General features: G+C 39.2%; 10 protein-coding genes and 7 non-coding genes across 20 annotated transcripts in view; 13 read left to right on the top strand and 4 right to left on the bottom strand.

The window, feature by feature from the left end:
* Positions 1-2,070, top strand: part of ube2v1 (ubiquitin-conjugating enzyme E2 variant 1) — a 6,163-nt gene extending 4,093 nt beyond the window's left edge. The window contains exon 4 of the mRNA XM_053315411.1: positions 1,927-2,070. Within this exon, the coding sequence (XP_053171386.1) occupies positions 1,927-2,070 (144 nt within the window). The remainder of the gene's footprint in view (positions 1-1,926) is intronic.
* Positions 2,071-20,515: 18,445 nt separating this feature from the next.
* On the top strand, positions 20,516-23,338 carry LOC128355166 (transcriptional repressor scratch 2-like). The gene is made up of 2 exons (XM_053315405.1): positions 20,516-20,672; positions 22,518-23,338. Exons 1-2 carry the CDS (start codon positions 20,516-20,518, stop codon positions 23,336-23,338), a joined length of 978 nt encoding a protein of 325 aa, XP_053171380.1.
* A 12,413-nt stretch (positions 23,339-35,751) lies between these two features.
* Positions 35,752-37,411, top strand: LOC128355169 (transcription factor 15-like). The gene is made up of 2 exons (XM_053315409.1): positions 35,752-36,285; positions 37,346-37,411. Exons 1-2 carry the CDS (start codon positions 35,803-35,805, stop codon positions 37,409-37,411), a joined length of 549 nt encoding a protein of 182 aa, XP_053171384.1. The 5' UTR covers positions 35,752-35,802.
* A 10,142-nt stretch (positions 37,412-47,553) lies between these two features.
* csnk2a4 (casein kinase 2, alpha 4 polypeptide) lies at positions 47,554-66,122 on the top strand. The gene is made up of 13 exons (XM_053315404.1): positions 47,554-47,691; positions 53,254-53,570; positions 53,669-53,780; positions 53,867-53,968; positions 55,296-55,346; positions 55,621-55,680; positions 55,985-56,068; positions 56,864-56,974; positions 57,425-57,526; positions 57,790-57,890; positions 60,180-60,328; positions 63,095-63,184; positions 64,326-66,122. The coding sequence occupies exons 2-13, from the start codon at positions 53,470-53,472 to the stop codon at positions 64,442-64,444; spliced, it is 1,182 nt and encodes a 393-aa protein (XP_053171379.1). The 5' UTR covers positions 47,554-47,691; positions 53,254-53,469; the 3' UTR covers positions 64,445-66,122.
* Positions 52,079-52,215, top strand: LOC128356319 (small nucleolar RNA SNORA57). Its single transcript, XR_008321169.1, has one exon. It is a non-coding gene; the product is annotated as a small nucleolar RNA SNORA57 (small nucleolar RNA).
* LOC128356323 (small nucleolar RNA SNORA57) lies at positions 54,844-54,980 on the top strand. The gene has a single exon (XR_008321173.1). It is a non-coding gene; the product is annotated as a small nucleolar RNA SNORA57 (small nucleolar RNA).
* LOC128356322 (small nucleolar RNA SNORA57) lies at positions 55,412-55,548 on the top strand. Its single transcript, XR_008321172.1, has one exon. It is a non-coding gene; the product is annotated as a small nucleolar RNA SNORA57 (small nucleolar RNA).
* LOC128356318 (small nucleolar RNA SNORA57) lies at positions 56,172-56,308 on the top strand. The gene has a single exon (XR_008321168.1). It is a non-coding gene; the product is annotated as a small nucleolar RNA SNORA57 (small nucleolar RNA).
* LOC128356317 (small nucleolar RNA SNORA57) lies at positions 59,097-59,233 on the top strand. The gene has a single exon (XR_008321167.1). It is a non-coding gene; the product is annotated as a small nucleolar RNA SNORA57 (small nucleolar RNA).
* Positions 61,239-61,375, top strand: LOC128356321 (small nucleolar RNA SNORA57). The gene has a single exon (XR_008321171.1). It is a non-coding gene; the product is annotated as a small nucleolar RNA SNORA57 (small nucleolar RNA).
* LOC128356320 (small nucleolar RNA SNORA57) lies at positions 63,875-64,011 on the top strand. The gene has a single exon (XR_008321170.1). It is a non-coding gene; the product is annotated as a small nucleolar RNA SNORA57 (small nucleolar RNA).
* Positions 66,123-67,950: 1,828 nt separating the features above from the next.
* slc2a10 (solute carrier family 2 member 10) lies at positions 67,951-74,252 on the bottom strand. Its single transcript, XM_053315413.1, has 6 exons — positions 74,197-74,252; positions 71,899-71,974; positions 69,504-70,784; positions 69,257-69,379; positions 68,243-68,378; positions 67,951-68,138 (listed from the first exon to the last, which is right to left on the bottom strand). The coding sequence occupies exons 2-6, from the start codon at positions 71,900-71,902 to the stop codon at positions 68,042-68,044; spliced, it is 1,641 nt and encodes a 546-aa protein (XP_053171388.1). The 5' UTR covers positions 71,903-71,974; positions 74,197-74,252; the 3' UTR covers positions 67,951-68,041.
* A 1,523-nt stretch (positions 74,253-75,775) lies between these two features.
* LOC128355161 (fatty acyl-CoA hydrolase precursor, medium chain-like) lies at positions 75,776-82,465 on the bottom strand. Of its 2 annotated transcripts, none has more exons than XM_053315400.1 (13): positions 82,390-82,465; positions 79,678-79,870; positions 79,468-79,588; positions 79,025-79,158; positions 78,714-78,867; positions 78,512-78,616; positions 78,292-78,390; positions 78,046-78,189; positions 77,862-77,939; positions 77,629-77,776; positions 77,382-77,531; positions 77,222-77,294; positions 75,776-77,138 (listed from the first exon to the last, which is right to left on the bottom strand). In XM_053315400.1, exons 1-13 carry the CDS (start codon positions 82,418-82,420, stop codon positions 76,952-76,954), a joined length of 1,617 nt encoding a protein of 538 aa, XP_053171375.1. In that variant the 5' UTR covers positions 82,421-82,465; the 3' UTR covers positions 75,776-76,951. The 2 variants fall into 2 exon arrangements, with proteins under 2 accessions (XP_053171375.1, XP_053171374.1); XM_053315399.1 differs by lacking the exon at positions 82,390-82,465 and adding an exon at positions 81,889-82,019.
* Positions 82,466-82,870: 405 nt separating this feature from the next.
* LOC128355160 (fatty acyl-CoA hydrolase precursor, medium chain-like) lies at positions 82,871-91,859 on the bottom strand. 2 transcript variants are annotated; one of them, XM_053315398.1, is made up of 13 exons: positions 91,579-91,859; positions 88,291-88,483; positions 88,063-88,204; positions 87,620-87,753; positions 86,181-86,334; positions 85,983-86,087; positions 85,763-85,861; positions 85,517-85,660; positions 85,333-85,410; positions 85,100-85,247; positions 84,853-85,002; positions 84,693-84,765; positions 82,871-84,585 (listed from the first exon to the last, which is right to left on the bottom strand). In XM_053315398.1, the coding sequence occupies exons 1-13, from the start codon at positions 91,658-91,660 to the stop codon at positions 84,399-84,401; spliced, it is 1,689 nt and encodes a 562-aa protein (XP_053171373.1). In that variant the 5' UTR covers positions 91,661-91,859; the 3' UTR covers positions 82,871-84,398. The 2 variants fall into 2 exon arrangements, with proteins under 2 accessions (XP_053171373.1, XP_053171372.1); XM_053315397.1 differs by having other exon boundaries at positions 85,983-86,334.
* Positions 91,860-92,639: 780 nt separating this feature from the next.
* Positions 92,640-95,712, top strand: tp53rk (TP53 regulating kinase). The gene is made up of 2 exons (XM_053315406.1): positions 92,640-92,855; positions 95,102-95,712. The coding sequence occupies exons 1-2, from the start codon at positions 92,651-92,653 to the stop codon at positions 95,587-95,589; spliced, it is 693 nt and encodes a 230-aa protein (XP_053171381.1). The 5' UTR covers positions 92,640-92,650; the 3' UTR covers positions 95,590-95,712.
* Positions 95,713-108,423: 12,711 nt separating this feature from the next.
* Positions 108,424-123,812, bottom strand: si:ch73-267c23.10 (serine incorporator 1). Of its 2 annotated transcripts, none has more exons than XM_053315401.1 (10): positions 123,629-123,812; positions 119,229-119,390; positions 117,142-117,335; positions 114,219-114,298; positions 113,986-114,123; positions 113,536-113,705; positions 112,719-112,809; positions 112,024-112,225; positions 110,299-110,526; positions 108,424-108,886 (listed from the first exon to the last, which is right to left on the bottom strand). In XM_053315401.1, exons 1-10 carry the CDS (start codon positions 123,665-123,667, stop codon positions 108,751-108,753), a joined length of 1,440 nt encoding a protein of 479 aa, XP_053171376.1. In that variant the 5' UTR covers positions 123,668-123,812; the 3' UTR covers positions 108,424-108,750. The 2 variants fall into 2 exon arrangements, with proteins under 2 accessions (XP_053171376.1, XP_053171377.1); XM_053315402.1 differs by having other exon boundaries at positions 123,638-123,667.
* Positions 123,813-139,616: 15,804 nt separating this feature from the next.
* On the top strand, positions 139,617-142,471 carry LOC128354966 (fibronectin type III domain-containing protein 11-like). The gene is made up of 2 exons (XM_053315089.1): positions 139,617-139,757; positions 141,722-142,471. The coding sequence occupies exons 1-2, from the start codon at positions 139,617-139,619 to the stop codon at positions 142,469-142,471; spliced, it is 891 nt and encodes a 296-aa protein (XP_053171064.1).
* The last annotated feature ends 1,708 nt before the right edge of the window (positions 142,472-144,179 follow it).

Here is a 144,179-nt window from a genome sequence, read left to right as displayed (position 1 = left end):
AGGCACAGTGATACAGAAAGTAGAGCATCTTCAGCTTCAGGGAAATGAAGGAATTAAACCTCAACCACATTATTTAGAGAAGTAAACATGTGTAAACAAGCGTTTGCCTGCTGAGCTCCACATATTTCATATCACTGTGTCTTTAAAGATAGAAAAGAATGGGGCCTTTTGCACCAGTATGTGTAATTAGTGTTAGAAATCTCATAATATAGCACATTACCTGTTAATTCAGTAGAGAGACTGGTGGTAATATATGTAAAAGTCTACTGAATCACAGAACAAATCAAATGAGTCCTTGACATTGAAGGAGCTCCTCTGTAAATCAAATGTGCCATAAAGCACTCCTGCTTATTGAGCTGCAAGATGAAGGCAGTGGTGTAATACAGTGCAGTGTTAGAAGGATTGATATCTACTACTGATGTGATGGGAATCTCAAGCTGTATCACAATTCAGTCAAATGATCCTCCAGTCTTTTATTATACGTCTATAGAGTCAGAGGACTAAAACGGACAGGTTAAAAATGTTGGAGTGAAGCATCAAAAGCAGAGAGCAGCTCTGTAGTATCTTTCATTAGATTGGCTGAACTTTGACACATTATGAGCACTATTGACACTATTTTACAGGAATAAAAAAAATGAAATGTTTTAAAATACTGATTAGTATGACATATTTGGCTACATTAGAGCTAAATAAGCATGTAAAACACACACAACGGATTAAAAGTGAAAGAACGTAATTTTCATTTTTCTGGGTTTGAACATTTTGAGTTTTACAAGCAGTGTCTTTATTGGTGGAAAATCTATGCGCGCAGATTCTGTGTGGGCCTGGAAACCCAATGACATCATCTGTGTTATTTGATCAATCTTTGCAAACACAGTAGTACTTGTGATGAGGAAACTGAACTTGTAAAATCAGCGCATTGCTCCTTTTTAATTTAAGATTCTGTGTTACAGTCAATCAATCAATCCACCTTGATGCATCTCAGTTTTTGGTCATACTGATGATAACATGTTCATATATATGATCATGAAGAACAGAGGCTGTACTCTCATCCTCATGTATCACTACAACAGAAGTGAACCAGCTGGCATCAGCATGTTTTGTCTCTTCTGTTCACTGACAGAGATTACAAAGTAATGAGACACAATGTGAAAATGGCTCTCAAGTAACTCAGATCATGTTTCAAGTTGATTTATTTATTTTCAACATGTTTTTATTGAGAATAAGGAACAACAGAACAAGAAGGCACATGTGGGTAAAAAAAAGTCAGCATTATGTACAAAATGATATCATCTTGGCATAAACACATGTATAATACACATACAGCAATGAACATATTGAACACCCTGTATATAATACAAAAAAAAATCATAGGAGTTAATCATTGTTCTCAAGAAAGGTACAGAAAACCTTCCAAATGTTCCAAAAACTTGCCAAGCTTGTTCATTGTAGTGTTTATTGTATTAATATAACACAGTTGCCCCGCAGTGCTCCACAAAGGCAGACATATGTACACATATACAATCATAAAAAAAGCTCAATTAAAATAGAACAAAGGGTTAAGCACAAATTTCAAACTCAGATAAGAAATCAATCAGATTAAACACAGTTTAAAGCCAGAGAATAAAAGTCAGTCTGTAGATGCATCTTAAAAGTATCAACACACTCACACTGTTTAACGGAGCATGGGCCCGCTACAGAAAAGGCCCCCAGCCCCAGCGGGTCACTGCTAGCATGCTAAGGTGCTAAAAAGTTGGTCATCTACACATTTAGCCAATTGACTGAACCCTGATTTATCCTCAAACTATAACTTTAACATCAGGCAGCGCACTAGGTTTCTTATTGGGACTAATAAAAATCCTCCTCCTCCTCCTCCTCCTCCTCCTCCTCCTCCTCCTCCTCCTCCTCCTCCTCCTCTGGCTTCAGGTGGACATCAAGTCTCTGACAGCGCTGTGCAGGTGGAAGAACTCCTACAACATCCGTACGGTGCTGCAGGAGCTCAGACAGCACATGATGACGAAAGAGAACAACAGGCTGTCCCAGCCACCTGAAGGCCAGGTGTACAACTGAGACTCCTGCTGCCACACACACACACACGCACACACATGCACACACATCTTCTCTCTCTCACACACAGACACACACACACACACACACACACACACACACTCCAAGACTCGACTCGGAGCCTTCCCATTGGATAGAGAGGAAGTCTATTACAGTCCACATTCAGATGTGACCAGATGTTACCAAACAAAACATACTGTACATTTAATGATGTTATTTTTTTATTCTCTCTGTGTGCTTCATCCAGATTGTAAAATAACACATGAGCTGATTGAGCAATCATGCGTGTGCAGTGGACAGTCAGTCCCTGTTATATGTGGGTATATATTGTGGTGAGGGGAAAAGCAAACACACCTCTGTAACCCTGACTTAAATATGAATGTTAAATATTAGGAATCATTCCTCACAAACCTCACCATCCTGCAGTATACTGACACAGATCCCCCCTCACTAAGATAATAATGCACCCTTCCAAATTTTTTGCTTTGTTCAGTCCCCAGGGCCACATCACTCTCAAATGAATTCCCACATTTTTTTCTCCTCGTGATCCCGACAATGTGAATTTGCCGGGCCCCGTCTTTCGGAACGAGCGCACGTCCGGTTACATGGGAATAAACTGCTACTAGACATTCAGAGACGTATATATCAACAGGGCACTGCTGGCTCATCACTCATGTTCTCAGACTTGTCTTCAGTGTGCCATATGGTTCATAGCGCTTTGTGATGGTGATTGATTATTAGCAGCCGGGGAAGGGGGGGCGGGGGGGGAGGGGAGGGGAGCGCATAGTTTGTGTGCTCGGCACCTTTTTCACTATCACCACTGTACTGTGGAGCAGGAGGAGCTGTGACTTTTTTTTTTTTTTTTTTTAAATGTTACTGTTTTTTGGATTCTTGTTTCAGTTCCTTTGGTCTCTGGGCTGACCTGTGTCTTCTCTTTCATACAGAGAACGCCCCCACTGAACGCAATGTACGACTTTGGATGTTTATTTTATAAATGGGGGTTGAATCTAATCAGGGTGACGGTGAACTGTTGCATGGTTTTATTTGAATTAAACGTTATTACTTTTGCACGTGTGTGTCATGATTCTCCACAACACATTTCAGATGTCACAAGTCCACATATTCTGCTACTGCTTGTATGACGTCATTACTCTTGACAATACAGTAATTGTTAGTCATTTATTTAATTAAAACATCACATTTTTGCTAGTAACAGCTTCTCAAAAGGGAAGATGTTCTGTATTTGCTATCTATCAGACAAAGTAAGCAATTTTAAAAAGTTATTATCCACCCATCATCTATTTTTCAGATTCACATAAGAATTGCCTGCTGCAATGGCTGTTTAAAAGAAATTAAAAAATGTTTCTTGATTTAAATAAACGGTGGCCATGCTTACTTTGAAATCATGCTGGTGACTATGCATTGCAGTCTATTGGACGACAAACTACTAGTCTGCTGTTCACACAGATTCAGGTTCAGTATAATATACTTAAAGTTTTATTTGTAGTTGTGAGTCAGTGTAGTTCACCTCACCAGTTAAGGCGTGGAATGAAAAAAAGAATGGTTCAAATCAAAAAGGTCAAGAGGCAAAAATATCTTAAATATCCTACATTTCCCATAGTGCAACAAGTAGTATAATGTCAGTGGTGGAAGGCACTACACACATCCTGCATTTAAAATCCACATTAATAATAGTGCTGAAGTATATTAAACTATTAAAACATTTGCAAAAAAAAAATAGACCCTGAGACTGATGCATTATAACATTATTATATACACAGTGTGTAAGCAGCAGCTGTTGATGCTGGTTTAGAATAACTGGTTCCTAATATACAGGTCTTCAATGGTTAACCAGATAAATCAGATGAATAAATAAATTATAATAAATCAGATGTGAGATTATAAATGGGGGGTCCGGCTACACAAATGTGTTAATATTGTTTTTACTTTTTATCTAATCTTTGAAAATAAATTGTGAAATGTTGGATAGTTTGAAAAGTTATTGAAAGTGAACAAAGTTTGGAGAGGCAATATCTCTGGTGGGACTGCTAACAGAGTCTGGAAACCACATGTTTCATCTTAAACAATCTGATGTATTTAATACGCCTATTATGTGTTATTTAATGTAAAATATGAATCTGTAAAGTAAGTAGTAATTAAAGTATGAAGTAGCATAAAATGGAAATACTAAAAACTGTATTTCAGTACTAAGTAAATGTATGTAGTTACTTTCCACCACAAGTTCCTCAAAACCACAGAAGATGTACAGTACCAGTCAAAAGTGTGGACACACCTCATTCAATGTTTTTTCTTTAATTCATTCTGCCAATGAAGGTTTGATAAGTCACACCTGTCAACTGAAAAGCATCTCAGTACCTCATGAATGTTTAGAGAGAGTGCAAAGCTATGATCAAAGCAAACAGTGGAGGACTCTAAAATATGAAACACATTTTGCTTTGTTTTCACTTTTTCATTTACTGTGTGATTCCATATGTGTTATTTCATAGTGTTGATATTTTCAGTAATGTTCAATTTAAAAAATAGTAAAAACAAAGGAAATCCTGGTACTGTACTTTCTACTTTACTGCTGATGATAGAGCTGTTAGCAACAATCCCACAGGATGATGCTGCTTATTTCATAATCAGTACAAAACCTGTAACGCCTCTATACGATGTCAGAAAAGCTTCTATACCGAGTCTCCATTGGTTGTATCGATTTCTGAATTACATTCCACACACTCATTCATGTTCTAAGCCTAAGTGTGGAACAACAGAGCACCCTGCAGAATAATCCAGTCCCATCCATCACACTTGGAGAGACATCATTGGTAAGAATAGAGAAGTCAGTTTACCCAGCACAGAGCACTTCTCGTCCGTCTTACCCGCCTGACAGCAAGATGTTTCTCGAGGGGTAACCAGATGTAGAATCCCCATTCAACAGCTGTTGTTGCCTCTATCTGCCTCTTGTCTGCTGCAGGGAAACGGTACAAAGAGTGGCACGTGACCTGAGCCTGTGGGAGAAAAGATGGGTGAATCAATCACAGTGGGTGATACAGCTGAGTGCCCTTTACTCTCTTATATACTATACACAGAAGCTCTTAAAATCTATCAGGGAGAAACAATCAGCTAGATGCACATCTGCATACACTACAATGTAACAAACCCCTGAATGCACATAGAAGATAAATCATCTGATAGTAAACATTGTCCTAGTTCTAAAATGAGTTAAATATATGGATTTGATTCAAGATCAAAATAAATAAAATCAGATTTAGTGAAATTGTCAAGCTACACAAGGACAGATATCCAAAACCCTTACATGACAAATTTCTTTTTTTTTTCTTTTTCATTTTTGTCAGATTAATGTAACATAGTAAACCCTGTCAGAGTTCCATCATGAAGCCCTTCCAACTAAACAGCTCTAATGTCAGCTCGACAGCTTGGTCACAAACACAGGTGGACAAGTCCTCAATCACTCTAATCGTATCTGCTGTGATGGACAAGCTCTCCATTAGCCCAACTGTATCAAAGAGTGAAAGAAAAGACAGCATGGTGTGCTACTCAATCAGTGTAATTGTATCTAGACAACTGGCATTCATGCTCAGGCCCATCCGACACAGTCTAACTAACATCTAACAAGTTGATTTGTAAAAGATGAGCAACCAGTGGGTCAGTTCTTCTCTTAGACACACCAGTACACACCATACTTTTTTTTTTCTTTTCTTTTCTTTTCTTTTCTTTTCTCATGGGATAATAGTTAACAAGACAATAAAAAAATACCACGTTTTGAGACTTTGATGGCTAACCCTAACCCCTAACCGTAAAAATGTACTGGTGATGTATTTGTCTTCTTTTCATGAATAGACAGACAAACACAGAACCTGAATAAATAAATCACTTTCAATCACTTTTCTAAGATGGCCCTGGTGTTCAACAGTTCAGCAATGAGTCAGAGTGAATCTCATATTATAAGAGGCACATACCAGTTTTTTCCAGTAGACCAGAAAGCAATGCAACCACAAGACAAGCTTAATTTCATTTTTTTCCGCTCTCTGCCCTCACTGTGTGACAGAGTAGGTGAGACATCATCATTTGTCCCCATTTGACTTTGTATTTCTTTCCATACTTATCATGTGCTTGGATCATTTTGAAGCATTACTTTCACATAGTATCCTGGAGTTTACCTACCATGCAAGTCTTGTTGAATAAAGATAATACAGCACAAAAGTACATCCGAGCAATGCTTGCTAAGCTCCAGCCTACCTGGAGGTCAAAGCAGTGAAGTCTAAGAGCAAAGATCAACAGCAATGTAACATCAGTGCTGTTATATGGTTCAGAGTGACAACACTGGACATGACAAAGATTGGCGCTTTCTATAATAGATGCCTCTGGAAAATCTGTCCTATCTTCTGCCTGAGAGGATCTCAAATGAACAGCTAAGTGTGGTGTTAGAGATCAAACACAGCCGAATTAGATAGCAAGGACATCAGTCTTCAGCATGGCCCAGGATCAATTCCCTAAGGTTACACTAAGACGGTCTCCATCAGGGAAAAGGAAGCAAGGCTGACATGACAAGCCAATTGTCAAAACTTGGCACTGTACTTAATATGAGACCATCAGAAGAATGCCTTAAACATAAAATGAACACTACCTATATGTTTGGCTTTGTCCAACTTTTACCTTCAACTTGATTTCATCCCCGCAGTGAGACCACAACCCTGATTATCATGAGAGAATCTGCATTCACACACACATCTCGATAATTAACTCCATTGGCCTGATTGCACTCCATTTGTTACATTCACATGTAAAGCACGGGGTGGGGTAGGGGTGGGGAGGATGGGGTGGGGGGGTGTGGGGGGGTGGATGAGCACCAGTTGTGGGAGGTGTCAGATGGTTGCTGACACACACACTCCCACATCCATTCTCCTACACGACCTGGTGTGTTCAGGCCTGAACAGTGCAGTGTGGAGGAGCCCATCTGCTCATGGGGTCAATACCACTTTCTCCTCTCTCTCTCTCTCTCTCTCACACACACACACATGCACACACACACACACAAACCCATGCAGAGTGTGCCAATTAGCTAAATGAGACAGATTTTGCTCTGTGTAGATTTGCATTTTTTATGGCTAGCACATGGTTTTAATACTCACATTAATGGAACTAAATGAAAAATGTTGCCTATAAATTAAGCAAAAAGAATTTATATACACAGATTGATTGACTGTGGCACACAGGGAATGTATAATTTACTCTCTCGTTATTTGTTGTAATATATACATATTATGGCAGATATTTCTAAGTCATATTTGTATCTGAACAGTAGCTGCAGAGTTACTATAGTAAAAAATGTAACTTACTTTTTAGTTCAGTACCTAAACATTGTTATAGGCGTGTTCCCTCAGAAATACTCCAGTAAATCCAGTTTAACTGTAGATCTCAGAGGAGTCACAGCCTGCCAACCCAGTTCAACAAGATCAGCTGATGATGCTGCTTTCAGTGTTAACTATTTCCTTCCTGCTGCTGAAGATCATGACAACAAATCTGTTGAGCGAGCACAAAAACAACTATCGCAAGTCCAGATAAGACAGCGAGCAGGGTTAGATCGGTAAGAGCCAAGGAACTATCAACGTTGCTTTTTGCCCAAAAAATGAATTGTGTCACTTGAACGAGAGCTAAAATCTAAAGTTATTAAAATTAAAAAATATTGTTGGGTTGAGTTACATATTTATTCACTGTTACTGTTCTCCATAGCAGCTCACTTTCTGGTACACCAATGCCAATAAAGACTGTTCAAACCTGTGATTTACAATATATTTGTAATTTATATATAATACCAGCAGCAATAACACACATATAGAAAGTACAGATTGACTTTTATTTTGCTAAATCTATACCATCCCATACTACTTTAGTATGAAATGTTGTCACATTAGCAATGAACAAGTGATCAACAAGTGAAAAACGATTTAAAACATAATCTAACTGTGGGCAGCAGCTTGCAGAAAGTTACAGATTTAAGCTTTAAATTGACTTTAACAATCAGGTATTCATATATCCTGACTTATAAAAATGACCTTTATATACTACTCATTTACAAAAGTCAAATTCATTTAGAAAAGAAATTAACAGTTGTTATCAACATAATGGAGAAATGTTTTTATTAATATCAGCAAACTTTCAAAATGTTCATACTGAATGTATCTGCAATATTTTTTACTGTCGGCATATTTCATTTATTTTCCTTTAAAGTCTGTTTATAGAAACTGAAGTGTAATTTATTTTTTTAATTGTTCAGTTTATAGGCAACACAAAACACACAGCTCAAGATAGCGGCCTCGGTAATGTATGAAAGTCATCATTAACACAGACAGATGGTATTTTAGTAGCTTTAATCTAAGCATATATGGCTCTGTGTGTTATACCATCCATCATGATCACCTCTTTATATCTATGTGGCATGTGAACCTAACAGTTGCTGGGCAGGCAAAAATGAAGTGAACATCATCCAGACAGCACTTACCTTCAAATCCATTTAGTAATATATATAGATGTCATTTTTAGGTGGTTGCCAGTTGGAAGCCGCTAGCCAAAAACTATTAGCATGTGTGCTATTTAGTTTGAGTTTTCTGTACAGAGCACATTTCTCTCTGAGTACGTTAGGATCTTGTTTTGAAATCTAAAATCTGTTCCTCTGTACTCTGAAATCTGAACTGATTTTAAATTTGCTCTGTTCTGACTCTGTCATTTTTGACACTAATCAACTTCCATAGATCTGCGCTCCTTCAACAAAAGGAAGCAATATAGCAGAGTGACTGTTTGGTAAATGGAGAGTCATCAGAGTGGGGTCACTGAGGCTGTAAATTTTCTGTTGATGTAACAGAGCGTGTGCAGTCTCCTGTGGCCTGGCCTGGCTTGGCCTGGCCTGGCCCAGTGTGGCTGTGCGGTGTGGATGGTTGCAAGGTGACGGAATGTACCCCCCCCCCCCACACCCCCTCACCCTTTATCCAGCCCTACAACCCCACACACACCCCTCCTCTCCATGCTCACACATACACTCACCCTCACGGCCATTATGAAACCCCAGCAGATGGCCAGGAGACAAAGGATGTGTGAGGGTGAGAGGCGCCCCACCTCCCCCAACACTCCCTCCACACCTCACTTTTCCTATTGAGACCCCCCTCACCCCCCCCCCCCCCCACCCCCACCCCCCCTTTAACCCCAACTTGTCCGACGAGAAGCAGGCAGTCTGTTGCTGTAACATTACAGCTTGAACCCACTCAAACTTCTCTCCAACACACACACACACACACACACACACACACACACACACACACACACACACACACACATACACACACACACACACACAGACTTTCTTGCCACGTGCCTCTCATTTAAGACAAATCGCCAGCTCCATCCCTTGTTCATGCAGATGTGGCGATTCAGCCTTGATTTCCTCACTCCTTTAATGTGGAGACATTAGCCTAAATGATTCCTGGTGTCCTTTATCAGTGGAGAGCTCCCATTTGGGAGGCCCCCGCAGCAGGTAATTCTCTCTTTTGACAGTGCAATTGAACTGGCCAGCGCTGAAGGGCTATTTGGCGAAGAGCCATTTAGTGTAAGTGCTCTCCAGCCCGGCGAATGACACTTGTAGAGACAATGTCACCCCCACTGACACCATCAGTTGATTGTGTATTGAACAGAAATGGAGGAGCGGTGTAGGCCCCGGGCCAGAAATATGCAGCACTATATTGGCAGGGTGAAGTCCAAGGCGAGCGTCCAGGGAAAAGTGAATTCACATGAGCGCTGCTGAGGTCTCTGTCAATACCAGGTGCCAAGGACACTAGGACAGGGACTGTGTGTGGTGATAAACTGGCTTATTCACTAATGTGTGCTGCATGATCATTTTTTATAGGCTGCAGCAGAGTACAGATACTTTCTCCTGAAATGTTCTCACAAGGTCCCTGAACAGATTGAGCTAAAACACACACACACACACACACACACACACACACACACACACAATGGAAAAATGATCGTTTCCACAAATGAACTAAAAGCGATTCCTCACTTGGTATCTAACTACTTATGTGTCCAAGTGTTGAGTAAAATCTACAGAACACATAATGCAAATCATTAGAACTAGTTTTACTGCAGAGATTAATTCAATGAAAACTGTTTAATTCTTTCTAATTAAATGTCATTTTATTGGTATAAAGACAGAAATCTGAGACACACACACATGACACAGTTAGTTTTACACTTTCCAGGGATGTGCAGTGTGAACATTGGAGGTTCAATCCACTTGCAGTTGATATGCAGAGTGCTCCTTCAGTACCTTTTTGTAGACAGGCTGCTTTTTATTTGAGCTGGATATGTGAAAACCTCTACCGCACCGCTACTCTGCAATGTGGATAAATCAACCCTTTGATGTGACAACTGCCATCTTAAAACTACTATGATTGCTGGTGTGCTTAAAATGTCTGAGTCCCTTTTTTTAAATTAGGTGATATGTAATTTTCACAATGAGCTTGGAACCCCTTTTAATCCTATCTGCGTGTATTGCTCCTTTGATCTTCATCTTTTTGCACATGTGCACATTTGTTCATATGGAGGCACTGCATTTTCAATTTTTTAGCAGAAAAAAGGAGCCTCCTGCTGTGTTTGTGTTGAGTGTGTGTTATCTTGCGTCTGTTTGACCCCCCCCCCCCCCCCCCCACCCCTTTTGACTAATTTCAGCTCGGTTGTCTGAGTACTTGCCTTAAGGCTTTAGATGTAAGAAAACCCCAAATTATTCCAGATGGTTTGATCAGCATCTTGCATGCTATAGTTTGCTACCATCAGTGCCATCCTACCAGTTACTAAACTGAAGAGTAGTCACTTTAACCCTTTACATACTCTTCATATTCTGACTCATAATTAGTCTCTACACCAATTCAGATTCATACATTCCCCATCAGTCATTAATATATGTTTAATTAATCCTTCTGTTTGATTAAAAGACATTCACAATCACTATTTTATGGTCCAGAAGAAAATGTGAAGACACTTCAAGACTAATTTTTCAATTTTTTAATAAACACAGTTCAAATTTGGTACATTTGCATATTTAAAAATGTGTATCAGCTGCACAAACATAAAAAATGATGCATTTTATTTCCTTTTTTGTAAACTGTGGGTCCCACTAGGAAAAGTCTGACTAAAGAGAAATGTGGATATGGTGTTGACAGCTCTCTAATGTAAAAATGGGTCAAATTTGACCGTAAATGACACATTTTACTCAGTAGAGTAGAACATTCAGTCAGCCTATCTATCTGTGTCTCCTCCTATATAACAGGAAGGACATTCTCTATTGCTCCTGGCAACTTTTAGCAACTTTTAATTTGGCAATTTCAACATTTGTTATGGGGTCCCACAAGGCTCAGTTCTAGCTCCACTACTGTATTACTCCTATACTTAGATCACTAAAGTACAGTAGTGATTTCATAATACTACTCAAACCCTAACTCTTAAATACATCTGACCTGCTCACTGCTCACACACCTTCCTGTTGACATTAAACAGTGTAAGAGGATTGTTTCTTTAACTTATGCCTGTGTGTTAAGTGTGGAGCTGGAGTTTAGCTTAGTATACAGATTGGAAGCGAAGGGATTTAAGCTGCTGGCCACACAGGGCCAGACAAGCTGTACACTCACTGCATCCAGTTGTGGTTTGCAGAGACAGCCATAGTGCAAAACTTCCTCTGAAACCACAGAGGATCTTCATTTAAGACTGCACATACGATGTACAATAAATAAATCATCGTATACGACATATTAAAATATTCTTAGACAAGAAGAAGATTTATAACTTAATTTTAAAAGGATGATGTCGTCACACCAAGTTTGTTGGGTGACTTTGTTGAAGAGGAATATAATGGTCACTAATATTGGAATTGTTGATACTGTTTTTCTGTTTTTGACATGTTCGATTGTGCATGAAGAGAATGAACACACATACACAAACATAATGACACAAAGCTCAGCACAACACCGGTCTGGAAAGTCAGCATGGAGCCACAGTGACAGTCATAAATGTATGATGTATATATAATGTTATAAGCAAGATACAAAGGCTAGTCATGGCTCGAAAGCACTGAAGTCACTGTGAAATTGGAGAGACGGAGATATGAAATCCATATCATCATAAACTGTCCCTCTGAAGAGTGAAGCAGACAGGTCAAGTACTCAAGAGGAAAACATGATTTAGTTTGTTTTAGTTGGAAGTTTGTCATTTATCTAGGACAAAAAGATGTTCTTATTGCTATATATGTGAGGATATCATATAGTCTGGCACACAACAATAACTTCCTGACTGGAAAGAGAGAACACACACAGGTTTAGTTGCGTATGATGGACACTGTGGCTGATAAGTGGACTATGTGAATCTTTAAGATGATTGATTAATATATAATAGAGATTAGACTAGATAAGTAAGTTGTTTCGTCCCTCTTCATGAAAAGTTTATTTATGTTGTTTATAGTATTTTATTTGTTCATTATTAATTAATTGGTTATTTTAGTTTTATTTCTACCTGTATGTTTATTTCTACCTGTAAAACATTCAAAATACAGTTTATTCATTTAATTTCAATTCATTTCATGTATGTGTCAAACAATGTGTGTAAATCAGTGAGTTTTAGAGGTGTTAGTAGATGTATTATTTTACTCCATGATGCACCATGAAACAAAAGTCTATAAGAGGACATCTTAACATTTAAATCCACCCAACATCCACAACATTTGGCAAATGTGGACACCTTGTAATGGCAGTTACATAAGAATGTGTACACACCTTAATATAAAGAAACTAGTGGTCATTAGCAGTACTGCAGCAGTAGCATACCTTACAATATTGTGTCTGTCTTATTCTAGTTGAGTTTATTTTTATTCCCAAATTAAAGGTGTAGTAAGCGATAATAATCCAATACGTGCTAACGTGACCTACAACGTAGCTGCTGTGTATCTGGTGTTTGTTCACTGCTTTCAAAGTGTTTACAGTCATGAAGACATATAAACACAGGTTTGCTATCACAGTAATCTCACATGAGATGGAGACGCGGTCTGGTGTTAGCCAGGCTAGCCACCTGTACTATCAGAGCAATTAATGCTGCTATCGAACTAAAGCTAACTCACCGTCCCGCAGCAGACGCTTCAGACTCCGCCATGTTGGTCAGCTTGCGCAGTGGTTACGTTCGTTACCATGACAATGCATGGCCATGACTTCGGGGGTGGAGTCCCAGAAGAAGCACGAAGGGAGGGTGGGGGATTGTTTTGGTTTTCACTCAAATATCAACAACTTTTCTTCTTGTTTTCCCCCACATCGCTTCCTATACCTTTAACACCTTTTAATTATATTTATTGTCTTTTTATATTGCCTTGTGTTCCTTCTATATTTTGTCTTGATGCATTTTATATTTTATGTAAAGCACATAGAATTTCCTTGTTGTTGAAATGTGATATACAAGTAAATGACATTGCCTAACCAAGTCCTGACTCCAGCTCTTTACTTGACACACAGACATGAGATTGATATAAATCTCATTTCACTAGCTATTGTACTTATGAAGCAAATAAAATATTTTTTTAAATTTTTAATTGTATTTTCAAAAGTGTTGAACTTTTCCTTTAAGGATACCAACCATATCAGCTTGACTGCTTTTCAAATTAAAATACATGTGTGGTGAATGCAATACACCTGTTGTTTCTCCATCTCTCCCATAGCTTCATCTGCCATCAGGCGCGTCATAATCCTCTCTATTCACCACATTTCCCCGTCTTCATCTCTTTGCTTTTTTCCATTTTGGGGACAGCATCTGTAGCTCTCGGGCCCCCGCTGCTCCCACGAGACTCCAGTCATCCACCGGAGCAGAGAGGGCAGTGACACACATGATTGATGACCCCCCCCCCCCCCCCCCAGAATGGAGAGGAGAGAGATGGACAGATTCCTTTTATCAGGATTGAGGTCTGACTAGATTAAAATGCAGTTGTACAACGCCTCATCCACCCCCCCCCCCCCCCTCCACCACCACCACCCCTTTTTTTTGGCGTCCCTGTTGGCCTCCTCAGCATCCCCACTCCTTCCCCTGTCACTCACCTCACCTGCCGACCATGAATTCTTTTTCCCCCCTCCTCATCTTCCTCCGCTGACCTCTCATCTCACCTCCCCAACGGTGCGGACGTGGCCGATTGTGCGAGACTTTAACCAGCCACTTCCAAATTGACTGAGGTGTTTTGTTATTTGCCTCTTTGCATTGCAGACAAGTGTGCCAGACAAATCTCAGCAGAGCGTTTTAACACCATTTGCACAAAGCTACAAAAAAAAAGAAAAAAAGAAGAAGTATGAAATGTGTTAGAACATAAATCACGAGTCGCTCTCTGCAGCTAACCACAATCAACCCTTGAAAAAACATGCAAAGTGAAGAGGGGGAAATTCTCCTTTTTTTTCTCATTCACTAAGTGCTGATTAAAAGAAAAGAGACAATCACTCTCATTCACCGGCGTGCAGCTGCCTCATTGTCAGATGGTAGAGTGGGAGATTTCTGTGATAGTGCTGAAAAGACGCCTCAATGAAAAGGACCTGCGTTTGTTTTTCAGATGGCTCTCTAATGACTGGATGTGATTAACACAAATTATCTCAGTTATCGCTGCTCAACAGGCTCTGTGGATGCGCTCTCTGCAACTCTGCTCACCATGACTTTAATCAATCTCAACACATTTTCTCTAGTTTAAATATTCTATGTGTCATTTCTCATTAACCCTTACATACTGTTCATATCCTGACCATTAACTGTATGGTCTATAGTCGTCTTTTTATAGAGACAATACATTCACAATCACTATATTATGATCTGCTGTTATCTAAAACAGGAGAACATGCCAGCCAAGATGATTTGAATGTGAAGGATGCAACTAAATTTGAAAGGAAGGGTTCACAATATAACCATTAAAACCAATAATCAACACTGACTGATGTATTTCCATGTTAAACCAGTTTAGGAAAAAAATCCAGCTTAATTAATGTCATTTAGGATGTTTTCACTGTTTTAAAATGTAAAAATGGGTCAAATTTAACCCCAACAGACATCATTGCAAAAAATTTGTATCACTATATGCTTCATTGTATTTTCCATGTCACTGAGTGTCTGCGCCTGATGAGATCATACCAGTCCTCTGGGAAATCTCACTCACTGCTCATTGATGATATCACTCACTGCTGTATTACCAGGTTTTAGCCTAAATCCAGCTTTGTTTGTAGGAGTGAAAAACTTGCAGATTGTTTTCTGCTTAGTTTGAAAAATAACATTTTTAGGACTCATTGGCATACACTCACGACACAATTCAAGATAACTTTGCTTTTAAAGAAAGAAGCTGGTGTTATGTGAGATTATTCTTTAAAAAATAGAAAAGAATATGTGCACATAAACATACACCCAACCCATCCATTGGCTGATACATGGCTGGATGCACATCAGTGTTTTCTTTTTACTGTTGTTCTTTTTTCATTTTTGGACTGCAGATTACAATACAAACATTTAACAAACAGGTAGTATCATTTCTTCTGCCATCCATCCATTTTCAAGATTTATGAACAGTTTGGGAGAGTTAACTGTGTGCGTAAGAGCAATGAAAAAGTATGACCGGTAAATCCAGGAGAGGTTAGAAAAGAAGAAATCAAATAAAATGAAATGTTTAAAAGAAAAGAAGAAGAGGGTTCAACATACACATCTGTATAAAAATAAAAATGAAAGGGGCAGGAAGGAATGAACATTACATCATCATTCGCTTGACACTTCTACAAAATCAGCTGCAGGGGCTTTATGTATTTGACCCATTTAGTCCAAAACTTAATGAATCCAGATTTCTTAAAACGAACAGAGAGAGAGAGTAATCCTTTCCATAACATAAATATCATTTATTATATTTATCCATTCTTGTATTGTTTGAGGTTCAGGAAGCAACCAACCAGCGTCTTGTGAGCACTGTTTTACTAGCAGGTATCAAAATATCAAATATTCATCAGGCTGCCTCGCCTGGAAGTCAACATGTCTAATAATTGGTTATTATATATATATATATTTTTACCTTTGTTAATTTTTTCTACTTTTTAACTCTTTTTCGATTCCCTGTGCACTTTGGAAGTAGATGAATTTGTGCCAGAAACCTTCACTCTGCTTCTACTCCCTGTCTGTATATCTCAGCTCCAACTCCATTCATTCCTACTGCAGATGAAAATCTTTTAAAAAATGACTCACAAATATATAAATAACCTTTAAAGGAAAACTACAGTTTATTATAACTTATAACTTATAACATAGCTCAGGCCATTGGCTCTTTCAGCTGTGATAAAACTACTCATAAAAGTTAAAGCTTATACTTCTGAATGCATCATCATTGCTAAAGCCAAATGCATTTGATAATATACTACAGTGTGTGTGTGTGTGTGTGTGTGTGTCCATGGTAATAATGAGCAACAGTTGTATGACAGGAATAAAATATATCAGGCTTTGGATACACACACAATCAATGGTTTTGGTCTTTTAATGGAATGAACAAATAAATATTGCCTCACATTTAAAACGTTTTCCATCACCACCTCCTCTGTAAATACATCTCAGTATGAGGTGCTGCAGGAAAATCCCCTCATTGACATCTGTGTGTAAGATTAAATATGATTTTATTATCCAGTCACACTGGACTGTACCTCACAGAGCCATCTGTGAGTAAGCTGTCCAGCCTGTGTATAAGCTGCTGCCTTCTCTCCAGCCAACCACAGTTTGACCCCGTGACCCTGCAGGAACCCAGAGGTCAGCCTGTCACAGCTGACTGGCCGGAAGTCAGTGTCAGCATGGGGGCCTTATTATCCAGATGAGGGTTATATGGTTATATGGAGGGGTCTTCAGAGAGACATAAAAGTGCTAGGGGGCATACAGAGGTTTGAAATGATGAATAGAGATGAAAATCCTGCTTGCTGACGACACAGAGATGAAGGAAATGTAACAATTGTAAATATCTATCTATATCAATCCACATCATATAATCAGATCTTTAGAAAGTCCACAAACAACACAAGACAAAAACATGTTATAGTTAACTGTGAGGAGGTCAGTCAATGCAACAACACAATTAAAACCTGCACTACATATCATGGGAAAGGGATCATTTGGTTTCAGCACCAAAGTATTCAAATAGTGTATTTTAGTGCACATGTAAGGTATTTGTACTTTACTCAAGTATTTCCATTTCACATTATTTATTGCTCCACTACATTCCAAATGGAAATATTGTACTTTTTACTCCATTACATTTATATGACAGCTACAGTTACTGGTTGCTTTACAATTACAAACATAAGCACTGTTGTCCATTAAACACCTAATAGCATATCAAATAGGTTAGCTCAAGCTACAGACACAATCTATAACTATTAAGCTGTAAATGCTGCAGTATGTGCCAGTGGTTCATCTTATAAATAAATATGAAATCAAATCAATAAAAAGGTCACTTTCAGAGGCATTGTCAGTGCAGGGCTTTTCCTTGTCGTAGTATTTTTACTTTTATGTATTTATCTTATATTTATATGCCATGTATTTATATCACATTCATAAATATGTATATATATTTATCTTTTTTTTTTAAATTTTTTATAAAACCTTGTTTGTAATTTTTTTGTAAAATAAAATCTGTGCAAGAACACAAACACTCTTACAAGTACTAGCCACTGTTTCAATCCAATAAAACAGCTACCTTTATGAAACATATATTGTTCAGTTTCTGTGAACACTGTCAGAGACACTGCTATTATTGAGGTCTCAGTTATAGGTGGTGTTATACTGGACAATGTTAAATTACAATATTTTGTCCACACATACAACCACATACATGAGATTACCAAAAGAAACACCTTTCCATATAAAGCAGTCCATTATGACACCACTACTAACCCAATAACACACATATAAACATATAAACAAAGTAAGGAAATTTGTGTTTGGTAGAGTATTTCTTTGTTGTATGCTTCTTGGCAATTATTCTTATACGGTTGGAAAGCCTGTTTATTTCCCTTTTAAATGGAGCCACACTTGTAAGGAACAGCAGAGCTGAGTATGTGGGTTGCGCCCATGAAAAATTTGGCAAATCTTCTCTGCTAATGCTGAACAGTTTATTCTGCTGTTGACTCTTGTTTGGTGTTGTTTGGTGGATTTGGATGACTGAAGTCTGAAGAAACAAGACATATTGGCAATTTAACAATTTATTCATTTAACAAACAGAAGCCTCAGTAGTGAGTGGAAGAACCATACACAGCCACAACAGCCTGTCACCTCCTCTTCATGCTGGTCACCTGACTGCTCACACACTGCTGTCATTCTCATTCTCATTCTTCAACAGCATTCGTCACAAGTCAGCCAACATGGTTGTGTTGGTCACTCTGGGACGAACAGCACGCCCAAGCTGATCCCACAAGTGTTTAATGGGGTTGAGGTCAGGACTCCACTCCCAAATTGTGGAGGTAGTCTCTGATAAACCTGCTCTGTGGGGGCGAGTGTTGTGATCTAGGAGGACAGAGTTCGGTCCCAGACTGTGGAGATATGGGATTGCCACTGGTTGCACAATCAAAACAAGCCTTTTTTTTCCAGTGATGGAGATGCTGCCCCGCACCATCATACTGCCTCCACCGAAGAATGCAGAGAAGATTTGCCAAATTGTTCATGGGCGCAACCCACATACTCAGCTCTGCTGCTCATCCCACAAATGTGGGACAAATGTTCCTAACAAATGTGGCTCCATTTAAAAGGGAAATGAACAGGCCAAGAGTCATTGCCAAGAAGCATTGTTACAACAAAGAAATATTCTACCAAACACCAAGTTCCTTACTTTTTGTGCTATGTTTAATTGAAACTTTACATCATGAGCTAACTGTAGAATGTATGGCTGAGCTGTTAGATTGCACAGGTGACACTACTAAAGCAGTCACAGTTTATCCTAAATAATATAAAATGAAAAATATTCATGCTGTTAAAGACTGTAATGTAAAAACAAAACTAAGTGATACAACAGAAGTTAAAGTGTTTCAAACATGTAGGACTTGTCTCTGAATTGTATCTTAGCTGTAATATTTGAAAAACATTGACGTTTTTGGAACAAATCAGTCAAAAATAAATTGTGACAATAACAATTTGAACTAAATAGTGAATTGAATTACATAAATACAGAACAAAATGAACACATGTATTATTCAAATGAAAGAATATGTGATCTAAAAATAAGAAAACAAGCTTATGAATGTGAGTTTTCTGCATTCATTTGGCTTCAGCTTTCAGTTCATGACGGTTTCTGACCCTGGCTGCTGTGGACACAGTTTAGCTGCTACTGTAAAAGTACTGAGACTCTTTCCACATCCCCGAATTAGGAAATATGAAGGAATCTAAACACAGATGCGTCACATGTAACTTCACAGTGATCTGACCTAAATTTGCTAGAAATTCAACCAACCAAATCCACTGTCTGATTTACACACCAAAGCCGTGTTCCTGCAGTTTAAGATTCCAACAATGATCCAGATCTGTGGATGATGATGATGATGATGATGAAATATCTGAGGTGGTGGTTGGCAGGAATGCAGTGTGTGTTTGGGTCAGCATAAATTGTGTTAGCTACTTCATTGAAAGACAATGGAGGACAAGATGTTGTGTGTAGTGTCACCCACGTGCTCCTGCACCACTATTGTCTGCTCGCCTTCCCTGGGAGCAGGGAGACGGAGGGGTGAAAGGAGGAGGATGTGGGAGGAGGAGGAGGAGGAGGAGGAGGATGGTGGTGGTGGGGTTAGTTGACTGCTGTGTGTGTGTATGCCTGTGTGTGTGTGTGTTTGTGTGTGTGTGCGGGGAGAAGCACAGACGGCTCGTGGTAATTTGATGTGTGTCCCCGGGGATGTTTGATGGATTAATGCTAAGCAGCTCCCTCTTCCAAAGCACCACCTGATCTTTGGGGCTCGTGCCCCACATATAAAAGGCTGCAGTAGTGCTGAGCTCAGCTAGTCCAGCCATCTCTCGCTCTCTCTCTCTCTCTCTCTCTCTTCTTTCTCTGCCTCTGTCTCTCCTTCGCCACTTTCTATCTTCCTCTCCATCCTCCCTGTCCTCTGCTTTTTTCTCTCTCTGTGCTGCTTTACTACATTTTCTCTTTCTCTTTCTCTTTTGGCATCAAACCTCATTCGGGACATTTTTTTTTCTCCAATCCTCCGTTGTTTGTTTGGCCTGTTCAAGAAGAAGGCCGCCTGGACGCTCTGCACAATCCTTTTCTTTTCTTCTTTTTCTTGTTTTTTTTTCTTTTTAAAACCCGCCAGTCTTTTCCACATTTATTCTATGAGGCTCTAGCATCTAGTTTTTACATCAAGGAAAAAAAGAAAAAATGCCACGCTCCTTTTTGGTGAAGCAGCCGAAGGTTCACGATTTCTCGTCTTCCAACTACTACCATCAGCACCAGCAGCACTGGGACGACTCCTACGCTGTGACACATGCCATCACAGAGTCAGCCACCAACTTGGCGGTCCGTTTGAGCGAAAATGGTGAGTTCACGTCTTTCTGAATGATATCTTCCACTTTTAAAATTCAGTGTATTCCTGCTGCGGTAAGCTGTAGATTCCCTCATTTGGAGAAATCGTCCACACGGCTTTAAAATTGAAAAAACAAGAACAATAAATTCACCCCAAAGAGACGGAGGAGATGTTGTTGTCGCTTATCTAATCGCTCTTGGAAACCCCCAAAACCCCCAATAGGCATCGCTCACCCCCTCCCTCCCTCCCTCCCCTCCTTCCGCACAAGCTCAGGACTTTTGTTTTCTAACTCGGCGGATGCTAAATAGTATTCAGGTCACGCTGGCTCAATCAGCTTAATACTCAAACCAGATCACACAGCAGCTTTTGGCTTTAATACTATTGTGTACATGAATGATGAGATATACGCGTACGTCGGGGGCTTTAGGTACAAAATCTGATGCAAGCCTTTGTCAGGTCCAACTAGAAAGAAGGAGAGAGAGAGAGGGGAGAAAAAAAAACTCAGTAGAAAGCAGATAGTCACATGGGACTGTGTTGTCCTTAGATGGTGCAGTTGCCCTTGAGTCTCTCCTCTTATCACCCTCCTCCCCTCTCTCCCCTCTCTCCCACCTCCCGCACACCCCCCCACTTCATCTCTCCATCTCTCTCCATCTGATCCTGCAGGATGTTAGATAGCCACAGGGAGTAGGATTGCAGCAACACAATCCATATGTGGAGCAGTGAGAGGTGATGGAACAGGGTTTTTAGAGAGGATGGGTATTGACTGGAAAATAGAGAGTGCTGCAGGTAATTCAATAAAGTGCAACATGAGCAGTACACTGGCAGACAGTACGTATTTCAATCCGTGGGATTTCTAGCGAGGGGCTGGATGTGAGAACAAGCGTGCGATACAAACAATATGGGGTGTGTGTGTGTGTGTGCGTGTGTTTGGCTTTCAGAAACATCTAAAGAAATGTGTGCTTTTGAGCAGACACCCCCCCCCCCCCCCCTACACACACACATACACACACACTCGCTACCACCAGCATCACAGATCTTGTGTTTGGGTTGAATCAGTCCTCCAGATTTAGGATGCCAGCTGTCTGATTCCCTTTGTGTTGCAGTGTGTGTGTGTTGGAGAGGGAGGGGGGTAGGCTCAGTGTACCATGGACTGCTGTCAAGATCAGCCCCCCCCCCTTCTCCCTAACCCTCAGACACACACACACACACACACACACACAAACATACACCCACCCCTTCCCTTTTTGCCAGAATCGGAGCCCCCCACCTGTCACTCAATCTCCCCCATTACCATACTCATGAACACTCTCAAAAACACCACAGATGGGGAATGATCTGATTAAAATGATTTAGTGATTGAGGGGATTTCACTGCTGAGACGCTCTGTTTTGATCACCCCTGCCTCACCCTCCCCCCCAACCCGCCCCGCCGCCAGCTACCCGCTCCACCCCACACGCCTTCCGTCACAAATTTAGACACTGCTGCTTCTGCTGCTGCTGCTGGGAGGCGGCGACAGGTGGATCGATGGACTGTGACTGTGACTGTTCTGTCAATGTCAGCACATTATGTTTGACTTATATTCACCCATAAAGGCCTTTCTTTTCTTTTTTTTCTTAACGATAGCACTTGTTGGAGCCAGAGGAGGTAGCCTATTGATCAAAGGCAGCACTGTCCACTAAACACTCATTAATGTTTCATTCCCAAAGCTTGCTGAACCTAGCACTTACAAATAGCTTCCTGTATAGGTTTCATATTGATTAGAGGTTTGGGTAAAAGGTCACAGAAGTTATTGAGATCTTGAGGGTGTTCCATTAATCTATGCAAGTCAAGAAAACAATCTTTTCCCTCTTTTTCCAGGCTACATCCATGATTACAGCATCCCCTCAGTGTTGCAGAGCAAAAAGGAGCCAGGTCGCGAGCAGACCGGGCTCTCCTCAGGGCCCCTGTACTCCCCAGGATTTGTAGGTGGCAGCGGCGGTGAGGAGTTCTCCGACCATGACATGGAACATCCGGACAGCCCTGTGTCCAGCGCCACGGCTGAATCAGACAGCAGCGGCCCAGAGTTGGAGGAGAACGCGATCAACGCCTTCCTCATCTCTGATGGACGCTCCCGCCGGAGGCCCAAACAGAGGTGTCCCCGCAAGGGAGGCAGCCAATCGGACAGCAGCGAGGGTGTCGGCTCGGCAGACTGCAGCCCTGTCAAAGGCAAATCCAAAGGCCGCTATATGTGTGGAGAGTGCGGCAAGTCTTACGCCACCTCCTCCAATCTGAGCAGACACAAGCAGACTCATCGCAGCCTGGACAGCCAGCAGGCCAGGAAGTGTCCCACCTGCCACAAGGCGTACGTGTCCATGCCGGCGTTGGCTATGCACATGCTGACCCATGACCTGAAGCATGAGTGCACGGTGTGCGGTAAAGCCTTTAGTCGGCCCTGGCTCCTGCAGGGCCACATGAGGTCCCACACCGGAGAGAAACCCTTCGCATGTGCCCACTGCGGCAAAGCATTCGCCGACCGATCCAACCTGAGAGCTCACATGCAGACGCACTCGGCCTTCAAGCACTACTCCTGCAAACGCTGCAACAAAAGCTTTGCACTCAAGTCTTACCTAAACAAGCACTATGAGTCAGCGTGCTTCAAAGAGCACCAAGGAGATGATGACTGCAGCTCAGAGGACTGATTGGGACATCTTCATCATCACATCATTTCTATTTATACACTTTGTAATATTTCATACAACAAAGACAACAAAGTCAGAGAACAGCTCGCCACTTCTCAGGCTTATCACATGCATGCATCCTCTTAATCCTGCCTTTTGATATAAGCAATAACCTCACTTTAAATTATTCAGGAATTCTGTATGAAGAAAAAATTCACACAAAAAAAATGTGTTGATCACAAATGAAAAATATTTTATATTGTTTTTTATAAATTGAATTGCAATAATTTACATGTCAGTATTATTTTATATGCTAACTAGCTCTTAATTTACCTCAAACCTTTTCTTATTCGATAAATAATGTATTTGTGTATTTATTAATTTATTTAACTATTTATTTGCCTTTTTTTTAAGATTATTTATTTATTATCGGTTGATGTATTTGACATGGATTTATAAAGCCATGAATTGGATTTGTTGAGAACAAAAGCCAAAATATATTCTGATGCGCTATATTTCTCTGTCTGATCAATTTGGTGATGACAATAAAAATGATGAAAATGAATACCTGCTGAAATTCCCCATTACTGACGCCTGTGAATCTATGCATAGATTAAACACTAAAACATATTTAAACACCTTAATCCAAAATATTAAAATACAATTCAGCACATGCACACTAGGGCTGTCAGTTTTTCAAAAAAGAAGTTAATTAAGAAGAAAATTAAAATGAATTTGAACTGACATGATAAGCCATGTAGCTTATACTACTATGTAGCATCGACATTGCCTCCACTGCTTCACGACTGACACACTAACGTTATTTTGAAACAGCAACATTTCATAAAGCCTGCAAATATCCTCACCTTTGTTAATGATTCTTCCTACTATGCGGTCAAATGCAAAATGCCTCCACACATTACTTCTCAGAATATTTAGTTTTATCATTAGCATGACTCGCTAATACATTTTTCAATTTCTGTTAGCAAAGAGAACACCAATAGCCGCAGTGAGTCACACAGACAGCCTGTTGCACTTTAATAAGCTGAATTCTGAATTGAATGAACAAATCGTTACAGATTCAATATTTAATTCCTCTCGTGTTCAAATAATAGTTCAACATTTGAAAAAAAGTAGTGACTCTAATTGGCAACAAATGTTTTCACTTAACTCTTCTTTTTTTTTTTTTAGCTCTCTGCTGCTACCTACCTAATCATCAGGGTGAATATAATCACTACCAGTCTTTTTGCATTGAGTTTAACATGTAGTGTATAAAATGATTTATTAAGTAAAGTGAAAGTGACTCTTTTTATAGTGTGCATGTTGTTCTCCTGGGCCAAGTAGATGGAAGATTTTGTTTGAATCTGTGTTAACTCTGAGCAGGGTTCATGTGTTCTCTACCCAGCATGCTGGACACACTCCAGCCTGCCATTCTTAAAAAGACATTAAGTATAATGCTGCTCAGGGGTTGGGTCTGCCAAAATCTGCATCCTTTGCCCAAATGACTCAATCGTTTGACAGGCCCATGGGGGACCCATGTTTTCATAAAAATTTAAATAAATCATATATTTAACATTAGCCTGGTTTGCTTGTTGTCCATCACTGTTAATTTAATATTTGGGGGAATTTTCTTGACCATCTGAGGGCAATTCCTGATGGTTAGGGTTAGGGTTACATACATACTAGTCTAAACTCATTATATATTCATGTAAATGAGGTTAGACTATTTTGTATGATTAGTGCTCTGGGGCTGTATAACTATCCAATATTTCATTAAAAAACACTTTGTGATGCACAAATGTGTTTTCCTTCATTCTTATCCTGCTCATCATATCTGTGTGGACCTCCAGGTTGAGAACCTCTATGTTAGGACATGTCATATCGGATGGCTTAGTCTGGCTTTGGAGAGCTATGTCACAGAAAAGATCCAGCCCCTGAATTTCACACAAAATGTGTGAAAAGAAGAATAACTTTTCAGCACTCAACTGCAGTGCTTCCCCTGACCAGCAGAGGGGGCAACCATATAAACACTAATTTGGCCAAATGGCTTGCTTCCACAGTGGTTGAACAGTCAAGACTACACACATTAAGCTGGTTAACTGCAACACATTAAAAAGAAAGCTGAAAATCCACAGCAGGTTGTGTGAGTGGTACCCACACTCAGGCATCTCCACCTACCCAGCCATGTTTGGAGATTCCTTACAAGCAGACCCTGGCCCTTCACAGCACAGTGCTGCAGCCTGACCACAGGATGTACTCTGGGTCAGGTGTCATGAGAACTGGGCTGCTGGTGCAGACCAGACAGGACTGAGCCCACAGTGGCCCCCAGCCACTGACCCCTCGTGGGAAATGCAAGTATGTGTCTCAATAGACCACAGACTGGAGATGGCTATTTTCAGACACAATGGCCACTGCTAAAAACAAATATTCATGGCTCTATGCATGTGCACACACACATACACTTCTATAGGGAACAAACAGCATGAGAGAAAAAAACACTACAACACAAACCAAAACCAAATATCAAGCATGCTTAAAGCTGCACTAATCAATATTCATATAACAACAATGAACTAAATATAAATATATTACGATAGGAGTCGCTAATAGTAACAAACATATCAAGAATTGTCACCCAACTGCATTTCCTCTCTACTTTGTTGCATCTTTCAGCTCATTGTTTTGGTTTTATGGCTACAATTTTAACATTACTTTAACACATTGAGTTAGTTTCCAGAGAAGTTGGACAAGTTATGTAAAATTAAAATGAAATACTAAAATTCACTGAAAAGGTATTCACATTATTTTATTAATTACATATCAGGAAAGTCATTGCTTACACTATTACGCTTATTACATTAAAGGTTCCTTTTAAACTACTCCAATGACTCCGCATCCACATGGCACATATTTGGTTTTTAAACACCTGCAGATATATATATAAAAAAACAATTGATGCAGGTGTTAAAAAATGAATGTTTAATACAATGTATTGCTGCAACAATTTAATTTAATACACAATAATTTTCTGTTTTATGTCATTGTTAATTGAATATCTTTGGACTGCTAGCAGGACAAGACAAGCAATTTGAATCACCTTGGACTCAGAAGTTGAGATTTATTTTTTATTGAATCTTCTGACAGTCTACAAAATAAACACTGATTATTTAATACAAAAAAAAGTAATTCAAACGTTTAATCAATAAAACAAAAAAAAGTTAGATGCTCCTTTAAGGTAACCACAGATTCATCTTTCCATAGTAGGACAACATGGCTCACTTGACCCCTTTGTGCTCTATGCCCAGACCCTGAGAAGAATACAGTAATAAAAACAAGCAGTCATACTCTACTGTACATACCGGCAAACATCAAACTTCCACCACAAACAAAAGAGCAGTGCACCACTGTAGGTCACAGCTTGCCAATCAACACAGAGGATATGACTGCCTTGTCCAGAACAGGCAGAATGACCTTAAGGCCAAAACGGATGAGCCTTTTTATAGCCTCCTTTATCAGACCTCAAGTCATGTCTGTTACATCATGTCATACAAAGTTTTATAGCCAACTTGTAGATTTCTCTGGTACGATAAACTTTGTTGACCCACGGAGGCCTTGGCTTGGAGGTCCCAGGTGACTCTGGAGGAAGCCGACAGACGTGGGCTGGAAGAGTGTCGACCCCGGCCCGGTAGACATTAAAGGCTGAGGTGGGCTTCTCCAAAAGAATCATCGCGTGTGAGTCAACTTCCTGTATCGCAGGGGTTGACTTGATGGGCTGCCTGTTTGGGGGGCCTCTGGGGATCCCATGGGAGATGATGACACACGAGTTCATCAGCCCCAGGATTAAGAAACACCTGCTTCTCTTAGATATTAGCCCCATAAAGTAGCCTCAGGGTGTTTATTTTAGCTCTGCTCTTACCTTAAGTGTCACACAAGAACAATTCACCCATAAAACCATGATTTTCAAATATGGAACTTGGGACCAATCTCTGACAGTGATGTCATTTCATATGAAAAGACAACTTGGCATCTTCAAACTTCAGAGTTTGTCAAGTTGAGTTTTATATCGTCTTCAAAATGAGAGGCGGATGGGGGCGAGGCCATTTGCTGAACTTTTACTGACACAACGCCCCACCTGTCTTGGTTGCTCAAACTGTCAGGAGCTGTGAAAGACGATCAGCGTCTTCAGGAGGGAAAAAGAGGGGAAAATGCGGGGGTGAAGGTGGAGGAGGGTGGCAGGATGGGAGGAGGAAGGGCAGATGAGGGCTGAGTCTTATCTTGAGGTCACATGTAGGGTCAAATGAAAGATAATACTGTTGCTACTGTACTCGGGGTACAGTAGCTTTGCTCTGCATGAAATGCAGTGACTAATTTATCACAGAAGATGTCTGCACTGCTGAATACATCATTTAGTCATCTTCTGGGTGAACCGGAGGTCTAAATAACTTGGGGTCTTTACGAAGACAGCAAAATATTGTGTTTCTTTACTTAATTAAGGATATAGTTAAGATTTCAGGGAATACACATTCATGTTTCTTTCCTAGAGTTAGACGAGAAGATGGATACCACTCTAAATATCAAGCTAGCAGCATTAGACAGTTAGCTTAGCTTAGCATAAAGCCTGGAAGCAGTATGGAGTACTGAATAATGTTGTTCATCATGAAATAGATGTATTTACTATTTGCTCATGGTTCTTGTTCTATCAGACTTCATGTTAGTCATGTGACTGTGTTCTCATATCTCAACAATGTTGTTGAAAGTCATTTGGAAATGGAATCACTTACACATGAATCATTACTCATTCATTACTCAACAGTGAAAGTAAGGGGGTGTAGTTTAACTAGCACCCAATCTAAAGTTTGAAGGTATTGACTGAACATCAGCAGTTAGCTTAACATTAGCCACAGTGACTGCACGAAGCCCTGTCCTCTTATTGAAGCTGCTTTGTTCTTATAGCCTCCAAATAGCCTTACCAAAATATTACATTACCAAATGGGCTAAGAGGACATAACATGGAATTAAGACAAATTTTGAGTTACCATGGAGTCACATTTCACCTTTTGTGGTGGCAGCTAACTGCATTAGCACACCTCCAACTCCCACCCCAAGCTAGTACATAGCTGTCCACTGAATACATGTACACCAAACAGATATCAACCCTCCATTAAACTACTGGTAAGACAGCAAATTCAACCCCTAAACTATCTCAGTAATAGAGCATAACCAGCATTATTATAGTAAGCTACTAGCTAAAAGTTTAGACACACTTTCTCATTCTCAATCTCATTGAATTATATTGCACAGGTGTACCTAATAAAAAGACCAGTGAGTGTCCTTGTAGAACCTGATAATGTAATAATTTCCCAATAATGTAATAAAAAACTCTCATAACTCAATAAAAAATGTAATAATGTTATTACAATATTGGGAAATTACATTATTAGGTTCTGCAAAAATAAGGTTAACCCAATAATGTAATAACGTAATAATTTATTACATGATCGCTACAGAGATTGTTACATTATTGGGAAATGCACTTTATTACATTATCAGGAAGTTATTACGTTATCAGGTTTTATTACATTTTTTATTGAGTTATGAGGGGTTTCAAAACTCCACTTTGGAAAGTTATTTCAAGGATAATGCACCACCAATGACAAACACTGTTATTATTTTGGTGTTATTCTAGCTACAGCAGCTCTTTATAAAGATTTCAGTAGATGCTGATTTCATACTGAAGTTTCAACTATTCAAACTGCCATCACATATCTTCCCCACCCATCCTCTCTCCCCTGTCACTACTGTCCATATTTGCTGTTCTCCATCTAATGAAGCAGCAACAGACATATACTTATAAAGATAAATCATAAAAGGCCCTTTGCAGCCTGCAGCTGGCTGATAGGAGGAGGCTCTTTTCTCTCCAGTGCAGCTGTTTCCGATGAGTCAAGTTATCTGACCGCAGTCTTTCCCAGCAGCTTGCCTCATAGGAGACGACGCAGCATTAACGCTGTCGGCCCATACGCTCATCGTCTTGTTACTCCAGACTCTGCAGTGGGGGGTATGGCAGTGAAAAGGAGCAGAAGGTAGTAGAACTGAGAGTAGAACCTGATGTGAAAATCTTTTTTTCTCTTTATTTTGTCCGTTTAAATGGTGAACTTCAGTATTCAGGTGTGTTTTCAGGTGTTGGGGAAGACTACTGCATATGTGTAAAAAGTAGCATAAAGCATTTTGTGTCTCCAGATGGAGCTGTGTGAAATCTGCTAAATTACCTCAAGTGTCACTTCAGTGTGCTTGAGGCTTGAGGCCACATTTGCCACTATACTAGCAGAACACACTGGAATCTCCGCTCCAGCTGTCAGCAGTTGAATTTTGAGAGCTATGTCCAGTTGCATTGTGGGTAATGTAGGCATCAGGTTTTGACAAGAAAGAAAAAATGAATAGCATGAAGAAAGACAATATCTCTGTTCTGTTACATGGATTTTTTGTAACTGTCTATCACAAGTCTGGCAGTGTAATAGGAATGCAATGCTAAAGGGCCATTTTACTGGATGGGTGTCATTTGCTTGTTGTAGTGCTTCCAAATTAAATTAAATGTTTTATACTTTTTGGCACTGAATATAATAACACAACTATTTGACGCTGATGCTGATCTGATGCTGTACTTGTTCAAAATATGTATTAGTCCATTTTGGGCAACTTAATTTAATTTAAAAAGCATATTTACGAGCATGTCAACCATTTGCTTTGTTTTCCTGACAATAAAGTGTTTGCTTTAAAGAAATTGTTGGTTACATGTACAAATAATAGATATGTGTGACTAAGAAATCACTATATATGTAAGCCAGTTGTATTTAAAACAAAATGCAAAGCCACTTTTTCCTTTTACAAGAGATCCAAACCTCAAGTACCTCAGCTTTTTTTTAAATCACGTCATATATTAAGCAATTGGATGATTGTGGAATGAGCCTATATCAATAGAGTGGTGTAAAGTAGCTGTAAACTGATGACAGCATTGCAATGCAATGGAAATGCAAATGGAAAATGTTGCAAAGATTTAGTAGTAGTTGCACAATAAGGGCAGAAAATAACTGTAATGTAAATGTACAGTAAATGGTAAAAAAGAATGTGTTGAGGATCTGTAACACTGCTCTATCTTTTGATTTATACTTGATTTATTGGTTTTCATAGAGACATTTCCCTTTTCCCTTAGGATAATAGGGATAATAAAGCCAATTCTAAAATCTGCAAGCAATTTCTGTGCCCCAGAACATGTCAGTCAATATTTTGACTGGTTAGAAATCAGAGAGAAGTCTAAGTGTGCCAAATGTGTTGAATGTGCTTACTGTCAGACCAAATAAAATCCTTTTGCACAGCAGCCATTATAATCTGCAATAGCAGGAAAGGCACAGGTGTAACTAATCACATTAAGGATGGCTCTTCTCCATTTGGGCATCCAGTAAGGAAATCCAGTGAGTCAGCACACACAATATCTGGACTCTGGAACTGGCACACCTAAATGGATTTCAGCTATCATTATTAATTTGATTTGATATCTACCTTTGCTTTTCTTACTGTTTTCTTACCTCTCGAAATATTAAGACAACTGACCTTTCACAAATTATTAATGAAAGTATTTCATTTTTACACTGTATATCTTAAAACATGTGTGAAGCCAGGGGATCTTTAGTATGAACAGTATTGATTAGTGCAGCTTCAAACCTCATAGGACCGCCAGTTATTATTTATAGATTTTACAAATTGTGGTTTGTGGTATTGGGTTAAATCAAATAAAAATAGACCCGACTACATCCCAGTGTTATAACTGATTGCTTTGATTGAATGCTTTAGAAAAGAGTCATCCAACACTGTCTGATTAATTAACAACAGATGATGAGATTTGTTTGCAGCTTTATCTTCATGATATCGGTATCAGCTACAAAAACCTACATGTAGTCAAACCTTACAATAAGACATTTTTATTGGTTGCCATTCTCACATTATCCCTGTCACACAGATCCCACCCACCACACACTTCATTAGTACTTTAATCACCTCAACAGGCATTTAATGGCATTCCTCTAAGTTGATGCATGAGGGTGAGGGGTTGGAAGTGTGTGTGTGTGTGTGTGGGGGGGGGGGGTTTAAGTATTTACGGTTCCAAACTGTGAAGCAGTGGTGGTGCTGGGGAAAAGAGAGAGTGCAGTGGGGTCGTGTTGCTGGCTGGCAGAGCGTGGTAAAACACCATGGTGTCCTGCTTTATGAGTGGAACCAGGTTCCACACAGGTCGCTGTTGTTGGTGCAGCTGAGCCAGAGGCCAGGGGCCACCGGTGCCCCGGTTTGATGTGTCGAGGGGTTGTGTTTGTAAAAACAGGCTCTTTGATGACACTCTCTCTGCTCTCCAGCAGTCGGTCCCACCCCTCCCTCCAACAGCACCAGTCAATCTGGAAGCCATTTGTTCGCTTTCCACAGAGAAAGTTCAGGCTTGATCACCTCCAGCATCTGCTGAGTGTTTATTTACCCACAGCACTTAACCCATTAGACAAACTGACACAGGGCAACTGCAGAGCCACTGATCACATTGGCCTTCTGAGGACAGGAGCAAGGACTGGGTGTGTTTCTATACATACAAATGGTGAATCTTACATTGCATTAAAAAGATACTCAAGGGTTATTATTTTCAATGTGTGCTTTCATCTGTGATTTCCAAGACAACATTATGCTACATGTTGGGTCACTTAACTCTTACTGTTCATATTCTGACCTGGCTAAATGATTCCTTTATAATTAATGCCTATACAAAGTTATGAACCTTAAATGTATTTTGTGTTCATGTTTTCTTTTGATTTGACACTATTAAAGTGAAAGTGATATTATGATTTCATGTTATGATTTCATGTTATCTAAAATGAGAACATAATTATTTCAGTTAATTTATTTAAAGTGAAGGATGAAACCACATTTTAATGGTAGGCTTTATGATAACCTTTATCGCACTCTTTGTGCACAAATGTATACCAGCTGCACAAAATTAAATAATAATCATTTTAGGCCACAGTAGGAAAAGTCATTTCAGGCTGAAAGAATGTAGTTTATGTGTTTTTTAATTGCTTGTCAAAATGGGTCAAATTTGACTTGAACAGTATGTAAGGGTTAATATGCAGATTGGGGCTGATGTACATTTAATTAGTACATGAAATATGTTGTCATTTGGAGGTCCATCTTTGATTTTGAGAACAAATTACAATAATCAAATTCACATTAACAACACGTCTTCTATTTTGGGAGCTAAACAATGACCAGATATGCTGGAGAAACCTAACACAAAATGAAACTTGCATAGATTTTTTGAAAGGAAGTTCAAAATTTGAGAGGAAATTCCAAAGCGCTGACCTGCGTGAGATCTTTGCAAGGTACATGAGCACAAGTCACTAAAGACGGATTACATCTGATGCTGTACTTGTTTATTATAGACAATTTCAGGAACCCTCCAAACAGTGGAGGGATGAACATTATTGTTTTAAGATATATTCCCCCACTTGGTGTTTTGGTGTTGGTAGAGTGTGTAGCCTAACATGTTGCTCCAAATCTCCCAGTAAAAAGTGTGCAGGACACAACATAGAGTTTGATTCACAGCCAGGATTCAGATCCTTTACTAAAGTAACAATGGCCTCATGTAGAAATACTCTGATACAAGTAAAAGTCATGCATTCAAACTTTCACTCAAGTAGACATACAAAAAACACTGTGAGGCATCTTAATGTAGAAAATGTGTCATATATTTATATGCTGATCATACATTGAGTTGCTAGTTCATTAGATCTCCTTGAACTTAAACTAAAGCAGAGTAGTAGCAGGGATTGTTCTAGAAAAGGGACAGCAGACTCTTTTAACTTTTTCTCATTCCAGATTTATAATTGATATCATTCTTCTCTTGTGAGATTTACTGTAGAAATTATAAGTTTAAATTTAAGCTGTTACATCACAGAGATAGCTTTTGTGTGGGCAAAGAGTAATAAAGGTCCATTTTGCCATAATGTGAAAGATAATAATGTTTTTTTGTCTTTAACATGGGTGACTATAAACTATATATTTTTTTTTTCTTTTTTTTTTTTATTAATGTGTCATGCACCAGAAGTGCCCAGTCCAAGTAGGCTTACTAGACACAAAAAAGGAACACATAATAGCAAATGAAAACCAGATAACAGACATTAGAGCAATTATATAATATAATCATATAAACCATCATGACGCTTTTTCCAGGCTTCAGATACATATTTAGCAAACTTAAAGACATTAAAGTTAAACAGCCAGTCCATTCTGTCATCATCAGAGCAGCAGAACATGTCTGGGTTTTTAACAGACATTTCAGGAAATATTGGAGTTCTCAGTTCATCATACAAGGGACAGTATGGAAGGAAATGTGATTCATTTTCAACTTCATTTCATCTTCGAGAATGTTTTTAAATCTGCTGACTTCAAGATTCAAGGGAAGGATTCCTGTTACTACTGACTGGACAGTAGCTCTCCAGAAAGTTTATCATTTTTTATTTTGCACATGACAGCTTCCCATCTTCACTATAACAGCAGTAGAGGTACAGTAAAGTTAAATGTCATATAAAATGAACCTGTAATGATGGGTTAGAATCACAACTTCTGCTACAAATGCCTGATTTTACATTAATAAACACACAGCAAGAGTCCTTCAGTCCAAAAGTCATCTGAACACACACTTCATAAGCTGTTCTTCCTCAGTCAGCCAAACCAAGACATTCAGAGCTTGTACATAAAACTCAATGGACTGCACACAAAAAACAGAACTCAATGGTATCATAAATGCACACAGGAACCTTTATATAAAATGTTCCTCTCAGTCAAGGGAAGAATACAAAGAAAATATTAATATTGCTAGGAAGGTTGTTTTTTTTTTTTACAAAGTGCAACAAAAGGTTCAGCCACGACCCCCCTGTAATGATTCTCATACAACAGCCCTGCAAGACGTCCTGCCTTCATAAAGGTTATAGCTTTTGTTCTAGACAGATGTTGATTCAACTTTATGGTCATTTTCAAGGCTGAAATTTAATATGTGCCACAGTTTAGTTGTACGGCTTTATACTGGGAAATACTTCTAATATTTAGTTAGCCTCATTGCACCTTTGTATTGGACTGTGTTAGTCTCAGCCAGCGCCTCACAAACTAGAAACTGAGTCCTTTTATTTCTATGTAAAATCTTATTTCTATGTAAACTCTTTATCTGCAAATTACAGTAGTAGTGTATTATGAAGAGCAGCATTAAAAGTGTAAATAATATTAAAATAGCCTACTACAATGACTACCTGAGTAAGACACGTGTTTGGTTACATTCCACTACTGTCCCACCACAGCATTTTCATACTCATCAGACCATGTGGTGAACCTTTGTGAACAATTTGTTGGTACCCTTCCATGAAAACAGAAGAACCCACAATTTTCTCTGTAATAACTTGATACAGACAAAAAGTAACTGGCATCCATCATTGCTTATTCGCTTTAGATTTTTGAATGAACACACTATGTTAAATAAAGCAAATCGAAATGGTATGGGAAAAATGATGGGATGACTGATTACTAGATAGAAAATAATTAGTTTGAAATATCACCATGATCCAATTATTTAAAAATCTTCTCTGAGGGTACCAATACATTTCTGATCTCTATATTTCTTTATTAGACTTTTTATTCACTAAACAAGCAGCTTAAAGTAAATGGTTGTCCTTCTGTAAAAACACCCTATACACATGTTTTAAAGGTGGACTTTTTGTTATGTGAGCCATCATTAACAAACATGGTAATAAAATGCCTCTATTTTTATGCAGTTCATACACATTTTTTATTATGTAAAAGTTCAATTTGACCTGTGTCACCATTCAAACATATTGTTGCATTCATCATATTCTATAAAAATGTTCTCCTGGACCATAACATAGTGATTATGAATGACTGATGGGGAATGTATGAATGTGAATTGGTGTAGACTAATTATGAGTCAGAATATGAACAGTGTGTAAAGGGTTAAAACATATAATAAATGTCCACAGTTCATGCTTTTGTCTCTCCACTCATAAAAACTAATGGCTCACATTACGGCTCATTATGTTCAAGGTATGGTTGAGTGTCTACACCTTCTCATACCCAAATGATGTCTGTGATTTTTAGGACCAAAACATTTGGGAGGATGGGAGCCCCTACATGTGCTCGACCCCTCCTCATACAGCTGAGGGAGAGTGTGTGTGGGGGGGGGGGGCTGATGCTATAAGAACCCTCCCTGTCATAAAGGCTATCACACTGGACCATCCTATGGGGGAAGTGTCAGAGCAAACTGGGGACTTGTGCAGTGCTGGCTAAGCCTTGGAGTTACTTTTACGCACGGCTCGTATCCATCCTACATGCAGCTGTTTTCTACTTGAAAATAAGGGATTGGTCTTCCCCCCTTGTGTAGCACTCGCTTACCAATGATGGCTTTCACTATGCTGAGGCCGGTGTCCACTCATCCCTTCTCTTACCCCGCTGACCTGACCTTGGTGTCGGACGACGACGAAGGCAACCGCAGCGAGAGCGATGGCAGCACCGACTACGGCTGCTGCGGTATTCCTATGGAGGGTTACCCGGGGGAGACAGGCGGTGTGGTGGTCCGACAACGGAACGCAGCCAACGCCAGGGAGAGACACCGGACCCAGAACGTCAACACTGCTTTCACGGCTCTGCGGACGCTGATCCCAACGGAACCGGTGGACAGAAAACTCTCCAAGATCGAGACGCTGCGCCTGGCTTCCAGCTATATTGCTCACTTGGCCAACGTGCTGGTGGTCGGGGACGGGAGGAAGGACGGCCAGCCGTGCCTGAGCAGCGTGTACAAGGAGGTGAAGAAGGGCAGCGGAGAAGGCAAACAGCCCAGGACTATCTGCACATTCTGCCTCAGCAACCAACGGAAAGGGGTAAAATGTGAAATACACTGCAATTACAATGCACCCACAGCACTACACTGACACCCCCATTCAAATAACACATTGTAACACTTGATTTCTTATCATCAAGCTTTCACATTAAACATTAGAGCTTTTCTAAATTCTCAAGGTGTTATAGACAGCCTGTGTTCTACAACCCAGCTTCAACTTTTAAGGCTAGATTTGGGCTGCATGTTAGGCTGTTTCTGCACCACCCTGCTGCAAATGAGCGTGCTGCCATTTCCAAAATTTACAGTGGGGTTATTTTAACAATATTCAGTAGATCTGCAGCATTTCCCAGAAATATGCATGCATGTATTACAGTGTTTCTGCCTTGATTGCCAAGGAAGTGCCAAATATATAAGACATAATGCAAGGATGAGGTCTGCTCTGTGTGTTCAAACCACCAGTTAGAAAAAAAAAAAGAATATCCAGGAAATAATCTAAATATTAACATTAGTTTAAGTAGTGCAGGCTACATGAAGGGTAAGGTAGCAGGAGACAGGATTATATATATATTGGATTACATCTCGTCTGACATCTGCTGACATATTTGTACTCTATTGTATTTCGGAATTCAAACATGACAGCTATGAATTCCATATAGGCCTAAAAATTGAAGCCTTTTACTTTATGGATATACTGATTTAAACAAAAAATGTAACCCAGTTATGGCTTGACTCAAATGTTTGCCTGTATTGCAGTTGAGAGTGAGGTCATGTGACATCATGGCGTTAGAATGACCTGCAGGGAAATGGACGTGGTCCATCTTGGTGTTCACATCTCTCTACTGGGATTTAGTTTATTTATAGGTGCCATATCATTCAGTGCATGGAGATATCCTTTAAAGGAAAAAATGGTTACGATTATTACGGTTATTAGGGTTATTAATTCTAGGCAGCTATGTAATTGCATGCAACCTATTTATATGCTCTTAAGAAAGTACATCAAAACATCTGTACTTAGAAACTGTGTTAAGATACTCTGTCTAAGATACTTCCTATAGGTAAGTGTTTGAAGTGACTGACAGTGTTTTCCTCTTTGTTCTCAGGTGAGGGACAGACGAGACTGTGTGAAAATGCACGGAGGCGGCGGGAGACAAATAAGTCGCCGATGAAACTGTCTGACTCGGAGCAGGATTTGATCTTCTCTTCAGAGCAGAGCTTGGGGTGGGGGGGCGAAACCTCCAGCAGCCATGGACTCTAGAGGCATCTCTGCACAGCAACAGTCTTAAGGGACTAGTCTGATTTTTCGGTAGTTTGCCTCATCGGTCATTTCACCCAAGATGAGACATGATGGCACCAGCACATACAGATACAGATACAGTGTATTCTAATGCATTATTATACAATGTCATTAGGATGTATTGTACAAGTCAGAAGGCAGTGGTTGAAGCAACTACATGGTTGAATGTTCTTTTCATTCAAATGACAAACCTGCCAATAGATATACAGTCACATTCTACACAAAGAGGGGTCAGCAGCTGACCCCCACCCCCTACTCTCCTAGCCTAATGTCCTTGTTTACACAGGAAGTTAGTAAGTAAGGTCAGACACGACTTTGCATTGTTTATATGCACTTAATTAATGATGAATGCTAAAAAATGTGTTGACAGTGGCTCAAAATCTATCAATCATTGAACATAAAACAATATGAAGTCAGGACTGCTAATAGGTTTATTATCATACAGCACTTTGGATCAGGCTAATCACCTATGATTACACACAATCTGGCATCCAGTGTAAATAAAAGGATATCCTCGCCATTCAAATTCAATACACAGGGGTGGACCCAGTAATCACTTTCAGATTGACTGAAAGTTGTTGGCTTTTTTAAATATGGAACAATCAGGTGATGAGAAATTACAAGTAGGCTAATTTATATCGTCCAATAATGGACCTTTAATTAGTGTGAGTGCTGAATAGACAAACCTACCAGAGATGCAGAGATGCTTTTGGTGCCTGTCCCTTCATTATATATTGTAATTGGGTGAGGTACTGATGAGACAAACTCCCACAAATGTTTTGGGTTGTTCTTTAAGATATAACCGAGATGTTTCCGAGAAGAATGACTCACAAACAGACTCCTACCACTGAGCAGTTTCAGGAACAATATGTGAGAGGAAAAGACTGCTCCATCCACCTAAAGGACATGACTTTGTTTGACTTTTCATTACATGTTGTAATCTACTTCAAAATTAAATTTATTTTTACATACATATGTTTTTCAAATATTTGGTTATCAATATATTTTTAAAAGTAACGCATGCCAGAGCTAGGTTGATGTGCTTTTTTTTGTCGTTTGAACAGATAAAGCTTTGTGAGTGAGTGTTTAAAAGCATCATTGGAGCCAATAAGCAGCTCACTGACCTCAAACCACACAGATAGTTTTATTTGTCTGGGGTTTTAGTTCCATCTTTGAGTTGTTTGCCTTCATTCCAATACAATAGAAGTGAGAAGAAGGATAGCCTGTGCTGTTCCCAGCACTGAAAGATTACTTTTAGTAAAACGTATATGTATGATTTTCCAGAGAAGGTGTCATTTCAGTGGATTTACTGTCTACCAAAGAAATTGTCCCTATGAAAACTCTTGACATTGTCTTATGATTGATTGTATTTGGGTGGAGGCAGAAATCTCAAACCCTGAACAAATCAAACTAAATCTATCTGCATGGCTAGACACAGTCTAGTAAAATATGTATTTTTTGTAATTCCGGTGAACTAATTGTAGATTGGAGTTTGTAGATAAGTGAAGATGAAGAAAAATCATCTGTGCAACCACACTCCCCTCAATGTATTGCTATTACTGGCATCTTCTGCCTGTAGCTGGTCAGAAGAGGAAACCTACGGGGAATTCCAAAGCAGGTTTACCTTCTCTGTCTGAGTAATGCCAAGGAATCTCAACAGAGGAAGTAATCAATCTTTTCCTCAGCAGGCTCCTTCTGAAATCGTTGTATCCCGGCAGTATCTGACTGTGCGGAGCTTTGTCAGGTTGGTAGTAGGTGCAGAGTGCCAGCTAGGAAGGCATGAATCAGAGTCAACTATGGGAAAAGGTGAAGGCAAAACAGGAAAGACACAAATTACTGTTGTTGGATCTATTGTGGTGACTGATGATTACTCATGGGGACCATCAGGGACTGTAGCACATTGCTGGATACATGCCAACAAGATAAACCAAAGAAAGGAAGAAGCAGAGTGTAAAGCTTGGTATTCAAAAATGTATTTCTAAGTTCATGCATAACAGAAAAATGAAAAACTTCCTGGTTCTCCTGAATCCAACTGGAAGTAGTCTAGCTAATTTTGCATTCATTTTGGATTTTTGGAGGCAGTATTCAGGAAAATACAGAAATCTTAAGGTTGATCTTTGGCATGACTGTGCTCTGGTAGTAAATCTCCCCAGTTGAGACCCACATGTGGTGTTGATCAGTCACAGCTAATATCACCTAACACCCTGTGTCCAGACAAACACAGCTGCTGATGAATTAATGTTATAGATCACACCAGGAGAGCAGCACTGTGGGATGTGTGAGAATCCTTGTACATGCAGAGACAGACAGAAATCCAGCTTTTTAATTACATGTGCCAAAATCAACAGAGAGTACTCAAAGGACTTTAAAAAAGTACTTAATGCTTGAATGCCAGTAAATTGATTTGAAAAATATGCACTAAATTACCTTGCAACAATCAAATCATGTGTTTCAAATAAAAGTAGACATGATGTCCACTATGATAGATTACCTTAGAGAAATGAATTGACAAGTGTAGAATAGTACATTTCTAAAGAAAAAAGAAAAGCAATGTTAAACGAATAGCTTGACATTTATGGAAATATGCTCTGTTGTTAGAGCAATAGTTCAAAACCATTTTAAAGTAAGGTAAATATGGAGCTAGAGCTAACAGCTGGTTAGCTTAGCATAGAGACAGCTAGCCTGGCTCTGTCCAAAGGTAACAAAATCCACCTACTACTAGCTCCTCTAAGGTCACTAACATGTTATAATATAATATATCAAAAGCCAAAACATAAAAATGACAACTTTTAGTTTATGTGCTGGACTTTTTCTAGAGGCTAACAGTTTCCCCATTTCCAGTATTTGTAAATTAGCCAGCTGCTAGCTAAGGCTTTATATTTACTGTTGCTAGCTCAATATTTGGGTACAGATATGCTGAGTCATTATTAATCTTCTCATCTAACTTTCATCAAAAAAGCAAATAAGTGCATTTCCAAAAATGACACGCTATTTGTTTTAAATGGACAAAAAGTGCAAAATCTGTGTGAACATTATATATTAATAATGTATTTAGTATTTTAGCACATGGATTGAATCATAGAGCAGTTTTGTTCAAAGTAGAAGAAAGTCAATGGTGCATGTAATGTGTGTGTATGTGTTGATATTGAGAATGGAATATCTGTATACACTACAGTACTTTACTGTAACTCAGGCCTATGCATGTCTGTCATAAGCACTCAAACAAGTGTACTCATTACTATGTGGTGCAACACCCTAATCACAGCCAACCATGAGATTTATAGCACATTTTAAATATTTGACAACACAGTTAAGACTAAACTGAATCTTTTAAATCAGCCCTGAAGTGATGTTTGGAGGTACACCCCTCTGGAAGAAAGTTATTGCACTCGCAGTCCTCCGGGGCGGTACAAATAACTGCACGCTTGCATAAAGCATCCCAACCCTCCAGTTTCTCTCCACCTGTCAGTGCTAAAGCCTAATTAGAAGCTGCTGTGTGAGCTTATCCTGCAGCTCCGAGGGCCCGGCGGAGCCTCGCTCAATGGCTCCCAGAGGCCCCTCCAGGCAGGAAGATGTCATAGAAGAACAGGAAGGAAAAGGCCTGAGTGCTCGACCCTGTTGAGGCCCTCCCTGTGGGGCCCAGGGCCCTGGGTCAGTGCCAGCTTTGACATCAATCGGGGCCCAGATGGCCCACCCTGCTCAGCTGATGCTTATTTTAATTCCTGGATGGGAAAACATGGCTGAACAAAACTCGGAGTCAGACTCAATGAGCAATTTTACAAAATATTAACTCAAAGAATTTTTCCTGTGGGTCATGTTAAACAATTCAAATGAAAAAAGTAATTGAAAATGTTAGGAAATACAGCTATTTGTCATGTCATAAATCATGAAACATACTCATATTGTATTGCATTGGGTTGTGAAACAATGGAGCAAAGAATAAACATGAACTGAAATGGCTAAATCACTGCATAAATAAATAGGCATAAGTACCATAAGTGACTTTATGATAATAGTTGTGGATGCAACCTGCAGAAAAGTGCTTTTTACAAAACTGTTCAAATCAAATTAGTTAAATCACAGTGGTGAAACAGAGAGAGAAAAGTTCATATTTATATATTACTGGAATTCTTAATATACACAAGAGGTTTATAGTAATGTTTGGAGCAACCACGTATGTGTGCTGTAGTCTCTCATTAAAGTTAGTGATATCCTCACACAGGACAGAATAAAGTTCCATCTGAACGTAAATTATTCTGTCAAAGTCCTCAGCGGCTCTTTCCATCTGGTAAGCATTAGTAGAGGATACCATGGGGCAAATAGGAAGGGCTAAGATTGCGATACAGTTCCCCTCCACCACACTTAGCCCTAAACAGACCCTTATGGTGCTATAGCTCAACTGCTTTGACAGGGCAAACACCTTCCGCCCACTCTCTGCCTCTTGTTCAACCCTTCAGTTCCCTGGGCCTGCCGGCCTGTCAGAGGAGATAATCGCCATCGGTCACGCACTGCGGGCCCTTTCATGGGACAGCGGCCTTGGATAGGCTGCTTCCGATTTTTATGATTGTTTTCCATTGATGGGTGGAGTGGGAGAGCAGGGAGCAACCTAATCCTCTGCAGCAGCCAAACAGGCACTAACTGGGCCAGACACAGTAGTGTGAATGTGTGTGTTTGTGTGTACTTGTGAATGAGTGTTTGGGTTGGACTGATATTACTTATCTGAAGGCTGATACTAACACATAGCTGTTTAGGCTATGGCATATAGGAATTTCTTTCATGAAGTTTATTTGCATAAAAAGGATGCACCATGAAACAAAAGTCTGTAAGAGGACATCTTAACATTTAAATCCACCCAACATCCACAACATACAGTGAATGTGGACAGTTTGTAATGCCAGTTTCATGAGAATTTGTACACACTTTAATATAAAGAAACTAGTGGTCATTAGCAGAACTGCAGCAGTAGGATATGTTAGAATATTTTGTCTTATTCTATCTTAGATTATTTTTCATTTCCAATTAAACACCTTTTAATTGCATTTAATGTCTTTTTATATTGCCTTGTTTTGGTTTGACATCCTGTGTTGATGCCTTTTATGTCTTATGTAAAGCACTTTGAAATGTTCTCAAGGCTACAAATGAACTTGCCTCGCCTAGTTCTGTGCAGAAATAATCTGAAGTTAATATGAAGTGTCAGCAGTCTGAGGTAATCAAATCAAGTGAGTATCTTTTCAGTTCAAAATCCTCTCTTTATTGTTCCCCTGACAATGTTTCTGTGTTGAGCTGCAGAGGAGAGATACTTACATAACAAGAAACATACCTTATGGGTCTAACTCTACTGAAGCTTCATATTCACTTCGGACAAACTTTGATATATTTTTCCACCAAACAAAGATAACAGATTTTGTCCCTCATCTATTAAAAATTAACTTCTTCACAGGCAGTATGAACAACTAGAATGAGTACAGTAAGCAAAAAAAACTAAGTTAATATATATAGATAGACAGATAGATAGATAGATAGATAGATAGATAGATAGATAGATAGATAGATAGATAGATAGATAGATAGATAGATAGATAGATAGATAGATAGATAGATAGATAGATAGATATTACATTAAGATGCATTGCACCAGAGTATAGCCATTGGCTGGTGTCCAGCAGCTACATCCACAGCAGGCTGTTCTCATTCTCTATTCATATGATATCATACGAAGAGTTGCACACTACTTTTCCGTACGTTGTTGAACCTTCAGCACTGAACTCAGCATAGTTCAAACTATGCTGATTCCACACTGGTCCCAAAGTGCATGATGCAAAATTCCAGGTGAAACTGTAGGTGATGTTATAGTCATAGCTGAACAATGCATTCAAGTTCAGATGATACAGATGGGAAGTGTAATTTAAAAGACATTTAGATCATGTGCAGCTGTCCAGATGCAGTTGAAGTTGTAGTCAGTGAGGAATGTCCATTATTATATATCATAAGTGAAGGATCCTGCCAGCTGATATGTTCAAATCAAAGGCCAGTATCGCCATGCAGACATATCGGTCTAACAGCGCAGATGAGTGCGTGTGTGGGCGTGTGTTTTGTACGGGCGATAGTGTTGACACACTCTCCTCTCGGCAGCGGACACTCTTGGGACTATTGTTTCCCTCCCAACATGCACTGGGAGGAAGTGGTGGAATGACCTGAGACATTAGTACAGACAATATCAGTCCACCAGGGCAGGGCTCTGATTGCTCTCTGCTTTGGCTCCTGCTCCTGCGCTCGGCTTCAGTCTTTAGGGCGGTGGTCCTTAATGCAGAGGTGAAAGGTGACTAATCTGAGGCCTGATTTCTCCCCCTGTCAAAATAATACAACAATATGTCTGCGTAGACTTGCTCTGAGGGAGGAAAGAAGCAGACTTCCGCAGCAGCCTGATGTCCATCACAGCCCCAGAAGGTTTCTTGGGTGTGAAGCTTCTTTTTTCTTCTTTGCCAGTGAGATATTTTACTTTTAAAAGAAACCTGCTCCCTAATTTTACACTCTTTTAATGTTATTCCACATGTGCTGCATGAGTTGAATCCCTTTTCCAAACAATAAAGCAAATTCTGACAAGGGCACATCCAGTGTTTTTCCCAACTTATAATTAAACTTCTCTGTGCACTTCCCTTCAACCCTAGATTTTACTGCAGAGTAATCAGATAGTTGGTGTTTGGCAGAGATTTTTTGTCCCCTCCATCAAAAAAAACAAAGCAACATATATTAATTTAGTGACATCGCATAGGAAAAAGTCTCTTGGGTAAGGAAGTCTGTGGATCTGAATGTTTAACAAGACATGAAGAATGGTCTCGAAGCCAATAAATGCAATTGTTTGGTGCTCAGAGCCTTCTGTAACTGGGAGATGGATGGGAGGAAGAATATACGCCTGAAAACTTTGAACCAGTTTCAACACCCAGAGCAATTGTTTAGAGGATATCCTCAATCAAGAGCCCCAAAGAGCACAATGAATAGTGTCGCTGACAGAAACCTGCTGCCCTCAACAACCTCCTCGACCTGCCTGCTGCGTGGTGGAGAAGAATGAGTGTGATGGCTTACGCTCCAAACACAACACCGCAGTGACATTTGAACTTTGTTTCTCGTTAAGGGATGCCAAAATGAGGCTCGCGCCATTTACAACATGTCACTCATCTCATAATGACTTTGTGGTTACTGACATGAAAGGGAGAGCAGTTACTGTTTTCATGAACGTACACCAATGGCCAGATTAAACTGTTAGGAGAGCCAAGGGGCAAATCTTTGTTGACAGTCCCCCTTTTGACCCCCTTAATCCTCCTGTGCATTGTGGGAATACCCGATTGCCTCATGTAATTAAAAGTAACTTTATTTAGGAATAAGGACCATGTGAACACAATATAAATTTCAACAATTCAAATTTGAATAAATAGATTTTATCACAGAGCCTTTCTACAAAAAAGATTATATATAAAATGCTGTATTTTAGTTTATACTGTACTTATGCTTTTTTTTTAATATTAAAAATGTATTTGCAGTTAATTCATTTCTATTAACCAATAAACAAGTAATGTAACCTGGTGCATTTGGGGGTCTGCCCCAAAAGTTGGTAATCTAGCCTCAAATACACCCTGGAGTTTTATACTGAAAAAGGAAATACTGTCTTATTCAAAGAAGAAGTCTAATTTTAGCCTCACATGGAAACATACTGTACATGTATAATTATATATGTATGTGCATTTTTAATAATAACAATGACAAAAACTGCAAAATCATCTAACAGTTGTAGTTGAGAAGCAATAGTACTTGTTTAAAGAAGCCTGATGACAAAGCCTGATAACTTCTTACATATATTATCTGTTGTAAGTATTGTGAATGACTGTACTAGACTGTGCTTCCACTACACTTAAGATGGGTCCCTCAAAAATGAACAGACATGACTAGTGCAGTGTGCATGGCTTTTGAATGTTGGAGTCGCCCCCTTTTGGACATAACAGGAATTTCCCCTCCATCTCGAATTATTTCCTTAAATTAAAGTTTTAAAAACAACAACTAACTATTGATTCTCAGTTATGATTTGTCAAACTATTATTATTAATATTGTAACAGTAAATATGTTCTCACCCCTGTGCCAGTCAGTAGCAGTGTATCAATCCCCTGAGTTTTCTCACATTACACCACTTATTTAGAAGGTCTTTTCATTTTGCTTTCAGTTTATTGAAAGCCAATTAATGTTATAGCATAAATTCAATGAAAGACAGATGGATAATCTGTGTTTACTGAACTAAAGGCCATTACCTGCCTAAACATGTGTTACACATACAGTACCCTATTGCAACTTACTTGGTACAGGTACTGCTTTGACATGACAGACCATCCTACATAATTGACTGTAAAAACTATGCACATATGGTGTCAATGATCCTTAACCTTCCAAAAGAACAAGTGGAAAACACCACAGCTGAGGGTGAAAGCCTAACACACCTGCCAATCAAAAGACACACTCCCCAGTATACTCCTCGCAACTTCTTATTATCAAATGTTCAATATGTAATATTGACACTAAAAGGAGAAAAATTTATACTGAGAGCTAAATATTCTGTGGAAGTGAAAAAGAAGGCCAGCTCTGTTCTTAAACTGATAAAGAAGGTCTGCACTGTCCTGGGATGACCCCTTTGACCTGGTGGAGGTGGTGGGAGAGAGGGGAATGATGACCAAGCTGTTCTCTCTGATGAACAATGACTCCCACCCCATGAGGGACACTCTGGCCACACTGCAGAGCTCCTTCAGCAACATACTCCTTCACCAAAGTGTGTGAAGGAGCGATATCGCAGCTAGCACTGTTCCCAGTCATCCTCAAACTGGACAATTCACAACTTCACTTTTTAATGTACACAACTGTGTACCAAGTATTTTTGGTACATTATACCAAAAATATATATGTATGTATTTCTTACTATATATGTATATATATATTTGTATTTTTCCACGTTAAAATCAATACAATAACAATATATAATTCTACCAATATTACTCTTGTACATGATGTTACTATTTTTTTTTACTCCTATTACCGTTTTATCGCTTGTGTACTTACTTATTATTTATTAATCTTTATTTGATGCTCTTTCTGTTTTTCTAGCTATCCACTTGCTGCTGTAATAATGTAAATGTCCCCATGGTGGGATTAATAAAGCAATATCTTATTTTATCCTAACAAATATTTACATAATGTATTTCTAGGTAGAGGTTGCAAATGATCCTGTTCACTTCGATTCCCCTTCAACACTGGCTTCAGTGTTCAGTAGTGGTGGATGCTGGTTGTTTTATCGTACAGTGCAGTCATAAAGTGTTAGGACAGAGACACATTCCATTTGATGTCTGTACTCCAGCATGTTGGATCTGAATTCAAACAGTGATCATAAGATGAAATGAAAGTGCTGATTCTCAGCTGATCACTGAAGGAATTATAGGCCTTTTAATAGTACCCCAATTTTAGAACTAAATAAAGTAAACACACATATTTCCTCTGTAGTCACTGCCAAGCCTGTAGGCAATCACTGACTTCATGTAGTCCATGATTGAGGAAGAGCCTTCCTAATCTGAGGATAACACAGAACCTATCTCTCTTTACAAAGAAAACCCCCCTAAACACCTTTCTATTCAGGAGGGCTTTTTCATAAGTTATTAATGCTGTAGCAATTGAGTTTCACTATGAATGAAAAGTGCAGTACAAATTAGTGTCTCTTAGTATGTAAATGTAGGCTATTATCTTCACTTGTTGCAAGGTTTGGGGTCCCTCTCTCCTCAGACTGGTCTTCAGGTTAATGCTTGACTTGGTCAGTCAATAATATGTTTGGTTATAAAAACACATTGGGTATAGTGAAGTAACCCAGTACAGAGCCTCAACTAACGTGACAGTGATACTGTAAGTGTCTTCCCACCCTCGTGGTTGATCCGCGACCTTGCAGAACCGTGTCCCTCCGCGGCCCCCGTTGCAGTACCCGGGGACGGAGGAGGTGGCGGCGGTCAGCCATATTGTCTCTGATACAGCAGAAATCACACACCGGCGACGAAGGGAGGCGAGGACTGCTGGGTTGACCAAACTGAGCTTGTTGGAAAGCATTTCGATCGTCGTATTGATCAAAGGGGGTAAATATATAACCCAATATGTTTCTGCTGTTTATCAAACCGACTCATCGTATGTGTGTGGTTTCCGTTAGCCACGTTAGCTTAGCTTAGCAGGCCGAGAAGTTAGCAACACCTGCTCAACGAGAGCCTTCCGGCCAGGTGCTGCGGCCAATTGAGACTGGTGCTTACTCTTATTAAATTACAGTCAAGATAGTTTAACCACTGTCTGGAAATAATGTGTTATATTCCTGTAAATCTGGAGTTACTAAGCGAATTGTGGCCGCAACGTCCGATAACGGAAATAGCTTCAAATGTCACAATGAACTAGAGTTAGAGTTACGTTACTGTTACCCTCACACTGCTCCTCATCATTTGTACACTTATCACCAACATCACTAATCGTCTCAGTAACACATTACTATTGGAACGTTTCGTAGCAACGATAATAAGGTGTAATTGAGTACTGGTTGGTCTCGCTAGCTGTGAGCTAACCTGGATGGATCCGGTCGATCCGGAAAAGGTAACGTTATTCTATTAGTATGACGGTGTCTGTGAGGATTCAAAGCAATAAAACACTAAATTATCAATGGTAACGAAGACTTGTGAATATAAACTTCTTTGATGTTTCTCACCGGAAGAGAGGCAAATGAGCAGGCTGTATTTTCTGGTGATTGACGGTTATTTATTTAGGGTATTATGTGTGTTGTAAGGATTTTACTTTATAATGTCTGGAAGCAACGTGTTCTGTTATAACACGCTCGTATGGTGGACTTCTTTATGGCCAAGTATATGGAATCAATGAAATGAGCTCCAGTGTGAGTCAGCTGTTAACAGCGACTGCGCAAGCGACCCAATCAACTGCAAACAATGCGCATGTAGCGTGGTGCTTCACGGTAAGTTATACAGCATGGATATGAAGTTGCTATCCCGCCTGGATAACATGAAAGTCTAACCAATTAGTCATTATTACCACAGTCACAGAAGCACATGGACATGTCATTTAGCTGGCACATCTTGCTGCTTGGATGACTCCGAAAGCGATTGGTTCAGTCTTATTTCTTTATTAGCGAAATTCCATTACATACCAGCAACATTTTAAAATAGAAATCCAACCTATCTGTGTTCATTTCCTACTTAAAAATCATATCTGGACACACTAAAATGTTGCACAAACTCTAAAACGTTGAAAACTAGAGCCTAATGTAATGAATTTGATTTGTGATTTATTTGAACTTTTCTTCTATCATTTTCTTTATATATGATTTTTGTATTTGGCATTTTTTTCCCTGTTTATTGTTTACTGTTGCACTACCTTGAACATTCATTGTTATTGTTGATGAAACATTTAACTTGTACACTCCAATGTGTAAATAAAGTTTTCAGGAAAAAACAAAACAAAAAAAAACTAGTGGTTAAGGAGCCTATCCCTACAATGGTATGCCACTGGTCTTCCACCCATGGATGTGTTAGAAGAGATGATACTGGACTGGAAATGGCGCCCACTCAGTCTAATAAGAATTGCTCAGCTGGCGCATACACTAAAAGTTTTGATCCTGCGGGTTAGCTTCAGTGTTATGAGGTCTATTAAATATGCGCCAGTCTTTTCCTCGTTGCATAGACTTTTAGACTCATGGATTTTAAAATTGGGCTTTCCTTGGCGAGAGGAAAGTTTTACAAATAAAACATTAACAGATCAAAAAATTAATATTGGAAAGAACAGAGACTGTGAAAACTAGGCCCCCCAGGAAGAGGCTGAGCTTTGAAACTAATTTGACATGTAATTACAACGTCACACCAATCTGTTGGTTTATACGATGCTATTGGATAACTGAATCAATCTTTTTCTCCCTGTTCAAGTTAGCTGAAAGTTAGCAGTCTCTGCGGGTAGAAGGCTTTACTGAGCATGCTCCATGGATGCACCAGGTTCATAGAACATGTACAGTATGATTTCATTTTGGTAGTGTTTTACAGCTACATGAGGCTTTTTTGACCTCATGCGCCACTGAGCAACTTTCGTAGAAATTAATGGAGCGCCGCCTCTAACTCTGTATCTAGTTCTCTCTAGACTAGTTTAGTTTCTCCATTTAAAAAAAATATACATTTACAGCAAGACAATAAATACATAAAATGTATACATTGGAAATATGTTGTATGCGTATGCTAGTACCATCCCCTGTAAGGGACATAAAACAGTTGATTCTTCTTTTTTTTAATTGCTTGCACTTATGAAGAAGTGTTACATCGTAGCAAAAGGCTTAACACTGTTTAAACCCACTTTCAGATCTGAGGTGTTTCAGGTCTTGATCAAAGACCACTAGTCATATTCAGACTAGACTACCAAGCAGTCTCTATAGACTCATTAAAATACAATTTCAGATTTGTGAAACCTTTACTGTATCTGTGAAAACTGAAAAAGGGCGAGTTCACTGCCCCTCCCAGTATAGACGAGGTCTAGATGAAAGTGAACTCGCCCTTTTTTCACTTTTCACAAATAGAATAAAGGTTTCACAAATCTGAAAATGTGTTTTAATGAGTCTCTAGGGTCTCCTTGGTAACTGAGTCCAGATCTTATGAGTATAAGTACAGTGGTTTTTGATCTAGAGCTGGTTTGATGTGGTCTGGATTGGGGGAAAAGGGCACTGAAATCGCCCCTTTTTCATTTCTCATAAGCAAAATAAAGGGTTCACAAACACTTTTTCATAATTGTAAGTTTGAATAATTATAAATTGAATCAGCTACAAAATAAAATAATTTGTTTCCCTTTTAAGTACCAGTGGGTAAGATTGAGAAGATTGAGTGGCATCTAGTGGTGGGGTTGCAGATTGCAGGCTCTGTGATAGAGGACCCACTCCTTAAACATAAAGGGCTCATTTTAAAGTGATGAAGACATAATGATTCTTATTTTCATGGGATCATACACAAATTCAGGACAGTAACAACCCAACACTGATTCAATAGTTGTTACTAGCTACTGAAAATGCAGGATAAATATAGTATAGTTTATATTTGTCATCAGCCTGTTAAAGCAGACTACATACTGTGTGATACTTGACCTGGTTGGGAAGAGTTTAAAGTGTTAAGTTGCTCTGATGGGCCAGTAATCCCTCCTTGCCCTACTAATTCAACAGGCTGTCGTTCTCAGGAGTCAGTAGTGATGTTTAAAACATCCTGTATCACACAAATACACAAGTACAACAACATATAAATTGTGTCATAATTAGGTAGTGTGACTCATTTTACTTTTTGCATCATTAGGCTTCCATAGCTATGCTAGATTCCCTGCTCCTCCTACCTCAGGCTTTCAGTGACCTGAGGGCAATCTACTGCTGCCTTGCTCTCCCCATCTCCTCCTGAGATCTTCTCAGCAGGTAGAAGCTGTAACAAGGTTAATGATCCACACGTGACGTTATAAGAAGACATGGTGTGCAAATGAGCCAAAACTGGAAGTCTTTTTTTTTTTTTTGGTGTGTGTCCTTAATATTGCTTTGCGAGACAACACTCACCTCAACGAGAAATATAGTCATGCTTTAATATCGCACACCCCTAATTAATTAACTTCCATCAATTTATTATACTGCACTTGTGTCCATGTTGGCAGAAGCATCAGGCCAAGCAGAGCAGCTCAGCTCAGGTAGAATAGATGTGTTATGTAATTCTTCCATCATGTGTTAGGTCTTTCCTCCATTTTGACATACCTGGAATACCTCTGAGAAGCTTCCAATCCACCCTAACTGGTTCTGCGCTCATAACCACAGTCGACAGTGGGTGTTTTGACTAAAATTAGAAAGGGGCTGCGTCGTTGGTAGGTCGTTTCTTCAGGTTCTAGTGAGACGATGAAATATTATCCACAGAGTCCACTCTGAGTTATGGACACATGAGTTTGAAGGCTTATCAAAAACCAAAACATACACACGAGTTTCTAATCCTCTTTAGACAAGAAAGTAATTTTCTGTAAAGGTATCAGCTGCTGTTTTTTAATATTTCATTGCAGCAAATCACAGCTAAACAGGACAAATATGTTGTCATTAAAATCAATCTACATAAAATAAAAAAACAGCAGTAACCACAAGCCTATTAACTCTCACATACTGTTTAAGGTCAAATTTAACATAGCAATAAATACACTCTAAATACTTCTTACTTTTAGCCTGAAATTTGATGACTTCTCATTTAAAAGATTTGAGTGCAGCTGATGCATATTATTTTCAGTTTTTGATCCATATTAATTCAGAAATTTAAAAAAAGTGCATCATGCGTAGAGATGTAAAGCCTCATAACGTGATGATCGACCATGAACACCGCAAGGTCGGTGATAAACACATGTTGTGTCTCAAATCACATGCTTCTGTTCTTACACTTCAAATTTTGAGTACATAAGTGTGTTCACACTAGTGTCAGATGATAGAAACCTCCTTTCTTGGCATGCACGTTGTTTTCCCGTACACGTGTGTGTATGTGATGGAGGAATATGAAAGTTCAGTGTTATGTCTTCGGTGCCAGAATGTCACCCATCTTCTGGTTCTATCCTCAATCACTGGAACATCCCCTCTGACTGATGTATGACTGCTCCTAACTCATTGTCCTTTCTGCTCATTGCACAACGGCCGTGTTTGATTTGAGACACTAACCTGTCGAAATTTGTGCACTACACAATTACAGATAGTACACAGTGTGCTAACAGAAGTGTGTGATTGAGACACAGCAAAAATCAAGCAAAGATCAATTTCTTTTTATTAATGTGAGGATGAACATATACACATTCATTATACAAACTTTCCTCCCTTTTTCTCCCTCATCCCACATCACTAAATTCTGCACACAATAGCCAGAAAAGGAGAGAAGGGGGGAAAAAAGAACCAAATTTAAGAAAATATGTAGATACACTAGCATACATATTGACATATTACATACTAAAAGTTAATTTTGTCCACATTCACATTTTCAAAGTAATTTAAGAAAGGTTGCCAGGCAACAGAATTTCTGAACTGACTGCTTTATAGTAGACCCTCTCGTAGGTGAATATAGTACATGACCTCTGTCACCCAGTGTCCATACACAGGTGTTTATGCTTCTTTCTATTTTCAAAATTCAAAAAACTAATGTTGCATTCTTCATATTTTATATAGTTGATGTTTTTTCTCCATAAATAAGAAGTGTAAAAACTGAATAAACTGTCAGCTGTCTGAAAGCTTCATTAAGGATTAATCTCACTTATTATCTGAGACTGACGTACTCATGAATGAATTGTTGTGCAGAAATTTGGTAGACTAATTATGAGGAGATACTGTGAGGAGTCTGAATATGAACAGTATGTGAGGGTTAAACAGTTAGTCAACAGAAAATATGATGATTATTTAGTCTTTTTTTTTTTTCATCTCTCCTGCTTAGTTGTGTGACAACTTGTGGCTTTTCCTTTTATATCATATAGTACATTGAAGTCTTAAAATGTCCCACAATGTAAATGTTGTAAGGTGGAGTACAGCCCTCTACCTGTGATGTAGCCATGGCAGCATCATTCAGATATTTGCAATCTTGCACCTTTGCTCACCACTTTTTTTTCTTTCTCCTCTTTTTTCTTTTTAGCTATCCCACCGTGCCCCTGGTGGCCCCTCCCCCCCGTCCTCTGGTAAAACCCCTCCCCCCAAACCCCCTTGCCCTGTTGGCATCAACTCCCCCCTCACCCCCTTTTACCTTCCCTCCTCTTCCTCCCTCCTTCCCACCCGTCCCCCCCTCCCCCAATACTCCAACCGTCCTCCGCTGCAGTAAGGCCTCCCCACCATCACTGCCAAGCTGTCGGACATGTCAGGACCCGTGCCGAGCCGGGCCCGAGTGTACACCGAGGTCAACACTCACCGGCCGAGGGAGTACTGGGACTACGAGTCCCACGTAGTGGAATGGGGGTAAATACATTGACCCCTTGTATAACATTTGGAGCATGAGGTTGTGTGTTTTAGCTCTGTGACCCAGCTGATGTTTGCTTGTCGTTTTGTCTCCACAGAAACCAGGATGACTTCCAGCTGGTGCGGAAGTTGGGCCGCGGCAAGTACAGCGAAGTGTTCGAAGCCATCAACATCACCAACAATGAGAAGGTGGTGGTGAAGATACTGAAGGTAAATCTCTACAGTGACACACACCTACCTTATGTCAGTCCAGCTTCACTTCCATCTGACTATCATCTCATCTCTTTTACCATCAGCCTGTCAAGAAAAAGAAAATCAAGCGCGAGATCAAGATTTTGGAGAATCTACGCGGAGGTCCGAACATCATCTCCCTCATCGATATTGTTAAAGACCCTGTAGTAAGTATATATAGTATTGATTTCTAAGAGTCTGTGAGTCTTTGATCATGAGTACAACAGACACTGTTTCAATAGTTTCTATGCTGACTTGATTTACATTTCATAAAAACATTCTGAAATGTCATCACTGCATCATTAGCTGGGTGAGCCCACCGCCTGTATAAGCTTAACGCTTTCTCTTGGGCTTGGAAAATTTGTGTCTGTAAGTACTCATCCAGCTGTGGCTTTAAGTGAAGTAGAAGCAGCTAGAAAGCTTTCCAGTCTTGTGTTCGTATTTTGTGTCAGGGCTCTCTCTAAAGAACAGAACAACAGCGCTGTGTTATTGTGATGACATAGCAGTGTCATCATAGTCACTGGACAACAAAAACAATGCAGAAATCCATTCACACATTCTGTGTGGAGTTTTTCCTCATGTGTCCACACTGACTCCAAACTCATTAACGGCATCACTGTCCTCTGAAGCTATCAGACTATAATACATTTTCAGTCATTCTAAGTGTAGTGAAGGAGCTAACAGGATATAGATAGTGGCTTCACTTCATGTAATGACACACATTTGTTGGAGTTGATGAGGATTATGACATTTAATGATCTGTTTGATGAGATGGATGAGAAATGGACATCAAAAACCCTGCCAGTGTGGATTGACCTCAGTTTCAGTTTGTGCTTTTAAAGATTTACTATGGTTATAAATTGTTCAGTATCAAAAAATATTCAAACAGCCAATTTGATCCCATCACCATGAGCTTTAGGAAACTGTGATTGTAGTTTGTCACTGTCTTCTGACATTTTATAAACCAAACCATTGACAGCAGATTAATTGATCATTTCAAAATGTACATAAGTGTGTTCACACTAGTGTTAGATGATAGAAACCTCCTTTCTTGGCATGCACGTTGTTTTCCCGTACACGTGTGTGTATGTGATGGAGGAATATGAAAATTCAGTGTTATGTCTTCGGTGCCAGAATGTCACCCATCTTCTGGTTCTATCCTCAATCACTGGAATATCCCCTTTGAAAAAAAAAGTTGTAGTCCTGTAGCAAGTATAGAAGCTCTGAATGTTACCTCGTCAGTGGTAGAGCAGGCAGAAGAGTAGAGAAAGTGGAATATTTGGAATTTGAGTGGCTGCTTGACAGCTGTGGACCGTCCTCAGGTCCAGGAGATGTAGGGACTGAGGCTTAGTGTTGCTCATAGTGTGGCTGCCTGGTTAGTTAGTATGGACATTGCATTAGTGACATAGTTAATGCCAGTGTTGCCGTTTCACTTGATCTCAGTATTGTAAGTCGACACTGCAGCAAAATAAATACAAAACTTTTCTTTTTCAGTCTCGGACACCTGCTTTGGTTTTTGAACACGTCAACAACACAGACTTCAAAGTAAGAACTTCAGTTTATCTTCACTCTATAAATAAAGTAGTAATTGTTGTGTCAGATGATAGAAACCTCCTTTCTTGGCATGCTCGTTGTTTTCCCGTACACGTGTGTGTATGTGATGGAGGAATATGAAAGTTCAGTGTTATGTCTTCGGTGCCAGAATGTCACCCATCTTCTGGTTCTATCCTCAATCACTGGAACATCCCCTCTGACTGATGTATGACTGCTCCATGAGAGTGTGCTATAAACATATGAATGACTTTGTTTTGTTCTCCAGCAACTGTACCAGACCCTGACAGACTACGACATCAGATTCTACATGTACGAGATCCTCAAGGTGAGTATTCAGCGTCACATGTGGCCTCGGCCCATTATCTATAACCTCTATTCATCCTGAAGGTGCTGAAGCATTTAGTCCTTAAACACCACTGTCCTAGTTCTCCTCATTTCTTCTTCTTTCCTTTTTATGGAGATGTTTGGGTCCAGGCCTCTGTTATGGTCGTCAACATGTTTGTGTGCACTGTCTGATCTGATAAAGAGAATCTTTTAGTACTCTGCTCCTGTTTTGGATTATTGTAGGCTAAAGTTTGACGGTTGGATGTCAAGATCACTCTCTCCCTCTCTTTTTCTTCCTTTTCTAGGCTCTAGACTACTGCCACAGCATGGGCATCATGCATAGAGATGTAAAGCCTCATAACGTGATGATCGACCATGAACACCGCAAGGTCAGTGATAAACACATGTTGTGTCTCAAATCATATGCTTCTGTTCTTACACTTCAAATTTTGAGTACATAAGTGTGTTCACACTAGTGTCAGATGATAGAAACCTCCTTTCTTGGCATGCACGTTGTTTTCCCGTACACGTGTGTGTATGTGATGGAGGAATATGAAAGTTCAGTGTTATGTCTTCGGTGCCAGAATGTCACCCATCTTCTGGTTCTATCCTCAATCACTGGAACATCCCCTCTGACTGATGTATGACTGCTCCTAACTCATTGTCCTTTCTGCTCATTGCACAACGGCCGTGTTTGATTTGAGACACTAACCTGTCGAAATTTGTGCACTACACAATTACAGATAGTACACAGTGTGCTAACAGAAGTGTGTGATTGAGACACAGCAAAAATCAAGCAAAGATCAATTTCTTTTTATTAATGTGAGGATGAACATATACACATTCATTATACAAACTTTCCTCCCTTTTTCTCCCTCATCCCACATCACTAAATTCTGCACACAATAGCCAGAAAAGGAGAGAAGGGGGGAAAAAAGAACCAAATTTAAGAAAATATGTAGATACACTAGCATACATATTGACATATTACATACTAAAAGTTAATTTTGTCCACATTCACATTTTCAAAGTAATTTAAGAAAGGTTGCCAGGCAACAAAATTTCTGAATTGACTGCTTCATAGTAGAATTTTTTTTTTTAGTTGAATATAGTACATGGCCTCCTGTCACCCAGTGTCCATACACAGGTGTTTATGACCTTAACGACTTGATATGTGTGTGTAGTTACGCCTTATTGACTGGGGTCTGGCAGAGTTCTACCACCCAGGACAGGAGTACAACGTCAGAGTGGCCTCCCGCTACTTTAAAGGACCGGAGCTCCTAGTGGACTATCAGGTACTGTGGATTTGGCATGTTTTAAGTGCTACTAAGGTGTGAGGAGGGGTCTTTCTGGAAGGCCCTTTGTCCTTTATCTGTCATACACAAAATCTTAAATCTGAGATACCATCTGAGAACAACATAGTACTATTTTATTTTGTGACAGTCCTCCTTGTTCTCCACATGACTAAGCTTTTTTTATTTTAAGATTTCATAATGAGATTATTACAATTCTATTTGTATGAGGCTTCTTGTCCACTGACTTCTGGCATTATCATGTATTAATTGGCTTCTGCTGCAGTTGGAGGTTAAAACTCGGTCACACATTTCTTAATAATTTGCATCATTTAAGTGTGTTTTCAGCCCCCCCCAAGTGATGCATCCCACTTATTAGAGATTCATCTGAGGGAAACTGGTTTCCTTCATCAGTCTGTGCTACCTTTTTAAGACAGTGACTCTGTATTTCAGATGTATGACTATAGTCTGGACATGTGGAGCCTGGGCTGTATGCTGGCCAGCATGATCTTCAGGAAGGAGCCCTTCTTCCACGGCCATGACAATTATGACCAGGTAAACAAAAGCTCCACTGTTCTAACAGCTGATAGTGCAGCTGTGACTGTTAAGTTGCTGAAGAATGTCCATCTATCAGCTCTTTCTTCATTGTGACTGTAAGATCAGCTTCATCAACAGAAAGCTATGACTTGCTCTCCTTTTTAAAACCATGTTTATCCCATGACTCTTGAGTCCATATTGTATCAGCTGTGTTTTCTGTAAGGGGTGTGGCGTCTCTCCTACACAGCTAACAAAGTGTTCCTCCTTTTGTTCTCCTGCAGCTGGTGAGAATAGCCAAGGTTTTGGGGACAGAAGACCTCTACGACTACATCGACAAATACAACATTGAGCTGGAACCTCGTTTCAACGACATCCTGGGAAGGTGAGAGCGGCTGCTGCAATCACCTGCTGATGATGCTGTGTTTGTTATGTGGGCTGAATCTGAAGTCTATAAAGACACTATCTGTATGCATGTCCTTTGCGTATCTTGGGAACTGTTCATCTGATCTACTTCACACTTGGCGAGTGTATTGCTGGGAACGCAAGGACATGCAGCGTCAAGTGGGGAGTTGTTTAGATGAGAAATGGTAAGCATATCTCGAAAAGAAACCATTTAGTGGAACACTTGTGGCCACAAATAGCAGCATATATACCAGTGCTGCATTTGTTTACTAGTGGTTCTTGACCTCTTCAATATGGTGGCTGAGCAGACACATAGCAGCAACATACAGCAGCCAAATAGGTGTTGTTTCTATATCTAAACAGAAACAGTAACATCATAATATTATACATTTTAAAATACTTAGTTCCAGGCTCTGCTCTCTCTCTGTATGAGCTGCCTCTCTACTTCAGCAGCCAATATTTGATTTTTCTCAACTCTTCATCCGACTGACTTCCCTCTTGATGAGTGTGTTGCTGAGGACTCAAGGAAGTGTAATGTTTAGTGCAAGCTCATGAGACTATAGTCAGAGAAAAGTAATTTCACATGTAATCCACTGGTTTGGAAGTAAGATCAAAGGCCAGCATTAATAATGTAATAGTAGTAATCCAGTGTCTGTAAATGAGTATTGGTGCTGCTTCCTAATTCAGCTTTGCCCCCACACAATACAGTGGACAAATTACAACAGTTTGGTGTTTTGATCATTTTGGTTTAGAACTTGTGTGGTCATGTTTAAACAGTTCAGCCTCATTCCCAGAGCTCAGTATAATGTCTGCAGCTTTTCTACTCCATTCATTCATTGGAGGAGAAACAGCTGATTCATTTAGATAAAATGAAGAGTTACCTCTGATATCCTCATTTCATTCCAAAAACATAAATGAGGCAGGAGCTGGCTGCAGAGAGATCAGGTAGGTTGCGGCAAGAAACATTTAAATATCACAATGTAAAACCTGTGTTTTCTGTTTAAATAGTACAAACAAAATAAGTAATCACCCATCTTTTATTTGAGTGGTAACATTTCCAGTCTGACTACCAAGGCACAGCTAATGCGTACTTGTGACACAGGAAGAGAAAAAGAATAAAAGGAAAGAAGAGAAAAGAGTAGATTTAACTAACTAATATAAATAAAATGTTGTTAGATGATAGAAACCTCCTTTCTTGGCATGCACGTTGTTTTCCCGTACACGTGTGTGTATGTGATGGAGGAATATGAAAGTTCAGTGTTATGTCTTCGGTGCCAGAATGTCACCCATCTTCTGGTTCTATCCTCAATCACTGGAACATCCCCTCTGACTGATGTATGACTGCTCCATGAATATGGATATATAAACATGAATGACTGAGTTTAATAAATACATTGTTATTATTACAGTGTTTTATTACAATTATCAATGTTAGGAGTTATACAATTTATATAAAGTCATTTTAGTACATTTTTAAACTAAAATATTACAATTTGGCCCTACAAATTGTGGGTATAGATTATGTATAAATACATGCAAATATGTTCTTAAAAATGGCTTTTAACCAAGAATGGACAGACTCTTACATGTTCATTGTTCCCACAGGCAGTTCAAACCCAGTATGTCTCATCTGCTCTGTGACTGCAGTGATAGTGAAGCGCTACTATGAGATAAAGCACTAATCATCATAAGCAAACATACTCACTCAAATCCAAACTGAGGGCACAGAAGATAAACCACCTAAGAGCCCTATATGATTGATCCACTTTATTTTAATATGCATATTTTTATCAAAGGTTCCTTGTTATTTTGAAATGCAACCCTTATTTTACTTGATATAAGAAAAGAACATTAATTTACTATAACTCATTATTTATATCATCTGTGTATAATACAATGTTAGTTTCTTCTGTATTAGTTTTTTTATGAGACTAAACAATCACCAGTGCTTTAGTTCATCCTCACTCACATGCTGCTCTGTGCTCATGATTAATGCTGCGACTAATGATTATTTTCTTAATTGTTTGGTCTATAAAACATTAGAAAACCGAAACATCACACATTACTTAAACCCAGTGTCACCTCTTGAAATGTCGTCTTCTCTGACCCAACATTCAAAGATGCTCAATTTACTATGATCAGACCAAGAAAAGCAGCAGCTTGACCAATTGATACAGCTCTATTTGTGATCATCACAGCTGGTTTTCTGATTCACTTCCTCCAGTGTCAGTCAATGCCACAACTGAGCGTCCTGTTATTTTTCCTGCAGGCATTCCCGTAAGCGGTGGGAGCGCTTCGTCCACAGTGAGAACCAACACCTGGTCAGCCCAGAGGCTCTGGACTTCCTGGACAAGCTGCTGCGCTACGATCACCAGGCCCGGCTGACTGCCCGCGAGGCCATGGATCACCCTTACTTCTGTAAGCCCTCACAGACAGAGTGAAGTAAAATATCTCTTTTACTGAAAGGCCTAAGTGCCAGTCTTTTCTAATGTGATCGTAGACTCTCATTGATGGATATTTGGGTTTAGGTTGTGTATCTTTGCGCTGACATTTCAATAAAACCTATGTTGATGTTTTAATAGGCAGTGGATGAAATGTAATAACATATTTTTAATTTTTAAAACCTGTAGCTTATGACAATTTATCTGTTTTGATATCCCTTCACTAATTGTGTTCGTGATAGGCCGATACGCCAACAGGTTAATAAACATTTATTTCCTCGGCAGTGCACATACACTTGCAGGGAAATGACACCTGTTTTTATTTTTAAACTTACTTAGGAATCTTACAAAGTTATTAAAAGGCAGATGAAATGGATGTACTGGCAACTAAACAAACAATTGTAAGATTTTACCAGTGAATATACACAGACTGTGTTAGTGTGCGTTTGTGAAAAGAAGAGAAAATGGAGGTGAAGTGAATGATTGTGGACTTTGAGTTGAGATTTTGTGTCAAACTACATGCAAATATATTTACTTTTTGGATTTATCACCAGACATCAAATCCCAGATCGTAGGACACATGCAGGCCAAAAAACGCTACTTAATTCTGTTAAGAGAAGACAAAAACGGATGCTAAACTTACGTAATTAAGGGAGGATTATTAAAAATATTGACTAAAATATTCTTTAACCAAACTGATGAAATAGTACAAACAAAATAAGTAATCACCCATCTTTCATTTGAGTGGTAACGTCTCCAGTCTGACTACCAGGGCACAGCTAATACGTACATGTGACACAGGGAGAGAAAAAGAATAAAAGGAAAGAAGAGAGAAAAGAGTAGATTTAACTAACTAATATAAATAAAATGTTGTCAGATGATAGAAACCTCCTTTCTTGGCATGCTCGTTGTTTTCCCGTACACGTGTGTGTATGTGATGGAGGAATATGAAAGTTCAGTGTTATGTCTTCGGTGCCAGAATGTCACCCATCTTCTGGTTCTATCCTCAATCACTGGAACATCCCCTCTGACTGAATTATACAATTTATATAAAGTCATTTTAGTACATTTTTTAACTAAAATATTACAATTTGGCCCTACAAATTGTGGGTATAGATTATGTATAAATACATGCAAATATGTTCTAAAAACGGATTTTAACCAAGAATGGACAGACTCTTACATGTTCATTCTTCCCACAGGCAGTTCAAACCCAGTATGTCTCATCTGCTCTGTGACTGCAGTGATAGTGAAGCGCTACTATGAGATAAAGCACTAATCATAAGCAAACATACTCACTCAAATCCAAACTGAGGGCACAGAAAATAAACCACCTAAGAGCCCTATATGATTGATCCACTTTATTTTAATATGCATATTTTTATCAAAGGTTCCTTGTTATTTTGAAATGCAACCCTTATTTTACTTGATATAAGAAATTTTTTTTTTTAAATATTAAGACTGTTGAGTGATGCAAACTCCATACAAATTAGTGAGCTTCCAGGGTGACGAGAAACAAAGATGTGTTATTGTTGTTGGTGAACCAGCTGGTCAGGCCTTTATTCTGAGCAGGCTTTTGCTAGAGACGGGCCTTTTATTCTGAGTAGGCTTATGCTAGAGACGGGCATTAATTCTGAGCAGGCTTATGCTAGAGATGGGCCTTTATTTGGAGCAGTCTTATGCTAGAGACGGGCCTTTATTCTGAGCAGGCTTATGCTAGACACGGGCATTAATTCTGAGCAGGCTTATGCTAGACACGGGCATTAATTCTGAGCAGGCTTATGCTAGAGACGGGCCTTTATTTGAAGCAGGCTTATGCTAGAGACGGGCATTAATTCTGAGCAGGCTTATGCTAGACACAGGCCTTTATTCTGAGCAGGCTTATGCTAGAGACGGGCCTTTATTTGGAGCAGTCTTATGCTAGAGACGGGCCCCTGACCTTGGGTTTTATGAAAGGCGCTATACAAAATAAAGTTATTATTATTATTTTTATTATTATTATTTATTTGGAGCAGTTTTATGCTAGAGACGGGCATTAATTCTGAGCAGGCTTATGCTAGAGACGGGCCTTTATTCTGAGCAGGCTTATGCTAGAGACGGGCCTTTATTCTGAGCAGGCTTATGCTAGAGATGGGCCTTTATTTGGAGCAGTCTTATGCTAGAGACGGGCCTTTTATTACCAGTTTCTCCTGTTCACTATTTAATGAGCTCAAATCCTCTGCGTTGACCTGTTGTTGATCTTCAGCTCTAATTCTCTTAGTACAACAGTTACTGTGCTGTTGTCAGTGTCTCTTCTCTATTATGGTTTTCATTCACCTGTTAATTCAGTTCCTTTTCTCTTCTTCTCTGACCGATTTTAAAGCTGCTGTGAAGACAACTCAACACTTCCAGCAGATTTGTTACATTTTTCAAATGTCTCCCAGCCTGCCTGTTACTGGTAGGTTGTTAAAGTGTTTCAATGTCTACAGGAAGTGTTTGGTTTTATTGACGGAACATCAATTGGAAAGCTGTAATGAATAGGTGAATGAAACAAGTGTCTTTTTTAAAAAAAGGGGCGGGGGGAGGGGGTTTGCAGAAGGTGATCCCACCCCCTTAAGTGTGCTTCTTTTTCTTTTCTTTTCTGTTTTCTTTTAACCCAGAATGTCTTTGCTCATGCTGGTCCCTCCCCCAGCTGTTTATTAGAGACTGCCATTATGTGAATATCAGCTTTTATATGAAAATGTATTTATTGTTCTTATTATAGTTCCCATTGTGAAGGATCAGTCTCGTGTGGTCGGTTCAGCTAACCTGCCCAGTGGGAACACAGCTGTTAGCACAGCCAGCATGATCACTGGTGAGAATACACACATGCACCCGCACTCACACCATCAACTTATTCTACTGATAAAGCCCAGTGTAAATCCAGTATGCTTCTGTCGCTTCAAATGGATTATATCATTATTGCTTATGACAACATTTTGTCAGTGTGCTATAAGACAGAACAGAGTGATCAGACAAGTTTTAGATATCTCTACAGTCGAAGCACATTATGTAATCCACTGGTTTGGAAGTGAGAACAAAGGCCAGCATTAAAATGTAATCCACCGTGTCTGTAAATGAGTATCGGTGCTGCACACAATACAGTGGACAAATTAGAACAATTTCGTGTTTTGATCATTTTGGTTCAAAACTTGTGTGATCATGTTTAAACAGTTGAGGCTCATTCCCAGAGCTCAGTGTTAATGTCTGCAGCTTTTCTACTACATTCATTCATTGGAGGAGAAACAGCTGATTCATTTAGATAAAATCTCCTCATTTCATTCCAAAAACATAAATGAGGCAGGAGCTGGCTGCAGAGAGATCAGGTAGGTAGCAGGAAGTTAACCAGAAACTAAACATTTAATCACTTATCTTTTATTTGAGTGGTTACATCTCCTGTGTGTCCTCCAGTGCACACAGAGAAGGAGGGGAAAAAAGGGAAAGAAGAGAGAAAAGAGTAGATTTAACTAACTAATATAAATAAAATGTTGTCAGATGATAGAAACCTCCTTTCTTGGCATGCTCGTTGTTTTCCCGTACACGTGTGTGTATGTGATGGAGGAATATGAAAGTTCAGTGTTATGTCTTCGGTGCCAGAATGTCACCCATCTTCTGGTTCTATCCTCAATCACTGGAACATCCCCTCTGACTGATGTATGACTGCTCCATGAATATGTGCCATAAACATATAAATGAGTATGTATTTGATAAGTTAAAAAAATGTTACAATATTTTATTAGAACTGATTATTGATGTTAAGAATTATACAATTAAAGAGGAAAACACTGGCTAATATGAATTATGGTTAAAACTCCAAAAACATGTTGTAAAAATCAAATGTAGTTTTCCTGGAAGAGACAACAAACTCAACACACCCTCATAATATAACATGGTTTGTCGTCTGACTCTAACTCAGTGTGTGTGTGTGTGTGTGTGTGTGTGTGTGTCTGTCTCAGGTATCTCTGCCTTGCCAGCCTCCACTGCCCTTGGCCCGCTCACTGGCTCACCGGTCCTGTCTGCTGCCACCAACGTCCTGAGCCCCCCGGTGCCCGCTGCAGCCGGCGCCCCGCAGTGACACCCTATCCACCCAACCCCCCCACCCCACCCCTCTCCTTCCCCCAATCTCCCACAACCACAACCCACCCAAGCCAGGAGGGTGCGGGTGGGGGGGGGACTAGACAGGTGCCACTCTCCACATCCAACCTAACTCAGCGTGACCGCGCCTCTCACCACCCTCCTGGCTGGAGGGCGCCCGTCGTTTAAGACAAGAAAGATGTTTGTTTTTTTTCTGTTCTATCCATCCTTACCCTCCTCCCCCTTTCCTCGAACAAACGTGTTAAACCTGACATCCGAAATGAATGTTCTGTGTAATTGAAATATACAGGTAACTCCAATCATTCTCCCACAAGAGCCGTAGTGCATAACTAAAAAGGGGGCGCGTGCGTGTGGGTGTGTGTTGTTGTGCGGTGAGTCCAGGAGCGATCGTGCACGGCTGATTCGTGATTTTTTTGTTGTTTTTTTAAAATTAAAGTTTGGATTGTGAAGGCACTGGTTAATAAGTACATCAGCAGAAGGTGAAAGGAAAGAGCTGTTGGCCATCAGGACCAAAAAAAATAGGAGCAGATCCTGTATAGTTTACTACCGCAGCATCGTCAAAAACAAATTAAACCCCTCCTCCTCCTCCTCCTCCTCCTCCTCCTCCTCCTCTTCTTCCTCAGATTGAGTCGAAACCCCCCTCCAGATCACAAGCATTTTTGGAAGTGTTTGGTGCTGTTCTGTGCTCCAGGTGTATGTGAACACAATGACACTTCAACACTTTCTCTGCCTGAGTAGTTTTTTGTCTTGCCTTTCTTACCAAAACCAGATCACCAGTCTTCTTTTTGATATATGCGGACCCCCCCCTCCCTACCTCCGCCTCCTCCCTCCTCCTCACCATCACGTCACGCCCTCCATTCATTTGTTTTTTGTACTGAAATGTTGTGGACTGCTGGATAAATAATAAGGTTCATTCACCATCAAGTGGTTTGATCAACAGTAGTGTTGTGCTATAAATCCTCTTTCAAAGAAGCCAGGTAAGGTTCATTCAGGTTCTCCAAGACATGGTTTCTCAAACGTGCTGCTTTTTTTCCACTTCCTTGAATTACTTCAAGTGGCTTTTTCTTGAATTCCTTCAAGACATAACCAAAGTTTACTCAGTCGGTTGGAAAGAGAAGAGACTGACCACAACCGAGCTTTGTTCGAATGGAAGTAACTCACGGAGAGATGCTGTAAACGCAGGTCGACAATGTTGGTTCTAGTTAAACACGATCACGTGACCTAATAATTCTCTGCAGGTGACTGAAGTGCTGTTTTTAGATGAAGAGAGTTCAGTTCAGTGAAGTTTAGTGACATGGGTAAGCTTTGTGATGAGTATTACACATTATTGGCCATTTAATAACATTATGAGGGGAAAGTTTTGAAGTTTAATAATGACTAGCACTTGAAGGGTAGAGTACCCCCCCCCCCCCCCAGTATTTTAGTGCCAGAGTTTGAAAAGTGTAAGTTTTAGATCCTGCTGTACATACGCATCCTTTTTTTTTTTTTTTTTTTTTTTTCATTTGAAAACCTGGAAAATGCAAATAAATCAGAACATGTATACATTGGCCTGAGAACGGAGCAGTTTGAGTCCCTACATCACTGTATATATTTTTATGTCCTTATGTAGAAGACTAGTATTTGAAAATATTTGTGTAAATAAACACGTGTTTTATTTATCAGGAACATCTGGCTGCTTTATGTCTGTCATCTTCTCACACTCATTTATCTCACATCAACAGGTTACAGTGTGCACATTATGGCTTTACTACAGTGAACTTATACCAGGGTTCCTGTGAATCATTAAAAAGTCTTACATTTAGTTTTTGATATTCAATCTCTGGAACTGTAGGACTTATGGTAATAGATTTGATTTTAGTGTAATTATATTTGTTCAGTTTATCATTATTTTCTGATTATTTAACATAACCAGCCAACTTCTTAATGTAAAAAAAATAACCAGTAGTTGGAACTATATTAATGACTTCAAAATGAGCTTCATTTCAACCCACTACAACACTAAAAGCCCTGCTTTGCATTACATAGTTTTCCTTAAAGAGGTTTTAAAAAGGTCTTATTAAATTTACAAATGTGCAAAAACTCTTATACTTTTTGCTTTGACAAAAAGTATATCATTTTATTAGAGTAAACACCTTTTTATAGCTAGATTTCCAAAACTTGAATATAGTTTGAAAACTTTTCAGCCACATCTGTCTTATGAAGAAAGAGGCAACACTGGATAACTTAGCACTCCAAGCAATTTATTAATACTCTTTGAAAAACTTTAAAGAGAGGAGATGCAGAGGAGTTTTTAAAAATAGTGGCATCAGAGGCTGATATATCTTATCTGGTATATTCCAGGAACACTGAATCCTACATTTAGTCCTCTGAGCATCTTTCATCATACCTCCCTACGTAGTGAATGCACACACTGTCACAAATGTTGTGCCTCCAAGCTCAAGCTGAGATACCATCAGCTTTATTTCATACCACTGGTTTTCACAGCAGCACACCTCATGACCTTTAATATGATTCCCCTCAGATCATTTACTCATCATTCCCATCAATTATGACTCTCAATAACTTCATTCAGCAGCAACACAGACCATGAGAGCATCATGAGTGCTCAAAGGATCGCACAGACTGAACAAATACACGCGCAAACCATTATATAATTGAATCATTTGGAAGACCGTTAAGCTGCAGTAATCACTGGGCTTTTGCAGGCTCACCAAGTTTTAATTCAGGATTATTTAACAGCTTCATACCACATAGAAGGCAATTTAATACAGATCATACAACTATACTGCCAAGTATGTACTGTAAGTATGATGGAAACCAGTAGGGATGATATGGCCTCTTCTCAGCAGTGTACAGGAGGTTATCCCTAATTATATAATTAATACAAATGCACTGTGGACCCAGCTTTAAAAATATGAATTCATTTACATTTTCACTTAAACATCCAGTTAATCATTATGAGTAGATGAGTTTGATGGTGGTAACTGAAACACTACTATATAAAAAAGATTTTAACAGCTTCATAGGGAAAATAATCAAGTTACTTTTAGTTTTTTTAAGTGTATAATGTCTACTGAAAGCCTGCAATCACATACAAACATTTTATAGCTGATTTCACAAGAAAGAAGAAATATTTAATACTTGTACAAACTAAATTGAAAACTTAAAGGCCTTATATGATACTATTTAAGACCTCAAGATACTTTCAAACTTGAAGTTGTAACAGAGATATGCAGAATCACATATATGTACATTGACCTCATTTTAGTAATGCTTTTTAGAATTAGTTTTGTAATTTTATATCAAGAAGTCAGAGCATGTAGGCTCACCGGAACATCCCTGGACTTCCAGTATAAAGCTGAGTCCATGAATGTCCCAGCCAAAACTATGAGATTAAAACCCATGGAGTAAAAAAGAGTGTACCTTCTCTGCTATGATCACAACACAATAAAAAGTCACAAAATGTAAAAAAAAAACACAGTTTATTAACATATTTCATACAGATACCACATATTTAATTATCAAGTGCGTTGCAGTAAAATCTACCTTCAGTCAGACTATTTTTATTTTTACTGTTTCACCCTGAGGTGCTAACTTGACAGCGCACTCTCTGGTACTGTGGGGAAGAGTTTCTCCGGCTGATGACTCCACAACACTCCCCATTGTGGTAAAACCTATAAAACAAGACCAGAGGACACACACACACACACACATCAGCATCCCAGCGTGGCATCTGACACCATGATGTTTATATCATCAGAGGAAGAATATTTCCTACTTGTTTAAACGTAGCTCCTTGTCTATCTCCTCCAGAGTTTTGCCTTTGGTCTCTGGCAGCATGAAGTAGAAGAAAACTGCGGCTGCCACAGAGGCCGTCCCGTACAAAAGAAATGTCCCAGACAGACCGACTGCATCTGTTGGTGAAAAAAAAAAAGTTTAATACTTTATTTATTGTCATCATTTCATATTATGCATCTTGCACATGTAATATTGGCTACATAGTGATGACAACATTTTATTTGTCAACATAATTAATTAATATGGCAATTAAAATATATATATATATTTTTTAAATAAAGAAAAAATTGATTATCATTTCATATTTGAAAGTCTGCCAGTTTTTCAAGGTTTCCACCTTACTAGAGAAAATCAAAAATCAAATGCAGTATAGGAAAGTGAAGAACGAAAGAATTATTTAACTTTTTTTGTTTTGTCTGTTGAGTTAAGAATAATTTCTGTTTATTTTGGCTTTTAAATTGCTCCTGATTGATTTTCGAGCAGCATTACACTTTTTAAAAGCAGATCTTTTTCCTCAGAAGACATCTGAACTTTTAGACCAGGAAAAGCCAAGGTGTGTAACTAATAACATTAATGACGTAAGCCACGCCATTGAGTCTACATGCACAGTACCTGCCCTCTAAAACCATTATGTAGCCATTAATATGGGTACTAGATACACCTGTGTTAGACAAACCCTATATCTCCAGTGTAAAATAATACATTATTATATTGACTATCAAGACAAACGTAATTGTTAAAGTTGGTAATCAGACAGGTTCAATAGGCCAGCAGACGTTTTGAGTTGGTACAATAAAAAAGCACAGGTGTAATTGATTACAATGGCTTCATGATTCCAAGCCCCTAGTAGTGTTATTATTGCTGACTCACTGGCATCATTGCTTACTGGGAAATGTAAATGAAAAAGAACCATCACTAACGTTATTAGTTACACCTGTGCTTTTCTTTGTGTGACCAGTCAAAATAACCATGAAAAGATTGCTCAGATGCTTACCGATAACATTCAAGAAAGTGAATGTGACTAACAGATTGGCAGCCCAGTTGAAACAGCTGGTGAAGGCGAATGCTCTTCCCCTTACAGCAGCTGGAAATATCTCACTGAGGAGAAGCCAGGTCACTGTAAGACAGAAAAAAGAGCTTCATTCTGAGATGTAGTCACCTACAAGGAGATGTGCGGTCATAAGATACCATTTCTAGGTTTCTAAACTGTAAAATGATACATTTTGAGTGAATATACAAACTTGGTCCAAATCCAACGGCGTATGCGCTCACAACAGCCATCATACACATGAGAATGATCCAGTTTACAACTGTTGCATGGTCATTTGGAGATGATCCCAGAGCAGGTTCCAGTGGTTTCTGTCTCACTATATCAAGAACTCCACCTTCCTCTTGTGTGCTGTTATTGAGGAATCTGTGGTTCTTATTAAGAGATGCGTCAAAAACAGACAGATTAGCAACATTTAAAAGAGGTAGAGCCGTTGTGTTAGTGACAAAGTCTTCAGAGTTACAAGGCTTCTTATCATTGGTCAATGAATGTCCACTGAGGAGTCCAATGGTTATCAGACACAATGCCATGACAGAACATCCGCTGATTAGCAAAGGCCTCCTGCCCACTCTGTCTGAAAACACCATGGAGGTCAGAGTAGCGATCACTTTGACCAACCCTAAGCCAAGAGAGGCCAGCACTGCAGAGGCATTGCTCTGAAACCCCACAGAGTGAAAGATGGTGGAGGCGTAGAAGAGAACACTTGGCTGGCCTGTGAACTGCTGAAAGAGCACCAGTCCCAATCCAATGATAGTCCGCGTCCTCATGTTGTCTTCACACTGGAGAAGGTACATGCTGTTGTACTGCACCTTCTTGCTTTCCTTGCTGGAGCTAACTTTGGAGTTATTTGCTTCTTGGTTTTCGACGGCACTCATGAGGTCTCTTTGGGCATGAGAGCAGTCGTGGTTTGAAGATTCCTCATTGCTGGATGGAAGAAACCATATAGAGAAAAGCTGAATCAGTGTTGGTACTATGGCAAATCCAAACATCTGCCTCCACCCTCTCTTGGAGTCGGACAGGATGTAGTTCATGGCGTAGGCTGCCAGGATGCCCACAGTGATCCCAGCTTCATACATTGTTACCAGGAAGCCTCTGCGGTCGGATGTGACCATCTCAGACACAAAGATACAGCAAGACATGGAGGATATACACATGGCGAAGCCCACCGTCATCCTTCCAACCACCAGTGCCGGGTAGGAGCTGACGAGCAGGACCAGACTGCCGATCATGATCAGGACGTTACTGAGGAGGATGGAGTTTCGGCGGCCGTGTCGGTCGATGAGGTAGCCACCTACAACAGAAGCCAGCAGGGCTCCAATCAACAAAGAGCTGACCAGAGCCTCCTGCTGCATACAAGAGAGCCTGAACTCGATCTTGAGCTGCAGCAAGGCACCTGAGATGATGCCCAGCTCATAACCAAAAACCAGACCGCCCAGAGTGGACACCACACTGGCCAGTAGGAGGATGGAGCAACCTAGGAGGAAGGAGACATTCAGATGGTTTACATTTAGATCAAAAGTTAAGTTTACTCACTGCAATCATGTAGGTGGTGAATTTATGAATGTTTATGTTAGAGCAGAACTGCCTTGAGATGCAGTACCACTCATGGCCACAAGATGCTGACATAAAATAATCTGCATCTCTATTTAATTGTATTCAGAAAATGCCAACTGCTATTAAGATACAAGGTCAGTCATTTGTATTCTTCAACACATCATGGTGTCAATAGCAGATTTTACTTCTTGATGTTTTATAACAATTAAAAAGTGTATTTATGGCTTAAAGAGCAGCACATTTCAGAGCTTATTTGCTTGGTTTAAGAAAGTATTAACATCTCACACATAGCTGATTACACTCAGGTTGAACATTCATTGTAAGTAGCCTGCAAGTTGAAGAAGGGACAATATATTAAAGAATTAAGTCTGATAAAGCCTACGTTATCCCCATCTGTCTGAGCCAACATTTATTCATATATGCAACACAAAGTTAATTGATTCAGTCCTGATGTAAAGTATGTAATGTAATGTAAAGTAGCAGAACACAGAATTTGTGTTTGATATTGTACATGGGCCTTTGCAAATTTCATTCTATATCTTTCTTGTGTCTTTTAATGTCTTGTCAGAGTCAACACTGACATGATTCCATCTTAAAATGATTTTCCCAGTTTACTTATGGTTTTTTATAATATTTAAGCAGGTTTACAAATGAAAGACGTGCATTCATCACTGCGACCGCTCTGTAGCTGCTCCTCACATCAACCTATGACTCTTTGATGTGCGCAACCTATTCAGAGCAATGCAAATTCAACAGGCTGAAATGAAATTCAGTACTTATTAATAATAACCCCTGCTTCCTTTTTCTGTAGCAAAATTAAACACACAAATGAATAGACTTCAATATTAATTCAATGTCCCTTAAACTCACAATGCTGCTATCTGCAGCTTTAAAATAAGTACTATGGTATGCATTGATTTTTAAAAGGTGAACACAAATGTATTTTATAAAAAAAGAGGGAAAAAACGTTGCAAAGTAACATGTCTTACTAAACAGCTTTAAAATGTGAAAACTCTCACTTACTAATAACTTACCCATTGTTTCTGTGCGGTTATATGTTCAGTTTAGTCATGTTGTGCAGGTCCAGATTCGTCTCTTAGAAGACATCCTCTGTGAAACATGAGCAAAACATTAAAAAAACACACACCAGTACAATTTCCAGTTCCTATGGTGCTCTCCTGGTCTGGCACCCACAGGGACAAAGACAAAGGAGCCCACAAGAGCCTGTTGCAGTCCCGTCGCCATGACAACCCTCTTGTTGATTGCCATGATTTCATTAGGCAGTCCACTTGAGGTGGGCTCAACAAAAATGCACGGCTGTGTAGAAATCAGTTTTAGCCTGTTTAGTCTTCTAGTTAAACAGAAGATATCTTCAGCTGCCAGTGATGGAGCACTGGGGAATTTGGTGTGTGCTTCTGAAATATCAACAAGATGAATCTACACCACTGTGATAAAAATGACCTTGACACCTCTGATTTCAAAAGAATTGTTGTGCCACAGATGGTAACTGTGAAGACTGTGAAGACTGTGGGTTATTCCAGAGGACAGTGTGTCTGCTCAGGGATCACAACTCTTCAATAGCCTAAATCTGTCTCCCATTATTTGACAATGTTAACGATTCTTTTGAGCTGTATGTTAAAAACACCCTAGAGAAATGATGTGCATGCCCCTTTAAGAAGTTTAAGTCCTACGTCACTTAAATATATGTTTTTCTTCTTGTTTCTACAATTGGATGTTTCAGCTTCTCTGTGCAGAAAGATGTTTGTTTTCATATTCAACATTCACTAAAAGTAGACAGTTTCTCTGACCTTTTAAGGGTCTGTGAACAGGATTTATGACATCAAAAAAGTTTGGTGGCAAGGCCTGGTCCAATATTCAACTTACACTGATGTGATGTGGAAACCTGAAGCCTCCAGTGCACAAACACTGAGAATTTACAGACAGAGTCATTTCTAATGACGAAAAAAGAGTAGATTTAATTTCAAAGTTATAAAAGTAGTAATAATACTTTTTTGTGTGGGAAAGAAACTTCAGACACACATGATTGTTCCAAGAGGAGTACTCCCATGTCTTAATATGTGTCTGGACAGGATCTTGAATCAGCAGTTTAAGCATAATTTCATGTAATTGGCTCCTTGTGTTTTCTGTTAACCAGTCAGAATTCATTTCACCTTGCACTAGACCTGTCATGACAACTATTACTATAAGTTTTATTGGATGATATATTGTCTCAGAAATAATTGTGATAAATTGTATTATTGTCATTTGAAGATCATTTAATACCACTGAAATAATGATAATATAATAGCATCATAATGCAAGGAGGGCGGGGTTGGAATTGTAGAGTGGGTGCTACACTTGTGTAAAAACACAGACTGTCATTATGGTTGAGGACAGAGTTATTTAACTTTAATTCTTCTGCAGTCTCCTCTCAGGACGTACACAGTGAGGAATGGAGGACACTACTAGCTTAGCCAATGTGACATGAATAGCCTCTTAGCTGCTAATGTGAAGTGTGGAAATACTGAGGTCAAAAAATGATCAAAGTCATGTCCATGTATCATATGACAAGTCCATATATTAACATGATGATGCTGATAATTATGTTATTGTACATTACGTCAATAATGTAATTATTGTGACAGATACCTTGAACACAGAAACATAACCAGATCCCTGCATCAGTACAGTGGGACCAGATTGCATTAACAATTGAACGGATCACTTTAAAGCTCTAATGGGCCTTTTGTGCAGTTATATAGTTATATATAACACATTGATTTTTCTTATTGCCAACAAATATCATATTTGGAGCCAAAACAAGTATTGTATGTATCCAAAGCCTGATATATCTCAATTCTGATGCATTATACTTTATATACTATTGGCTTGTTTAATCTATAGACATGCATCATAATTCATAAAATCATGTTAATTCTGAATCTACAAATAAAGTCAGATACATTAAGAAGAGGAAGAAAATGGAAACTGTCACATGAAGTACACAAACCTGACTGAAACTGAACCGAACTGAAGTAGGCCTACAGTAGGTCGTCTACTTAAATAAATGCTTTTAGTTTCATTCCATCAATGCTTTTAGCTCAGTTTTCTTTTTTTTAAATCTAACAGAAGCACAAACTCTTGAGTGTTTACAGCTCAGTTCCTGTTATGTAGTCTACAAGTACAGACCCGTTATCTATCAGTCCGTGCTGGAATGTCGGAGTGTGTTATTAACCGGGACGCATGCAGATGTTTATGATGATCTCTGAACACCCTTTAATCCTATCTCTATCTCTTTACATGTAACACTTCCAGGATAGAAAAACACTCACCTTAAAGAGCAGAGGAGATGACACAGAGATGCTCCGGGGAACAAACCTCTAGCCCTTGCAGGAAGTTGGAGCTACGTGGCAGCAGTGTCAAGTTTCATCAGGAGAAACTTTGTTGGCGGAGTTTTGACACCAGAGGCCGACAGTCACCCATGAGCTGCTTGGAAGGATCAGTTAGCTTTAGTTTAGTTTAGTTCGGTGTTTTTTTTAAACCACATAATTATAATCAGAGGCGGACAAAGTACACAGCTTCCTTACTTGAGTAAAAGTACAGATAGGGCCTACCCCTTGCTAAATTTTACTCAAGTACAAGTAAAAGTACTACGGTCAGATGTCTACTGAAGTACTTGTTTTTAAAAGTACTTGAGTATCAAGAGTACAAGAGTACATTTTCTAAATATTGGTTTCGTCTCTCATCTAACCTGACCATGGATTTGACTTTGACTGAAGGTGAGGGAAACGACAAATTGATTTTTTTTTTTTTTTTTTAGTAGAAGTAACGGGTACTCACGGTTATGGATAGATATGTAGTGGAGTAAAGAGTACAATATTTGCCTCTCAAATGTACTTGAGTAAAGTCATGAGTACTCCCTAAAAATGATACTCGAGTAAAGTACAGATCCCTCAAAATTGTACTTAAGTACTGTACTCAAGTAAATGTACTCCGTTACTGTCCGGCTCTGATTATAATCACATGTTGACTGACTAGTTTCAGTCAGTCACAGAGAAGGTAACAGTGTGTTTAAGAATATAGGCTTGTTTAACCCTTAGGCCTACATACTGTATATTTCTCAGTTTTGTAGTTGTCACGATCTGATTGACCACCTATGGCTCATTATACATCATCACAAGATTTTTCTTGGTTAAAGAAGCCAAAGTTCAAATAGGTCTAGAATTAACTTTTTCGTTTTTGACTGTAGCTATAAAACAATTTGTTGCTGGCTGCTCGAAATCCGACTGCTGTTTGATTAGTTTAACCCTTTATTGGGCAAATAATTATATTTGGTAACTTCTGTAAATATCCCAAAATATCCTTCCTTCCTTCCTTCCTTCCTTTCCTTCCTCCCTGCCTTCTTTCTTCCCTTCCTCTTTTCCTTTCTCCCTCCCTCGTTCCTTATTTCCTCCATCCTTCCTTCCTTTCCTTCCTTCCATCTGTCCTTTCTCCCGCCCTCCTTCTCTCCTCCCTTCCTTCTTTCCTTCCTCTGTCCTTCCTTCCTTCCTTTCCTTACTTCCATCTGTTCTTCCTCCCTCCCTTCTTCTCTCCTCCCTTGCTTCTTTCCTTCCTCCATCCCCCTTTCTTCTTCCTTCCTTCTTTCTTCCCTTCCTCCCTCCCTCCTTCTCTCTTTCTTTCCTCCCCCCTACCTTCCTTCCTTCCTTCTTTCCTCCGTCCTTCCTTCCTTCCTTCCTTCCTTCCTCCCTTCCATCCTTCCTTCCTTTCAATGAGTGTCCTATAAAGGGTTAATGTTGAAAACCGCTAATGCTTACACAAGAAATACCGGTTACTGAAAGTTTAATGCTGGCACATCCTGAGATCTACTGTCTTGAATTAAAGATATTATCACTGAAGTTTATGTTTCTGAAGATTCCAGCCTTTTTTCTTATATCTATATAGGGTATTCTTGAAATTTAAAAGAGGAAACTTGTCCATATCCTTTAATTAACAACAATCTACTCAGTCTTGTTTTTTTTGCAGATTAGAGAAATCTGCCAAGAAAATAATAATATGGGAACACTGATCATCAGTGACAATGAATACTCTGACCCAACGAGAATAGCCAATAAAACTTCAGGAATTTCAGGAATGTAATCAATTGTTTTCACCAGTGTCTCAATATTGTTGTAAGGTCGTCCTTCCCCTTGTTTTACAATTGATAGAGATATAAAACAAGGCGGCCCAATTTCAAAATCACTCTTCTTAGTTGCAGCAGAAATACTCTGAATTGTTACCAACAATTCACATTCATATATTGAGTGTCTTTGACAAATAATTGTATTTCATGTGGCAGATGACCCATTTTTTTGGAAAACTGTTAAACAGGTTACAAAGGATATTGAGATGTATTTATTTTCCAAAGCATCTGGTTAACAATTGAACTGAGTGTGAGTTATTAGCTATACATGACTGCCATCTGGTGGCATCATATGGTACCTGTATTAGAATCGCAGTTAAATACAGGACAAGGGTGACGATCATGCAGACATACTGTAGTGCTCATGTGGACGTATCGTTTCATTGTACTTTGCCCTGGGTATCTGTGTTCTCTACTGATACACCTTGGTTTATTGTTGAGGTTATTCCATGTCTTAAAGTAAACCTACTGCATTGTTGTGAATGTGAAAAGCTGTGACTGGTATGCAAATCTACCAGCTTGTTTAAACCTGAGCACTTGTCAAGCTATGTCTCTGTGTAATTTGCAGTTTGTATATTGGGGAGAGTGCAAAATGATCTATCCTGGAGTTTTACAGTAGGGGACAGGTTAACAATGTTTTAGTTCTTAAGTAATCTTAAAACAATAGTCAGATGAAGAAGAGTTTTGACTTGTTGTAGTCATTCCTCCTGCTCATACGGATCAATAGAGGATCCCTTCCTAATGTGCTTTCAATGTGAGTGATGACAGTCAAAATCCAGTCCTCTTTCCTGGAAAAATGTACTCAAAGGTCCACCTGAAGCTTATATGAGGCTTAAGCTATCCAGATTACTAATGAAAAGGAATGAAAAAAATGTTGATGGAACAGAGAAAGATGAGAGGTGAATGCTCTACAGCTCGTTGTGATCCATCTTCTCTTCATGCTGTTGGATCTTCTCTGGGAGGGTCTGAGTCATGAAGATAAAGCGATCCCTCTTCAGGTGCTGACCAACTACCTGCTCCTTTACATCAATTGCCAGGTATTCTTCATCTACTCCATACTTTGGCCAGTGGACAAGGCCGTGCCCATTAGGAGACCTACAAACACACACACACACATTATACACACGTTTGTCTTATCTCCATGGCTATTATTAATTATAATGAGGGTTAATTCCTACCCTGTGCGAGCAAAGTTGCCCCAGTAGCTCATCACGGTTCTGCTCAACTCTTCCTCCTCTTCTGGGCATGCATCTAAAATAAGACAGTATAATCAAATGAAACAGAGAAAACCCAGATCTTGGATTATTATTGAAATTGTGTTTTTTACATTACACTTGCCTGCTAATTTGACATGAGTGGTAGTGAAACAGAATCCGAATACTGTATAGATTTCATCTGCATGGTCACTCCCAACAAAGCTTGGCCTTTTTGCCTGCAAGAATTTGGGAGGATGCTGGTACTCATACAGGTACACGGGGGCGCCTGCATCTAAAAGACAAATATGTGTGATGTCTTGTTTATAAAAGTGTGTGACACTAATAGTTATATATAGATAGATTTCCATATTCTTGTATAAAAAGTTTACCTCTGTGAACATTTGCAGTCTTAATGGCGGGAATGGTGAACATGATGTCTCCAATCATCTCAGTATAGCCATCTCTATTTTTCACACGATCTTCACCAGTTCCAGTATATTCATCTACCATCAGATCTCTGATGACTGCATCTTTGGGCTGGAAAAAATAAGCAACACTGTCAGAGAAACTTGAGCATGGTGATGCAGAGTATTATGGTAACGTCAGGCAGTGCTTGTCTTACATCAGGGAAGAAGAGGGACAGTATGTTCACAACCTGCTCCCGATCCATTCCCTCTGTCCAGTTTGAAGGAGCAAAGGCCTAAGAGAATAAGCAGAGGTAATTAAAATTTCAAATTAATGGGCTCATCTGGAAATGGGTATGGTATTAAATCACAAAACTTTAACAATTCAACATACACACTTACATTGGATAAAAACCAGCCCCCTTCATCATTGTTAATACCAGTCATGAACGGTACAGTAAGAAGTTCATGTTTTTGGAACAGCTCAGCCACGGGTCTTGTCAGAAAGTGTCCATCAACAGTTACACTAAATCGTAGTTTTACATCCTTGAGACACAAAACAGTCACATGAACGTGAACATTTCACAGAAACCTTGCAGAAAGCATTATGGGCTTCACATACATACAGTATTATATATAGAAACTCACTTGCCCAATGGTCACAATAGTATCAATGTCAAGGTTTCTCATACAATCGGCGATCTTCTGTGTGCTTTCGATGCTACATCCAGATGCATTTGCCACGAACTGAGGACAGATATCAGGGATTCATCTCAACAGTTTAAAGAAATAAACAAAGATGTGTTGTGATATTCTCAACATTGTGCTCTGAAGTAAGTTTGCACATACACAAAAAACTAATAATAACCTGCGTTGTTGGTAGAGGATCATTTATCATGATCACATCCATTGCAGCAGTGCCACTCTCTGCAATGGCTTGGTGGAGCAGGCCATCAGACAATGGTGAGAGAAGCTGTTAATTCAAGCAAGAGACATATGAATGGCTCTGTGGACAGTGGCAACTTTGCAGTGAAATAATTGCAATACTTCATCAGCAGATTGATCCTCACCAGGAGGGACACGCTCACTCCACCTGCAGACTCCCCAAATACAGTGACTGAAGTTGGGTCTCCTCCAAAGTTGTGAATGTGCTCCTGGATCCACCTCAATGCTTGTACCTGGTCCAGCAGACCAAAGTTCCCTGATATGTGCTCATCTCCTGTGCTGGATAGACAATACAGGCATATTCTATAAGGCTACGTTTACACTAACTGCTAAACTTGAGTCAATTTTGAGTTTCGATTGACATGTGCTGATCAGATACAGAGTATAATCATAGTATGTCTATTCTAACTGTGTTTAGAAACTTCAGCCCTTTTACCTGAGAAAGCCCAAAAGTCCCAAGCGGTACTGGATTAGAACTACAACCACGTCCTGGTAAGCAGCCAAGGCTGAGCCATCATACACTGAAGCTGAACCAAAACCAAATCCACCACCATGGATCCAAACCATAACCTGGTCAGATGAAGAAAGACTTTGGTGCTTTTTACTTCATTATAACTGAGTTGATCTTGTAATAATTTCAATCAAACTACATTAAACTGATGAAAAATTATAAATTGGCTTTGTCAATTATTGACAACTTCAGTTGCAGCCTGATAGTAAACATAGAAATTATAATTCATATTGACATTATGGACCCTTTAAAAGTATGGAAACCAATCCATCAAACCACCTTCTCAAGAAACACTATACAAACTTATCCAAAACTGAATCTCAGTAGCTAAAAAGCATCACTTCCAATCTGTAGCAAAGAGTTCTTACTGGGAGTTTGGCATCATGAGCTCTGGTTGCAGGAGTGTAAATGTTGAGGTAAAGACAATCTTCTGAAATATCTGGGACAACTGCCAGCATATCTAGGAGAACCTGCTTATTTTGAATACACCTGGGGAAAAAAAGAAACACTTATGTGTAAAAAACAGATATAATTCCTCCAAGTACAGTATCCAAAAAGTGGAGCAGAGGATGCCTTACATGGGCGGCTGCTGGGTGGCGTCTCTCACTCCTTCCCATCCCTCTACAGGTTGAGGTGCAGCCAGTCTCAGAGCAGGGCCTACAGGCGGCTTAGCAAATGGGACACCCAGGTAGGCATGGACACCAATGTCTTTCCCCTTTACACTCACATACTCACCTCTCAGGCTCCCAAGCTTTGTGTGGACATCAGGTGCTGTCAGGATATTAGTACTGAGTCAGAATCATAATGTAGCAAAATAAAGTAAAAACAACAATGATTGAACTGATTTCAAAAATGTTTTTTCTTCCTTGTGTCAGAAATGTCTACACAGATATAGGTTATGGCCTGTTGGGAATAGAATAATAAAATAACATTTTGATTCTTGCGGTGCTGATGACTCTGTTTGCCATGCTGTTGGTATGATCACTCACATGCCCATAACTACTGTACCAGTAGGGTGGCAATCCTTTCTTGACACCTTAGTCCTGCTGATCTCACATTTAGAGCATCAAATAGAACAGAAATGGTCCAATTCAATACAAACTGACACAGTGTAAGTTTTATATCCTCCATCACCATGAAGCTAGCAAAGAAACGATTGCCTCCACCTTGCTTGCTTCTCAGGGATAGGATTTCACAATCAGGCTCTATTTAAAGTCTGTGTAAAGTAAGAATAAATATGTGTTCTGAGTTTGACATACCACAGAAAAGAATGTTGTTAACCACCCTGCCAAATTTGAATGACTAAAAAAAAATCGCCAAATGAAAAATGAATTAGGCTTCAAAGTCGTGTAAAAATCAGCCTCTTTCTCTGTTCCCAAATGCTGTGGGTGTGGCCGCAGAGTTGGTTGAAGCCCCGCCCCCTACAAAGTGTCACCAGTCAATCAAAGTCACCACCTCTACCAGAAACATGGACGCTATGTCTGAGAGCTTTCGGCGGCTAACTGTAGACTGTAGTAGTGTGTGCTGTACAACAGCAGGGGTGGGTTTATGCTAACGAGCGCTGATTTTCAGACCCGCCCACTAAATCCTGATCACAGAAATCTTAAAACACAGTTTGTGAAGCCTAGCTCCACAATTCAAATCTAAATGGTTGAAATGCTTTTTACACCTTTTTTAGAAATACATTTATGACCTATTTAATGCGTTTAGAAGAAAATGTCTGAATTCACTTTACACAGTCTTTAAGTATGTAACCTTGTGATAAGATCACTGAACAGTAGGCCTACTTCAAACAACAAGCAGTCAGCCCGTAAAGTTATATATAAAAATAATATTTTATTACAATTGTGTCAAGGCATAAAAAGGAGTTATTCTGTACAACACAAGAATAGAAATCGCAAAAGGAGACAAACTGGATATTCACCTGACAAACACTATGGAACAAGATGTATAAAGTGCAGTAGTGCTTTGAGGTTCACACAACCACCAGATTCATAATAAATATATCACAGTGATGTTGCAAGGCAACTAAGTTCAAAATGAATAAACTACAGTGGACTGGAGCAGATTACTTGCTCAACGATCACTCGGTATGGTGCACTGATTACAAACACTTCACAAGACGGGACCTGGGTCTGGTAACTGGTTTCATACTGCTTAACACTGGCTCACACATACCGGCTACTACCCCACTCAGTGAGACTGCTCGGCCGACAACAGTGTCATAGCCATGGAAAAAAATGCTAACTCAATACCTGGCGTCTCGGCGGACCACAAGGGGAAAGTGTTTTTCTTCCGCCTAGTTTCGCAGGTAATTATGTCTTTTTTTAAAGTATATTTTTTTGGGCTTTTTGCCTTTAATGACCAGGTTAGTAGAGATAGACAGGAAACAGAAGGCAGAGAGGGGGGCAATGACACGCAGGATAGTACCGCTCAGTGCAGAATTCGAACTGGGGTCGCCTGCAGCGAGGACTACAGCCTCAACACATGTGGCAGGCGCTCCTCCCACTGAGCTAAACTCCGCCACGCAGGTAATTATGTCTTGACTACACACCTGGCCAGTCAAAATGTCCCACTTGGCCACAAGTAGGTCACCTTGAACTAAGTATGATCAAATATGAAGGGTTGAGGTAGCACCAAAGGTTAATAATGGACCCAATCTCAATCGTCTAACAGATACATTCAAGCAAGATATCTTGAATTTGTCATTTTTACTAGCACTGAAGGCACAATACATTTTTATTGTTCGTGTAATTGTGTAAATGAGAAATTAGGTTGCTCTTACTTACCAAAGAGTTCTGCAGCAACATGTATAAATACAACAGAGAATAGAAAGAAGAGAGTTTGGTGTGCCTGGAACTTCATGGCTGTCATCTCTGCAAATTGAAACACTCAAAATCACAAAATGCTGCCCTAGGAAGCTCTCCCTTCCTGACTCTGACAGAGATAGTGCTCAGGTTAGTATTATCAGCAGGATATCACGTAACTGCATGCAATATACAGTTATAACACGGCAACAGCTGACCTCTGAGCAGACTTTCCTTCTTTCAACTTTCAACTTTAATTAATTAATGTCCCCAAGGGGCAATTTGTTTTGCAACAAAACAGAATAGACACATAAAAACAACACACACCTGAGTACAGTAATAATACAGTGGTCAACCACACAAGGAGATGCAACCGCAAATCAATAGCAGGACAATAAATAACAATAAATACAATACATATATAAAGTGCTGAGAAGAATGCCACATGTTTAATAGGTAAATTAAAAAAATAAAAGAACAAACCTGAGGCCATAGTAAAAACTATAAACCTCATCCTGGAGCCAGAGGGCAAAGTCTGAAACTCAGTAAATAGGGGTTGGCTGGCTTCTCCTGACTATCTTCTGTCCTCCTGCCTACATTGCTCATTGTATTGTGTTAAGTGTTGGTTCTCAGCTGCAGGCAATGCTGGTTTCTCTTTAATCTTTTAATAACTGTGATTTTACAATGGGGTGTGCTAACCCCTTTAATTTTGTATTCTGCCCACCACTACCACACACACACGCACACACTTTCAATTCTGTGTTAAAACAATGCATGTCATATGTTGAAATTTAAGAATGTATCCCGTTTATTCAAAATATGATGAAACACACATACATTTCATCACATATTCTCACAGCTCTTTAACAGGAAACATGATTTGTTATTACATTTTCAATTCAGATTTTCAGATTTGTTGCTTTTGTCAAGTCATGGGTGAAACCCAAACTTTTGTACGGAACAAATCAATCAATCAATCTTTATTTGTATAGCGCCAAATCACAACAAAGTCATCTCAAGGCACTTTACACATAGAGCAGGTTCTAAACCGTACTCTTCAGGTTTTAATTTTAAAGAGACCCAACAAATTAGACATAAAAAATTAACCCGAGGTCTCAGGCTTTGATGACAACAATAATGTAGGACACATTGATATTTTGTATTCAAATTAAATCATTTGGAAACTATTTCAACACAAGGATGACACAAATTTCTAATTTGTTAAAAAGGTGGAAATTACAAATCACTTTTCTGAGTTCCATAAAAAAAAACTATTTGTAATTACTATGTAGTTCATTCACTTTTTCCTGAGCTAAGCAGTTGCATCACTGTTCATCACTGCTGTAGACGTATTAATACATTCAGCGCACACTACTACTACTACAGTCTACAGTTAGCCAGTTAGCTAGCACCTGGGTTAACAGCAGAAAGTTCTCAGACCTAGCATCCATGTTTCTGGTAGAGGTGGTGACTCTGATTGACAGGTGACACTTGCTAGGGGGCGGGGTTTCAGCGAACTTGGTGGGCAGGCTCACAGCATTTGGGAGCAGAGAAAGAGGCTGATTTCATATTTTTGGAATTTTTTTTAATCATTCAAATTTGGCAGGGTGGTTAACAACACACTTTTCTGTGGTATGTCAAACTCAGAACACACATTTATTCTTAATTTATACAAACTTTAAAGTAAACCTACTGCATTGTTGTCAACGTGAAAAGCTGTGACTGGTATGCAAATCTACCAGCTTGTTTAAACCTGAACACTTGCCAAGCTAGCCTATGTCTCTGTGTAATTTGCAGTTTGTATATTGGAGAAAGTCCAAAATGGTCTCTCTTGGAGTTTGCCATTAAAGGACAGGTTCACAATGTTTTAGTCCATCGTAAAACAATAGTCAGATGAAGAAGAGTTTTGACTTGCTGTAGTCATTCCTCCTGCTCATACGGATCATTTGAGGATTGCATCCTAAAACGCTGTCAATGTAAGTGATGGAAGCCAAAATTCACAGTCTTCATTCCTATACAGATTACAAAAATCAGGTGGATATTTCCACAATCTTTTTTGATATCCTTTTTATTTTTATTTCCCTGGACAGCATTTCCTTGCTGAGTTGCAGTGGAAGGACTGCATCAAAAACTTTGAAATTAGTGCTAAAAAATGACCTGTAATTTTGGATGATATCCACTTGATTTGACTAATTTGAAGGGCTAAAGCCTCGTATTAGCTACTAATTACACTTCTAAATACAATTTAGCACAGAAGAAGTAGAGTGCTGTTGGTCCCCCATAACTTACATTAAAATCATGTTAGAAACTGATCTTCTCATGGTCAGTATAAACAGGAAGAACCGTTACGTAAATTAGGTCAAACATGTTTCAAGGTTCATGTAGGCACCTGACTCTTGTTTTAACATAGATTAGAATAAATGTGAACTTATTCTTTAATGTAGGAATGAAAAAAATGTTGATGGAACAGAGAAAGATGAGAGGTGAATGCTCTACAGCTCGTTGTGATCCATCTTCTCTTCATGCTGTTGGATCTTCTCTGGGAGGGTCTGAGTCATGAAGATAAAGCGATCCCTCTTCAGGTGCTGACCAACTACCTGCTCCTTTACATCAATTGCCAGGTATTCTTCATCTACTCCATACTTTGGCCAGTGGACAAGGCCGTGCCCATTAGGAGACCTACAAACACACACACACACACACACACACACACACACACACACATTATACACACGTTTGTCTTATCTCCATGGCTATTATTAATTATAATGAGGGTTAATTCCTACCCTGTGCGAGCAAAGTTGCCCCAGTAGCTCATCACGGTTCTGCTCAACTCTTCCTCCTCTTCTGGGCATGCATCTAAAATAAGACAGTATAATCAAATGAAACAGAGAAAACCCAGATCTTGGATTATTATTGAAATTGTGTTTTTTACATTACACTTGCCTGCTAATTTGACATGAGTGGTAGTGAAACAGAATCCGAATACTGTAAAGATTTCATCTGCATGGTCACTCCCAACAAAGCTTGGCCTTTTTGCCTGCAAGAATTTGGGAGGATGCTGGTACTCATACAGGTACACGGAGGCGCCTGCATCTAAAAGACAAATATGTGTGATGTTTTGTTTATAAAAGTGTGTGACACTAATAGTTATATATAGATAGATTTCCATATTCTTGTATAAAAAGTTTACCTCTGTGAACATTTGCAGTCTTAATGGCGGGAATGGTGAACATGATGTCTCCAATCATCTCAGTATAGCCATCTCTATTTTTCACACGATCTTCACCAGTTCCAGTATATTCATCTACCATCAGATCTCTGATGACTGCATCTTTGGGCTGGAAAAAATAAGCAACACTGTCAGAGAAACTTGAGCATGGTGATGCAGAGTATTATGGTAACGTCAGGCAGTGCTTGTCTTACATCAGGGAAGAAGAAGGACAGTATGTTCACAACCTGCTCCCGATCCATTCCCTCTGTCCAGTTTGGGGGGGCAAAGGCCTAAGGGAATAAGCAAAGGTAATTAAAATTTCAAATTAACAGACTCATCTGGAAATGGGTATGGTATTAAATCACAAAACTTTAACAATTCAACATACACACTTACATCGGCTAATGTCCAGCCCCCTTCATCATTGTTAATACCAGTCATGAACGGTACAGTAAGAAGTTCATGTTTTTGGAACAGCTCAGCCACGGGTCTTGTCAGAAAGTGTCCATCAACAGTTACACTAAATCGTAGTTTTGCATCCTTGAGACACAAAACAGTCACATGAAAGTGAACTTTTCACAGAAACCTTGCAGAAAGCATTATGGGCTTCACATACATACAGTATTATATATAGAAACTCACTTGCCCAATGGTCACAATAGTATCAATATTGAGGTTTCTCATACAATCAGCGATCTTCTGTGTGCTTTCGATGCTACATCCAGATGCATTTGCCACGAACTGAGGACAGATATCAGGGATTCATCTCAACAGTTTAAAGAAATAAACAAAGATGTGTTGTGATATTCTCAACATTGTGCTCTGAAGTAAGTTTGCACATACACAAAAAACTAATAATAACCTGCGTTGTTGGTAGAGGATCATTTATCATGATCACATCCATTATAGCAGTGCCACTCTCTGCAATGGCTTGGTGGAGCAGGCCATCAGACATTGGTGAGAGAAGCTGTTGATTCAAGCAACATATGAATGGCTCTGTGGACAGTGGCAACTTTGCAGTGAAATAATTGCAATACTTCATCAGCAGATTGATCCTCACCAGGAGGGACACGCTCACTCCACCTGCAGACTCCCCAAATACAGTGACTGAAGTTGGGTCTCCTCCAAAGTTGTGAATGTGCTCCTGGATCCACCTCAATGCTTGTACCTGGTCCAGAAGACCAAAGTTCCCTGATATGTGTTCATCTCCTGTGCTGGATAGACAATACAGGCATATTCTATAAGGCTATTGTCAGGGCCCGGTAATTTTGTAATGTATTTTGGTAGATTTAGTTTTTTGTCTTGTCTACTTCCTGTTTTATTTTGGTGTGTTTTCCCTTGTCTTGTCTAACTTCCTCCCCTCCTGTTTGCCTCTCTTCCCCTAATGTGTTACACCTGTGCCTCATTATCATCCAATGTATGTATGTGGTGTGCCCTTTTCCATCTGTGCCAGATCGTCTTGTCAGTTTCCTGTCAGACTTCCAGCGTTCTTATCTCAGTTTATATTCGTAGTGTTATTGACCAGTTTTACCTTTTGGATTCAGAGTATTGCCTAGCGCTTTTGTACTTCTGCCCTGTGATTTTTGGATTTCCTGGTTTCTGACTTTTTGGACTGATTAAATGGCTTGAGAACTCTTCATCCCTGTGTCCATGGGTTTGTTCAAAACCGCATACTTTCCTACTACTCGTACTAACTCTGATGTCATTTGAAGTATGTAGTGTGTTTCAACTGCGTAGTATGTGATTTAGAGTATGTGAGAAGTTCCTGGATGGTTTACTAGATTCTCCAGAAATGCAGAGTATGCATCAAGAGCTCACTACTCACACTCACATTACCCAAGATGCAACATAACTTCTGAAAAAAATAAATAAATAATACAAACGTCACAGATCACCACCTATGGTTTCAAGTTAGCTACAGCAAGGATATCTTCCCTTCCTGTTTTCAAAATAAAAGCACCAATTCTATCGTTATGGTTTTGTGAAAATGACCAGAAGTGCGTTACTCACTACGGCTAACTTCAGCGGCTCCGAATTCACAGGAACAAAACCTTAAACAGGTGTTATTTGGAAAAATTAGCATCACATTGTGGATCTAAAGCGCTACTTTACTTTCTTCCTAAAAAGGTTAGAAATGTGGATAAAGTGGTATATTTACAGAGTTAGAGCTAAAAATTAAATCAACTGCAGCCTGATGATTTCAGCTCGGGTAGGAACGAAATGCATTGTGCGTTATCGTGTACAGTGTAAACGGTCTGCTTACTATTTGGTCGTTAAGTGTGTAGGATGGAAGTATGTAGTATAGAAGTATGTAGTATGCGGTTTCGAACAGACCCCCTGCCTCTGCATTTGAGTCCACCTGGTCTGTGCCTGATAGCATATTTACACTAACTGCTAAACGTGAGTCAATTTTGAGTTTCGATTGACGTGCTGATCAGATACAGAGTATAATCATAGTATGTCTATTCTAACTGTGTTTAGAAACTTCAGCCCTTTTACCTGAGAAAGCCCAGAAGTCCCAAGCGGTACTGGATTAGAACTACAACCACGTCCTGGTAAGCAGCCAAGGCTGAGCCATCAGACATTGAAGCTGACCCAATACCAAATCCACCACCATGGATCCAAACCATAACCTGGTCAGATGAAGAAAGACTTTGGTGCTTTTTACTTCATTATAACTGAGCTGATCTTGTAATAATTTCAATCAAACTACATTAAACTGATGAAAAATTATAAATTGGCTTTGACAATTATTGACAACTTCAGTTGCAGCCTGATAGTAAACATAGAAATTATAATTCATATTGACATTATGGACCCTTTAAAAGTATGGAAACCAATCCATCAAACCACCTTCTCAAGAAACACTATACAAACTTATCCAAAACTGAATCTCAGTAGCTAAAAAGCATCACTTCCAATCTGCAGCAAAGAGTTCTTACTGGGAGTTTGGCATCATGAGCTCTGGTTGCAGGAGTGTAAATGTTGAGGTAAAGACAATCTTCTGAAATATCTGGAACAACTACCGACATGCCACTGAGTTTATCAAGCAGATCTATGAGATACTGCCTATTTTGAATACACCTGAAAAAAAGAAACACTTATGTGTAAAAACCAGATATAATTCCTCCAAGTACAGTATCCAAAAAGTGGAGCAGAGGATGCCTTACATGGGCGGCTGCTGGGTGGCGTTTCTCACTCCTTCCCATCCCTCTACAGGTTGAGGTGCAGCCAGTCTCAGAGCAGGGCCTACAGGCGGCTTAGCAAATGGGACACCCAGGTAGGCATGGACTCCAATGTCTTTCCCCTTTACACTCACATACTCACCTCTCAGGCTCCCAAGCTTTGTGTGGACATCAGGTGCTGTCAGGATATTAGTACTGAGTCAGAATCATAATGTAGCAAAAACAAAACACATTTATCAATACTATGGAATAATTGTAAAACAAAATTGTTCTGCAGAAACAATTTTTAGAGCTAAGTTGTAGAGGCAGGCTTAATTCCTCCAAATATGAAACCTTTACTTGTGTAGCTTACTATACAGCTTTATATTCAAATTCAGCCATGTCAATTCATATAAAATACACTATTCCAGTCTTCAGTGTTTGCTATGCTTTTGGTACAACTGACTAAAATACTTACTAGTGCTAAAAAACAATTTATGGATTCAGCCAAAAGTCACCAAAGAGAGTCAAATCAAGATAAAGTGTGATCATGTGGAATCTTGAAACAGTGACACTATAAATTAGTATGTCTGTGTATTTCTGTCATTGGGACAGTGGGGTCAGAGTTCAAGCAATTTTGTGACCCTTTCTGGCCTGGTGAGTATCATGACACTTTCCCACAAACCTATGTTGTGAAGCTCAGATTTTGATAGTGAAGACCCAGATGTCTCTTCTTTGAATAAAACAGGGTCTCAGTTTGTTTAACTGATCTTTCTATCTCTAGGTTTTGGACTAGCAAGCAAATCTGTTCATGTTTTAGGTCATATTTATGCCAAAATAGAGAAAATTCTAAAAAGTTCACAAGCAAGTTTTCAAGCAGCACTATGTTGTACATACTGTAGTGAGACAGCAGGTGGAGCTGTCTTGCTGCGAAAACACTAACTATTGGACACACCTGTGAGACACCAGGCAGAAAGCAGATAATTGAAAAAGGGATCCGTCTGTGATGTTGGAGAGCTGTGTGGACGTCTTTTATCTGTTTGGCGGCTGGTACCCTTTGGGCTGGGGAGGGGCGCCCGCTGTCGGTTAGGGCTGCCGGCGTGAAGGCAGGAGAGGCTAGTTGCCTCCTTTAGGTAGCCAGGGCTGGAGCTTTAGCAGGGCTGCTAGCCGCTATTTCTCCATAGCCTTTTCTCCAGTGGGCGAGTTGAGTGTATAAAATTTCATGTTTAATGTCTGTTTATCATTGTAGTCTTGTTTCATATGTTAGTCTTATCTGTGTTAACTTATTTTAAATTGCATGGGGAGCTGGCATGCTTGGTAGCAGGGGGGATGATAGCCTGGGGGGGGGATTAAATATTATAAATAGTTCAGAGTGGTGTATTTCTTGATAAGAGTGTGCAGTGTAAGCTAGTCTATTTCCTATCTAGCCCTTTGTGGTGTGGAACTGAGCTCTGGATGTTACGCATTTCATGTCCTGGCTATTGGTCTACTGTTTACCTATCTCAGCTGGTGTTCCTGTGCCCTAAATTATTATTTAAAAGGAAATGAATAAAGTTTGTATTTTTTTATATAATTGTTCCTGTGTGGGTAACTAAATCCTCTGACAAAAACCTTACTGGTTAATTCCAGGTGGTGGCAGTATTCACCTGCCTGGTTTGCAAGGTAGTGGTTGCCCAACATAATTGTAGTAAAGGATAACTATTTTCTTTGATTAATTCCACTTCTTTTTTCTCACTCGCCTTTTTCTTCTGTCCTTCTCACTAACTGGCTATTTGGTTCACCCTCTGTCATCCCTAATTGTCCTGATTGAGTTCACCTGGTACACTCAGGCCTTATTTAAAGACGGCACTCCTTCTCACTTGTTTTCTTTGACCTTCATACAGGGTGATCATGTTATTACGTGAAAAGTTTCATGTTATAACGTGATATTTATCATGTTATAACGTGATAATTATCACGTTATTTCATGATGTGAAATTATCATGTTATTTCATGATGCAGTATTTTCATGTTATAACAAGAAATTATCATGTTATAACATGAAAATATCACGTTATTTCGTGATATGCAATTATCACGTTATTCTGAGATAATACATTATCACGTTATTCTGAGATATGCAACTATCACGTTATTTCATGTTAAGCATTCATCATGTTATTTCATGATATTAGGCCATTCAGCACTCCAACACTTCACAGGTTCAGTCAAGGACCATGGCTCGTCTACATGACTTGATTCAGTTCTATTTCAAGCTTGGTTTAAGACATGGTGACATTCTACAGTTGTTGAACACTGTTGATGGTATTGTTGTCAGTATGCGCACTCTCCGAAGGATTTTGAAAAGCATGGGGTTGTACCGAAGAAAGAATGAATCCGACCCGCTTGACGTTGCATCATTTCTCATTAAGAAATAACATGATAATTTCACGTTATAACGTGAAAATACCATATCATGTAATAACATGATGGTTTCCTATCATGAAATAACGTGATATATATCACGTTATGACGTAATAAATATCACGTTATAACGTGAAACCTTTCACGTTATAACATGTTACTGAGTCAAACTATATTTACATGGTTGGCAGCTCTACGTCGCCGTAAAGTGGAACTGGTATTATGGCAGAGGTGGAGAAAACAGTCCGACTGAAATGTCCTTGTGAGGGACTGTAGCTGAGTCAACGTGTATAACATTATTTTGTTTTTTATTTAGTAATATTCTATTGTATAAGTTTAGTGTCTCTCTCTATATCTATATCCATCCATCCATCCACACATGCATACATACACATATACACACTTAATCAATTTGGGTGATAATCAGTCGACCCCCACTGTACAGTGTAACACCTAATGTGGAACCTTTTTCTTATCTCGTAGCCTAATTACGAGATAAGGTGTCTACATTTATTATTTTTATCCAGTGAATGAAATGCGCTTCCGTAGTTTCCAGTAACTATATTTAAAACAAAAATCCGTAAATTGACAAGAGACAGACATGCTTGCAGTGCATGCGCGTTCACGCGAAGGGGAGTCAGATTCTGAGGGCGAGTCGTAAAATTCCACAACACCTGTTCACCTGCTGTAGTATGGGGGGAGCTTAATTAGTGAACACAAATAATGCATGAGTGACGGAAGTTACCTCGATTAAAATACAGTTAAGAGGAAGGGTAAGCTTCAATAGTTACCAACAGATTTAGTCCTACATGCATTTCAACAACATCTAGAAGATAGTTCAAGTAGCCTCATTATGCGAGGATATGCCACACAATTATTTATCCTACTCACCATGTCCATGCGGGTCTGTAGCAATACAAAGAAGTAAAACAGACGCTAGAAAAAGAAAAGTTTGCTCTGTGCGGACATTCATGGTCGGTCGACTGTGTGGTTTGCGACACAGCTTGGTATGGCAACGAGGAACAGGTAAGACACAGTTCTGACTCCTGTGACACTCCTTTTTTTTTTAAATTTACTTGCTATAATGCCGTTATCAATAGGTTATTACCCATGACTTAATGCGTGAGTCAGCAGTTCTTACACCATAGCAACAGGTAATGACAGAAAGCACGCCCCGCCCTCGTGCTGTCCTTCCTTGATCTCAAAGCGTTATGATTGGCTTAGCAGGCCAGATATGTATCACCTTTCCAAACACAAATAAACACAACTATTTCTGTAACACTTGCAAAATCAAGCCAGTTTGAGGATAAAAAGAACTTTAAAACACTTTAAGGGGACAGTTAAGTGTTTGCAATTTTATATTACACTGTAGTTTTATATTTATATTCTAAGGTGAAATATATTGCAAACCTAAGCAACAAAGACTTTGGAACAGACAGCCTTTTATGTGCATGTGTGACAATCTGACATCATTTTCCTGGCAAGGTTGAAAAAATATCACAAATGAGGATTTCAGAGCATTCATTACCAAATACTTGGACATGTACATATTCATTGATTCTGGATTTACTTAAAATGAAGGAGGATTACCTAGTTGTAATTTTAATCATCTCCTAATTAATTGTTTTTTTTGTGGGGGGGAAAAAACCCCATCAGGCACACACTATGTCCCCAGCAGAGTATTTTTATATGACTTCATAGAATTTATGGGAGCCTTAGTTCATATAAATGTGTGTATCTGTAGATGTAGGGATAGTTGAAATGTTTTGTCTCCTTGATCACCCATAATGGACTGAATGTAAAAAGCAAAAGATGTATTTTATAACTAATAAAACATGGCCATCCATGTCAGTGAGGTGTATCTTTGTAGTAATGCAGTTGGCCGCTGGGGGGCAGAGTGTGAAGACAGCAGAGGAAGCAGAGCGTACAGGAGCCGGAAGTAAACACGGCCAAAGACAGCAGCATGGCGCTGCCGGAATTCCTCGGTAAAGCAGAGTTATTAAAACAAGGAGCAGAAGCTCGGGTGTACCGGGCACAGTTTCTGGGCAAGCCGACTATTGTGAAAGAAAGGTTCAAGAAACAGTACAGACATCCGGTGCTGGACGAGAAGCTGACACACCGCAGGACGGTGCAGGAGGTCCGCTCCATCCTGCGCTGCCGGAAAGCAGGCAAGTTTAACCCTGCTGGAGCTCCTTATAACCCGCTGTAGAGCAGAAACACGCTGCTGGAAATAATAAAGTCATAGGGTTAAATGAAGGTAGCTGTGTGGACTTAGCTGTCCTGCAGCTAGCCTGAACGTCATAGTGTCATATTGTGAACTAGTGTTACAAACTAATCTGTGACCCTTGACATTCTGTGACACTAGATTCTGATTGGTTGAACAGCTGGTGTTACTCAAATGTAGAATGTATAAAATAACAAGCTCATGGTTGTAAGGTTCTAGTTAATTACTATTATTTTTAACTATTTGTTTCTCCCATGCATTAGGTTACATGTGTTCACTTGAGCCCAGCTATAGTCATCAGGCTTGCTATTTAGTTATTTTCAGTAGGCCTATTGATTATTCTGTGAGTTTAATCGATATTCATCGTTTAGATTATAAAATGTGAATATAAAGTGAAAAAAACGCTTCACAAAACATTCCAAATCCAAGTTTGACGTCTTTATACTGCTTGTTTTCTGTGAGATCAGCAGAAAACCAAAGATATTCAGTTTACACTGATATGTAGACAGAAGCAGCAAGCTCACGATCAACCAATTAATTGATGCATTTTCATCCATTAAGTAATCATAGTCAGTAATTAACTAGCAAATAAGGTCAACTATTTCTGTAGATTGTTTTGGTCTGCTTCTGCTATCACAACTATCATAATGTGGCTTAATAGTACCAGGTGGTCACCAGCTAATGAAATGCACTGTCACCGTGGTAAAACCTTATTAATGAATGGCAAAATTAATTTCTAAATCAGGTCATGTAGTACAGTGAATGATGTTTGAATGGTTAAAAAAAAGAATTCAGCACCTGTAAATGAATATTTTCCTTGTCCTGAATAAGTGTTGTGAACCTACAAGGCCACTAGAGGGCAGGGTACACTAACACTGCGTGCTGGTATTGTTGCTCATACAGATTCAGATGCAGCCTCATTGACTTGTCCAGAAAAGTGCACACTCTCCACCTTCTGTATCTCTTCATCTTTAGAGATTAAGTCTGATGATAGTCAATCTATCACTGTGTTATTGCCAACACATCACACGAACAGACCCAAACCAACAATGAACTCAACCTGAACTTTAACAAACATCTAAAGCTCATCACCAAATCTGCCTTCTACCACCTGAAAAATATAGCTAGAATTAAGGGTTTTCTGTCCAAACAAGACATGGAGAAACTTATTCATGCATTAATTTTCAGTAGGTTGGATTACTGTAATGGTGTCTTTACAGGTAAAAAAAAATCAATTAGGCAGCTGCTAATGCTGCTGCCAGAGTCCTTACAACTGGACCATATTACATCAGTCCTCAGATCACTACACTGGCTTCCTGTGGGTCAAAGGATAGATTTTAAAATCTTATTGCTGGTCTACAAAATACTGAACGGTCTTGAACTGTCAAAATTACAATTAAAGGACTAAAGAAGTTACTGTCCAAGCCCACTAATCAACAGTTTTAATTTAAATTAAATGAAACACTTTGATTTAAACGTGGCAAGTAAAAGTGCATGCTACTCAGGAAATATAATTAAGTGCAAACCATTATTATAATTAGGTGTAGGGCAGGGGGAAGGTACATCTGCAGCTGCAGGATGCACTTCTGCAGATGAGGAGACTGGACTCCAGGCTTGAGGTATCATGTGGAAATGTCTTGCTCATTTAGCCCATAATGGATATGAAGTCAGTGATTTGGTGCTAATAGAAAATAACGTGTAACAGGACCCAGATGCTGCTCAGCCTCAGAAGCAGCCAAGTAACATTGTGAGTATCGGCTAGTAAATAGTACAAAGTAAATCTACTGTACATTATACACAATAATGATACCACATGAATGACTATAAAATGACTGTTGCAATTAAACAGTCAACAGACTTTAATGAAACGACAATATAGTCTATTATATCAACATATTTAGAAAGACCATGGAAATGCTGTTAAACCCATTAATTTGTCGCAAGATTGACAGTAGAACTGCCAGATGAATCCCTGAGAATAATCTTAGCCTGGTTGTTAGCCTGGTCTGGAGCAGGCTAGCTGCAGAGAATAAATCACCATAGTAACTGGGCAGGGTTAAATTTAACCTGCTTTCATGCAACCGACTTGAGGCTAAATTCAGCCAGGATAACTAACATATCCCTTACCCTGGTTTCGTGCAATACCCCTCTGTTAAAACACACTCTCCTTCCACATCTTTTTCCTCTCAGGCATATCAGCCCCGGTAGTCTACTTTGTGGACTACACCTCCCATTGTATTTTCCTGGAGGAAATCACAGGTTCCTCGACTGTGCGTGACCACATCACCTCCGCCCAGCAGCCTGATTCCTGTCCTGATCCCCAGCTGGAGCGCCTGGCTCAGAGGGTGGGTCAGATCTTGGCCAAAATGCACGACGAGGACGTGATCCACGGAGACCTGACCACCTCCAACATGCTGCTGAGGCGCAGCCCGGAGGACGGAGAGTCTGACCTCATCCTCATCGACTTCGGCCTGAGTTACATCTCGGCTCTGCCAGAGGATAAGGGGGTGGACTTGTATGTGCTGGAGAAGGCTTTCCTCAGCACACACCCCAACACTGAGGCGCTGTTTGAGAAGCTGCTGAAGAGCTACGCAGCGTCATCCAAGAAGTCGTCAGCAGTCATTAAAAAGCTGGACGAGGTTCGGTTGAGAGGGAGGAAGAGGTCCATGGTGGGATGAGACAGGCTCTTGTGGACTGGAACGAGCCTGTGTGGAAGTAATGCTTCTGGAAACATGTTAAAATGATAATGCTGTTATTGAACAGAAAAGACTATTAAATGCAAAGTAACATAAAAAAATAATAAAACATTTTGTAATAAACACAGATGTCTTTTTTGTCTTTAATGGACCAATATTGTGATGATGATAATCATTTAAAAAAGGCATTGTAATGACGTGGCTATACCTGGGAGCAGTTTATGTGATTTGGTTGCCAACATTAACATAAATGTCACATCATGGTAAGACACACAGTGTAATGCGCTGTAATTGTAACTAATTGCAAGCCAAAAAATACATTTAGTTTTTCCCTTCATAACCACTGAACACTTTATGCAACAGTTTTCACAGGCTGTGATATACTCTTTAAGACAAGTAGGTAATTACATGGGTAAAATTGGTGGATTGTCTCTAAGATTTTGTTGACTATTTTGTAAATGAATATATAAAAGCAGCTGATGAAGTCTGTCCCTTAAAAGTAACTATAGGCTGTTTTTGGTGGCTGAATTTATGATCGATACCAGGCACGTCTATTCCATAAAGGGGTGTGTGGCTGCACGGTTTTGTTCCAACCAATCAAGAGCACGCATGACTTGACCAATCAGCTGTCTGAAGATTGAGGTCAGTTGATTAAATGAGTGGATCCTGGTGTGCACCTGATTGGTTGGAATGAACACCTGCAGTCACATTAACCCTTAATGGAATAGCTTGAACACCTCTGACCTATACCAGTCTCTAACCCTGCATCTGGAGAGCTACTGCCCTGCATGTTTTAGGTATCTCCTCACTCTAACACACCTGATTCTAATAATGAGCCCATTATCAAGCTCTTGAAAAGCTGCAGCTGCTTGATAACCAGTTAATAATTAAAAGTAGGTGTGTTATAGTGGGGAGATACCTTAAATAAACAGGGCAGTAGCTCTCCAGGAGCAGAGTTGGTGACCACAGACCTATACTGTCAGTTTTGTTGGGAGGACAGGCTGTTCAACAAGTGCTTACAGGAGCACAGTACATGTGTAAGGTGGAGTGCATGTTTTAAACCTTTAGACCTTAAGACTCTGTAGGATGGTAAGTAAGAGACTGCAGGCACATGTCAAGGTCCAAGAATTATATAATATGATATGATTAACAGGCAGGAGAACGTTTACCAGCCAATCCCTGCTTGGAGTGGTTAATTAAACAACATGTGACCCTCAGTGCATCCGTTTGAACTGTGCGTCATGAAACTAGTGCGTCATTAGTTTTCCTTTATAACCACTTCAAGCATGTACCTGCATCGAGGAATCTGAACCCAAATGGAGCACCGATGGAATATGAAAATTGTGATTAATGTCGTGATCATCATTTTGCACTGTAGAGGTAAATATAATATAATCAATATAATAATTGATTTTCATTGAGTTTTAAAGGACAGGCCATGGTTTATTGTCACATCTTGTCTTCTGTTCTCAGGTTTCTCTGCTGATACAAGAAAGCTCAGTGTCTTGGTTGGATCAAATGTGACTGTCAGCTGCCTGTTTGATAAACTGTCCAAGGTGGTGGAGTGGAGCGCACTCACTGTGGAGTGGTACAGGGAGGATAAACATTCAGAGAGGAGCACCGTGTACATGTTTGTGGATGGGCGCGCTAATATGAGCAGAGTGGGCTCCACAGTGGATAAAATGAGGCTGCTAAAAAGTGATGCATCTCTGCTGCTTCATAATGTGACAGTGGGAGATGAAGGGCTCTACAAGTGCAGAATTATAACACCTGAATTCTACACAGAGACCACCTCACTGGAAGTACTGGGTATTGACCTGTTTGTTTCTAATGGAATCTGTTTCACACCATGGATTCATGAATGATCTCGAGATATTCTGATTCACAAACACAAAATTCTATTCTCCTCCTTAGATGGCTTTTTTTCCCTCTTTGCACTCACTCATTTTAGAAGCAATAGCAGTTTTTTGGTATGGGGACCAGAATGTGCCACTGGCAAGCTAAATGAAATTAAAGTGGATTAAATTAAAGTAATAAATTCAATTAAATTGGGTGGCATAACAAGCTCTAAACACAATATTGTCATCAAGTCATGAAGGTATTATGGCTTCTTCATTTAAAACATACTACTGCTGGAAATGAAGGTGATGAGTGTGAAGTGACACACAGTAGAGGTGTAAGCCAGAAAACCAAAATAATGAGCTTAAAAACTCTAAAACACTAGACTTATCTCTTTGTATTAGTCACTATAAGAGTGAATCTTCTCACTTTACACATTGTCATTTTGATGTATTGTTACCATAAAATATTGATGAGTGCAGCTTTAAAGAGCACTGTCTCTCTATTAAAATGATCACTTTTTAAATGTATTGTATTTAGCCTTTATTTAGGCAGGTTAATCCCATTAAGATCACAGACCTCCTTTACAAGAGAGACCTGGCCTAGACAACAGTTTCACAGTTATTAAAAGATTAGAAAAACAATCAGACAACAAATAATAAGTCAAATAAAACATACTTCTATAAAACATTTGATCAAATTCAGTCAAGAGTACGAGTTTTTGTCACAAAATGCTAAATGATAAAGCAGGATGAGGAATGATGGGCATATACATTAGTTATAAAAACATAAACTTAAAATATAAAAATATTTAAATGTTATTTTAAGAGTCAATTTTAAAATTGATTTCAGATTTTCACGGATAATTAAAATGCCAATTTAATAAATCCAGTCAATTTATAATTACATTGTTTTTTAATCAATTAATTTATACTAATGAAACAAAACACATGATAAAGTCTTGTGTGTAATAATATTACATTGGCACATTTTAGACTCCATATTCTAGTGATGTACACAGTGTTTTTACTCTTTATTCTAAACCAGTGAAAGTCAACTCAATACCAAAAATGTGAAAATGTTCTTTGACAGACAGATAGAAGGTCAGAAAGTTCAACTGCAGACATTTGTTAAAAATGTTCTTAGGTTTTCTTTCAGTAAAAAGGAAAGACCCCTACTAATAAACCATATGTTGTGTTTGACCTCCCCCAAGCTCGGCCTTCAGTCTCACTACCAGAAAATGCAGCAGTGACAGAAGGGGAGGAGAAGACCATACAGTGTGACATCACAAGTTACTACCCAAAGAAACTGTCCGTCACATGGTTCATCCGAAACGACTCCCACACGGTTCATGCAAGTGTAAGCCAGCTGTTCCGCGTGTGCACCGAAATGGCCGTTCACAATCCAGACGCCACCTACAGTATCCGCAGTAGCATCACGCTGCACTCCTCTGCAGTGACACATAGAAAGATACTCATCATCTGCCAGGTGGAGCACCAGACCTACAGCAGCCCTTACAACACATCTGTTACACTCACTGTACAAGGTGCCATTTCTCTATTTCACTCTTAAATACATTTAAATGATTACCCATGATTAATAATAGATTAACTTTAATTTGCATCTCTCGATTTGCCGTTAGCTCCATCACAACCCTTTGACAGTCCTGCCACTGTGATACTTGTCACCTGTGTCATCAGTTTAGTGGTGGTCGCCTCCGTTATTGGAGTTGCTGTATTTCTCTACAGACATTTCCACAAAGGTATGTCTCAACTTGATCAAAATGTGTGTTTTATTTAAAGATTCCTTCCAGACATCTCTTTAGATATGTCTACTTTGAATCATGTTTGTGTCTGATTTGACTTTTCCACAAAAAGGTTCAGTTATCTTGTTAAAAATCCCTCTGCCCCATTAAAAATTGATATAATGTCAGAAGTTTAACTGTCTCCTATTTTACTGTAAAGTTCATTCTCTTTAGGAACTGGAGGCTTTTCCACATCACACTGGTCCACTCTGTATACTAAACTGTCTACAAGCCCATGTGCATCCTTTTGGATCAAATGACACAAAGTAGCCATAAAAACACTTCTCCTAACCCCAACCCTAACCCCAACCCTCCCCTTAAGGTGCTGCACTTAAGAACCATTTTAATGTAGTGATACTTGACTTCTTTTAATGTGTGACAGTTCATTTCTTACTCCACCATGTTTCCAACAGAGTTTCACAGCAGTTCATGAAATAGTCACAAAGTTTAATTTATAGATACATGTATAAGGATGCAAATTTTCCATTTTTTTCACGAGACTCAGCACAACTTTCAGACTAATGGATTTTCTATTGCATATATCTGTTGTGCCTGTACCTGTACGTGTTTACTGCCAGTCGGATTGAGAAACCTTTACAAATCACTGTAAAGAAATAATGATGCTTTATGATTTGACAGTGCTGTGGTTAAGGTCGGATTGGGTTTAGGCACAAAATCTACTTGGTTAGGGTTAGATAAGGATCATAGTTTGGGTTAAAATGATTCTTCATCTTTTATAATGTATAATTTATTTTTGACTAATAATCAGAATGAAGAGGAAATGCTTGTTATTGTCTTAATTGTGAAACAACGTGCATTCTTATCTCTCTCTACAGTTCCACCTAGTGTTTCTGAAATCATCAAACCTGAAATCATATATGCTGACGTGCCAGCTGATCTTAAATGTACCATCCGAGGAGCCAGAGAGAAGGACCTCAAAGTGAAATGGTTTAAAGTGGGAGGCGGTGTGGACTCTGTGATTATGCCAGGATCTGATTCTCCGTTGCTTGACAAGAATCTGAGCGAGCAGGCTAGTCTCTCATCGTATGGCAGAGACCATACATCTGTCCTGCCTGTGTGTTTGAGTGTTACTGAAGACCAGACCAGATACCAGTGTGTGGTGCTGTGTAACAACAAGAGATTCAGCAAAGAGACTACAGTCCATGTCAAAGGTGAGTCCTCTAAATAAGAAGAGATCTCGTGGTAAAATATTTGCTCATCAATTCAAATAGTGTTCAAAGATCTCAGTGTGAGACTTCCACCAATAACTGATTTAAAGCTTTGGCAACTAAAGATAGTCTGTGGCAAAATTGTAATTCTAATTCTAATAGGATATAAATTGATCTAAAAGATACACAAACCTAAACAACTGAGAAGAAGTTTTTGGGATCATGTAAAAGGAGAACATTTTTCCATGCTTTGATACATTTGTAGATGGAAGACAAGAGCTGATGACAAACATACACTTTTTCTATTCACATCATGTTCACCACATGTTCATCTCTCAATCTGACCTCAAACTGGTATCGGTACCACTTTACAATAAGACTACCCCTATAAAAGGATTTATAAATGGTTGTAAGTGAATTATTAATTAGATTCGAAACACTTGATAAACACACCTATGATGACCCTACATGTCTCTCAAGACTTTGGTCCAGATTTTGTGTCTATGTTCCCACAGCACTATGTTCCCTCAGTTTATTAATACAATAAAGAATTTTACCTGTTTTTCAAGCACTTTCATAAATGGAAAAAAGAGCTTGGAAAATAAGACAGAGGGAACATAGGGCCTAATTATGATGGGAGAAAAATGTCTTCTAGCCATGACCCTCAGAGGATGAATCCTCATGTTGACACAACCCACAGAACAAACATTACAGTTTTAGCTGCACATTCTGACAAAACTATGAATATCAGAATCAGTGGCATTTTCTACGACTACATATTTACTGTACAATTGATCAACATTACACCAGTTATAGTAGGTATAACTGGGAAGACTTTAACGTAAAACATTTCTATAGTAGTACTTTCAGCAGATGGTACCCACAGAGAAACATTGTTATCTACTGTGAATTACTCCCACCTTATTTAACACCAGTGTTCTCTCCTCTCAACACACACACACACTCACACACCTCCAGTGGAACCATCCTTACTCCAGATCTCCAGCATCCCTCAGATCCCCGAGGTGGAGAGGCTGCTGGTTCTCTGCTGTCGAGTGGAGAACTTTTACCCACAGGACATCCGCCTAGAATGGTTCAGGAACGACGGGGAGCCAGTCCGCGCTATCACAGACTTTGGACCTTTCTCCCACTACAACCGCCTTAACAGTGTGTGGAGTAAGCTCCAGCTGTTCATGGCCAGAGAGGACGAAAGGATAGTCTACACCTGCCGGGTTCATCACTCCAGCTTCCCTAATACGGGCTACAAAGACTCCTTGTACCACATCAACTCTCAAGGTACCAGTCTGAAATTCCTAATTCCTGCAAAGTAACTAGATAGATATCTCCAAAATGTCATGAGCCTAATGTGGCCTTGTACCATGTAGCCTTGAAACAGACATCACTGGTATTGTAGCAGAGTTTCTCCAAAGCTAGCAACCATTGGCACTAAAAACAACTTCAGTATCAGCTAAGACTGTCATGATTTAGATTTTAAAATCAGTTGCAATGACCGTTTGATTTCAACCCTCCTAATCAAAAGTAGGATCAGTGGTTCTCCCTTTATTTTCTTTCACTCCACCCCCAACTACTGCAGTGTTGTTTGGCACTCGTCCACAGGAACATTTCAGAGACAACACAGTGTAGCTTATCAGTAACCTGCTGCTACATTACTTTTTGAGACACCATATTAGGAAAATTCACTCAATGAAGCACAGAGTCGTTGAAGTTTCAAGTGTTTTTTTGTCTTGCCTTGAGACAAGTCTCATACAGCGGTACAGAGTTGTCTAATTAAATATATGAAGCAAAGTAGTATAGTCTTAATACATGAAGCTGTGACAGGCGCCCCTTTGATAATGTAATGCTACTATAATTTACGACATAGTATCAAGATTAGAAAACACCAGCTGGTTCTGTGAGAAGACTGACATTTCTGTACTTTTTCAGTCCTGATAAATGAGAGCTCATACAGAGGTTAAACAGTCAAAACAGAGTATAGATTATAAAGCATAAAGTGTTTCTGTAGAGGTATTTCATAAGTGAAACGTTGTTAAAACACAAACAACATCTCTCTCCTACCATAGTAAAGTAGATACAAAGCAAGTGGTATTGCTGGAACTAACAGTCCTCTGGGAAGACAGGATGGAGGAGGCACAAAAGAGAAAGAAAGCCAAGTATGCAGCTCTGGTGGTAGAGTGCCGAGGGCAGGGGTGGAAGGCCAGATGTGAGCACAGGGTCCTGAGACTCTTGGGAATCTGTGGACAGCAGAGACAGAGAGCCATCAAATCCATCTTGGGAGCTGCTGAAAAGGCTTCCTGTTGGCTCTAGATTAAGAAGGGTGAAGAGTGGTGAGGTCAGCTAACTGGACATAAGTCGGTGCCTGATCACCCCCGGCTGGGTCGTCCGGGTGAGGGTGTATGATGCTAAGACCCGAAAAACACCTAATGACCCGAAACATCACTGACGATGTGTCCAGGTTGCACCACAAGGTGTATGACAAAGACTGATAATGAGCTACAACCTTATTTCACCCAAAAGAGCTGTCCTATAAGCTGGATAGAAAAAAGAGTGAATAAAGTGAATGAACAATAATAATAATAACATCTCACAGTAATCCTTGGCAGATGAAGATTTCTCAATTTGTCATTTGCTCATTGTCCTGTCATCAAGTATGAAACTTTGGTCACATTATAACCGCAACTTCAAGTTCCGAGGAGGATGTTGAAATGAGGTCGAAAACTGATTTTGTTTTTGTCGAGCTGCTGTTTCCAAAATCAAGAATGAACTTTAAAGTTGACATTTTAAAACATTTATAACGCATTCACCAACATGACATTGTTGTATGAGTTAAACACTACTTTTGCATAGTGAAAGAGAAAAACAACAACTCATGTCTGCTTCCTCAACCCGTTACAGCCTCCATGTAATGATTTCTAAGAACATTGTAGGGGTGTTCTAAGAAATTAACATTTTCAACATCATTTTCAGATCTGATATGCAATTTTATGGAACTGTTTAGAATGAAAACCACATTTCCCATAACCTTAATCCCATTCCACTCTCTGAAAATGTTAAACTTGTTGAAAGAGAATTTGTCTATCTTCCACTTATAATATGTATTTTAATATTTATTGAAACAGGGGCTCCTCCTAAAGTGACATTCATCGACTGTGAACCGCTGCGCCCCCTGTTGAATGAAGAGTGTACGCTGCACCTGTGCATCAAAGACTTCTGTCCTAAAGATGTGAAAGTGACATGGACTAAAGATGGAGAGACAGTTCACTCTGGTTTCTTCAACACTCCCCCTAGCCTCAGCGCCAACGGCCTCTACTCCATGGTCACTTTTCTCAAATTCACTCACAACAGGGACAACCAAGGCTCCAAGTTCAGCTGCTGGGTGGAGCACAGCGCTCAGAAGGAGCCTGAGGAGAGATTCTTCACAGTGCCAGACCTGTCCCTGAAAGACAGCTCATGTACATCTATAACAGTGACTGATAAATGTGGTGAAACTCATGATGATGAGCCCTCTTAGTAACATCATATCTGGTCATTGCCATCCAGCTCTGATATGATGTGCATAATGAGTGGCTCTATCTCTCTATGGATCCACAATACTGCTTCCACAGAAACAAGTAACTGCTTCCATAGCAACGAGTATCAAAAATGGTAAAAAAGTTGCATGCTGGGTCACATTCTCAGTTTAGTTTCTTTTAGATCATATACAATATTACTGAGGCAGGAATGTAGAAACAACTGATGAAGTGATGTAGAAACAGAGCAGCTGTTGTTCAGGGAGCAGGAAGACCTTGGGGGGCTTGGAAAGTGGTCATGGTGTCTCCCATAGTGCACAGCCTGGCCTAAAAATACCTGCAAAGTGTGCAAAACACCAAAATTGTGGGGTGGCTGTGGTTCAGGAGGTAGATCGTTGTCCGTTAATCAGAAGGTTGGTGGTTTGATTCCCCAGCTCCTCCAGTTCGCACATCGAAGAGTCCTTGGGCAAGATACTGAACTCTGTTGGATAAAAGTGCAATATAAATGCAGCCATTTACCAACTGTGAACTGCACTTGAATTAAAAGTAATGTAATCTCAGGTATACAAAGAGAACAAAGGTGCAGCTTCCCAGCAGTGGAAGAAGGGGAACCACTGTAACTCAGTCTCTATCACAGCAGATCAGAGACCCTAAAAGAAAGAGTTCTGTTTAGCTGGAGGTCAGATAAAAGCCTAGGTCTAGAATTAGTGAAATAAAATGAAGCCAGCCTAATGGTACACAACTGATGCTGCGTTAAACAAGGGTTCGAAGTGAGGGGTCTGCAAGCAAAAGAAATAAAGGAGCAAAAGCAGATATAACGCCAATGACACGTGCAACACAAAAAGTGTATAAATGCACAGATTGTGAGGAAACATGGCAGACATGCCAGTATGCCAAACTGCGTGCACGCCATCCAGAATGGAAACCTGGCTCCAAGAAGAGGCAGATACATCCATCTGATGAGTGATCACCTGCCTACATACAGCACTGAATGGCACTGCCCAGTAATTAGGTCACAGATGAATCAGTGGATATAGCCTGCTGACAATTTACTAGGCTGGAAGAAAGACGAAAACCTAATCTGCCAGATTAAGGTGACATGCTGTACACTGATTGGTTATGCTAGCAATAGAAATTGTACCATCTGACCATTGTACTATAGTGAGAGAGATCTGAGGACTTTGGAGGACAGTGTCTTTTTTTCTTTGCCAAAAAGTGTTAAAACTGTCTGTGTGTGGTCTAGTGTTATCTAGACACAACACATGCCCAGCTAACTAGTTTATAGCTGTAACTGAGTATTACTTCCAAGGCCAAGGAGAATACAGCTGTGTAAAGCTGTAAATAATGGCTCATCCACTGTTTAAAAGTCCCAAAGACCACTGTATCAAGCTGTATGCTAATGTTAGCTGTCTGAATTGATCAGATTTGAGGCTGTTTACTCTCCAGAAACTCAGCTGAACTCTTTACAGACATACACTGTATTTGTCACACACATTAAAAACAAAACCTTTTCTAACATTAAGACATTCATTTCATATTCTGAAAATATGAACAATATAGTGCTGCAAGGATGAGCACATCACACCTATTCTGCATTCAATCCATTAGCTTCCCATCTCCACCAGGATTGATAACAAGATTTCCATCCTGACTCACCAGTGTATTTATTGCAAAAACACTGGCTCAAAGAAGACCAGCTAATAACTAAATCTTCTGCTTCTTCTGTGTATAACTGTCAGAATCTATTGTGGACATTGCTTTTATTATTGTTAAGCTATACACTAAGTAAGCTAAGGACAAAAACTTGATACAAAAACCAAGCTGTCCCTTTGTTTCCATATTATTTAGCATTTGTCATGGAGTGTCTATTTCACACCTCTTTTACAGGGTTGTCATTCTAAAAAGAGTCAGCTGGAGAGTTTTTAACTAACTCTTGGAGCTATCATTACCTTAATTAAGCTAGCAGCTGATAAGAGAGTGAGACAATGATGAGAATGAGATGAATGAGAATTATTTTTATTTTATTTTTAGAAAAACATACTCAAACATTGTTGAAGTGTTAAAATAAAGTTTCCAGTTTTTGTACAGGTTTTGCAGTTTTGTGATTTATTTTCTTAATTTGTTATCAAGCAGCTGAAGCTTGTCAGGGGCTTGATAATGAGTTAATAATTAGAATCAGGTGTGTTAGAGTAGGGAGATACTTAAAACATGCAGGGCAGTAGCTTTCCAGGAGCAGAGTTGGAGTCCACTGGTGTAATGTATTTATACTGTTCACAGTGAGTTATGAAGTGTCATTTTGATGTTGGTAATAAATCTCCTATTTGTGTAGATATTGAACAATTTTAAACACTGTCCATCTCTGCTTACTGGGTGTTCACAAGCCCTCTATGACACATGATTTCAACATGAAAGTGAGAATGAAGGACTAATAAATCACAAAATAATTATGGTTCCTCCCAATGCTGGCTAAGTGGGAAGCTGTGAGATTGAGTGTGAACACTGTGCTGTGCTGTGCTGTGCTTAACTGATTACATATTTTCTGTATAATTTATTAGTATTCTTTATAGTAAGACTTGTACATTTCATAAAATATTTCTACTATTTTTTAGACTGATTAGTTATAGTATCAGTGTAACATGAACTAAACCAGGTGTACTACTAGTTTATCTGATATTGGTAAATTTAAATAGCAGGAGTTGGTATTGATTGACTTTAAGAATAAGCATATGGGCAACCTTAAATAGCACAAGTTTTACTGGACAGATGTTAACAGATGTGCTGCTGCTCTGCATACAGACACTGTGGGCCAAATCACGTGTAATGTGCTACTGCAATAATTATTGACTTTTCAGGGGTTTATATAATTATAAACTCTTTTAAGGACTTTAAGGCTTGCAGTCTTTCAAGTATGTCTTATGTCTCGCCACAAACCTCCTGTGCAAAAATATATTAAAGGTGTATGTGACATATATGAAGCATCACTACAGTATTAAAAAAATCATGATAAAAAAAAAAGTTTTTTAATATCGCTTTTATTCTCTCACAGATGTTGCTTTAAGTCACAACAGAGTTTCAGTGTGCTTAACATGCTGTAAAGAGCCAGACTACTAATATACTAATTTTAACATATTACTGAACACATAAAAAAGTGTGAAATCCCTAAAGCTCCCGTGCAGTTTTCAAAACATATTGCCTTCATATCCGCACACAGTGGAAGTGCTTATCAGTACAGATCACCACATCATAGAAATAATTACTGGTGTACATTAAAAAAAATCTCAGAAGAATGTCTCAATATGAGGAAACAATAAGGAAAAAAAATAAACAATACATTTAAATGAGAATATAGCATATGATGTTGCTGGTAAAAATAATGTATCACTTTTTATCTTGCAAGCTAAATGAACTTCTGAGTCCAAAATGCATCCAGTGTGTTCTGCACATTCATCTCTGCTGTGACAAAAGCAAACATAAACAACTATAAATCAGAAACAGTAGAAGCACTACACAGTCTGCTTACAGTCACACATACACACACACACACACACACACACACACACACACACACACACACACACACACACACACACACACACACACACACACACACACACACAGCATGCCACATAATAACTACAGTAAAGGCATTTGGTCAGTGTTGGTCTGGTTTGATTCATATACTTAAAACACATTTGGTCATTCATATAACACTGACATTTCTTACAAAACACAACTGTATTCAGGATTAAAAAATACATTATTTACAAGTAAAATCATGATAAATATCAAAGCTACTATTTGGAGTCACACTGATGCACAGAAAATAAAATAATCACCTTTAAACGGATATTTGGATTGTATCTGTGTATTCATGTCACTTCTGTTAATTCTATTTTACAACCTGAAACCATAACATCTCAAAGACACCTTTACATTGAATATCTTGGTCTGTGAATATTTGGCAGAAAGTTAAATAGTCTTTAAGTCATATTGCAGTAATGTATCATGTTTATGAGCAGTTGTGTATGTCATATTTCTCTCAATATATTCATATATTTTAACAGACATATAAGGCATTAAAAGGCATAAATAGCAGCGTACTATATCAGCTCACTACTGTATGCAGGTCACAAACCAGCCCTCAGTGCTGTAATCATGTTGATTGTAATACTGACATTTCTAAAACATTGATATATTTATTTATATAATACAAAGAATAAAGAAGGAATTGCTTGATTTAATCTGAACAACAACAATCACATCATCTCAAAATGTAAGACTGTTTTATTTTGGACCTTGTGGTTTATTCACTTTTGGTCTTGGTGTGTTTTTGTGCTTCAGTAGAAAACGTGTGATTGTGTTTGGGTGGACAAGCAGCTGTTGTGACTGCTATAAAACAGTGTTGTGATGCCAGATAGTCAGAGATCTCCATCTACTGAAGTCCGGGGACCGCCCTAAAGACTTTGGATTGGTTCTGCAATATAGGTTTTGCTTTAACTTGAATTGTTTTAATAATGACATTTGGGAGATTGTCCTCAGTCTCTATGAGTGAAGCATTTAGAGACCTATCCTTTGATTCTACATATAAAATCACTACAGTAAATACCTTCATATGAAGCAGCTGTTATGGCACCTCTGAATCATTAATAACCAAAAATAATGAAATGAAACCTGAACTAAATGTATAAAATAAAATGATTCCACTTTCAATTTGACAGTAAGATGTAGCAGTATGGCTGGAGTGTAGGTAAAAAAAGAAGATTTGTGGAGGACAAAGTAGAGTCAGAGACAGAGCGGATGCTGATCAGCTGAAGTCTCGGTTGGTGAGGATCATGGGGGCCAGCAGGGTCCAGATGTACAGGGCCAAACACATCCAGCTGGAGGTGATCTTCACCCACACTGTAGGCCACTTGCTGGTTACGGTGTAATCTGCATTAGGACTGCCAAGAGGAAAACACAACAACAGGTCTTTCATCATTCTTCACTTGCTCATCATATTTAAAAGATGGAGAAAACAACTTGAATCTACATCAAAATGTGGTACCAGAGATGAATCTCACTACTTACAAAAGGCTTACAATTTTAAAACACATTTTACAATAAAGAACATTATACTACCCTGCACTGTAAAAGTCCCAAATGTGAGCAGAGCAAAAGGGAAATTATCTCTCTGATCCACAATGGTCTGAGTAGAGGATGATACCGCGAGGACGAGTGCAGCGGGCGCACATACGCACACTTCACACACACATTGAACGTAAACGTTGGTAGGGATGTTTGTTACTCCCTGTGTCACTTCCAAAGACGCAGTTATAAGAGAGCTTGAGTTGATAACAGTTTGATGACAGTTTGTAGCGCACATTACTGCTCTCCACTGATATGACTATAATGTGTTGATCTGACACTGAGTCACTGGTCACCGAACACTTTCAATAGTCAAAGAGTCAAAGTCAAAGAAAACTCCGACTCAGACTCCACACAGCCAGCGGGCCAGGCGCTGTTTCATCACAGCTTTTACCTGAATGTTACAACACTGTGCATTGTGCAGTATTTGCACCGTTATCTGCTACATTTTATTTCTACCTAATCTGCGCTAATCTGCAGCTGAGAGCAACACGCAGGTGGCTGTATGTCACAGCTGGCTGCAGCATCATTCAGCAGCTGAAACAATGAGTGTGTCTCCAAATTGATAAAAAGGGCTGTGCGCATTTACGCACGCGATACAGCAGTGGTAACTTCATTAACACCAGATCGATCCGGATCTAATGGCAATTAATGTTCATTTGCACATTTACAAAGATCACCTGTTACACACAGACTCAAGTTTATATGTGGGATTGTTTATAATAAAGCAGAATTTATGGATGAACCTGAGCTCCATGCGAGCTGTCAGGACATTTTTATTTTTAAGTATACTTTTTTACTACTTTTTTATACTATTTTTAAGTATTTTGGTGGGACTGAAGATCACAGACAGTTTAGAGAGTTCAGACAATATTGAGAGATGGTCTAACACATTACTGGTTTTGGTCTTTTCATGGGACTTTTTGAGAGTAAGCAAAACATAGAATAACAGCACCTTAAATGTTCACCTTGAGCTTGTGTCAAAAGTGTAATCTAATATTTGATTCTTCTTAAAACATTTGCTATGGTAATAGTTATAAATGATGTCTGAGTGTTCTGATTGAAAGCAGGAAAAACAACAGAGCAGTGCTGTATGTGTTGTTAGCAGCAGCATATATGGATGCTATGTAGTGCAATAGTTAGACACAATAGTACATTTTCTGTTGCAGAGCTGTGCTGTTTACTTTGTTAGTCTGAACTGAGTATTGAGGTGGGGGACAGTACTGACCTGTACCAGTTGGTGAGGGTCATCATGATGTAGAGTGAGGCCAGGAAGAGCATGAAGTGGAAGAAGGAGTAGCTGTACTGGACTATGTCCTGCTCATTGTCCAGCACCCTCCTGGGTCCAGACACCTCCTCTGATATGTCAGGGCTGCTGCTGCTCTCATCCAAGATGGCTGAGTCTTTGGAGGCCATGGTGAGCTTGTTCACCTGGCTGGTGCTGGACGAACGGATACTGAGGGCAAAGCAGAGATAGATGGATGCTGTGTGTCCAATTAAAAAAAAACAACTTACTGTTTTTTTAGTACAGGAAATAAGAACATGTGAGGAAACTAACAGACTGACCAAACAGAAAAAGCATTTACACTTCTACTGAAATATACTCATCACATTCTTTGCTGTGATTGGACACTTATGTTGTCAGTTTCACCTACCTACAGGAAGTAGCAAGTATGCTGAAGTGCAGTTGTGTTACTTAAACTGAACTGTATTGGTGTAGCTGACAAAAAAAATCCATCCTCAAGTCTGTTTAGTTGTTGTTGTCTTTAAGGACATGTCCATGTTGTTGGCTTAAAAGCTGATTTTCACAGTTCATTCTTGAACTTGGAAACAACAACTATTAATCAACATCTATTTTGATAACTAATTCATCCTTTTGACTCATTTTTAAGAAAAAGTGTTTAGCTTTAGCTTGTGAATATTTTCCTGTTTTTTTTTTGTTCCTCTTTGACAGTAAACCAGTAAACTGAATATCTCTGGGTTGTAGACATTTGAGGACATCATCCTGGGCTTTTGGAAACATTTTATGCACCAAAAAACAATGATTAATTGAGAAAATAAACAACAGATAATGAAAATAATTGCTACTTGATAGTGATTTTAATTATGCAGCCCATACATCAATGGAGAGAGTAGACAGGAGTCCAGGATGTCTTGTCCTCCATCCAACACTATCAAACCTCTGACTCCAGTTACCTCTACCCCATTCAGAGAAAACAGTCAAACACATATCTGACCTCGGCTGCTATAGCAACACTATCAGAGTGCCTCATGTTTTCCCCAAAAGGAGCAGACTCACTGTTTACCACTATCTCAAGAGGAGACAGTGTCTAAACCTATCATTTGGTGAGGCCTTGCTATGACCACAAAGCCTAGTTTGACCCAGTGCACATTAATGATGGAAAATTCCCTAACACTACTTAAAGCCCATGTCATGTAATATAATTAAACTGATACTAAATAGACAATGGATTTACTTTTGTTTTCTATTTACAATACTGTAAATATTGATCTAATGATGGTTATATCATATGTTTTATTTTATGTTTGTCAATGTGAAGAGGGCTTGCATTGTAATGGAGCCTCCAGGGATAATGCTGAGTGGAGCTGTGAAGTGAAGGTCCTGTGACGCCCATGAGTTCAAAAACATTTTTCCCTTAGAGAGCCTATAACCATTACATGAGCTGGACTGAAAGGACTGTGCTCATATTTTTCTATTTTTTTGCTCAGTGAGAATCTGAACCAGTCACACAGGCTGTTAGCGGTGTGAGGCCCATCAATAATCAGTTACCAATCCTTTCATTCCAACTATCAATGCCTGCACACTGCAAAACCACAACTGAACTAGGACCACTTCCTGGAAATTACTTCCATGTGAAAACTGTGCAGCTGACAGGAAGTTCTGAATATGAATACTAATGTTTCATATCTTACCCAGTGATAATAATCCTACCTGGAGTAAAGGATGCACAGGACAAATAAACCAAGCCCCACGATGCTCTGAGCGTCCCACCATTGCAGGTACGGTGACGTCAGGACGGGTTCTTCTGTTCCTAAAATCATCACAGCTGTCTGGTTCTCCATCTCCATAGGGGCCGGTGTGGGGGCAGTGATCTGCTGGAAGATACCCAGCAGGCTGGGGTTACATGCTCGGTCTGGAGGAAAAATAAACAAGCAAATATTTTAAATCCACAAAGATTCACACTCATAGAAAATATAAGATCTCATATGTGTGCATGTTTCTGACTTTCACATGCTTTCATAGTTGTTCTTGGGAAAAATAATTGCAAGCACAGGACATGAGATCCATGAAACTAACATGAAATTTACACTTAAACCATAACAAATTAGTAGTAATGCTTTGTATGTAGAGAAATCAATTAACTACAGTATGTCATGCTGCCGGAAGTGTAACATGCACCATGCATATTGAGAAGAACAACCAAAAGCATAACTAGCTAAAGCTATAAATCACAGTCAAATAACATAAAAAGATAAAAAAGCTGTCATTACACATGAACACATACTACAGACATATTTCTGTGTCTTGTCTGAGGCTAATAACTGCCTGTTAATTCAGCAGCCCATCACTGCATAACTATCGTGATTATTACTGGAATATTTCAAGAAAGCAGTAAACATTCTCACCAGGCTCGTTATTCATGGCAGACCAGGTCAGAAACATGGTGTACAGGGTAAGGATGGAGGACTGCAGAAGACCTGAACGTGGCTGAGACTCCTGAGACACACAGAGACAACACAGTCATACATCTATGAAATCATAATAACTTTCTACACGTGTGCATGTATGTTAAACTATGTTTATGTATTATCTCAAAAAGAAGCATGAGGAACTATATTTCATGATTTTGGAAATAGAAATACTCATACTCACCATGATTACTGCACAAACTCTATAGATGGAGATTGTGAGATGTGGTTGAAAGTAGTGAAAAAGCCAGTCAGTGGACCTTGAGTAAAGGTTATTACAGACCTTATCTCAATTCTGGCCAACATGAATGTAGATCTCTATTACGTGTAATTTATTGTTTACTTTTTGATCGAATCCTCTCAAATGTAACAACTTTACACTTTAACGTAACACTTTATTTTAAAATGAGTGTGTGAGCTCATAAGTGAAGGTTAGAAGTGAAGAAATGTCATTTGAAAAGATAATATTACAACAATGTAGCACTGAAAAGATGACTCCAGTATATTTTGAGATTTCAAATGATTACATAAACACAAAACTAAGATGCCTGTCAGTCTAACACACAGGTGAAGCACACATAAAAAACAGTAAGGTCAGTAATAAAAATCTAAATAAGAGGGTATAAATTTAACTCATTTTTGAGAGTATTATTATTATACTGCACAGTGTTTCCTACTAAATAAAAGTAGATTTTACATGTGTTTCCTATAATGCATCCATGCAGTCATTTGATTCATCACTGTAACACTGTACCTGTACTTTAGGCAACACAGAGACCACCGAGGCCACCGCACAGAGCAACATGTTGAAGCTGATGAAGAACTTGTTAATGAAGCATTGGTCAGGCTTGGTGTAGAAGATGAAGAACAGCACAATGGCAATAAATGACAGGATGTAGTTGAAGATTGTGACCGCCAGCAAAGCTGAAAGCAGAATGTGGAGAAGGAAGAAAATTACACATAAATATTATTAATAGGCAAACAAGAAATCTATATTTACATAAACGTCTACGTTTTTATATGATCTATGCGTTCTCTTATTTCAGTTGTTCTTTTTTCAGTCATGAAACAGTACTGTAGTTCCATCCATCCAAACTACATTCAAAAATTGAGCTATTTTAGTCAGCATGTTGTCATTCGAAAGTGTGAGCACAGTAAGAAGTTGTATACAACTTGTAACAGGGGCACAGCTTGACTCACTGACCTGCATACCAGCCTTTTGAGTTGCTGTTCTCCATCTTTTCCACCCACGACTCGTTCCAGGAGTGAGCAAAGTCCACCAGCAACACCAGCTGGATCAGAATGAAACAGAAAGCTCCACCGCAGCCCACAATAAACCACGCTGTGACAACAGAGGCACACGAGTCATTCAATGTCTCATCATTATATCAAAACTCTGGATACACATATACTGGATAGCATGATGAAAGTTCTTACTGTAGGTGAAAGGCCCATCTGGAATGTAAAAGGCACCGACCATAACTGCCACCAAAGCAGCCAACTTGAAGAACCAAAATCTGGAAACAAATAGTCACTGAATGATTATACAGAAAGAAAACCCATAAACAAACATGTGATAAAAACTGCTTCAATCACACAATTCTAACATATTTTCTATTTTTGATTGCGTTGTAAAAAGAACATGTTTAATCAGAGACCCTAAAAGTCAAACAATGTCCAAAACATTTCTTTTAACCCTCCTGTTGTCTTCGGGTCAACAGTTAATATGTCATAACTTTGGTTTTCTTATATATAATTGCCTCAAAATTACATGGATGGTCCCAGACTATGCTCTTTGCAAGTACAATTAATTATGAATATTTTTGTTAAATTATGTGTGTTTTATTAAAATTTATAGCACCTATGGTCTTCCCACGCTATTGCGCTTTCCAGCACAATGAACATATACACACACACACCCCCACACACACAAAAAAATTACCTCTAACACACCCCCCCCCACACACACACACACACACACACAACTCCAAAGCTACAGATGTGTAAACCTGATTTCATTACAACTTCTGATCTACCTACATGCGGCTACACACACACACACACACACACACACACACACACACACACACACACACCCACACACATGCACACAATTTCAAAGCGACAGGTGTGTAAACCTGATTTCATCACAATTCTGATCTATCTACATGGGGCTACACACACTCAAACACACTTCAAAGCACTGGGCTTTTACATTGGACCAAAACACAAGCCACACCTTTGATATGCCTTTCCCCAATTGGGGACAAGATGACAATAAACAAAAGACAGAGTGTATAGCACCCTTGGGGCATTTCACATTTCACAGCATGATGAAGATGACCTACACAATATTACATCCTCTTGACCTCATTTTGACCCCTTTGGAGTGTCAGTGGTTATCCAAAAATAAGTAATAATTTCTGCTTATTTTATTCAAAAGCATGGTATAATTTCATGTAAATGAGGTTTACTGTTCATAAATTAAGCATAATAAAAAGAATAAGAGGTGTAAAATAAGTTTAAAATATGTGGTAATGAGTTGGAATGAAGTGGGCTAAAACTATGCAACAGAATGTAGTGATCATTTGACACTTTCTGCTTTATAAACAGTCGAATTAGACAGGTCAATTTGACATTTCATGTAAATGAGGTCTACCACACCATACATTACAAAAAGAATATGTAAAATCTGTGGTTATGTGTTGGAAACAAGTTGATTAAAAGGTGTAACACAGAATAGTGTGATCATTTTATACTTCATGCTTTATAAACAGTCCAACAAGACCGGGTCAAATTGACCCGGGAGGACAACAGGTGTGACTATTTGCTGCCATTAAAAAAAGTGGTTTCAAAACAATATCCTGATTAAACTTTGACATATAACAATCTGTGGTATTTCATCCACTTGTGTGCCTCTGATCAAAACCATAGTGAAAATAATTCAGAATTTCTGCTTTTTTAACTAAAAAATTAGGTATAATTTTATGTAAATGTGGTCTATCATACCATATATTACAAAAATAAGTGTAAAATATATGTTAATGTGTTGGAAACAAGTTCACTGAAAAGGTGAAACAAAAAAATTGGTGATCATTTTATACTACATACTTTATAAACAGTTGAACAAAACCGGGTCAATTTGACCCGGGAGGACAAAAGGTGCGTAGTAAAAACAAAGACAATACGAGGGTTAAGTGTAACATTTAGATGATCATTTGACTGTCACAAGGCAAAAACAACAGAATCTCACACACTGCCAGATTTTAAGTGGGACAAACTATGAGAGCTGCTCATTTAATAGCAGAGGAAGGATGTAAACTTTACACAGAATATGCAGTTGTAGGTTTTCCTGTTCAAAGCTCTACAGATCACATGCACTGAAATGATGCTTCACTGTCTGATATTTGCATTCTGGTGCAGCTTTGCAAGATGTGAAGGATGGCTTAGAAGATGTGACGGATGGCTTAGTGATTAGTGATTCATGCAAAAATATAAGGTCAATATTGTATATAATGTGTAATAATATCATGTATCAGTTTGGAGGTTGCAGCACCTGTGCACTGCACTGAACTTACAAAGAAGGAGAGTTGAGTGTTTCTTCATATAGACCTGTAAAGTTTGCCAGGTTGCACAAAAGAATGCATTCATAATGACTTTTAATTCTTTATTTTTTTTAATTGTATTTAATATACAGTATGTATTTATTTCCTTTGATATATTTACTGTCTGCTGATTGCTGAACTCTTCTGTTCATTTTATGTGTTTCTTAATGTCATTTATTTTCTTTGTATTTTGCTAAATCATGTTCCGTTTATTACTTTTTTTCTTGTTTCGGGGGAGGAGGAGTCCATTACATAAACCTGTGGCTTCTTGACCTTCACTGTCACATGTTTAATTACTATTATCTGCTTTATATGTGTATCTTATCTGTTTTCTTGTATGTCAGTTTTCCACTATCACAATGTAAAGAAACTAAAGAACATCATTTTAAGCTCTGGTAATGTGATAGTATGTATTGTTATATTTATAAAGTAGATGAAACTACATAAATAATGAAAAACAGACTCAGTATACTAGTAATGTACTATAGATTGATAATGGAAATGAATGTTGCAAATGTAATTATGTACTGTATCTGAAGACTTCAAAGGTAAGTGCAGGACAAAGGCCACCTGCTGAACAACATATTGTATAACTTATCATAACAACTCTGACCTAATGTTACAGAGTGAAGGTGGAGTTTTGTCTCTGTACTTGAAAGTCCAGTCTGGTAGTTTTCAAAAGTAGAAACAGGACTCAGTGGTGGCACATCTATCTGTGTTGGTAATATTCAGTGTGTGTTGCTGGTGGTACTTACCCGTTGTGGATAGCAGCACGGTGGTCTTTGCTGTTCTTGATGTTAAGCATAAGAATGGCAAAACCCAGGAACCACATACTCATGCCGAAGCAGACGCGGTACACTGCCTTGTAGCCCACAAACATTTGACAGTTGAAATCAGCCTGAATTTCGGGGATAGAAGGGCCTGTTCCATTTTCACAGAAGCCTGGGATCTACAGAAACAGCACAGGAAGTCACATTTACACTTTATAAAGCATCTATCAGGCCAACATTATGAATCGCTAACTGACCCAATTTAAGTCAGGTGTCTACTCGGTCAAAACAAGTCACATCTAATCAAAAGTAACTGGTAATGAAGCACCAAATCAAGTAAATAATACAGAAATGAACTGTGGTGTATAAATGATCCTTGTGATGATAAGCAGATTTAATAATGGCTATACTAGACATTAAGATGAAGGGTTAAGGATGAAGTATGTTTACTCCACACCTGCTGATTTAAAGTACACTAACTGATTGAGTTTGCTGCATTTTAACTCACAGATGTGAAATGTAAACAAAAGAAATGTGTGTGAAACATATAACCAAATCTACATCATTTTATATTATTCTTTAAAAAATTGCAGTAAGAGAAAAAGCAAAACATAATGGTATATTTTGAACTGAGTCAGTGTTGTGGGCAGAGAGTGTGTGTGAGGAGGGGGCTAGGTGCAGGTGTCGCTGGGAGGATCTGGCTGAATGCTAGAACTTTTTAAGTTTCAAGGCCAGTGGCCAAGGTGCAAGAGCTTGTATGGAAAAAAATACTAACCTAGGATGACCATATTTGGGCACATGACCCGTATATGAACCAAGTCAAATGTGTTGGAGGGGTTTGGGTACATTTCCACAAAAGAACCACAGACCTCAGCAGTGTTTAGGGTATAAAAAGGGGACACTGACATTGTATATTAGATCATTTCATCATAGACTTTGTCTGTGTATTTGGTCTCGGGTTTTGCTGCCGGCAATAAAACTCTACTGCGCTCAACTTTGAAGACTCCTGGTGATTTTTGAGACTCTGAAAAACTTTTTGAACAACTGCTAAAAGCCAGATTGACCAATTTGACCCCACAGAATCAACACTGAAAATAAGTTTAAGTCATCATTTTTCATCAAACACATGCCTGAATGCTTTCTTAACTACTGAGTATGTTAAATAAATGTTTTTCTGTTCATTATTCAGTAAAAAAGTGCTGAGCAGAGTTGCACTGTGTAATGCACAGATGGATTTAAAATCATTTCATTTATTTTTATCTAATTTCATCTGTAAAAGCCTGTAAATGTACTTATATGTAGTCTTAGGCCTAACAACACTATTGTATGATATAATGTGTGTGTATCACAATATGTGCTGTTGTACATTAATTAGACTTTTATTTCACTCCCTTTAAGCCAAGAAATGTACCACAAACACAATTCCAAGATCTTTGATAACATTAACATTATGTTAAGTATCATTCTGCTTGTTTCACTTTCAGAAAACTAAAGCTACAATCAAGTATGAAAATTAGGAATCATGCAATTGGTAAATGCAAAAAAACAAACAAAAAAAACTGCATTCCTGAGAGGACGCATCTATTCATGGACAGGAGGGGACTTACTCTGCCCCCCCCCCCCCCCCCCCCCCCCCCCCCCCTGAGACTCAACACTGGCTTCTTTCTGACATTTTGGTTGAAAGCGTCATGAGTTTAAAAAAAAAGTTGCTTCTGTGTGCTATGTTTCTGCCTCAGAAATCTATGTGTGTTTGATGTCTTTAATGTTTGACTATTGTATATTGATTGTATTTGTTCATTAAATGAACAAGTGGGGATGTGTAGTAGAGAAATAATATTCATTGTAGTTTCATATCTACTTTTAGTCTTTTGAAAGGAAACCTGTGCTCTTTGCATGGCTTGGTGTAAACAATGTATCTCTCTCATAGTGTGTGAAAGTGCTGCTGACCGGTTTCCCACTCATGCACTGATAAGACACCACCTGTGATGTCTTGTAATGTCTCAGTATAATGGGCTGATTTATCCTGAGTGCTTGGCCCAGGGTGAATTAAACCGTTACATTTGCTGTCATACCCTTTTGAGCTGCTGGTCCACACCGGGCGACAGCATGATGCAGGCAACGATGGTCCCCAGCAGCAGGATGAAGGCGTAGATGACTCTTGTCACTGTGGAGTTCCTGCTGGTTGGACAGCAGCTGCACGCCAGACATGTAGCACTGCTGCACAGGCATGGCACCTACACACACACACAAACACACACACATAAAGCCAGACATTCAGCATCTGAAAGGACAGGGGCAGAAAGAGGAATAGCATTGTATTCCTACTATGCTTTGAGATGTTTTGAGCCATAGAAATGTAAAGCTTGTTTTGGTGCTGTTCTTTTTTGGTAATATGAGGAATTCTACAATGAACCGATGTCATACTGTATTAAAGCTGTGAAGAACAGTGACAGATATATAATCAGAACATAAAAAACATGTATTTTTTGATAGAAGGATGTTGGCTTCTCATACATGTGATTAGACACAAGAGAAATGACATTGTCAAAGCATGATCTGAAAGTCATCTGACAATCACTAACCTGATCACTGGCCTTTGGCTGAACTAAAGGATTGAATTCATCTATTTGGCCCCTCTTAAACTCCTGAATTTATCTAGCAGCAGTCCATTGTTAGTTTGCAGACCTTGACTATGGAGTACAAATATAATTTCTTCGGGAGCTGTGAGATTCTCACAGAAAAAAGAATCTCTCAGTTAAGACTGACCTTGCATGTCAGCTGTAGGAGTGATGATTAGAGAATGAAGTGTTCAGAGGACTGTGTACTCAATGAGGACTGCATGTTCTGCCAGTTTTCTCTTTCACTTGCAATAAATCCTCAGCCAGACTTTACAGCAGTGTAAACAGACAGAAATACACTGTGAAAAGATGCAACTATTTTTTAGAATATTTATTTTTATTTTAATAGTACTCCACCTAATATAAAGAACTTATCTCCCATATTTCATTTCCATACATAGTCCAATCAGCATGTCTTGCAGTCAGCTGGGTTACAGCAAATAAATGATGGAAACACTTAAAAACAACAACAACGAAATAGAAACAGCATTTATATTCTGGCAATATAGACTAAATGTGAAAGCATACTGTATGTTTATATCATTTCATAAGCAAAAAATGCCAAAATTCACTGATTTCAGCTGCTCAAATGTGGAAAATCTGCTATTTTATAACAAAGAAAATAGCTGACTGATGAACAGATGAGGAAAAATAATAATCTGTCACAACCAAAGCAAAGATAAATAATTTGCTATAGTTCCCAACAGTAAAAATCCTCTGATTATGAAGCTATGGAGGAGACTGTGTTGAATAAATTAGAGACAGATATTGAGACCTTCTTAGTTTGTGTGTGTAAGTGGGTGTGAGTGTGAGTGTGTGTATTTAATCTGGGTTTTGGGTGTTGATATATGTGTGGTAATATGTTCATTATCTGTCGAAATAATAATAATAATAATTAAAAAAAAAAAAGTAAACCAACAGATATGGAGATACTGTTTAGAGTCATGGTAATTTGTAGTGTCAGTGTAACAACTGTATCATCTAATTCCACTGGCATGCATGTATGTGGAACATTTACATTCATTATGTATCATATATCATTTTCAAGCATTTTCTGCTGCTGAAATGAAACCGCCGTTTCAGTTGGCAACCAGTACAGACCTCCAGAGTTTACAGGAAGTAGGATGTCTAAAATCAGTCATATACTGAGGTGTCATAGCACTCCCTGCAAACGCATATGTACAACCAGCCACATGCATTTACAGTAAACTAGCGAAAGCCAGGAGGTTTGTGGTCTCAGCCACAGTAAACATGAAAAACAAGACTATAGCTCATAACCTATATGGCTGAATAACTGTGAAACACTACAGGGCTTTTAATTTGTACATCATTTGGTTACCATAGCAGCATTTTTAAGATGTGTGGCTTTATGTAAGTTTATTTAATTGTATAGTACTTGTATGTCATCAGTCAGTGAATGATTGACTCAGTGATGGACAGATATAGTCATTGAGACTGGGCCATTTCATTACGGCTATAAAACAAGATGTGTAATCATAGTGTAACATCATTCTTTAACTGTAAGCTTCACTTCTCAGCAGATTTATTCAGACAGTCATTTTGGAACATAAATATAAATCTTAAAAGTTTACAGCTTTTTAGATGTATGATTTTATATTTTTATAATTGTTAACAAACAATGTGTTAGTGTGTCACTCTGTGGTTTGTGATGCTGTATGTGGCTCTCACCCACAACATATAAACACTCTGGTCAACTCTGGTAGTGCATTGGTTAGTATTTCCAGCAGCAGGATGATGCGTGTTCAAGTGTGTGTGTGTGTGTGTGTGTGTGTGTGTGTCAAAATAAACTACAGTGTGTGTGTTCATGATAATAAAGGAACTTGTGTGCAACAGTGTTTTTAATATGTTTTGGCCAACAATGCAGATCTCAAAGGAATAAGATATATTAGACAGACAATACAAGACAATAGTGTTTTGGTCTTATAAAAGGGATTTGTGGATAATAAGAAAAATATTACATTACATGTCCTTTAAAGGCTGTCTGAGGCTTGTATATCCTTGCTTTCATTGGCTCCTGTTGTAAAGCTGCTTGCACTCGTTATTGGAATTGTGTAAAACTGACACAGGTGAAAAGAAATGTTATTTTTGTAACAACCACTGATTCAGATTTGAGAGGCAGGCATTTAAACTACAGAAAACATGAATTCAAAATAAAAGTGAAGGGTACATACATATGAGGGAGGCTATGAGTGGCTTACATTAAGTAACTTTCACTTCATTAAAAACAGGCAGAGCTCCTTGACCTACATACACTACCACTATTAGAGTGCTTTAAGTGCTCTAACCACTGAGAGGAGTCAAGAGATACGGAGACCCGGAAGATTGTCAACGTGTTAATACCCAGGCCAGACAAGGACAGCTTAGCAAAGCCACAGATAGGCCATGCTAATGTGTGTCAAATGACACACAACCAGCACATGACCAACCAACCAACCAATCCACCAACCAACCAACCGGGTCACTCTCTGTCCTGACCTGAACCAAAATACAGCCCGGAAATTTCTAAGCAACAAAATTGACAGAAGCACAGTCTTCATTTTGCTTGTGCCTCAGAGTCACTTTGAAAGTACGGCAGTATTTGTCAAGCTGTTGATCATTTTGATAATTTACTAATTATTTAATCTAATAATCAAATATACATCCCAAATATTTGCTGAGGAATGAAGGAATCTGATGTTTTTCTCTTTTTCAAAAATCACTGTAAATCACCACCTGAGTTATTTGATTATTGGACAACTTGTGATGAATATTTACTCATTTTCTGACATTTTATATTAGGGAAGGGCTAACATGAATAGATAAATAGCTCAAATAATAATTTAACAATTGCGTTACCTGGCATCTTTAGACTTTCATTCTTATTCTAGAGATCTTTTTTAGTAACTGTTGTTCTTCTCTCTCTCTCTCTCTCTCTCTCTCTCTCTTTTGTATAAATACATAGGCTACTATTGCCCTCCATCTATCTGTGTCCATTCTGTTGTTGTGTTTGTGAGTATTAAGCTTGTTGGTCTTACAACAAGGCAACAAAGCACAGTTAATCCAATTAATCACGTGTAAGCAGATGACCAACTGTGTTATGATTAACCTTTTACTTTACTGTGGGCTTCAACTTCTGCTTTCACTCCCTCATGTTAATGTTAATATTAACGACTATCAGCACGTTAACAAATTGTAACACATTATTGAGACTCTGTCCAGTGGTCAATACGAGTAAAAGTCTCATTCCTCTTTAATGAAATAAGCACATTTTAATTAGCCCATGTGTACAGTAGGCTACAGACAATATAGACTAGAGGAAGCTATGTGAAATGCCTTTAAAAAAATGTCAACACACATTTGGGAATATCTCCTGGGCATTTTATTCAACAATATTTCAACTAAGACAAAAGGTTAGGCTAATACGACTTTCTTCCACTAGCTATAGATTATGTTATTGTTATTCGACGTCTGAACGTTTCATTGACAAAGCTTGGTAAAAGAGTAAAGAGCACTTAAAGTGACACATATTTGAATTGACTTTGGTTGAAAAACACAAGCTGTCAGGCGGGTGAGAACAGAATGAAACGACTACACTGGGCAGAAAATGTACCAAAAATGAAAGCTGCTTTTACTAATAAAGCCACTAAGTTACTCTGTGTTCAATACTGGCTCAAAAGCGATGGGAGCAGTAGATATATGGATGGAGTTTGCTAACGTTACAGGAGAGCGGTATGCTGAGCTGTAGAAAGACTACCTGTTGCTTAGCTATTACTCGTCATGACGTCACCTTTACTTTAAATCAGTTTAAAACAAGGTAGATGACACAGTTCATATTCCCAAATATTACAACTTACGCAGCCGGCGAAGGAAAAGGCCCCCAAAACAGCTCCCATGACTGTCAACTTTCAGTCCAGGAGTGTCGGTGAATCCGTGTTGTTCCTCTCGCTCCTCTCCTCTGACCCTCCAGGCTGAATTTTAAATACTAAACTAGCAAACGGCCGTGTGTCAGGCAGGTTGTCAGCAGCGGTATGAATGTTAATAGGCTGCCACAAGTGCTCCGTGCTTGGCTTGCGCGCGACAGTTGTGTTTTTTCCGCTCAGTGCGACTGTGCGCGCGCCAGGATGGATTACGTCATTACGGCGTTGACAGTTGTGACCTGTGCATTGATCATTCTTTTGAATTTTTAAAAAACTTTTATTTAGATTGTTGATGAACAATATTGTATTAATGTTATAACACAGCATAACAACACAATATAAAAAAGAATAATAAACAAACAAAAACAACAATAACAAAATAAAGCAAATGAAAGTCATTTTTGTGTGAACACTGAATAACATGACACAATGACACAATTAAATACCGCAAATAAAGACACACAAGAGGTTCAATTTTTCATATAAAAAGTTGAAATGTTTGCATGAATGAAGTTTGGTTCATTTTTTATTACAGGTTGTTAGATTTAGTAGGGTTTGAAAATAAATGTTTAGGTCAGTTTGAATGAAGAATTTGGCTAAAATAATGAGCAAATTAATGACAAATTGTTCGTTGCTGGAAAAATGAGGATTGTTGAATATGAGTAAGAAATCATGTTCTTTAAGAGTGATGTCCTTCTTGAGATATGTTTTAAGATCCACTTGAAAGTCAGTCCAAAACATAGTCGCATATAGGCTATACATTGAACAAAAACATTTTCTAAGGATTCTACATTATTATTACAACTAGAGCATTTCTCATCTACATTGGGAATAAATGAGGAAATAATAGAATTTACAGTAATATCGATGTATGACTTAGAATAAGTCATTAGAGGATGGATTTACAGAAGCAAGTCAGTTTCAATATCACGGTATAACGTTATAACGTGATACTTAACACGTTCAGGACCACACAGGTTGTGACCTTGTGACTCCTTATTGGGACAAAGACAGATCTCTCTCTCTCTCTCTGAAGTCTAACGTGATAAGTTTCATGCTGTGTTTATTTTCCAAACAGGCAGTGGAAGTAGAAATACAAAGCAAAACTCTTATCTAAGTCTGGAACAAGCTGCACCCGATGCTGCTGTCTGCTAACTGAAGGGCAACCTAAGGGATTAAAATGGCTCACTGTGTATTTCTCTCCATCAAACCCTGAACCTCTGTGTTAGGAGCATTCACGTGTCTTTGAAGATATTCTGACCGATACTTCGATTCTTTACCAATAAATAATGCAAAGGCAAATTTTCGTATTAACAACATTTATTTCTTTGCTTCTCATTGGAACTTCCTCAACATACAACTACCTCAAAACTCTACTTAAGTAGGGGAGACCGGGGCTTGTTGTCACACTTTTTACTCTCTTATATATTTCTTGGAATCAATACATCATATATAAAACAAATGTGTACCAGATGAAAGACAAAAGTCTCAGGTATATATTTTGTATTCATATCATGTTCATATCTTGTGTCAGTGCAGAGTTATAAGCAATCAAATACAGGTTGTGAACATGTGACAAGTTGCCCCGCCAATGGGTGAGTTGTCACACTATATGGGGTAAGATGTCACACTGGATTTTGCAATTAATAAAACAAGGACAAAATTATTCTTGTTATTTTTTTACTTGAATGTGAATAAACCTTGACATAAAACATTATGCAACATTAAACTAGTCCCAAACTAATCATGGAAGATCTATTAAAACATTTCAAACAATACCTTACCTCACTAGTCAGTCCTGGAACATCCAGTCATAAAATCTCAAACAAAACCTGACCTAACTAGTCAGACTCCTCATCTGGGTCGCAGTTCTGACATACGTACACTGATTTGCCAGGGGTGCATCCTTCGTGGGCCCATCCTTTGCATATTATGCACTGCACCCAGGTTTCTCCTGGGCGGCTGTTTCCAAATGGCTCTACACAGACCAGACACAGGTTCTCATCTTCTTCCGATGAGGAGTCATCTGGAGTTTTTCTTTTTTTACCTGCCCTCTGCTTCTTCCCTGTGCTTTGCTTCTTTGGTATTTTGGATTTGGTTGCCTTGCCTTTATTTTTGAATAGTCTTTTTTCCCCTTGTAGCTGCCTTTCAGCTTCAAGTGCCTCCTTCATGGGTGTGTCAGTGAGAATAGCAGTTTTTCTCTTTTTTCTCTGCTGGTTAACTTGTTTTCTTGGACCAGCTTTTGGGTAAGGCCTAATATCCTCTGGAGTTAATGTGTTGGTGGAGGTGGCTGGCTTGCTTGGGCCTGGAGCAGCTGGGTCAGTGCTGGGTCCTGAAATGGTTGGGTTGGTGCTGGATGGGTTAGTGCTGGGGCCTGGAAAAGATGGCTCAGTTTCGGAGCCTGGAATGGCTGGGTTAGTGCTTGGGCTTGGTAGAGGGCGATCTGAGACATAGGAAGCAGCAAATTCTGTCTCCAAGAACACATCTCTGTTGTAAGGCTGAATCCCTGTCGCCCGAAAGCCAGCCTGGATATTAAGAGGGGTTGCAGCCAGAGGATAAGCAGTGGCTATAATCCCAGGGATGTTATAGATGCTGAGTGTTTTACCTGGGTTGTTCCTCATCCAGGAATCTGAAACAGAGTTCACATGCTTTTTAAGCGGCCCATAAACACTTCTGTCCAAAGGCTGCAGCCTGTGCGAACAGTGGGGTGGGAAGGACAACATGATTATGCCATTTTCTTTGGCAAAATTCAGCCCCTCAATGGAGAGGTGTGAGCAGTGGTTGTCGAGGAGGAGTAAGCAGGGCTTCTCCTTTGAACACTTGACATGCTCCACAAAATGATGGAGGAAATCGACAAAGTGTTGCTCTTTCATCCACCCTGTCGGATTTGCTCCACCTTTGCTGCCAGGTGGCCCATTGTTGATGAAGTGATCACGAAAGTGCACCCGAGGAAATATAAAGTAGGGGGGGATACTGTTCCCTGTGGCTGAGACTGCGCAGGCAAGGGTCACCAGGGTACCCCTTTCCCCAGATGTCAGTGACCCCACCTGCTTGAACCCACGTCTGGCTACCAACCGGTCTGGTTTCTGTACCGTTGTCACGCCAGTTTCATCCATGTTCCAGATATCTCCTGGTCCCAGGGAATCTCTGGTTAACACTTTCCCCAGATTGTCAAAAAAAGACTTAACATTCTCCTTGTTAAAGGCACTTGCTCTGGCAAGGCTAGTTGCTTCTGGTTTTCTGAGTGAGAGTGAAGGGTGCCGCTTTAGGAAGCCTGTAAACCATTCAGCGCTGGCTTTTTCTTTGTCAGACCAAGCTTGAGGAAATTTCAGGCCCTGTGCCACTGCAAATTCATATGCCAGCTTTCTCACCTCAGATGGGGACAAACCAAAATAGATGTCAGATGATCTCTTAATATATTTCTCAAGCTGTAGTTCCATCTCTGTACTAAAAACCTGCCGTGGTGATTTGTACCCAACCACTGTAGTTGGGACAGCTGCCTGACTCTGTATTTCAGCTGGGGTGAACGTCTTGCAGTACCGAGCCAAGGTACGGTAGTTGACATTAAAATCCTTTGCTGTACTCCTGATTGACTTTTTAGCTAGGGTCACCTGTCTGACTGCCCTCAGCATCACGTCAGGCGCTGCACTGCCATGTTCTGTTTTTCTTTTGTAATTCCTGACCATGTCTTCTCACTTTCTCCTCACCTTCAAATCACTCTTTTTTTCTGTAAAAATAAAGTAAAAATTTCATTATGACAACTGCTAATAAGCAGACTGTCTTTGTTTATTCAAATCATTTTCGAAAGTTGTTAGTCTGGGGTAACTTGTCACATGTGACAACTAACCTCCAGATGACTGAGACAAGTTGCCCCAAACTACCATGTTTGCTGATGCTAACTCTAGCTCAAAGTTAGCTTAACACAGAGCAATGACTGAGGTATGACAGGATACCTTAATCTCTTCTCTAACAAGTCCACATGTATCACTACTAGGATTTTTATCTGAAAGAAGCTTAATTTTAAATATATAAAGTTAATATTTTTTACTTCGGGTTGTGGAAAATGGTTAATTGGTGCTCATCTCAACTTACAATGTGTTGATGTCTTCTCACACAGGACATGAGACCTGACCATGTAGAGGAAGAAAACTAGTATTCCACTTTTTAGCTCCACCTTTGGTGAAGAAGATAATTGCAGTGTGACAACTTACCCGTGTGACAACAAGCCCCGGTCTCCCTACATTATTTGAGTAAATGTACTTTTCACCACTGCATGTAGACTAGATTAGCTAAATTGATTAGGCCAGCATTATCGATTTTTGCCAATTATTTTTTTTTCTTTTAATTGTTTTAGTTTTAAAAATGTCAGTAGAAATCTCATTTTGAAAATTCACATAGCTTAACTCTTTATAGGACACTCACTGAAAGGAAGGGAGGAAGGAAGGAAGGAAGGAAGGGAAGGAAGGAGGGAGAAAGGAATGGAAGGAAGGACGGAGGAAAGAAGGAAGGAAGGAAGGTAGGGGGGAGGAAAGAAAGAGAGAAGGAGGGAGGGAGGAAGGGAAGGAAGAAGGAAGGAAGGAAGAAGAAAGGGGGATGGAGGAAGGAAAGAAGGAAGGGAGGAGAGAAGGAGGGAGGGAGGAAGAACAGATGGAAGGAAGGAAGGAAGGAAGGAAGGACGGAGGAAGGGGGATGGAGGAAGGAAAGAAGGAAGGGAGGAGAGAAGGGGGGATGGAGGAAGGAAAGAAGGAAGGGAGGAGAGAAGGAGGGAGGGAGGAAGAACAGATTGAAGGAAGGAAGGACGGACGGAGGAAGGAAAGAAGGAAGGGAGGAGAGAAGGAGGGAGGGAGGAAGGACAGATGGAAGGAAGGAAGGAAGGACGGGGGAAGGGGGATGGAGGAAGGAAAGAAGGAAGGGAGGAGAGAAGGAGGGAGGGAGGAAGAACAGATGGAAGGAAGGAAGGAAGGAAGGACGGAGGAAGGAAAGAAGGAAGGGAGGAGAGAAGGAGGGAGGGAGGAAGGACAGATGGAAGGAAGGAAAGGAAGGAAGGACGGAGGAAATAAGGAACAAGGGAGGGAGAAAGGAAAAGAGGAACGGAAGAAAGAAGGCAGGGAGGAAGGAAAGGAAGGAAGGAAGGAAGGGAGGAAAGAAGGATATTTTGGGATATTTACAGAAGTTACCAAATATAATTATTTGCCCAATAAAGGGTTAACGTAGCTTCACATTGCTTGTTTTGACCAACCAGCAGTCTAAAATCTAAATATATGTTATTCACAATTGTATAAAACAGAGAAAGACTGTTTGTGGTTTGTATATCATAACTGATTTTTTATGTTCATGCTTTTATTTTATTTTTTTACTCAACTCAACTCAACTCAACTTTATTTATAAAGCACTTTAAAACAACCACAGCTGAAACAAAGTGCTGTACATAAATACATAAAAACAACACAGGAAACGTAAAACAATTAACAGGAAATAAATACTAAGATAATTGTTTATTGTTTTTAAAACAAATTAAAAACAATAAAACTAATTAAAATAAACAAACCATAAAACACTAAAACAAGAGCAGAGTCTCATGCACGGTTGAAAGCTAAGGAATAAAAATGGGTTTTAAGACGAGTTTTAAAAACAGACAGTGAGGAGGCTTGTCGAATATTTAAAGGAAGCTCATTCCATAATTTAGGAGCAGCTACAGAAAATGCTCTATCCCCTCTGAGTTTCCGCTTTGACCTCGGTACCTCCAGGAGCAGCAGATCAGCTGACCTGAGGCACCGAGCAGGAGCGTGGGGGTGAAGGAGCTCAGAGAGGTAGAGCGGGGCCAGTCCATTTAAAGATTTAAAAACAAATAAAAGAATCTTAAAATGAACTCTAAAGTGCACAGGTAGCCAGTGGAGGGATGCCAGGATGGGCGTTATGTGCTCCCTCTTACGTACTCCAGTTAAGAGGCGAGCGGCTGCATTTTGCACCAACTGGAGACGTGCGAGGGAGGACTGACTGACTCCAAAATAAAGTGCATTACAGTAATCCAGCCGAGATGTGATGAAGGCATGGATCACTGTTTCAAAGTGCTGTAGTGTGAGGAAGGGTTTTACTTTTGCCAGCTGTCTAATATGAAAAAAGCTGGACTTCACCACAGCACTAATTTGCCGATCCAATTTAAAATCACTGTCCATCTTAAAACCCAAGCTTGAGACTGTTGGCTTAAAATAATCTGCCAAAGGACCCAAGTCAAATGGAGGGGGTTCACAAAGGCCACTGGGACCAAACACCATCACTTCTGTTTTTTTCTCGTTAAAGTTAAGGAAGTTCAAAGCCATCCAGGCTTTGATGTCTTCAAGACATGCCAGAAGTGGTGTTAGGGAGAAAGCGTTTTTCTTTTTCAGCGGCACATATATCTGACTGTCGTCAGCATAAAAGTGGAAAGAGATGCCATGCTTTCTCAGGATGGAGCCCAGTGGCAGTAAATACAACGAGAAGAGCAGGGGCCCTAAGACCGACCCCTGTGGAACCCCATACGGCAGTGGAGCAGAGCAGATAGGATCTGATCCAGTCCAGCGCAGTACCACAGATACCCACTAGGTGGCTTAGCCGAGCCACTAGGGTGTTGTGGTCCACTGTATCAAAGGCCGCTGTTAGGTCCAACAGGACAAGAATGACATGATCACCAGAGTCATTTGTTAATAGAATATCATTAAAAACCCGTAGTAAGGCTGACTCGGTGCTGTGCAGGGTTTTGAAGCCTGACTGAAAAACCTCCAGGACATTGTGTTCATCCAGAAATGACTGTAGCTGGGCATGAACAACTTTCTCCAATAATTTTGAGATAAAAGGCAGCTTGGAGATGGGCCTAAAATTGGCCAGCACGCTGCAGTCAAGGCCAGGTTTTTTCAGTAGCGGCTGCACCACTGCATATTTAAAACTTAGGGGAACGACACCAGAAGACAGGCTGCTGTTTATGATAGCCAGCACTGACTGCCCTATACTAGGGAAAACCTCTTTAAAGAAGCTAGGAGAGACAGCATCACAGGGAGAGCCTGATGGCTTAATATGGCCAACCAGATCTTCTAAAAACGACATAGACACAGGCTCAAACTTATCAAGAGCTGCAGAACAAGGAACAGGGACAGAGGGGTCAGGTGCAGTAGCTAAGATGAGAGTCCTAGCAGTAGCAACCTTATCAATAAAAAAGTGCAGGAAGGTATTGCACATTTCAGGAGATGCCTCCAAGCTGACAGGCTGTGGGGCATTGAGAACAGTGTCAATGGTTTTAAATAACACCCGCGGGTTATGACGATTGGCTTCAATGATGTTTGACAGGTATTCTCTTCTGGTCTCTTTAACAGTATTCTGGTAGCAGCGCCAACAGTCCTTAAGGATTTGGAGAGAAACCTGCAGCTTGTCCTTCTTCCACTTTCGCTCAGCTTTGCGACACTCCCGTCTAGCTGCGCGAGTTGCGTCATTAAACCAGGGCTCTGATTTTGCTTTAGGCTGCACAGTTTTCTTTGGCGCCACCGAGTCCAGTATGGTTAGGCAGGAGGTGTGAAACCAAGAGCTGAGCTCCTCCGTGTTAACAGAGGCAGGGCAGACACAGAGCTGATCAAAAGCCACAGAGAACTGGCCAGCAGTAAAAGAGTTAAAAATCCGACGGCTCTGAACAGGAGCGCCAGATTTAACATCAGCACAGGAGAAAGCAACTTCAAACAATACTGGCATATGATCAGAAATTAAATCGTCACAGATCTCCAAGTTAGACACAGATAAACCATGAGAGAGGACGAGGTCTAAAGTGTGTCCATGTTCATGTGTGGGACCAGACACACACTGAACTAAATTAAAAGAGTCAATAAGGCTTAAAAAGTCCTTCACCAACGGCTTATCAGGACAACACACGTGAATGTTAAAATCCCCGAGAAAGAGGGCACGGTCATATTTAGGCATGATTTCAGCCAGAAAACCAGAAAAGTCATTCACAAAGTCCTTGTTGTATTTGGGAGGTCGGTAAATGACAGCGCACAGCACCGGGTCTGAGCGACCCACCTCAAATAAAGCCACTTCAAAGCTGGAAATTGAGGACGAGACGGTGCGCTGCTTACATTTAAAAATGTTTTTATAAACTGTCGCCGTTCCTCCTCCACGACCCGACGTCCGAGGGGAGTTAAAGTAAGAGCAGTCAGCAGGTAAAAGTTCGACCAGAGGGCTGCACTCACCGGCACCGATCCAAGTCTCTGTCATACAGAGGAAGTCCAGGCCACGGGAGCTGAAGAAATCCCTCAGGATGAAAGTCTTGTTCGCCAGGGATCTAGCGTTCACCAAGCCAATCCTGGTGGGAGCTGGGGCCTGTGATCCGGTGGAACGGTGAGCCCGGGGTAGCGTCCTCAGAAGCCCGTGGTTTACCCCGCGCTGAGAGAGCCGAGGAGGGCAGAGACGGCGGGGCTGGAGTCCCTCAAAAGAGCCGAAGACAGGCACCAGGCAGGTGTCGATGGGGTCGAGGAAGCGCCGGGGCACAACGAGAGGAGGGAGCAATCCGTGTCCTGTCCGAGAAATGGACGTAGATCGTGTCAGGCAGAGCTTCAGCTTCACCAGCCGACCTCCGCGTCTACCGCGGCGACGGGAACGCTTGCGCCGGGAAGGTAGGGTCGGGGCCCGGTACAGGTGAGGTGGGATTCCCGCCAAAAACGGGGGTGAGGTATACTGTCCGCCGTGATCAAAAGTACTTAAATCACTGATATTCCGCCGGATGAACAAAAGAGACTGGCGATCATACACCAGCAGAGACTCAATTTGTTTAGTGCCAATGATTGAAAACAATAACACTAAGACTTGCAGGAGCACCAGACGGTCAGCCACACACACTGGCGCCATCTTGGATACGTCACATAGCTTCACATAACAAACTATTTTAAATTGGCTTTATCAGACAGGAAATAGCTCACTTCCCAGGCTACATCAGTCACGCAAGAAAGAGAAGATTGCGAAAATCAAAAGAAATAGTTCAGTGCAATCAAAGATAGAAGAATGCTCCTGAAACTGCTGGACAGATTGGAGCATGATCATCACGTTACATGGAGAACAGCGCCATCATGTGGACTCTTAGTGTTAGTGAACACAAGCTAGTGTTCAACTGTAGTAAAATCCAGTTTTCCAAAGCTATACACACACACACACACACACACACACACACACACACACACTACACACACATACATACATATACATCTCTAAAAGTAGAACAGGAGGCAGAGCCTTCAGCTATCAGGCTCCTCTCCTGTGGAACCATCTTCCATATTTGGTCCGGGGGGCAGACACCCTCCCTACATTTAAGAGTAGGCTTAAAACTTTCCTTTTTGATAAAACTTATAGTTAGGGCTCTTTGAGCTCTTTACTTATGCTGCCATAGGCTTAGATTGCTGGGGGACCCCCATGATGCACTGAGCTCCTCTCTCCTCCTCCCTCTCTCTCTCTATCCATCCATCTATTTCCATTTCCTAGTAATGCATTCAATAACCTAAACTTCTTCCCCGTAGTTGTCTGTGCCTTCTGGTCTCACAGGTAATCTGGGCCTGGAGACGTCCGGATGACAGATTCCAGTCCCGGACCTTCTAGCTTCATTGTTGATTTTCATTGTCGAGGCAGATGTTCTCCCACTCTGAGTCTCGTCTGAGGGTTCTTCCTGTTAAAAGGGAGTTTTTTCTCGCCACTGTTGCTCATGTGGGAATGTTGGGTCTCTTTAAAGTTAAAACCTGAAGAGTTCGGTTTAGAACCTGCTCTATGTGTAAAGTGCCTTGAGATAACTTTGTTGTGATTTGGCGCTATACAAATAAAGATTGATTGATTGATTGATTGATTGATTGACACACACACACACACACACACACACACACACACAAGATGCCCCCTCCCAACTCATGTTTATAGGTTTCAGAGAGTCTTTCCACTTTCTGCAGATGAATGTGAAAACAAATTTTGCACATACAAAGAGAACAACATCCAACTAAAGGACCAAGAAGAAAAATAAAACCTCCACACAGTAGATAATGTATAGAACTATTAATGAATGGTACAATGTGTAATGAATTTGGAGGAACTCTTTTGTTTTGTGCAGTACTGCTATGGTCTTTGACATGTTTGCTTTTATATAATGTATAATTATACATTATATAAAATTATATTTATAATTTCATCTTTGTAAATAAATACAAAAGCGTAAATTTGTACGTTTGTATAATATAATTGATCCAGTATTTTGATTTTGTTATTATGTTGTTTTAAGTAGTGATATAACCAGTGTAAATAAGAATGTGTATATTTGTGTAAACTGCATAATGTCATGTTGGTGGTAGTTAAAAGTAAAATAAAAAAGCAAACACTATTTATTAGTTTAATTTAAATCATGGGATCAGTCAAATTGCATCTTATTTATCATGTTAGAGGTAAACCGCACTGGCTGGACCATGTCACTGTATTACTGAAGGACAAAGCCACCCACCGACCCACCCCAAAACCAAAAAAATCTCATAGTTTCTCTGCAGTCATTCCTGATTTCTGCCAGCAGATGGAGGAGTTTCATAAGGAATGAGCCACAGAGAATCAACTCACTGAGATTTGAAGCAGCTCTCCACTCTGCCTGATGGCAAAGTCTTCAGATTTGTTGACTGAAAACAAAAGATGGAAGCCTAATAAGGAAATAGAATTGTATACAGGCAATATTATCAGTCAAATCAGACCTTTCTTAACTTAACACAGCATATAACAGAAATTGCAGATTTGCTCTTTGTATATATAATGTATAATACACGACAATGGTCATCACTAACGGCAAGAAGACATACTGACTGGCTTCAATTTATATTCAAATGCATCTACTTCAACAATATCATGTACCATTCACTTCATACCAACAGGTTAGCTTTACTTCTCAGTCAATCAATCAAAAAAGAGCATTCGAGTTCAAAGCACCATCAGATTGGAATGATTTACCTCTTTATATCAGATCCACATCATCATTTTGTACATTTAAGCAGACACTGATATCTTATGAATTATACATGTAAGCAGTAGATCTGAACAATGCCAGCCAGTAGTTGGTGAAACAATCCAAATCCAAATTGTTGTTATGTACTGTTATATGTTGGGACCTCCTTGAAAACGAGATGGTGCATCTCAAGGGGTTTATCCAAATAAAATACATTTGAACATTAATTTTTAATATACATATTTTCAACTAAAGTAATACTTTGAAATCGAGTTTTAACTCCAAAGAAACACATCTTTATCGTAATAAATGTGAAGTTGTGTATTTTTTGTGAGAAGGAGCCTGAAATTCCAAATATGGGTCACTTCTAAAGGCAGATAGTGGTTACAGTACCTCACCCCATGTCCTTTCCCATGACATTTTAAATTGTCATTGCTTGATCCATAAATTATATCAACATGTTGTGGAAAGCTAAGAGCAAGATTCCAAATGAAAATATAGACCTACATAAACATTCATGCAGGTTTCACAGGTTTGGTCCAGCATGAGAGATATCTCATCTGAAGTGACCTGTGGTGAGAAAGAGGGAGCTCATGGTTACCGTCTCGCCCAGTGAGCGGTTGTTATTGTATCAGCAGATGTTTGAGTGTATTTTAGTTTACACACCTCTTGCTAAATCACTGCAGCAGCTATTTTCAGAACCCAATGAAAACACTGGTGGTCTGTCTTTGGTGGACAGATGTGTTGAGGTCGACTATGAGGGGAAATGGAAATTTACTTGTGATGTTAGACTGAAAAATGACAGAATGATTTATCTGGTTGTCAATGTATGAACACAGGACCTGAGGTACAATTTGATCTAACTTAAAGTAAAATGCAATTCACTAGATGTTATTATGATGTCATCTTTGCAGATTTTCTACACTTGGCAGATTTGAGTGTATTCCAGCTGTTAAGCTGCCACCTGAAAAGACACCAAAAACGGTACCAATCATAATCAAATTTAACAGATTTCTGTCATTAAAAGAACAATCTTGTTATAATTAGAAGCTATTTTCATTGAGAGAATGCAGCATGGATGTTGTAATGACCAGAACTTCAATAATGTTATTTGCATTGATAGTGAGTTCTTGTGGAAGATTTTCCTTTACAGTGTTATACTTAGCTGAGATCAGAGCCTGGTCTCATTAATTAACAATAATTACATTTATAATGCTTAATGAATCGTGCTGAAAGAGAAGAATAAGACACATTTATCAAGTGACTTACATACACTAAAATGTTATTGGAAAGTTATTGATCACATAATGAAGTAAAATGAAGAATTGAAAACATATGTGATTAATTTAAAAAGAAATCTGTATCTATAATATCAATTACCCCTTAAACTGACAACAACCTAATATATTTATCATACATAAATAAGGATCAATAGGCAGACATGAAGTATAAAATGGACTGAACTAGAAACAAGCAGGGATGTTATGTTACTGCTAGTGTAAAGAAAATAGAATGAAAGAAAAAATGTGTGCTCAGCTCTGCTTCTGTACTGCCATCATGAAGGATGATTATTATTAACTGATTTAAAGGTATGTTGTGATGTTTTTGACCACGAGTAGCAATGTAGCAACGTTTTTATGTTTGGGTCTATGTTTTGTTTGTTATCATGTGTGCCAAGAAGTACATACCACTTTTTTGGTTATCAAGTTATTCAGTTAAAGCCATGATTCAAGTCCCACATCTCAGTGCTGTTTGTTATTGACTGGATTAGTTCTATTTGAATCAATTGTGAAAGCACTTGTGTAATCTTAGTACTGTAAAACAAGTGAAAGTGGAGCAGTAAATCACTTGACTGGCTAGTAAATCTGATTGAACCTCTAGGTGGAGACAAACCACCATCAAAGTTATTTCCCAATCTTTTACAGTTGTTGAATGTTGTCAATGAACATTTTACAATAACACATGTTATGACTCTGGATTTAATTGTTGTCTAGTGTTAGTCTGTGCTTACTTCAAACCATGCAATGTGATGCATATGGAATAAATCAAGGTAGTTGTGTCATGGCTGGTATTCACATAAGTTGAGCCATCAATAATAGGCTCAGTTCAGAATGTGTCTGAATGATGCTATCATCCACAGGGGTACCCACCAAACATAAGGTACACTGACAGCACCATCAAACACAACAACATCACAACAACAAAAATAGATCAAATACAATAACATAATGATGAATCACAAATACACAGAAGGACACAGGTGGATGGTTAAAGGACGGCAAGGTTAGTACGTGCATATTATCCTTTAATGACGTCATTTATTATTTTATGATCCGTTACAACTGCTATAGAGCAGCTGTGACCAAGATTGTAAACTTTGTTCTACACCAGGTGCACCAGGTACTTTTATTATTATATATCATAATAAAAACTCCCACCAGTCATGTACAGTTTCTAGCAACAGGAAATCTAAAAAAAAACACCCAATGCAGCTTTTGAAAAGCCAAGAATAACATAGAGCTGCAATTACAGTGATGGGTAGTCAACTTCATCACAGTACTCCTCTGTTATTAGACAATAACAAAAGCTCCATAGATACTGTGTTGCCAAGGTGAATAGGCAAAGAAAGTGTATAGTTTGATACACAATATTCTCCAGCACTTCTAAATAAAAGACATTTCCTCATCTCACTAGTCTGTACCTGCAGGAAGTCAACCCACACACACACACACACACACACACACACACACACACACACACACACACACACACACACACACACACACACACACTCACACACAAACAGAGCAATATTATGCAGAACTAAACGGATGCTGGCTGATTGGCCTGTCATTTCCGCCATGAGATGCATCTGGTCTAAATGTTAGTCATGGATTCGGGTGCCTTCTGCACAGAGATCATATCAATCCTGTGCAGGCTGATGTTATGTGACTGTTATTTTGTCCCTGTGTGATTTCCTGCCCTGGTTTCTAGGAAAAGGGTTAGCAGGCGCAGATGTATACATGCAGTATCTCTCTCCTAGCCCTAACCCTATCTCTGAGACGGAGAGAGCACATCTTTTTACCTTTCTTGAAATATGATCGCATTGTTATCAGATGAATGGACTGTCTGGACTGTGATGAAGACATTTAGTTGCTTATCTTAAGGAGACCGCCACAGAGCTCCAGAACAGTTGGAGCATTGCTTAGACATTCTCACTGTCATCACTGTCATTCTGTAACCATGGAAGTTAAACTGTAACCATACAGATGAACACATTGAACTATAAACAAGAGTCAACATAAAACTACACAACTGGAAGAACTAGTAACAAAGGAAAATAGGTAGGTTTGTGTCTAAGTTCAATGCTGAGTATTCTGCTTGTTCCTGCTATGATTTCTGATTTGTGTTTATTTAATAGGAGTTTTACGGCTAACATCCAGTGCTAGCTCTCTAACATTAGCTATAACAAACCTACCCTTTGGTCTTCACTTCAGGAATTCAGGTAATAAATAACCTTTGGCTCATAACATACAGAACAATGTATGTTAGGTCAATTAAGTATTTTATTAGTCATAATACTATTACTTCCATGTACTATGCCCTCATTGAAGGCCCATTTAAATGTTAGCGAGTGAACTAGCTTGCAAAGTTAAAAGCTAATATTATTTTAGTAGACCTTTTTTATGATTGATTTTTATGTGCTAACCATGACCAACCAAGTTTCAAATATACCATTAAGTCACACCGAAACAACTGAAATAGTAATAAATTATATAGAATCTAACAACTGGTCAAATCATTTCCTCCCTCTCTTCAAACATGTAAATATAAGGGAACAGTGCAAGTTAAGTCTGTTTACATGAAATTAAATTAATGAAATGGTCTGAAAAAACCAAAGCAGGATTTGAATATTACTGTCAGTAACCTACAATTGCAGACAGTTCAGTCAGGTTGAGCTTGTAACCCTAACCCTAACACTATTTCCTGTTCAGAGCTGTTCAGAGCTGGAGAGATTATACTGTAATTCAAAGATGAGGGAAGGCGTGGTAAAAGATGACTAGGTCCAGGAATGAGTTTGGACTTTCGAGTGGTTATGGTCAGGTTAGCCGCTGGACTTTAGACACACAATGAAGGTTTTATTGGTTGGAATTTTTATTTCTCACTGCTGGTCAACATTCATCATATACCATTCAAGGAATGAATGGGGAAGAAACAAGGTTTTATATCTATTGTGCAATTCAAGAAAATCAATCATACATTGTCTTCTTGGTTCATTTATTTGTGTAATGTGAAATACAATTATAACATTTCTAATACTACGTTTTATTGTGACAATAGTGCAATATTTCAAGTTTATTTTATTTATACAGCACTTTAATAAGGAAGCAGATTTTGCACCTCAGTGCTTCACAAAGGCAAACACATATGTATTCACATATAAGCATAAAAGCATAAAAAGTGCCGAATTAGTGTGCCAGTTTTCCTTGGTTTCAGTTTCACTTCATAAAGCACAGGGGCATGTGGGGCCTGCAGACACTTCTGAAATATGTTAGATAGTTGGAATTTGAAAGCCAGTGAAACATGTTGGTTGCTTTCACATACTTGGTAACACTAACTCTTTTCAGACAAAAGCACCTGCAGAATTGTGAATTTGTGTTTTTCCTGACTTGTAAAGAGACCAAAATATGAGTTAATGTTATGTTTCTGTTAGCAAACCTTGGTTCTGTACCAATATTACAAAAGCTATTTATGCTCATTATAGCATTGGTATAGAGGCCTTATTACATTATCATACTGTCATTCACAGTTTGCTTCAAAAATATCCACAGACTACATTTGTAGATGAAATACAAAGTCAAAAGAGTAAAAACATAGTCTGTATGTGGCTTGTAAAACACATACTGTACATGTCCATGCTTACAGCTGTAAATGTATGTTACAGTTACCATGGATGATGTCAATCTGACCTGTGTGAGCTCACATGAGTGTGGTACCCAGGAGGCCAGCAGCCAACATGATGCCCTGCTGGACCTCCGCAACCAGATTACACATCTGTTCTGCACCAGACTTAATGCAAACTCCATCACGGTCAGTATACCATAATGAAGAGCTTTGTAATGCTATGTGCTACTGCAATACAATTTATACGTTATCATATGTCATTAGGCCAGTTTAACATTATAATTACATTTGAGTGAGCAAAGAGGAATGAACAGGGGCATGGAAGCTACTTTTTGAAAAACTATGAAGCAGTCTGTCATTAGCTACAGTGCTGTTTATGCTCAATTGTCCATGTGATTAGAATACAGAATGTGCACATTCAAGGCCACAACTAAAATGTTGGCAAGCCTTCAATATCTTCAAATTGCTTATTTTGTCCAATCAACAGCCTAAAATCCTGTTATATAATTTTACTATTACATAAGATGAAGAAAAGAAGCAAATTCCCACATTTAAGAAACTGGACCTAGCTAATATCTGGCATTTTTCCTCAAAACAATTAATTGATTATCAAAATAGTTGCTTAACTATTCAATGCAATGCAATTCAATTCAATTTAATTTGACTTATATAGCACCAAATCCCAACAAAAGTTATCTCAAGGCACTTTTAATATAGTCAATTAAACCACATACTCAATTGGTTAACTAGTAGATGATTGTTTACTGAAGTTATAACAGTAATATACAACTCAACAACTCATAGACATCTGAAATGTGACCCCGCCTACACGCTGCTTTTAGTAAGATGTCAAAAGGTACAAAAAGGTTGGAAACCACTGGTTTCGTCGTCAACAATGTGTTGTATTTTAAAAGCTTGTTATATTATTTATTTATTTATATTATTGTTTCAAATCTTCATCTGAAAAGTGACTAAAGCTGTCAAATAAATGTAGTGGAGTAGAAAGTACAATATTTCCTTCTGAAATGTGGTGAAATGGAAGTATAACGTAGCATAAAGTACAAGCACCTACTTGGTAAAGTGTAGAGTAAATGTAATTACTTTCTACCACTGCTTGCATGTGAAGCTTATTGGCCAATGCAGTGTGTTAGCAGAAGTTGAGTCAGGTTCTGCATTTCTGCTGGAGTCCTCTATCATCAATCCCACTGCCTCAGTGTCTCATGGCAATAGATAAGGGGTCTGCCTTTTTCATGCAGTGTTAATATCAGTCTGAAGGCACTGACATTAGTGTTGCTAAAAAAAGGAGAAAGGAAGAATTGAATTCACTAAAGTGTTATTAGCTATTTTACCTTAACCCTAAATCACTTGACTGTTGTAATACTTATGTGGAATAGAAAAGGAGAAGGAAAGGGTCAAGAGAAAAAAAAAGAAGAATATGGTTATGGCTGAACAATGTTTCACATAATGAGATTTGTTCTCTGAATTTAAGTTGTTGTTGTTTGTCATGTTAGTGTTTATCCGCAGGGAGGTGGATCAAACTTGACCTACTTTATAGCTATTTTAGTCCAGGGGTTCCTGACCTAGTGGTTGAACCCCTCTAAAGGGCCGTGAGATGATTTGGGTAGAAGAAGAAAAAAGCAACACTTTGATACACAAAATAGGATTTGTTTTTCTTCTTTTTAATGTTTTTCGTGAAATATCTGGGCCTTGAACAGTTATTTAAATGGAACCATTTTAGAAGTAACAACTCATAAACATCTGACACATGACAAGAAGACACAACCACACACTGCTTAATTGCAAGAGGGCGAAACACCAAGTAGGTCGGAAATTAAATTTTTACAACACAATGTTTTTTTAAACGCTGTTTTTATGTAAGATCCTAATCTGAAAAGGAACTAGTAACTAAACCTGTCAAATAAACGTGGTGCAGTAGGAAAATATTTCTTTCTGAGGTGTTGCCTGATATCAGACAGGTAATCTGAAATGTATGGGAGTGGAAGTATCATGTAGCATAAAATGAAAATACTCAATACAGTCATTGATTAAAAGGAATTAGTTACATTCTTCCACTGTGTTTTATGGATGTGTTATGAGGACAGGGCCTATAGATTCATAAGTTCATTTGCTGTCTTTCTAAGGTGTTGCAGGAAAAGCTGCAACTCATGCAAAGAAGCTCTTACTACTTGGAAGTCCAGCATGAATTGCCTCCAACTGAAGAACAGCAGCAGACTTTAAATTTGTCTGACAGCACAGTGTTGTCTCTCATTGACCATTGGAGGTTGGAGGGTGCCTTGACCCTAGCTAACACCCAGGTGAAGCTCATACTCTCTCTGCTGGGAATGCTCTACGACGAGATAATCAGCAGCTGTCGGGAGCTTGAAGTTTTCATCATTAAGTGCAACCAGGGTTTATTGGACAGGGACATGGCAATTTCCATGCAGGAGAAGCTCCGGCAAACCCACCAGTACCTGGATGACTTTGAGGACCGTATGACTCGGAATCTTGGTCCACTGGACCTGCCGAACCAGCTCATCCTGAACACAGGTCAATACCCGATGGCGAAGCTCAGTGTGTCTCTGGCCATCAAAATGCCAGTGGTATTTGACCGTCGTAAGTCACATGTGACTTCGTACACTGCACACTTATTTTGGGAAGTCGCCACTCAGCAGTCGGAGGAGCTCGGCCAAGAATTTGAGATCCTCATAAAGAGCCTTCATCCAACTGCTGACCAGGGCGAGTTTATTAAAACCACATGTCAGTCATACTGTATACAATTCAGCAACCTGACCCCTGACAGCTACTATCAGTTCTCTGTCAAGAGAGTTGATGTTTTAAACTTGGTCTATGAACTGTGGACTGACACTATCATCCTGAAGACCACCAATGTTCCTAAATGAGAGTGTTTTGAATATGACAAGAATGAAGAGAATTCCAAGCGTCCCATATTTACTAAGATAAATATATTTATTCTGCTTTATTGTTAATAAAGGAGCTTTTGGGAAAAAAGCATAGTGGACAATGAAGTTGAGAAATGAAGAATTGTTTGCACACTGCACAGTCACCTTTTTTTGAAACTTAAAGGCAGAACTCATCCACAAAAATGCACATGGGAACAGTGTTAAGGTCTAATATCTATTAGATACTCTGATTTCAATCTAAGCGGCAAACAGAAAAACTTTTTGGAATGAAATTTTGATTCTTCTGATGATTTTGTTCCTGATCATCACCGTGTGTCTCATTGTTTTGTTACTAGGGAGAAGTTAAAATTCCTTCTTCCAAATCATATCTTAAAAATACATTTCCATTACTACCAGCAATGCTAACGGACACAATGACTTGATCAGCTAACAATCTGAATTTAGCCAGCATGACTTGCTTGCAAAGAATGGGTCTTAGCTGGCAATGCTAGTGATCAGGAGTGACTTGTAGTTATTACACTAGGTAGTAACAGACATTGATGAATAGAAATCAACAATGATTGAAGCAAAGGAGCTTAGCAGTGACTGAGACTGCTAAAGAATGGTGAGACATAACATGAAACCACCGACCAACAGATATATGCAATTGCTTACCACATCTGAGACCTTGCATGGCTGTTGAGGTTACATCATGTATGTATTCTAAAAAATAACCTGAAAGCCTAAAAGAGCAGTCAGAAGATCAACATGCACTCTCCTCTTTATATCATCATTAGAACTTTTTATTAAATAATCTTCATAAAAGAAAAAAAGGCTTCTCAACGATTCGCATTGTGTGGTTGAAAATGATTTGCCGTTCTGCCCCTGTTGAACACCTGTTCACCTGTCCTTAATTAAAGGGCAAACCATAGATCACATCACCCCAGCAAACATCATATTGCCATTATCATCATAAGGATAAGGATAAGGATAAATGTATGGATCCCACAGTGGGGAAAATTCATTGCTACAGACGCAAACAAATGTATACAACAATAAAATTAAAAACTAAATAAAATGACCCTATGCAATTATAACATATACATACATACATACATACATATACATATATATACATACACATACATACATATATACATATACATACATACATACACACACACACACACACACATATAACATATACTGTACAACAATAAAATAAAAAAAACTAAATAAAGGACCCTAAAGTGCAACTATAGTGAAGCATTGTACAGTCTGACTGCAGTTGGAATGAATGACCTGCAGAAGCGCTCCTTCTTATACTTGGGGTGTATTAGTCTGTTGCTGAAGGAGCTGCTTAAGGCCCTCACAGTCAGATGCAGAGGGTGAGAGGTGTTGTCCATGATGGAGGACAGTTTGGCTAAAACCCTCCTCTCTCCCACCACTTCTATAGGGTCCAGGGGGCAGCCACAGACTGAGCTAGCTCTTTTAATCAATCTGTTGAGTCTGTTCTTGTCTCGCTCAGAACATCCTTAAAGCAGTAACAACAAAGAAATAAAAGCTAAAAACACAGGACATTCCAACACATGAGCAGTGTAATTGACATCAGAAATACTCAACATAATTATAAATCAATACAGCAAGTTTCCAAAATGAAAGACTGAAAGACTAAACCAACACCATAAACAGTTAATATATCAGTAGC

The sequence above is a fragment of the Scomber japonicus genome, chromosome 3 (assembly GCF_027409825.1).
Source record: "Scomber japonicus isolate fScoJap1 chromosome 3, fScoJap1.pri, whole genome shotgun sequence".
NCBI classification, from domain to species: domain Eukaryota; kingdom Metazoa; phylum Chordata; class Actinopteri; order Scombriformes; family Scombridae; genus Scomber; species Scomber japonicus.
Note: the sequence above shows the minus strand (reverse complement) of the source record. Positions and strands in the feature narration are given on the sequence as shown.

Bases quoted from the DNA above. Each gene is read 5' to 3' on its own strand.
- LOC128355166 (XM_053315405.1), top strand. From the start codon at position 20,516: ATGCCACGCTCCTTTTTGGTGAAGCAGCCGAAGGTTCACGATTTCTCG. The intron at 20,673-22,517 runs GTGAGTTCACGT...CTCTTTTTCCAG, and splicing joins GGTCCGTTTGAGCGAAAATG to GCTACATCCATGATTACAGC.
- LOC128355169 (XM_053315409.1), top strand. From the start codon at position 35,803: ATGATGGCTTTCACTATGCTGAGGCCGGTGTCCACTCATCCCTTCTCT. The intron at 36,286-37,345 runs GTAAAATGTGAA...CTTTGTTCTCAG, and splicing joins TCAGCAACCAACGGAAAGGG to GTGAGGGACAGACGAGACTG.
- csnk2a4 (XM_053315404.1), top strand. From the start codon at position 53,470: ATGTCAGGACCCGTGCCGAGCCGGGCCCGAGTGTACACCGAGGTCAAC. The intron at 53,781-53,866 runs GTAAATCTCTAC...TTTTACCATCAG, and splicing joins TGGTGGTGAAGATACTGAAG to CCTGTCAAGAAAAAGAAAAT. The intron at 53,969-55,295 runs GTAAGTATATAT...TTTCTTTTTCAG, and splicing joins ATATTGTTAAAGACCCTGTA to TCTCGGACACCTGCTTTGGT.
- slc2a10 (XM_053315413.1), bottom strand. The intron at 69,380-69,503 runs GTTTGTATATTC...TCTGTCTTACAG, and splicing joins CGCCGTTGGATTTGGACCAA to TGACCTGGCTTCTCCTCAGT. The intron at 68,139-68,242 runs GTAGGAAATATT...CTTGTTTTATAG, and splicing joins AAGGAGCTACGTTTAAACAA to GTTTTACCACAATGGGGAGT.
- LOC128355161 (XM_053315399.1), bottom strand. From the start codon at position 81,973: ATGACAGCCATGAAGTTCCAGGCACACCAAACTCTCTTCTTTCTATTC. The intron at 77,940-78,045 runs GTAAGTGTGTAT...TTATTCTCTTAG, and splicing joins GGGGCTGGTTTTTATCCAAT to GCCTTTGCTCCTTCAAACTG. The intron at 77,139-77,221 runs GTAGGAATTAAC...GTGTGTTTGTAG, and splicing joins GGCAACTTTGCTCGCACAGG to GTCTCCTAATGGGCACGGCC.
- LOC128355160 (XM_053315397.1), bottom strand. From the start codon at position 91,660: ATGAATGTCCGCACAGAGCAAACTTTTCTTTTTCTAGCGTCTGTTTTA. The intron at 88,484-91,578 runs GTGAGTAGGATA...ATATCCTGACAG, and splicing joins TACAGACCCGCATGGACATG to CACCTGATGTCCACACAAAG. The intron at 84,766-84,852 runs GCAAGTGTAATG...GTCTTATTTTAG, and splicing joins CACTCATGTCAAATTAGCAG to ATGCATGCCCAGAAGAGGAG.
- tp53rk (XM_053315406.1), top strand. From the start codon at position 92,651: ATGGCGCTGCCGGAATTCCTCGGTAAAGCAGAGTTATTAAAACAAGGA. The intron at 92,856-95,101 runs GCAAGTTTAACC...TTTTCCTCTCAG, and splicing joins CCTGCGCTGCCGGAAAGCAG to GCATATCAGCCCCGGTAGTC.
- si:ch73-267c23.10 (XM_053315401.1), bottom strand. From the start codon at position 123,667: ATGGGAGCTGTTTTGGGGGCCTTTTCCTTCGCCGGCTGC. The intron at 117,336-119,228 runs GTATGACAGCAA...CTGTTTCTGTAG, and splicing joins TGGACCAGCAGCTCAAAAGG to ATCCCAGGCTTCTGTGAAAA. The intron at 114,124-114,218 runs GTAAGAACTTTC...CTGTTGTCACAG, and splicing joins AGATGGGCCTTTCACCTACA to CGTGGTTTATTGTGGGCTGC.
- LOC128354966 (XM_053315089.1), top strand. From the start codon at position 139,617: ATGGATGATGTCAATCTGACCTGTGTGAGCTCACATGAGTGTGGTACC. The intron at 139,758-141,721 runs GTCAGTATACCA...AAGGTGTTGCAG, and splicing joins TTAATGCAAACTCCATCACG to GAAAAGCTGCAACTCATGCA.